The following is a 135,258-nucleotide window of genomic DNA, read 5'->3' as shown; positions in this document are numbered from 1 at the left end:
CTATTAAGATAAATTCTTAAATCCGCTACTGTTGTGGGCCATTATTTTTGCTAGAGAATTGGGTTTCTGACAAGTGAAATAAGAAGGGAATGATCTTCAAATATGGCCATCTAATTGATGATTAAAGGGTCATGCTAAATTGTTTACAAAACTGTAAAGTGTCCTATGACAGGAGGGAGGGAAATAGGGTAGCTCATAAGCTAGCCAATGAAACACTATTTCTTACGGACGAACCAGTCCATATTGAGGAATCCCCTCACATTAATATTCTTGACATTAAAGCTATTGATCGTAGTTGTTAGCCTTTTCTAGTAACGAAAGATTGCAAGACTACTTAAAAAAAAAAATCGCCAAAGCATCAATTACTTTTTTATGGCAATTTTATTTCCATCCAGACCATTTTTTTCTTTTTTTATTCTTTAAGTGTTGGAAACATATCCAAACAAAAATTGTTTGATACCTTAAAATTCACATGAAATGTATATTGCTTTGTTTGGCCGAATTGAAATTGTTATTTTGACATTTGCACCTTAAAATTATAACTCCCTATATACATGTTCAAAATTAAAAATTGATTTCTAGTCCATTTGTCCTAAATTCATAAATCGTTTTCAAATGGAACACAAAATCTACTTAAGTCCTTCGTTAAATACTTTTATAGACATAAATTTTCTCTAAACCAGTCTAGAGAAAATATTCTCCAATTCATTTAAAATAATGTCAAATGTGTATAAATATTTAAAAAACACATTAAATTCTTAACCTTATTAATAGTAATTTACTAACTTAGACTAAAGTTAATATGCATTTTAAATGTTTATAGACACTTTAACACTATTTTAAATGAGTTGGAGAATATTTCCTCCATTTAAAGGAAATTTATGTCCTACTTTTATTAGTTAATTATGAGATAAGGTGCGGGAGAGAAAAGCTCTCAAACTTCTAGAGTTTGACAGTTAAAACTCACTGGTTATATAATAAAGTAATATAAATCCTTCACTTCTTTTCCTTTTGGATTTGTTGATAAAATTTAGAAGAAACTTCAGTAAACCTCCCTGAACTTCCAGCCGATTTGACAAGCATTCCCTGAACTTTGGTTTGCTCTCACTTTGGACCCTTATGTTAGCTTTCACTGTTAAACGGACATTTTGTGCCCATTATACCCTCAACCAAAACTACGTCGTTTTGGGCTCCCAAACTACACTGTTTTGGGCTTCAAAACTACATCACCACTTAACCTAAAATGACGTCGTTTTGAGTATAGTATTTTTTTTTTTTTAAAAAAAAGAGGGACCAAATCGGGGTGGTCGAACCACCCCCATGGCCAAGGGGGTGGTCCGGCCTCCCCCAAAAGGCCAAAAAAAAAGGAAAAGGGATCGGGTGTTTTGGGGGTGGTCCGCCATGGGGGTGGTTGAACCACCCCCAGACCGGCCAGGGGGTGGCTCCAGCCACCCCGATTTCGTCCTTTTTTTAATTTTTTTTTAAAATTTTGCTTTTTTAAAAAAATAAAAAATTAATGCCTAAAACGATGTCGTTTTGGGCTGGATAGGTGTTGTAGTTTTAAGGCACAAAACGGTGTAGTTTTGGGGTAAGGGTAAAATTGACATAAAATGTCAAATTGTTTGACGTTAACGTTGAAAACTAACAGAATGGTTCAAAATGTGAGTAAACCAAAGTTCAGTGGGCCTAAGTGAGAGTTTTGGTAATTCAGGGAGTGCTTGTCAAATTGGCTGAAAGTTCGGAGGGACTTACTGAAGTTTCTCCTAAAATTTATCATCCTCAAGGAAGAAGATAATTCTTGAGTTGGTGTGCTTCAAAAGTTGAAGGCTAAAGATTCCTTAAGGTAAAGCAACATATGGATTAGATGGAGATGCTTCCTAATTAACCAATTTTTAGCAACCACCACGTAGTATTATGGCAATGGATAATGCCCAAATCCATGTACATTTGATTGGCATCCAAAAAGGAAAAGGAAAAAAAGTATGATGCAAAAGAGCTCTGCAATCATTCGGCCGCATGCATAAAACATGACAGGTGTACCAACTCCAGGAGCATTGTTTAGCACAGGTTCTTTATTTTTCTTTTCACTTTTCACTTTTTTCCTTTTAAATCCGATAATTTAGGTAAGATAATCCCAGCAAGATTCCTTCCTTCCGTAATTAGTATATGAATGTGGGTAAAAGAATAGAGACTCCCATTTGAAAATATGTGAGAAGTGTGAGCGGTTAAAATAGTATTTTTAAAACCCAAACTTATGAGTACTTTAAGCTTGTTGTATGGCATCTCAACATGCCATATTATAAGCTCATCTATTTGGTTTGGAGTTGTGTTCGTTCTTGTAACTCCTATACGCGTGACACTTTTGAAAATGTAGAAAAAAAAAAAAAAAAAAAAAAAGCTCATAAGCGATGGAGAGTTGAGCAAATATGGTCATGGACTTATACATAAGGAGAAGATTGTTAACCCTTGATTTTTTTTTTTTTTTTTTTTCATAAGTCTTTACCAATTTGAAGATTGATTTTTACTGTCATGTCATTTCAGTTGTTTAGTGCTCGACATGTTATATTATGGGTTTGCTAAAAAAGACTCTCCAAAGTATGCTTCTGGTTTTAGACTTGTGTCCGCTTCCACAACTCTTGTACGTGTGACACTCTTGAAAATGTGAAAAAAAAAAAAAAAAAAAAAAACTCATAAGCGAGGGGAATAACCCTTGATTTTTCTTTTTCATTAGTCCTAAGACTAATTTTGACTGTTACATCAATATTGCTAGTGGGGAGTGGCAGAGTAAATATTTACTCAAAGTGATTGAGGTGGGCAGGTGACATTGGCTTGATGATGTCAGAAACGTGAAACTCTCTCTAAGCTAGGCAGATCTATTGCCAACATTCCTTTTGACTGGAAATCCTAGACACCAAGCTCCTTTATGCTGTAAACATGGTTAGGGGCCACAATAATCAGATAAACTTATCCTCCCAAACATGACTTTTAGCTTTGTTTAGACCCCCTTGCAAGCAAGGTACATGTTCAACAAGGCTTTATTCCATTTCCCTCATTATATAAGCCCAAGATTTCGTAGTTGAAAAACCACGCCAAAAAAAAAAAAACCCCAAGTAATATATCACTCTCCTGCCTACTGATCAAACCACCCATAATTGATCAACATGGCCAGCAACACACAGACACCTCTTAAGCTGCAGCAGCAACTGATTAAGAGTGACCGTCGGATGTTTTCAGCATCCGACGACAATGCAATGATGAAGCAAATTCAGGCAACGCATTCTCCTGATGGTCGTGAAGTTGATGTCAAGCCCATTCTCCATATCATTGAGGACATCTTGGGTCGTGCCGTTCCTAGCATTGATGGTGTTCATCAAGTATTACTCGTTTCATTTTCTCTTTTGCCATCTTAATTATTTCATTTTCTCTTATTTACATACAAAATAACGTTAAATATTTGTAATTATTAATGTTATTTAACTAACTGATGATGTTCTGTGTTTTTGTGTAGGACGACAATACTAATCCGGCTGATTTTATTGGCAGTCTTGAAGCATTGGCTCACCTTATATATAAAATTTCCTGCGAGGTTGCTTTTGAGACCTGAGTCAAACATCTTCTCAACCTTATAATTATGCCATTCTGCTGCTAAGAACAAATGCTTAATTAATTGTCCTTCTTTAGTCTAATAACTTTATCTGAAAAAAGCAGAACAAATATTTCTTTTCCCTCTCTCTTTTACAGGAAAAATGTACTGATTAGTTTATATATAATCCGGAAGGTGCTTCAATTAGGAGTGAGCATTTGCCTTTCTTCATGTCTAGCTCAGTTTATCTTTTGAAATGAAGATATTACTCTCTTAATCGACTGATGCATATATGTGGATGCTTATGTGTTTAATTTTTGTATTGGTAAGTTATACACGCACCCGACGGGACATAACCCCCCGCTCCTGCCCCCGGCCTCGTTCTCGCTCATCGAGCCTAATTTTAAACCATCCCTCTAATGACCAAAGGGTCTTCCTATCTTCTTTTTTCTTTTTCTTATTTTTTCCTCTTGTTAAATTGTAGGAAGACATAAAATCAGCTGATTGATATGTGCATATATTATTATTACAGTTATCATGCAAGTGCTCAGGTGGTGGTGATGCACATGCAACAACTATGGTGTTATTCAACACCCTTTCGAGCTATTCATGGGATGCAAAAGCTGTCATAGCCCTAGCAGCTTTTGCTGTGAATTCTGGTGAATTCTGGCTCGTTGTTCACCTTTTGACAACAAACCCACTTGCCAAATCCGTGGCTTTCCTTAAGCAGCTGCCCGACATCTCACAGCATTCAAACTATCTAAACCCCCAGCTTGGCGCACTCAACACACTCGTCAAGGCCATCATAGACGTAACAAAGTGCATTATTGAGTTCAATGAGCTTCCATCTCAGTACATTTCACCTGACACACCACCAATGTCAACTGCCACAGCTCATATCCCCATTGCTACCTACTGGACAGTTCGAAGCATAGTTGCTTGTGCCTCGCAGATTGCAGGCCTTATAGGTTTGAGACAAGAGTGAGTCCTCCATGACCCATCAACCTCATTAGTCAGTGTAATATATATATGTGTGTACCATATGTATATATAAAGTTATAAACAACCCCTTCACACTGATTTTAGGTACACTGCATCTGCCACAGAGGCGTGGGAACTATCAAGCTTGGCTCATAAGGTCAACAACATACACGAGCATCTCATGAAGCAACTTGGTCTCTGCAATCAACATATAGGTTGGCCATTCACATTCAAGTTCTCAATATTTTTAAAAACATGTTTACCCTTTTTTTTTTTTTTTAAGATGAATGAGTAAATTTTTATATCAAACAAACAACTCTTACAAACCACTTCAGCAAACACAGTTGAAAAAACCCCAGCTATCTTTTACAATAAAGCTCTCAAACATATCTACACCAAAATCCCCTAATCAATTCCCCAATTACAACAGATGCCCTCATTTTTTACTGTTCTTTAGAACTTTTCTTTCCCCAAAATCTGAGCTCGTACTTCCCATTTGATTTTCTGCATAACTTGCTCCTCTGTCTTGAGTTGGCTTCCATGTTTAGTTTCATTACTATTTCTCCAAATATCATACAAAGTTGAGTCATATACCAGCCTGCATTTATTTGCTTTTAAACTTTTCTTTCTCCATTGCTGGAAACCTTCAGAAAGAACACACACATTCTCATAATATCTTTCCACATAAAATAGTTGATCACGATCTTCTATTCCATGTGTGCAGAATACACAATGAAATTCCCCTTTACATCCCCATCTAAATAACCTTTCCCCTGTTTTCGCAGAGCATCCTTCATGAGAATCAGGAAACAGTTACCCTTCTGCAGAATACTCAATGAACTCCTCCTTAATTTACAACATATTTAGAATTAACATTATGAAACAGTTACCTTTCTTTTGTTTACAAGAGTAATTAGATGAACATATTCAAATTGATACGGCGAATTCAAGAGATGAATCATTTACCAATGACTTTTACGAGTTGATTTTATGATAAACTACTTGAACTTGATTACCAGAGAAGTTTCTTTTACAAGTCACACCTAATTAAGGGCTAAATGTGTTCACCATGGGATGCAGATGAGAAGAAACATCTAGAATACTTCCATAATCTCGTCCACCTTTTCGAATCACCACAATTTGACAATATGAAGAATCTCAGGGCATTGATACACCCCATGGAAGATCTGCACAGTGGTGCTACCAAGGCACAGGTTTTCTCTGAAATCCCATTTTACTTACCTAAGCTCAAATTTGAACTCAAAATTGAAAAATAAACAACTGAATTCTTTTGGACAAACAGGTAAAGATTGAAGTACTAAAGAGAAAACATGTGTTACTGTTCATATCGGATCTTGACATCTCCCATGAAGAAATTCTTATTCTTAGTCAATTCTACGAAAGCTCACAAACTCCAACGACAGAGATCCAATATGAAGTGGTGTGGCTCCCAATTTTGGATAGATTGACCCCTTGGCAAGAGAAATTCAAGAAATTGCAATCAATGATGCCATGGTACACTCTGCTTAATCCATCGATCATGGAACCGGCAGTCATCAAGTATATCAAGGAAGTGTGGCATTTTGCAAAGAAGTCAATTCTAGTTTCTTTAGATCCACAAGGAAAGGTGGTCTCCCCAAATGCACTCTACATGCTGTGGATTTGGGGGAATTCGGCTTTCCCTTTCAATAGTGAGAAAGAGGAATCCTTATGGAAGTCAGAAACTTGGACACCTGAGCTGCTCGTTGACGGCATTGATCCAGCATTACTAAAATCGGTATCTCCGTCTTTGAAACCTTCTACTCATACTCATATACGCATGCACTTGTTTTAATCAACTCATGTGAATCAACTAGTACAAAACACAGCTACTTCGGGGACGAGGGAGCTGTGTATTGGGTGGTCTTAGGTCTATCTTAACCCAAAAAACTAGCTTAAGAGGTAAGGCTTTCCCTCACACTTATAAACAACCGATGTGGGATAACCCCAACAATCTCTCCTCACACATTGGGCCTTAAGTCGGAGTAGAAACAACTCGTTTCTCCAGTGAACTGTTGGGCCGAGACTTGTTGGTTAAACCTAGGCTCTGATACCAGTGTTGGGTGGTCTTAGGCCTCTCTCAATCTTAAAAGCTAGCTCAAGGGGTGAATTTTTGCCTTACACTTATAAACTAATTAACAACTAGTCCATTCCCCAACCGATGTGAGATAACCCCAACACTATAAACTCCAAAACACACGATGAACTGTATTGTAGAAAATAATACTCAACTTCCTTTACTTTATCAATAACCACCCCTTAAATAATGAGAAATGTTATTTAACACTCTCCTAGCATTCTCTTAGCATTATCAGTAGAGTTAGTATGCTTTATTCACCAACCAAGCATGCCAACTCAATTAAGAATGCTAAATAACATTTCCCGTGCTAAGATTTAATTACCCCAGAAAGTATATATGATTACAATACTCATAGAGAATTTCCTTGTTTACTTATGATCAGATGGCAGAAGGGATGATCGTATGCTTATATGGAGGAGAGGACATTGAGTGGATCCGGAAATTCACAACCAAAGCACAAGTTGTTGCCAATAGTGCTAAGATCAAGTTAGAAATATTTTACCTGGGGAAGAGCAAGTCAAAGGAGAAGGTGCGGAAAAACAATGAAACTATCAAAAAAGAAAATCTTAGTCGCTTCTTGGCGGACCCCACATTCACATGGTTCTTTTGGACACGACTGGAGAGCATGTTGTATTCAAAATTGCAGCATGGGAAGACCGTCGAAAACGATCAAATCATGCAGGAGGTGATGACTATGCTTAGCTTCGACGGCAGTGAACAAGGATGGGCACTGGTGTACGGAGCGCCGGGTGAAATGGCCAGAGCCAAAGGAGACATCGCTCTAAAAGGTCTGGAACAGTTCGAGGAGTGGAAACAGGAAGCTGCGCAAATTGGGTTTGTGCCAGCACTCAAAAATCGCCTGCAACTTCTTCACCTCCCGCAGCATTGCAACCGCCTCATCCTTCCCGGAGTCAATGGCGGAATCCCGGAGACTGTGGTGTGTGCAGAGTGTGCCCGTCCGATGGAGAAGTTCTTCATGTACCGCTGCTGCACCGACGAATAAGTCACAAGATCGATTGAGCAATGTTATATATATATATATATGCATGTCTGGTTGGAAGAACTAGCTAGTAATCCTAGGATTGGTATTATAGTACGTACTAATGATGTTTGTGTGAAATGTCTGGGAGTTGAGGCTGTGACTGATAAATAAAAGTGTGCTGTCAAAATTTGTTATCTTATTAATTAATGGATATGTTTTCTAGTATAAAATGTCGTGTAAAAATATATCTTTTGTGACAACAATGTAGTTGTTAATTAAAAACCGCTTTGAGCCAAAATTTGTTGGAAGAGTAGCTTAGATATTAGCGACGACACTGTCTTCAATTACTAAAAAGACGAAAGAGGATGAGTTGCAGGGGACTCCACTCTCAAAACTACCTTCGCAAGGGCGGGAGTTTCCTCTAAGCCAACCATGTGGGGTTAGGGTTAGGAGTGAAGCGCGAAAAAACCGACACCACCACCCCCGAATAAGGTTTTTCCCATCGTCACTCGTCCCATTTTTTTTTTTTTTTTTAAAGGAATTTATAGATATGACAAAAATGCACATGTAACAATATTTGATAGGTTTTAACCGTTTAAGTGAGGCCCATCACATAAAATATTTAAGTTAAATTGAGGAAAATCGCTAGAGTTAAAATTCGAATTCACGATCTCTGACTCTAAAACCATATTAAATTGATACTTGTCTCAATAACTTAAACTTATACGAAGAGGTAAATTTTAGTTGCTTAATCATTACTCTAACAAACAAGTTTAATAGCAAATGGATAGAAGAAAAACTAATCTTATAAACTCGTAAAGTCCAAGACACAATTTTTTTTTTTTTTTTTTTTTTAAACCCAAAGGCAGAGCATTAATTGATAAAGTAAAAAATAATAATATAGACCGTTTTAACCTAAAAAGAAAATTCATTTTCCTATGAGTAGATGGGAAGAACATTCTATTTGCCCCAATAATCTCATAGAGCCTGTTTTAGTAAGGGAATCAAACTTGGGCATGCTAATGTGTAATTTGACTCTTTTAAAATGTCAAAATATCCGACCTTTTAAGGTTTTTAAATTAAAAATAGTTGATTATTTGCAGCAGATGGAGGATCATGATCAGTACCTCAATGAAACTAATTATTCCCATGTTCAACGGTACAATGTTCCGCCAGATATGAGGAGAGGTCCCCCAACTTAGGGAAAATTCATATTATGCCGGCCAATCCCCAAGGAAACAATATTTAAAAACCGATGTTACTTAAATGATCATATAGAAATTTCTGTAATTTTATTGCTTTAATTATTAGTAATTCAGACAGTAAAAGTGATGACAAATAGAAGCCCAACTAATGACTCAAATGTCAAAAGAATCCCACCATTCGCTCTCTTCCAGAAGAGAAAAACCCTTTCGCCTTCCCCTTGTATTTCCGGCAATCTAGGAGGAGGTAGTCACAGCTCTCTCTCCCACCATTCCCCCTTACTTTTCTCCCTTTATCTTTCCCCCTCTCCTTCCTACCGCTTCTTCGAAGGTCCTATCCACCTCTTTTGGAGGTTTTAACTTTGTCAAAAGCACCACCAATCCCTTCTCCACAGATAGTCGCCCGGTTTCAACATCATACCATCGTCCTCCGCCCTAGATTTGCAAATTTTCTGAAGTTTTTGGATTTGATTTTTTCAAAGTTAGATCTGTAAATTTCAGGAAGCCACTCCACCGAGATCCTGGGTTACTCAACTTCTAGATGCCACCTACCGTGCCGCCGTCCAACCACCACGCGCCGGTGCATGCATGGTCCACACGCGCCCGAGAGTAGATCTTACTCTCTGGTGCATGGCTCACACGTGCCGACACGTGGTGTGCCTTGCGAAGCATGTGCCGCCTTCCTCTGCCCCTCCACACTGCCGCCAGCCCCTTTTGGCATTCCTCAACATCCTCCCGGCAACAAGCGCGGGCACGTGGACCTCACATGCCGACACGAGCTCATCCACGTCTCTGCCTTCGTTTCTGGTGTTGCTGTTTTTTGGACTTAGAGATTTTTTTTTCTGCTTTTTGACTTGTATTTCCATTATGTTCTGTTGTTGTGTTACTCTCTGTTTAATTCGAACTGGTTGGGCTTTAAACTCTGTGTCTGTGTAGGGTATCTTTTTTCACATGTTTGATCTCTTTCCAGTTCATTGAGGTGCGAGTAGTCGGTCTAAATTGGCTTTTTAAAAATAACTCAAACCGATTGGGCGTCAGACTCTATATTTGTGAAGGAAACCCTTATTCCATTGTGCTTTTTCTACTTAATCTTCACGGTTTCTTTAGAAACTTGTCAAGATTTAAATTTTTAAGGGTTTTCTTACTCAAGATGGTTTTATCTATCATAGAGCACTACGGCTTTCATCGGCTGCATTTGCTAATGTCTTCCACTTTTCTGATCTCCTTCTAGTTTATTGAGGTGCTAGTGGTCTATCTGGATTGGATTTTTCAGTTTAGCTTGTATCTATTTTATGTTTTTAGTTTTCTTTGTAATTTCTTTTGATTGAAAGGATGTACTTTAAAAAAAGAAAAGAAAAAAAGAGTAAAAGTGAGAAAACCTATATAGCTAGTCCACTTGCTCAAACAGATATCAAGCAACCCGCTCAAACCTATTTAGACAAGTGAATTTTATAGAAACTCTTTCATACTTGTTGTCTAGATTGTTAGCAATTTGGACAACAAATTGTTAGAGGTCCGAATCCGAATAGAATGATTCAATAATTACAAGTCTTTTCAAAAACATTTGTGGAAATTTCACTTAAACCTTTTTGAATTGTCGTCGCTTTTGCAATTACTCTTCTAAACTTTAAAAACTCTCAATTTAATATATCAATCTTTCAATTTTTTCAATTTCACCCCTCCATTAGGATTTTTCATTCAATCTTGTCAAAATTTTTAAAATACCCCTATTTTTTAAAAAATAAGAATAATAAAATCAAAGATTAATGCATGAGTATTTTTGCAAATCCCATTCACTCTTGTCCAAAGCCTAAATTCTTGCATTTTTTTTTTCTTCAATTTTTCCTTAAAAAAATGAAAGGTATTTTGAAAATTTTGACACCCCTATGTAGAGATTTAATGGATTTGTAAAATTAAAAATTAATAAATAAATAAATAAAGATTGAATACACTAAATTAAGAGTTGTTAAACTTTAAGAAAGTAATTATAAATATAATAAAAGTTCAAATGAGTTAAGTAAAATTTCTCCAAAACGTTTCTGCCTTTCTGGGGTCTTTGGTCGCACCAGTTGTCAACTGTAAGTAGAGTTTCACCAACTTTTCCTTTATTTATTATTGTTATTATTTTCTATTCCCGTTCCCTACTCCTTGTCAAAATTGAAAATGCCATGATCAAATTTTCAGAGATAATAAAGATTTCAAAGTCAATTTAAAGTGGCCTTGGACATTTCAACCGTAGCTATTACGAAGAAATTGTCGTCCCTGTGATTCCAACCGACATATCATTCATAAGAAACAAACACGACTGTCTATTTATCGTACGTAATAACTAATAAGCATAACAAGAAATTAAAACATAATCATCGAATTATTAGTATACAAGGTAATTAAGACCTTGGTTTCAATTATTGCCAAATCGTAATTCTCAAGGACAAGTAGACACGAATTGTCCAACAATTACAAAAATTTAAAACTTCTGTACGTACGTGCCTAGGAGAAAATATATATATTACACAAAAGTAATTTTCATACGACATTTCTAGATTTTTTATATATTTAAAACACTCAAAAAACCTCGTTTTCATATATTTTTATATATATAAATATAATATATATTATATAATATACATAAATGTGATTAGCGGTTAGCAAATTTTTTCAAAACCGTTAACTATAACCACTGAGGCAGTTAATGATTTTTCGTAATGGACTTCAAAAACAGTTAGCAGTTAGAGTTAGTGCGGTTAGACCCGCCCTTTTACCCCTATTGAGAATATGCATAAAATTTTCAAACAAAAAATAAAAAGAATTAACAAATTAACGAAATTGGCAGCTTTTCAAACCTTATTGGGTAGTCCAAGTATAACCGAAGCAAGTGTATCTGAATTTTGATAGATGTTTTGGAAGTCAAAGTAAACGCATGGGGTAGAGCTTAGACGTTAAAAAGGGGGGCGGCAACCAGTCCTTCAAGTTCCACTTAGAATTAAAGTCTGAAAACATCAAGTGCCGTTTAGAATTAGACGACATGGATGGAGATAAAAGAAAATGAAAGGGCATGGTGGTTTCTTGGAGGGGAGGACATGTTTGCAAAAGTCCAAATCATGCTAGGGACTGGATTGAATAGAATCTATAAAGAATTTTACATCACGAATTTTTGTTACAAATAAAAATTCTTTAATTTTTGAAAGCCAAAAAATTAAAATTCAAGTACGATTCATCTAAAATTTAATGGCGATTTTAAAAATCATATCAACTTTAGGAGGATAAAAATAGGATAAAAAGATGGTCTCTAACATTACTCATATTTAAACAATTTCTGATCGTTACCTCAATACGCTATCAACTGATTTTGGAGTAATGATGAAATGAGGATTAAAGTTCTATTTGTGTCCTCCCAAATGTAATGTAATTGTCCCTAAAAGGTAACTCAATCGACTAGATACCAAGCTTCGTGAAGCAGTGGTCACTAGTTCGAATCCTTCCTCCCCCATCTTGTATAGAAATGTCAATATATATATATATATATATATATATATATAACATAATTTTAAGAAGACATCATAAAAACTCTAGTTCTCCTCCCAACACTGCTTTTTGGTCCTTTTAACCCAGTAGGCCCATTCCTATCCATCTTTTTCTTTTATGCTTGGACATATTTGGAGTAGATGAGTTCTAGGAAGCCAAACAAATGAACTCAAAAAATTTTCCAAACTGACGTGATAGACAAAGGAGAGAAAAAAGAAAATGAAATTGCATGGTGGTTTCTTGGAGGGGACATCTTTGCAAAAGTCTAAATCATGCTAGGGACGGATTTTAAAGTCTGGATTGAATATAATCTATAAAGAATTTTCCATCACGAATTTTTGTTACAAATAAAAATTCTTTAATTTTTGAAAGCCAAAAATTAAAAATCACATTAGCTTTAGGGGAATAACCCAGTATGCCCATTCCTATCCCTCTTTTTCTTCTATGCTTGGACATATTCGGTGTAAAGAAGTGCTAGGGAGCTAAACAAATGAATCTAGAAAATTTTTCAAACTGACATGACAGACAAAGAGGAGAGAATTACATTTTTTTTTTTTAATTTAAAAACTCTTACCACATCAATTTAAAAAATTTTATGAATTTATTTGTTTAACTCTCTTACTGGTATATATTGTTTGATAGTGGAGTTTAAGAATGAAGGGCGGCTTTGCCTTATTCCAAACCTTTTGTTCGCCATTCTTAATTGAACATAACATAATTTCATTTGTAAGAAAATAATTTATAATTTCTTTTTGTTTTTCTTCAATTATTAATTTGAAGAAAAAGAAGAGTGGATAAGATCCATAAAATAGGAACCGAAATCCGAAATTCATCTAAAATGGAGAATATTCAATGAATCAATTAATTGGGGAAGCCGGAATTTCCATTGCAATTATTGAATCCGGCGTTTAGAAAAGGGCAGCAGCCAAGCAATTAGCTGGATGGAGGCTCTCACTTTCTGTCAATATCAAGCCGTTCGATTATGATATGATCCAACGGCCCAAAATGGCTCAAAGACTTGAATGGCGTTTGTAGACTTGACTCTCATCTCTAAAGGGGGGGTTGACTCGAAGTCTTCTCAGAAGCTTCAATATCCACTAAAAACGCGTCCAAGCGACGGACATTTGCGTGCTTAATGGATTTGACTATGAGTGTTTTTCTTCTTCTTTTTTTTTTTTTTTAAAAAATCCTATGCGTGTTGAATGGGTCTTGCTTGCCAAAACCAATAGTGATGTTTTTTCCCCATAAGCAATAGTGAAAAAGGGGGCGGATCCAGTCGGGTCAACTTGATGTGATTTGCTTATTAAACATGTTATGAGAGTCGGGTCGGGTCAGGTCATAGTTAAGATATTTGATATGTTTAATTTAATTTAATTGTACTGTAAATCGATCCAACACAAATCTGTCACACTAAACACAATCGACAGCCTTGACTAAGAGAATAATAAAGCCATTAAAGAATAGTGTAATGTAAATTTGGAATAGTCAAATAAGTGTTATTTTAAAATGATGATGGTGATTGATTAAAAAATGCAGCATACTTGAGTTGTTAGGACACCATTGTCATCTTTCAATCCCCGGTCTTGCTCATCAGAAAATAGCACACAAAGTGGAAACATCTCGTTAATTTGATAAATGTAATGGGCAAATATCGCCAAGCAACTAAAAATAAAGGACTCGTTGCACTTTTTAAACGCTAAAAACTCTTCTCAAAACTAGTTTATCAAATGGGTTTTAAGATGAAGACTCAACCAATAATACATTTTTCAAAACAAATTACAAAATTATTCTCAAAACCCAAAACTTAAAAAAAAAAAAAAAAAAAATTAAAACATAAAATAATTTTTTTAAAAAAATTAAAAATTAAAAAGAAAGATACACATTTTCAGTACTATGTGCCCCGCGGGTTTATTTATTTGTTTGCTTTTCTTTTATTTTATAAAAATATTTTTTAATTTCCACAAAATTTCCACAAGGCGGGGGCGCCTACTTTCCTATAAAGTAAACAAAACGACCACCCAACATGAGCCATTGAACTCCTCAAGACACCCACCCCACCCACCATCCACCAAGGGAGGCCTCTCACGCCGACCGACACACCTTGACGGAAAATGGCGACTTTTCCCCACCTCTCCCTCCTCACTCTCTTCTCCCTCTTCCTCTTCACTCAGGGGAGATTAATTCTCAACCCTTCCGATCTCAAAGCCCTCTCCATCATTCAAAAAGACTTGGGCCTCAACGGTCACCAGCCTTACCTCTCTACCAAACCTTGCATGGCCGCCGGCGTATCCTGTGAGAGGAGACTCTCAAACAACAACTCCTATGAGCTCAGAGTTACTAGACTCGTCTTTAAATCCCAGCGGCTCACTGGGTTCCTGTCCCCGGCGATCGGGCGGCTCTCTGAGCTCAAAGAGCTCTCTGTTCCTAACAACCAACTCGTTGACCAAGTACCATCCCAAATCGTTGACTGTCGGAAACTGGAAATTCTCAACCTCCAAGGCAACCAGTTTTCAGGGGAAATCCCAAGTGAATTATCCTCGCTTATACGCCTTCGAGTCCTTGATCTTGCTTCCAATAGATTTTCCGGGGACTTGGGTTTCTTGAAGTATTTTCCCAACTTGGAAAATCTCTCTCTTGCAGACAATCTATTTACTGGGAAAATTCCGCCATCCATTCGTTCTTTCCGTAATCTCAGATTTTTCAACTTCTCTGGAAATCAATTTCTTGAAGGCTCAGCCCCATTGATGGACAGGCTCTCATACTCGGCATCCGATGTTCCAAAACGTTACATTTTGGCTGAGAATTCACCTGGAGGAAGCAACGCATCAGCAGTTTCACCACCTGCAAATAGAACTGCTACTTCTGCTACTTCTGTTGCTCCAGCTCCTTCTCCGGTGCACCAACCTCACAAACATAAAAACAGTAAGAGGAAGCTAGCTGGGTGGATACTCGGATTCCTTGCCGGAGCAATGGCAGGAACCATATCCGGGCTCATATTTTCCTTGCTGTTTAAGCTGATCTGGGCTGTTGTAAAAGGTGGAGGGAAGGAATCGGGCCCTTCAATCTTCAGTCCTTTGATCAAAAAAGCAGAGGACTTGGCTTTCTTGGAGAACGACGATCAAATGGCTACGTTGCAAATCATAGGACAAGGTGGGTGTGGCAAGGTTTACAAGGCTGAATTGCCTGGAAGCAATGGCAAAATGATTGCCATAAAGAAGATAGTTCAACCTCCAAAGGATGCAGCAGAATTGACCGAGGAAGACAGCAAGGTTCTAAACAAGAAAATGCGTCAAATTCGTTCGGAGATTAACACCGTGGGTCAAATTAGGCACCGGAATCTTCTTCCTCTGTTAGCCCATCTGAGCCGGCCGGACTGCCATTACCTTGTGTATGAATTCATGAAGAATGGCAGTTTACAAGACTTGTTGAATGAGGTCTCGGAAGGCAATAGAGACTTCGATTGGTTTGCCCGGCTCAGGGTTGCAATAGGAGTTGCTGCAGGGCTTGAATATCTTCACATGAACCACACCCCGCGTATAATTCATCGAGATCTCAAGCCTGGGAATATTCTCCTGGATGACGACATGGAAGCTCGAATTGCTGATTTTGGGCTTGCAAAAGCCATGCCTGATGCTCACACGCATATCTCGACTTCCAACGTGGCCGGAACGGTGGGTTACATAGCGCCAGAGTACCACCAAACGCTGAAGTTCACCGACAAGTGTGACATCTACAGCTTCGGGGTGATGCTGGGGGTTCTGGTGATAGGAAAGCTCCCATCCGATAACTTCTTCCAGGATACCAACGAGATGAGCTTGGTGAAATGGATGAGGAATGTGATGACATCGGAGAATCCCAGACAAGCGATTGATGAAAAGCTTTTGGGGAATGGGTTTGAGGAGCAAATGCTCTTGGTCTTGAAGATTGCTTGCTTCTGTACCTTGGAGGACCCAAAGCAAAGGCCTAACAGCAAGGACGTTAGGTGCATGCTGTCTCAAATCAAGCATTAAGGATACATGTGTTTCAGAATGAAGGGAACAATAATCATGCAAGTGACCAGCAATATATGTTTTAAGTAGATCAATTACATGTCTATGATCATGATGTATAATAGCCATTAAGGAAACTGTTGTATGTTGTGTGCTGCATTTGGTTAAGCCTATTGCTCATAAACTGAAGGTATCATATTTACATTTTCTTTGTCTTTTTTTGCTCTCAAAAATCTTCGCTTGAAATGATTCCACTTGTTTCTCTTGGGATGCAACGGGAAAAATTATAAATAGCTTGAGAATCTGATAATTGTGATAAACCTAACGGGAAAAATAGTTGCTAAGCTATGAACCTTGACATCAGAAGCACTAGGGACTAAGTGAACAAAGAAGTATAATTCTAATGTTTATTTCTTATTAATAAAATTTTTAATATATATATATGGCAGAAATTTGAAAAGATGACAAATACCAAGTTTCTACATGCCATATTTAAAAATTTCCAGTTAACTAAGATGTCAGAAGCAACTATATTTATTTGATAAATGTCTGGTCGATGTATCATTAAAAAAGTTTTGCAGCTCAATTAGGTTTAAGTCATACTTCAACGAAATGGTACATAAACCGAAAAGGTACAAATATTAAGATAAATCCTTAACGCAAGCAGATTTTTATTAATGTTTAATATCAAGTGCATATTCTCTAGCGTGGCAGTAAAATCACCATTTGATTTTAGATAAATCACTATTAGATTTTAAATCCAAATTTAATTTTCTTTGCTACATCGTGTGCACCCGAAACTTGAGAATAAGCATTTGAAAATGTACATAACATTTCTCTTTTAGAAATATATCAATTCGACAGATTAGCAAGGGGTTATTCTAACTCCCAATTACAAAAATTTTACTCCAAAATAACCATGGCATAAGAAGTGTATCCGCAAACACAAACTCCCACAAAAATCTTGGACCAATATTGGGCACGTCTTAGAATAATTATGTTTTTCCCAACCCTAAATTCACTCGAAGGTGGTAGTGCGGTACCAACAAAAGATCTGGCAAAAGGCATTTAGGGAAGGCTAAAATATTCCTTCTAGAAGCAATTAAAACATTTGAAGAAAATGAAAGTCCCTTGTAAGTGCTCTGCCTTTGATTTTTTTTTTTTTTTAATGAAACAAACAAAGTGCTATCTTTGAAATAACCAATAACGTTACACATTACTTTATCCTCTTCAGTCTTTTCACCTTTGCTTTCAAAAGAGTCTGGTTCAACTTTCCATCATTCTCAATCATGGAGTGAGTATTATAAGCAGTATGAATACCAGTAAAGGAAGGCCTAGCTAGGCTAGCTTCCTTCTACTCCTAATGACAATATTTAGTATTCTACATGTGTTTTTTTATCTCTTCATATTCTACATGTATTTAGGCACATATTACAAAACATAAGTCAACACTTCTGTTAGTCATCCACCAACATTGTGTGAACAAAACATTAAATATCCTCTTTTTCTATCAGGCAAGCAGATGACAGAATTTATCTGAAGGTTCACTTGTTTAACCGAATAGAAAAAGACTAATGATTCAGATTATAAAATAAACGTTTTCAGTTCTGCAGACTTGGTAAAAAAAAAAAAAAATAGACCAAGTAAACTTACCCCTCATTCAGATTCCTGAGTAAAGGTCAGCCCTGTTGAATATTGACTTCTGCATCGATTATTATGGAAACTCTATTTCTAAGTAATTAGAGGTACAATCATTCTAGGCCCATGAATGATATCTTAATTACCAAATTACAAAGATTTGAGGGCCATCTACAAATATGAAATATCTAGCACTGCAAATTCATATTTTATGGAGGATCATAAAAAACAATATGATGAGCTACTAGCTTTATCAATATGAATGAGAAACCAATAATTCAGTATGTTCATAGCAGGCCACTTTTTTTTTTCGACATGTCCACAAAATAAGAGGGAAATGGGAGAGAAGGATTCGGTCTAGTGACCTCCATTTCACGAGGTGTAGTCTCTAGCCAATTGAGCTATCATTTGAGGACCATAGCAGGCCACTTCTATTACCCCTTTCACTGGAATACTAGTCAAATAATCAAGTATAGAAAGGAAAGACAAATCATCACTTTTGTTACTAATACATTAGAAATGAGCTTATGCAGACAACTGAATGCTACAAATGGCAGTCCCTACCCCTGTTTGGTTGATTGATATTAATGAGAACGAATTTAATTGAAAGGGATGCTTGAATATACTTTTAGCAAAGAACATAAAAGAAACATAGTTATTGAAGTGAAATATAATACAGTATATTCAATCTTGATCACAATAAAAAATGATCACACAAGGCATATTGCTCATGAGAAGAGATAATAAGGCGCAAAACATTGGTGAATTGAGGCAAACCTCCAAAAGGTTTAGAAAACTGTTGATCTCAATTTCCAAGCAAGTGAGCATGAACTGTAAGAGTCTTCTAGAATTAATAGATGCTATATAATATCCTCAGTATCTCTGATGTCTCAGCTTTCAGATTTCACTTCATATCCTCTAATAATTTTGTACACTTCCTCTCTTCATTCATGTGGACTGAGTGCTATATTGAATAGGAAAGTTTTGTTTGTACAATCAAATTAACTGTGTACAAGAGCACAATCAAATTCAAGGGAAGCTATCCTCAAGGACGCGATATTACCTCAAAGAAACCACCCAAAAGAACCTTACAACCTATATATTTACTGTAAAGATATATACATCAAAAAAATATACTGTACAGATATAGGTTGCTTTAAACCAGGCTCAACTTGACCAGCGTTAGTCCAATCTGGCCAGCATTTCTTTTTTTTGTTTTGCTGGGCATCCAAACTGCATTAACCTGTCGGATAACGGACAAAACTGCCAGTCTCTTACCTGACAAAGTAATGCCAACTCAGAGGAACCATTTTAACTCTACAAAGTATGCTGGCAAATACCACTGATCGAGATACATATATCTGTACCAGTAGTCAAGTAATTATAACTCGAACTCATGCACAGTGGGAACAATCATGACTCCTGGATGAAAATATAGGAGCACATACCATAATTTGTTTGGTGGATGCTGAATCAATGTGGATTAAAAAGTATATCAAATTGAATATAATGATACTCTAAAAAATTCAATATGATATTTAGCCAGTTCTCCATCTATTTCATGTGACAAACGGAATGCATCAGGTGATTATTTAGTATTCAAGTATTACATTTCAGTCTCAAATTGATTTGTCTTTTACAAAGTCACTAGTTATAGTCTGCAATATCAGAACAGGTTAGGAAGCAGCAAACAGAATAAAACCCATATGGATGTATTGGAATCGATAGTCGCTGTATGGACATACGAGTCACAGCTAGCCAGGATACCGCTACGACACTTGCTCAAGTATCAGTCCAACATTTATGTGAAAATGACAGATGCTGCTATATGCTCTGGAATACCTTAAAAATCCAGAAGTAACTGCGGGAGAATCCTCTCCAAGTGAGTTGCTTCAATTTTACTAACACCCTCAGCTTCAGCAATTGTAGCAGCACGCTGCACGGCCTCTGCTTCAAGGTAAAGGGTTTTGTAAGAAAATGTTGGAAAATAGAAATGCAAACTAAACCACATCCATAGTCTTAACTAAGCATTAAGTTCTCAATTCAGTTTGATACACCACCTGTGATAAAGACACGGAGAAGTTCACAACTCAGCTTTAGTGCATTTGCATTGGCTGCATGAAGAAAGTTCAAAAGAAAAGAACAAGAATTTAAATGATGTCAGTAACAATTAAACCTACACATTAATGCACAATGAACAACAAGCTCCATCCATTAAAAATGCCAAAAAAACCACCAATAGAATGAAGTAATTTATGATGTAAGATACCGTAAGTCGGCCGATTCTTCTTGGATGTTCCAGCGCCTACCTAACCAACGAAACAGACACAACTTCACAATTCAGAAGCCAAACAAGAGCTTTAGGTGCAAGAACTTAGCTGGAACTAGAGAATGTACTTTAGATTAAATATTAGATGCTTCAATTAGAGAAGCTGGTAGAGCTTTATATTAACATTATTTCTCTCTAAGGCACCAAAATAATTTCTACTTTAGAATTTAACTTTTACCCACCATTTTTAACACAAGTGTCAACCTGACTCATTCTAGCAACCCTTTGGTGGCCTTTAACACAAAATTTCCTCCTTTTTTTTTTTTTTTTCTCTCAATTGTAATTTGCAAATACTTCTAAAAAAAATAACTGTAGCCGTAAATGATATTTGAATGAAAGCGACTGTGGAATATATATATGGGCGAAACAAAGATTAAGTCTCAAATTGGAAATTTGTATAAGTATACGTGGTTAATATAATATAATTGGATTCAAACCCGTAAAGTCAAGCTTCGTGAGTTGAAAAGTATTCCAACATGTTATATCATAGCCCCATTTACAAGATTCCCCAAAGTGAATCTCCCAAATAATGACACAATTCTTAACCTGAAAATTTGCATAAAAAGACATTGAACAATAAGAGAAAATGCAATCTTCAGCTGCGAATTTTAGTTGCCCATAGAAATCATCGGAATTCGAAATCAAATTGAAAGATTAAAACACAATGTGAGAAACTGAGAAGGAATAATATACCTGGAAATCCAAAGCATCGGCGCCTTCGTTTTTTTGTCGCTCTGCAAATGGACACGAAGAACCGAATAAGATTCAAAGAGAGTTAAAAGAGACCAAAAAACCAAAAAAAAAAAAAAGAGATGAGAGTCTGAAACCGAGGGCTCTTCTGGTCCACACGAGCTTGAAAATGGCATGAATCAGATCCTGAGCGTACACCAAAATTTATAAACCAAACAAAAAGAGTCAGACACACAAATTTGTACTGAAATTTAAACATGGAAATGAAATAATAGGTGAAAGAATTAGGGTTTGTACAGGATCGAAGGTGGTCTCGTCCTCCATTAGAAGCTAGAACGAGCTACAAAGATGATAGAAAGATCTTATTGAGAGAGAATTTTGAAAAATGCCCTGAGAGTTGGACTCAATCTCTGAGGCTTACGTTTTCGTCTTTTCGTTCCAATCCTTGCGCGCGAACTCAAGGTAAACACATGTCATTCGACTAATGCTTCAGAGAATTCTTTAATTTTTTTTAAAAAAATTTTGTCGTTTTAAATATTACTAATATACCAAAATTTAATAATAATCATCTTAAATTCAATAATTATTTTAAAAGACACATCACGTTTAAGATGACATAAAAAAGACAAGAATTCTCCTTCTAACATTATTCGTGTTATTAAATAATTTGACATAATCCATTAATGTGTTATATCAACACTAGTCATAATGACATGTGTCACTTACAAATTACAATACATAAAACATTATAAAAATATGTATGAAAAGCGAAATACATTGATTGGCAAGCTAGACTATTTGAACCTCTTCATGTTAAATTTTTCACTTTTTTTATGGTAAGTGACATGTGTCACACTATAATTAGAGCTTATATGCATAGTAGTTTATGTCAAAATGATGGTAGGATTTATTTTTTTATTTTATTTTTCTTACCATAAGAGTGATTATTCTTTTTTTTTTATTATTAAACTTAGGAAGTTGTTTGCTAAAATCTCAAACCAAATGGACTAAAAATGCATTTATTCCCAAAAGAAATTGCAAAATTTGGTTGTACCTATTTGCATCGTATAAAAAGTTTGTTAAACAAATATGTGACAAGTCGACTCGAACTTTATACGAACAAGGCTCACATAATTGAATAGAGTCGAGCTTATTTAAGTACATCTTATTTAATAATTGAACAACTTTCTACTTTCACAAGCGAATTTCTACTTTTAAAAACTAAGTTCAAGTATAATTTATATGAGCAGATGTTCATTTACTGTCAAATTTTATTTACTTTAACGTCATGAAAAGTTTAGTTTATTATTGAAGTAGTTAAAGAAAATTTTCTTGAACGTGCATATCAATCACTCTATATATAGGACTATAGGAGAATAAGTAGCCTTTTGTCACTAGTCAGGTTTTTTATTCCTAGATATAACTAATACATTTAGTATAATACTTTATTATACGCACTGTATTAACGCAAGTGGCCCCTATAGCTCAGTGGTAGAGCGTCAGTCTTGTAAACTGAAGGTCTGTAGTTCGATCCTGCATGGGGGCAATTGCATTTTACCTGTCTTTTTCCCCAAGTGAAACGACGCCGTTCTAAGTGTCAGAGCGTTTCTAAATGTCGAATTCCAAACGAGAGTCCCAGAATAGCATTTTGCTTCATCTGTATTCTGTGCCCAAAAATGGCGAGCCTTGTACACAAACTCACTAAAAGCACTCCCTCCATAAGAACCATCTTCATCACAACCCTCAACACCCCACTATTTCCAAAACCCATACCCTCATTTATCCCCCACCAAACCCCTCTCGACACAACGAAACAACCAGAAGAATATGCGAACGATCCAGTTCCTCTTTTGGGTCCCAATGGCAGAGCAAAGGTGGATGCCGTTCAAACAATACGATTCTTCCCCAGTTTCCCATTCGGGTATTGCTTAAATCCCGTTTCCTCCACTGGGTTTGAGCGTTTTGGGGTGCTCGAGGCCCAGGAGGTCGAACCCGATGATGATGATGCGAGGAGGGTTTGGGCTGACAGTGTGAAGAAGAAGAGGAAGAAGAAGATGAACAAGCATAAGTACAAGAAGCTCAGGAAGCGCCTTCGTCGCAAGGCTAGGGCATGATCGGTTAGGAATGACTAATGAGGATGGATTTTTGAGATATATTGCGCCAGTCTCTTTAGAGATTTGGAATGGAATTGTTAATTTTTTTTTTTTCTTCTTCCATTTGGGAATTATGGAATTTACCATTGGGAGCTAACATTTTAGTGTTAACATCTGAAAATTGCTTTCTTTTTCACTTTCTTTGTTTAATTAAAGTTTTTGGCATATTCGCAGGGAAGTCTGTGAATTGAATCGTTGCTGATAAAATTGTAGTCTACCTCAAAAAGCGCATCGGATTGCGTTTGCATATTATTTTGAGCCTTTTTACTGATAGGCAGTGTAAATGTGTATGAAGGTAATTCCTTGTTACATGTAATGTACACAGGGTGTGACCTGCTATAGGTTGGCCATCTATGTACCACAAGCCTTCTTCTTTAACCCAACTTGAGACTGTCTGTTTAAAGTACTGTTTGTATTGTGTATGACTGTATGTCAGCATCAATGCATGTCATTTAGCATAGCAAATTTGTAAGAGTTACTTTTGCTTATGAATTTTAAATTAGAATAGCTGCAGAAATGACTAATGAGGAACGACTGAACACAATACAACCTGCTTGTTAGAAATATCACTTTTTTGTTGTTTTTTTCTTGAGCCAAGAACGAAGAAACTGAATTGGAATTCCCTCTTTTGCATATTTTATCTGTCTTAATATTGTTATTATATGGTTCTCTAATATCTCCTACAAAATATTGGCAGCCGTGCTTCCCTGTAAGAGAATATATATGTGCACATTGCTGAACAACTTGTCAATCTAATGCACATAACTAAAAAAGGATGTTGAGAGGACAATTGACAGGGCAAGAAAGGTATTCTTATTTAAAAAAATTATATATGCATAATGCATTTGTGATATAGCAGATGTAGCACCAGTCTTGGGTACAATGAGCAAGAATTAGTTGAGAGGTGTTTGGTAGTGGGTGGTGGAACTTCTGATACCATATAGAAGTTAAGAATGTATTTGTTGTTGCTGCCTTACCTCAACGTTGGTAAAGGCTTTCTATTTATACAGTAATTTGTTACAAAGAGACTGGTATGAATACAGAATGTAAGCAAGTAAAACTCTATACATGATAAACTCTATGCACGATAAGTTCTATACAGAGAAGTAGGAGATTATCTATCACTTCGACTATTCTGATCTTTATCCTTATCAGACTTGATATCTTCAACAATTAGGCTGATCTTGATCTTATAATTCGGTTGAGTTGGCTTGGAGATGTCTCTATCCGCAACTAAGACTACTGACTTCACCGAGGAGGATTGATATAATTCTGGCTAGAAGAGTTAGTTTTATGGGCGGGAGAACACCTAAATGGAAGTGACTTAAGGTATCAATGGAAGAAATGTTAGCCTATGATTTTAGTTGAATGTGGAGTTTTTTTGTTTTTTGTTTTTGACATGTCCACACAAAGGGAGGGAAAGAGGGGGAGGGAGATTCAAACTAGTGATTTTCACTTCATAAGGCGTGATCTCCAGTCAATTGAGCTGCCCGAGACTTGAATGTGCATTTTTAGTTAAGAGATGATAGACGGTTTGGGTTACATGCACCCAAATTGTTAAGTTATGTATGGTTTGACTTTATGTGTTGCCACTTAAACGGGAAAATGTTGATGCACAGTTAATCTATAATGAGGTTGATTGCGTGCTTGTGATAACTTTTCGCTTGGGCAATGTCATGGACTTAAAACTTTTATAAGAATTACTTTTGGCGATATCATGTGCAGAGTTCATCATCATTTTAAGACTGTGCCACAAAGTATTGTTATATTGTATTGCCTCAATTTTCAGCATGCATAGTTTTTCAGTCTGTGCAGTGCTATAAGTCATCATTTTCATTAACATGGGTGGAACTAGAATGATTTTTGAGCAGTGGTGCTTTTCATGCGTTCCAAGAAAGAGTTTGGCAGGGTAAAGGGCATACTTGACCTTTCAAAAATCATGTCTGAAGGGAGTCATTTGGTTTCCTTGTATATGAAACTCCCACATTGTCAGCTTCTGTCTCCCTTCTCTTCTTTAACGTTGTTCTTTAGTAACCATGCTATTTTTGCTTCCAAAATCACGTTTACACTGTAGTTTTTTCATCTGTCAATCTAGATTGTGGAGTAACTTGCTCAAAAATTCGTGTTCACTTGCTCATTTCACAAAGGTTGGTGAAACCAAATTTGAAATGTATGTTTATAATAGCAGAAGTAAAGCTCACAGTTAGTGGATGCCTCCTTTGAGTTCACTTTAGACCTTTTGCATGTCTGTTTTCTATGCTTCATTGATGCATCACAAAGGACTGCTTCAGAATCTAGTCTGGTTTACATTTATAAATGCACAACAAATTCTTTTGTGTTTTCTATGGGAGCGGCTCACCTCCCATTAGAATGATTGAAATCCCATAACAATTAATTGCTAGCCATTTATCTTTCCATATATGGATATGAAGCAGGTGACTTCAATGCCTGTTGTTTTGCACAGCGACCCCCCAGCTTTCATGGGATTTCAAAAGAGACAGCATTCTTTTTGAATCTGCCAACTACTGTACCCATCTTCAAGAATCTATATTCAATTTTTTAGCTCTGGATGTGAAAACTAGTATAATTTCGATAAAAAAAATTGAATAACCATGAAAGTATATGGGTGGTTTGGGCGTGGTGGGCAATTCTTGATGTGGTGTGACATAGCGGAAGACTTGGTAACTAAAAGGTTAGGAGCTTCTGCGTCTTCTGACCTGATAAACAGCGCTCAATTCACAGATTCACACACAACACAATCTTCAGATTGTAAGATAAGTTCTCCACAAAGAAAAGTTTTGAGAGAATTCTCAGATATATTTGATTGATAAAAGTAGGAATTGTTTTTGAAATGTTCCTATTTATAAGAAAAGAACAGCAATAAAAATATTCTAACATGAAAAAAACATAATAAAATAATATAAATTATTTTATCCCAAATTACGGCCTTAATATGAATAGCCCAAAATAAACTCATTTTTGGTTGATAGATCTGACATGCTTTGTGGCTCTAATTATTCATTGCACTAATGACAAAATTTGCGGCCTTCCCAGCTTTGACACTCTTGCCCACTGCTACGGCTCTGACATCACTGTCCATCTGATATTGTGGCTCTGATAAGATTCTTTTCGGCGCTTAGCAAATTTTGTGTCAGGTGTCAGAATTGTGAATCCCGAGAAACAAGTTGTCTCGGATCAACAGTAATTGAGCTCGGGAGACAAGTAGTCCAAGTTGAGAGAGAATGTTTTTCCGGAACTGAGTTCCGGGTTGAGAGAAAATTATCTCCCGGAATTGAATCCCGGGCAGAGAGAAAATTCTCTCCCGGAATTGATTTCCGGGTGAGAGAATTAGCTCCCAGGAATGGTTTTCCCAAGGGCTGTACTACATCTCCCGGGAAAGAGTTTTCTCCCGGGAGCTGTACTACATCATGCTGAAATTGAAAAATTGAACTATCTTGATGTGAAATTGCAAATAGATAACATTAGAATGAGCCAAATTTAGAGGACCTTCTAATAACCATCAAAGAACACGAAAGATACCAAGATTTGCGGCTTGGCTGAGACGCAGATTATTCAAGATTCAAACTTAAATTGTAAATTCTAAAATTACGCGAATTTAGGTGTTTGTTGTATTGAACGGCTTGAAAAACGCTACATGTTGAAAAGGTGGCAAGTTACTAAGGCCGTCAAAAAGATTTTTTTTCCTAAAGGCTTATTCTTTACTTTTGAAAAGATATTTCTTCTTCAAAACGACTACTGTTTATTCTAAACTTTTATATACCATAAAACACTATTTTAATATGTAGCATTTTTCAAGTCTTTTCACACAATAAACGGTCACAATTCATATAATTTTTTGTGAGATAGCATGAATTCTTTATTAGGCAGCTAGACAAATTAAGCTAGATTATCGGTGGGTGCCAGAGAAATCAAGTGTGTAATGCAGTTTTCTTTATTCAGTCAGGTGAAATCTCATTGAAATCCGGGATTCATATTTCTAGGCTTTTTATAATCCTTTGTTTTTTCATCATAGCATTATACCATCTCAGGAAACTTTAACTATCATTGCCTAAATTCACGGTGTTTCTGCAAATCCCATAATGCCACGGAGCCCCGGGCACCGGCAATCAGCTCTCTGCTGCATATATGTTAGCTGCCAACTTCGAATGGCATAAAAGACAGCTAATGTACGTTGACAATGAGAAAACAAATTATTGTAATTAATTAACGTTAAAAATGGATCTTAGTGCATGGAGGTAGTAATACAGAATATCTCGTAAAACTTAATTATACATGTTTTCGGTCATTAGAAAAAAAAAAAAAAAACAAATTAAAAGAACGACCTGTTTTCATGCATGGTTAATCCAATCCTTTTGTTGATTGATGTTCAAGAAATTCTTGATTATGAAGGAGTTAAACATAGGTTAATGTTAGACCTTAAAATAAGGATCAGAGTAGAATCTAGTAATTCGAGAAGAATTCATATTCCAAGTGTTTATAGAGTACATGACAAGGATTTTATCATTAATTTTAATTCAGTCTTCTTATAAACCTAATAAAAGCTATTAATTTTTTCTAATGGGGAAATGCTATAGACCCAAAACTCTTTTTCCCAAATTCTTGTTCCCAAATGACTTGGTCCGTTCAAAAAATAACTAGATTTAAATTGGTTTTTTTTTTTCTTAAGTGAACGTGGGTTCCAGATCATTTGGAAAGGAAATAAGTTTTGGGGCTTATGAAATAATTATTTCGCGTACCAAACGTACCCTTAGGTTACATTTGGTATGCATAATGACTATTTAATTAGGAAAATGAATAGTTTTTATTGAAAATAGAAAAATATGGAATGAAATAGCCTTAGAATAGCAATTCCCATTGCCCATGAGGATATGGACATTCCAATTTCCAAGTATTAGATCTTTATTAAATACTCTAACACCAAGACTATTCTATTACACCTACTTCTTAATAAAAAAATATTCATTTTTTCTAATAGAATAGCCATTCCGCGTACCAAACGGTTACCTTAGTACACATCTACGTACTCATTACACAGCAAAAAACCAGGCAACATCTTCTAGAGACCACCTCAAAAAAATCTTGAGTAAGAAGGGTCATAGAGCACCAAAAGAAGAAAGAAAAGGTGCTCATCGTCACCGTGCAATGAACATCTTGTGTATAGCTTTATTCAAACCCACCAACTCCTGCATAAAAAGGGTCATAGAGCTCAAAAAAAAAAAAAAAAAAGGTGCTCTTTCGCTAAGTTCGGCAGTGTAAAAATCTGCATCAACATTTAGTATAGTTTTATTCAAACCCACCAACTCGTGTCTCCTGTGTAAGAAGGAACATAGAGCTTACAAAAAAAAAAAGGTGATCATCACTCAATCCGACCTTGCAAAAATTCGCATCAACATTTGGTATATAGTTTTATTCAAACCCACCAACTCATGTGTGCACTAGCTTGCACATGGTATATATATTCATGCATAATCAAAATCTTAAATAATTAATCCTAAGATGGTCACTAATTTAATTGGTGGACCCAATTAAGTGATTGCTAGTTGTAAAATCATTGTCATCGATTTGTATTATTAGAAACGTGCATGGCCACCTAATGGAATTAATTATATGCCCTTAGAAGTATAAAAATGTGAAGCAGCACCATCAAATGTGCTTTTCCATTTGAAACATGGAATTTCAAGGGATTAATTTAAAAAAAAAAAAAAAGAAAAAAAAAAGGGTAAGTCAGGAGACTAACTGTGACTATAATAACACCTATCAACTATGAGTCGCACAAAAAAGATCTAAATAGTGAAAATTGCAGACGCTCGTCCAAATTTGACTGAGTTACAATTAATTTGAAACATCGTAAGCACTCACGCAATGAGTCTTGCAGACAACTCAATGTGGTTAAATGGGACACTTTTTTTTTTTTTTTTTTTTAAACAAGACAAAACTTCTTTAATTAATTTCAGGTTTGTATTGCTCCCACTTTTATGGAATGTATATTAAAGTGGGGACTCTACTCCATGAATCTCGTTATGTCCATGACCTGGAGCCCATTTGGATCTCCCTGAAAAGTCATTTATAAGCTACTAAATTAATAAACAAAACCCAAACATGGCCTCGATCTCAATTATCTTAGGGGAGGGCTTTGAAATGAGCAAATGAAGAGTCTCCTATATATATATATATATATATGATACAGGTGGAAAGCACTTTCCAGACAGTGATCTTCTTCAAGCTATAAAAGCATGTCACCATGTGAGAACGATGAAGCAATATAGTAGTGGCCGTGGGTCTCCTAAAGCATGCCGTCATGATCACCATGAAAATATATAAAGGTTTCTCCTACTATATGCGAATGCTTAAGAAAGTATATATATACACAACTTAAAAGAGAGTTATTTGTAATGTTATTTGCAGCATTAAGCTTATTTCATTAATTTCATTACATTTTTTTTTTTTTTGTTGTGTTATAATAACTTCTAGCAACCGATAACATTTTGTCCCCATCGCAAAAGTCATTAAGACAAAGAAAATGCTCGTGGTACTATTATTTTCTTTAAAATTGACATGACACTCTATAATTTGTACAATAATTAGTATTCCTTAAGTATTAACAAAAAATAAACAAAATAATTGTTTCTTAATATATTTTTATTTTCAAGTCAAATACCTATCAAAATAGAATCCAACATTTTGTCGTAATGATGCCGCTTCAGCTTCTATGTTGCTGCCTGATTTGTTGTGTAAATCTCTTTTACATTTCTCATAAAAGCTATTGCTCATGCCTAATTTGTTTAGTAACAGATTAATTTGAGTTGTTGCTCATGATAAATTTGGGATATTTAAGATTTGGGTATAAAATTATTTGAGTTATAATGGAGCTTAGGGCCAAACCTTTTTTTTTTTTTTGACATGTTCACACAAGAGGAGGATGATTCGAACTAGTAACTTCCCCTTCATAAGACGTGGTCACTAGCCAAACCTCAAAACATGAAGGAAACAAAAAATCAACCTGACATAATGATTTCAACAGTACATATTTTAAAACTTGGAAGTGCACGAACCTTTCAATATATGTCGGAGAAAAATATTAACAAAATACAACATGTGAAATCATGTGTTCACACAAGAGGAGGATGATTCGAACTAGTAACTTCCCCTTCATAAGACGTGGTCACCAACCAAACCTCCAAACATGAAGGAAACAAAAAATCAACCTGACATAATGATTTCAACAGTACATATTTTAAAACTTGGAAGTGCACGAACCTTTCAATATATGTCGGAGAAAAATATTACCAAAATACAACATGTGAAATCATGTGATTTCAACCACTAAATCACAAAGTAGTCAAGTTTGAGGAACTGTTATTCTTTTAATCTCCCAAATCTTAATCTCTCCATCTAGACTGCCGCTGCAAACTGAAACGACCCCGTTTGAAGCGCCTGCCGAAACTGCCACCAACGACTTAACCGGTTTTTCATGTCCTTCCATCACCACCATACAATGGTACCCAGTGTCCTTTCCGTGTTGCCAAATCCTCACCGTTCGATCAGATGACCCACTGGCTAACAAATCGTCGACGTTGATTAAGCATAGGATTGCCCCCGTGTGACCCGACAGTGCCTCCCTGAAGACCATGTTGTTAGTTTCACCGTTTTCCCTCTCCCAAACCAAGATCCGACGGTCAAAACCACCCGAAAACAACAGGCATCCATCACCGTTCAAAGCCAGCGCATTAACGGTGGATTTGTGCTTCTCTAGGGTCGTCACCAAAGTGTGCCTTCGCACGCCGTCGTTTCTCTCCCAAACCTTAATGCACCCGTCAGCCGAAGCAGTGTAAACGGCGCCGTTTTCAGAGACGACAACGGCATTCACGGCGTCTTCATGGGCTTCTTTCACAGACTCCAAGCACCGATGGTTCGACACGTTCCATATCTTAAAACTTTTATCCCAAGAAACCGAGTACATCAGCCCTTTGTTAACAGCGAGACCCGAAATGGCGTCGCAGTGCTCAATCCAAAGCCGCTTCCTCTGCCGCTGGACTTGAACGTAGTTCTTCGGCAAAAGAGAACGGCGAAAACGGTCCATGATGGTGGGAAGCGTGCACACGAGGCGGTGTTTTTTGGACTCCGCCATTTGCCATACGCGGATCTTGGAGTCTTGGTGAGCGGTGAAGACGTAGGTGGCGTTGAATGCGACGGACTTGACGGCGCCGGAAGTGGGATCGTCGTTGAACGCGTCGACGAGGGTGTAGTTGGATAAATCGAAGACGTTGACTGCGTTGATGGAAGCGGCGTAGAGGAGGTTGTCGTGAACCGCGAGGCAGCAGCTTATATGGGAGTTGGTTTGAGGTGCCAATAATGTGGTTTGAGTGGTATGCATTTGGGAGATTTCAGTGGTGAAAATATGTTGGAGGCGGGGGAATATATATATATATATATAGTAAAGGGTTTGTGTTTATTTTATTCATCAAAAGATGTACACGGCTAAATATAGTCGAGGGAGCCAGAGCCTCGTTGGTTTGTGGCAATAATAGGAGAAGTGATCAATATACTTTTTGGTTCTCTCTAATTATATATACTCGCGAGTTATTTGTTTGGGGGTTGGAGAAATAGTACTTTTTGGTTCTTTTCTAGACTTCTTTCATTTTTTACATGAAGGAAAATTCTGAAAAAATGACCAGCAGCAGCTTCCTTTGTCTTTAGCACTGTTGATGGAGGAGATGGCGTGCATGGCAGGAGATCATCATGAGGACGATGGGTTCGTCGGAGTCGATGAAGTCGCGGTATCAGGGGCCGGCGATCGAGCTGCCAGAACTCCTCCTGGTTGAACTGGATCTGGAAGTTTGAAGTAGCCCATTTGATTGACATGATTCGATCAGTTCTACCTTTGATTTCTTTTCCACCCCACTTTAATTCTCTGACCCTCTTTTTGCACTTTCTTCAAGTTCATGATGTTTGGGTTTTTCATGAGCTTTGTCGTAACCCATGCACTTCATTGTTGTTACATAAGTATCCGTTGATCCCACAAATTAACATGTCCCGAACATGCATGGTGATGGTTTAATTAATGGTCTAAGAAAATTTTTAAGTAGTAAGGAAATGTATTAGGGCGTAAGTTCGAATCTCTGTAATGGAGAATCTTTATATATGCTTAGTTAGTATTAACTATTTTGAATTTTCATTAATACCTTAATGGGGAGATGTCCTGATAGAACTGAGTCAGAATATGACTTCTTTGAATTTGAATTTGAGAGAGTATTTGCAATTTTTTAATCTAGACCTTTTTTATACGGCTTTCAATAAATAAATACTAATATAATCACGTCCAGATATAATAGCTTATATTTTATCAATTACATGATTAAATTGGTGGTTGAAAATGCACATAAAAACAATGGCTTCCTATGCAGTTAGCCATGGTCTTCTTTTCCTGTGTATAGGGTACTTTTCTGATTTGAGACAGGTGCATGTGAAAAAGTACCAAATTACCATGCACCATAAATTATTTAGGTATCTAAAAAGTCAATTAAATGGTACGTGTTTTATGTGTCAGTAAATATTTGTATTATTCACAATCAAATATTGAAATCTCCCGGAATTTCAAGATGTTAAACGCTTTGAAGTAATCATAGCCGTCAATCTAGAAGGTATTGCAGACTCATGTCCAGCCGTTGATGAATCAAAACCTTCCAAAATAGACAACATGTGTGTCAAAGTATTAATTATATACGAGGTAAATTTACAAAGATGATTTATTATTCCTACTAGATTTCTTTATTACCAGGCTAATAAATATTCTCATTTTTTAAAAATTATCGGATATAACCGTACACTAAATCTATTTTGGCAAAAATACCCTTATTAAGTTTTTCAAGAAAGTGAAAAAAGAAAGTGGAAAATGCTTTTGTTTGAAATCTTTGAGAGTTCTTAAACATCCAATGTTACCTTTTATTTATTTATTTATTTTTGTAGGCAAGCATGCCAAAGAGTCTCAGAAGAACATTAGTGCAAAAAAAAAAACAAATGGGCATTAACACGACACGTGGAGGATGGACTGTGGAACTGCACGAGAGAAGTGGTGACAGTATCATTGCCCCTCCCCCTAAAGGGGAAAAACAAATGGATAGGAATTAATTATAGACCCCCCATGCCCAAATCTGTGTGTTTCTCACACATATCTCTGTGACTCTCCGTCCCTCAGTCCTCTCTGTCACTGAGCTAGTGAGCTTAGCAGCAAGCACAAGAAACTGAACAAATTTCAAGGAATGTCAATTTGCCACTGAGTCTCTTTCCAGAGCTTCAGTCTCACAGAGAGATAATGGGTGGGGTGACTTCGTCAATGGCTGCCAAATTTGCATTCTTTCCACCGAACCCACCTTCCTACAAGCTGATTACGGACGATGCCACCGGGCTCTTGCTCCTGGACCCCTTTCCTCACCGCGAGAACGTCGAGGTCCTGAGGCTGCCCACGCGCCGTGGCACCGAGATCGTGGCCGTGTACGTCCGGTACCCCATGGCCACCTCCACCATCCTCTACTCTCATGGAAACGCGGCCGATATTGGCCAAATGTATGAGCTTTTCGTCGAGCTCAGCGTCCATTTGCGGCTCAATCTCATGGGGTGTGCATGTTCTCTCTACCCTTTTGTCAAATTTGGTAGTTCTTATTATTATTTTTTTTTTCATGCATGTAAATTGTTCGTGTGATTGGTGTTCTGTGTTTATGGAGGGTGAGTTGATGAAATTAAGATGAATTAAGTATACCCATTTCGTGGTCTGTGGGAATTCGAGTTTCTTTGCCTGGAAGGAATTGAAGTAGAATGGGATGTTGAAGGTGTTTCCATGTGGGGTTGGGCTGGGATTGGGTTAGGGTCTCAGGTTCAAATCTTGATCCAAACGGGGAAAAATAATAGATTTTTCTTTTTCGTTGTTCTCTGAGTAGATTTAATTCTTTCATATGATTGGCGTGTGATGTTATCCGTAGGTTGTCCGACTTCTTGGCGCTATTGGGAAATAAAGAGTAGTAGCGGAATCGAAAAATCTTTTGAATTTCTATTAACCTGCTTAGATTATTAAGCTTAATGAATTGATTCAATGAAAAAAGTTGGAAAGTTGGGACTCCTGCAGTAAGTTTGCCATTAAGATTTAGGTGCAATTATAGCTTTCATGTTTCTTTCTAGTTTACTTCTGGTCCAGGGTTTGATGAGCCAAAAGTAAGTTAATAAATGAATTCAAAGAGGTTGGTGAATGCAGCAACCCTCAATCAAATCAAAACATCCAGACTCAGACCCCAAAGATGACATAGAATTTCATTTTCAGGTTTCAGCTTGAACTTAACTTTGCCTTTAATTCTACGCTTGACTTCCCAAATAACATCTTGCAAGAGCTTTCCTTCAGCCTTAGGAGGAGAACCATTCCGAATGATATTTCTTTGCCACCATAAATTGTAAACCACAACACCCCAAGAAATCTACACAGATTGGCCTTCAAACTATAATTATTCCACTCCTTTAAGCCCAAATAAACCATTTCTTGCCATGAAGAAGGAATAGAGCCATAAGAATTTCTTCTCATAACAACTTGCCACAGGCTCTTACTATAACCACAACTAAAGAAGAGGGGGTCAAGATTCTCTATACACCCTCTACAAAAAGCACACTGAATATCTCCCCACGAGCTTTCACCCACCTCCCGGCTTAATTAATAATTTGTTACAGTGATTGCAGATTTAGCTTCTAATGCACCCCTAACTTAGAATTACTTTCCTTCTCGTCTCCTAGTTGAGTAGGATTCATTTGGATGCTGAAGAAAAGAATCTCAGTTGGTTTTGTGTGGTAAAGAAAACTTTTTTAAACAAAGGCAAGGTATTTTCAAAGTTGAAAAAAACTAGCTTGAAAGATCACCACTCACCCTAATGATAAAAAAAAAGGCTTTGTAGTGTCGTTTAAAAATTATTATTAGTAGCATATTTGGTTTTCATAACGTTTGAGTCTCTGTTCCAAGGCCTAAAACCAGAAGATATGCCTTGGTAGCATAAGTCATAGTTTACAGTGTCCATTTTTATTATATGATGGCTCTCTCGATAGGAGGCAACTGACTTTCCACCTAAGTGTCAGATATTGGACATACACTCAATCATCTTATGAAATTATGCAGGTATGACTACACTGGATATGGGCAGTCATCCGGCAAGGTAACCACAGTATGAAAAAAAAAAGAAAAAAAAAAAGGGCAATATGAATTTCCTTCTAGTTGTTCTATGTTTTGAAAATGCTACACATTAGCACTCTGAAGCTCATATGTGAATGTTTTTGCAGCCAAGTGAGCAGAATACTTATGCAGACATTGAAGCAGCATACAAGTGTCTTGAAGAGAACTATGGTGCTAAGCAGGAAGACATAATCCTTTATGGGCAATCTGTCGGGAGTGGCCCCACGCTGGATCTCGCTGTCCGTTTGCCTAGACTAAGAGCTGTTGTCCTGCATAGTCCCATACTATCAGGGTTAAGGGTCATGTATCCTGTGAAGCGCTCATACTGGTTTGACATCTATAAGGTCAAATTCTTGTTTATTGATCTATATCACTGTCATTAACTGTTACATCTATATAGAAAAAAAATATTTGTGCATGTTCTGTCTCTGAATATTATTTTACTTTGATTTTGTGCAGAACATTGACAAAATTCCATTGGTAAAGAGTCCTGTGCTGGTGATTCATGTAAGTTTTACTCTATTATTAGAGTGTTACTGTTTTAGGTTTTTTGTGACATGCTTCTTGTATTTACTGTTTCTTGTAGTTGACTACATTAAAGCAGTATCATTCAATTAGAACAATCCATGCAAACTCATTCTTGTGGTGAGTTGGACTTGCATAGAAATAAAGAAATAAAATGCTCCATTATGTCTCACAAAAACATTGGAATCAAAGTATGATAGCAAATTTTGAATCTGAGGTAATTTCTTGAAAGAAAAAAAACATGTTGAGAAAATTGAGTGGCACGGGATAATGGCGAGAATGTAGTGCTTCTGTAAGAAGCCAGAGAAAGTAGTTCATGACCAGATGCTCACATCTCACTTGCAAGTAAGAGCAATGACTGAAACTGCAATATATATAAATTGAAGGCACTTAAAAGGACTAGAGATAAGAGATAAAGGTTTTTGTCTAAACCAAGGATATGAGCAGGACTCTGTTGTGCCAAAATTATTAGTTAACCTTCTGCGGTTGAAATAGGAAGTGAGCTGAGTCGAAGGTGTGTCCTTCCCGGTCCTCTCATACTAGGGAAAGGTCCTCTCATGCCATTCGTTTGATGAGAAATAAAAAGGAATATCGAAAATTGGAGCATGAACCAAGGCGGTTATGAAACTAATTTCCATTATTCCAAAATTTATGGATAGTGCAAATTCTTGCTATATTTGATGCCCTTCACTTACTCTCTTGCTCCTCTTCCTTGGATAGAATAAAAAGATCTTAATGTACTTATTGTGATATGCTTGTATAGTGATTTGGTGGTTGTTTTGAAAGTGATGTTCTTCTTTAATGAGGGGAAGGACTTCTGTTCAACCATGAGAGGGAAAGGATTTGAAACGAGGAAGGCTGTATTCTATTATGTGAACTACTATTACTTATGATGATCAACAGCCACCCCCCCTCCCAAAAGGGGCACACCAAAAACTGAGTTCCCTTTATCCCTTTCTGTCCATCTTCCTATGGTCACAAAACTTTAATGATTCAAGGTAGTTTCCTTAAGAATGATGAATTTAGTTATGGTCCTACACCTTTGTAAATGTGATGTTCGTTGTTGCTGATGGCATCAACTAGCTCTAGTACACGAGTGAAAATTTATGGCATAGGATGTTGTGGAGTTTGTAATCTTGATATCTGGATTCTGCTTTCTGAGAGAAGAGACAAACTAAAAGTTTATAGTTGTAGAATGCCTGTCAACCGGCAGGGTAGCCTAAAAAAGAGGAAGAGGTAGCAGCAATTATGACAAAAAATAAGTAAAGTTGTCTACTATGGTTTGACGATGTGCAACAAAGATTTTTTTGTATCCTAGCAAAGAGATAAATTTTTATTAAATAGGTGGCCTTTTAGGGAAAGAGGAAGGCTAGAATCATGCTTTTAAGGTATATGCAATGGAAGATGATATGATGGTTTATAATTTAATAGAGGATATGGTTTTGGCTGGAGCTAAATCTTCACAAAGTTCTCTCATCAGCTGTTGCCAACGCCAACTTGTTGGGATTCAAGAATTTTTGAGATCAAGTTGTTGATCGAAGTAATAAATGGATGAAAGAAGTGTCCCGGTAGACATGTATGATTTTAAATGTTTATTACATGCCTACCTTCTGTTTGAAGAAAGGTTCCAGCTCTTATCTTGAACTTCGCCAACATAATTTGAGGTTTTAAGAATATTTCTCCTTTGCATTGTGTTGAAGAAATAAACAACACTACAAATTTGATTTCTTTGTCAACATTGGCATATAACATCAAAAGTTAAAGATCAAGTTCGTTTTTGTGGCACTGCTTTGGATATCTAGCATCTGCTTTTTGCAACTTTTGTCTTGGTCCATCTCCTAGGAAGATTCATTTTTGCATTACACATACGTTCCGTCACATAAGCATTGTCCATGTAATAATGAAGAAAATCAAAATGAAACGAAGAGAAATGGAAAAGGAAAATTGTAGCAAGGAGAACTTGGAATTATGAAAAATCTTTACTTTCTACGTTGGAGTCTACAATCAACATGACTTAGAAAATTTTATGACACTTCACTATTATGATAAATGATGAACAAATAGCATTTTTTTTGGGGAAAAATAAAAAGAAGTCAGCTATCGCTGTGTGGATATTATCTTAATGACAAGTTGTTCATGTGGGCAGACTTGGAACGTTGATTTTACATGCTATTGCCATTTTATAAATGCACAATCAACTTTAAGCATTAAGATTTTCTGGACTTCCCTGTTTTTCCCAGTCATACTTTGCACAATCTCTGAATGAAGTATCAAATTATCTGATTCGGTGTCTTGCTCTTGTTGTTCTTCAGGGAACTGCTGACGAAGTTGTTGACTGTTCTCATGGCAAGCAGCTTTGGCAATTGTGTCAGGAGAAGTATGAACCTTTATGGCTCAAAGGAGGAAACCACTGTAATTTGGAGCTTTATCCTGAATACATTAGGCATCTAAAGAAGTTCTTATCGACAGTTGAAAAGTCTCGTTCATTTAGGAATGGTCCAAGGAGCAGCATAGACCGAATTGAACAGCCCAGACAGTGTACTGACTGTTTTGAGGCTCCTAGGAAGAGTAGTGACTGGAGAGAAAAACCGAGGAAAAGCATCGACAGGCCTGAAAAACTGAAAATTCATGACTACAAGTTTCATAACATTGACAAGCTAGAAAAGTTAAGAATCCCATTTGACCAAGTGGAAAGGTCTCGGAAAAGTGTGGATTACCATGAGAAATCCCGGAGAAGCATCGACCACCAACTAGAAAGAGCACGAAAGAGCGTCGACTGGTTGGATCGGATCCGAGCTGGGTAGTCCTATTCTTAGTGAAATTTGTGCACTGAATCTGTTCTTGGGGAAGATGACAAAAAAAAGCTACAAGGGAAGGATAAGCAAATTATTTTGGGTTTCATTTATGGTTTCTGAATTTGTATCTTCGAGTTCCTGTAATGTGTCATGGATTGTAGAGTTTGATATATTGGGATCATTACCTTGGTTGTCACTTGTCAATGGAAGAACTCTAACCTCTTTTGTTTTTCATTGTTGAAAGAAATCAAGGCTTGTAGTTAACATGATCATGTTTAGAAAGCTGTGGCATGCTTGCTTCCTATTGAACACAATTTTTAGAGACGAATGTCCAAGAGTGTGGGTTCTATCAACTTTGAAAAGAATTAATACGCCAAAGGGTTTTGATTTTGAACACTTTTAGAACCTTTAACAAATGACAAATGATTTCGGTTCTCATTGGTGTGTGTTGAGAATGGAATTCAAGATCACCAGAATGATTAATGGCATGGTATGTTTGACGGGCTTAAAAGTGCGTTTAACACTAAAAAAATTCGTTTGAAGAAAAAAATTCATGTAAAAAAAATTGAAATCGCTTTTAAATATCCCAAAAGTTAAAAAATGGCCGGAAAGCATTTTTTGCTAAAACTTTTGTCAAAAAGTGCTTTTTAATTTAGAAGTTCTATTTATTGAACACAATCTCAAACATGCTCTAAGAATTTGTTTGAGATTGCGTTTGATAAATAGAGCTTTTAAGTCAAAAAGCGCTTTTGGACAAAAGCTTTATTTTTAAGCTTTACCCAAAAGTGTGTTTTGGCAAATTTTTTTTTTTTTTTTTTTTTTTTTTAATGTTTTTTGGATCTTTAAAAGCGTTTTTAATTTTTTAACAAATGAGTACTTTTTTTAAAAATAAATTTTTTAGTGTTAAAAGTAATTTTAAACCCTTCAAACGCAATCAGAAACAGGTTCTAAGTGCCAATGAATTTTAAGATAAAGATAAAGAGACTCAAATCTTTTTGTTCTACCAACTGAATTTAAGTTGGCAAGTGTTAAATAAAAATTAAACTATAAAATTTATTATTATTTTTATTAGTTTAAACTTTTGTAATAAATAGTAATTTAACATGGTATTGAAGTTAATGTCTAGAATTCGAACCTTAATTCTAGAATTTATCTCTTATTTCGATTAAATATATCACTTGTAGTATTTGAGTTGGCTCTCAAAGTGTTGGAAGTTTATTTGTAAGGGTTCATAAAAAAACAAGTAATTCTAGGTGGTCTACTTGTACCCTACTAAAAATAATGTGGCTATTAAAATCATCATTTGATCAAAATTCAATAATAATCAATCACAAGCCCAATTGTGACTTTAATAGCCACATCATTCTTAGTATGATACAAGTAGGACACAAATAGGCTACCTAAAATTACAAGTAGGATACAAGTAAGCCACATCTTTTACGATGGTCGTTTTTCTTGACCACGAAGGCAACGATCGTCGTTTATCTTTTTTTCTTTTTTCTTTTTGGCTATTCAAAAATTTGATATTCCCGAAGTACCCCTGTACGTCAAATCTTTCTCTTAATCCCCAGTGAAGAATACAATTGCTCTCCAGGCTCCTCCTTCGCAAACCCTAATACCATCAGTTGCTCTGATACAATCGAATTCCATCAATATGTAAGTGCATGTTTTAATTATTCTCAGAAAACGTTTTATTTATTTCTTGTGTTAATATTCCGTTTGGTTGACTAGAAGTTACAAGAAAAACAAAAAATCAGCTGGTTTTGTTATATCCCAACTCCAAAACGAATCAATTTTTTACTCTGGCTTGAGTTGAGCGGTGATTTTGTTTTGAAAAGAGGTGGAATTTTGTTTTCCTGCTTGTTTTTTCAGCAACCAAACAAAAGGAATTTTATTATTATTTTTGCATTTTGATATTATAACAATCACTTTACTTATCAAAAAATTATTTTTGAATTTTGATGCAAAATGGGGCGGAAAATCTTCGCAGGTCACAGGACGAGATAGCAAGGGAAGCGATAAAGCACGCTTTGAGGGCTCTTCGTAAGCGGCATTTGCTCGAAGAAGGCGCTCATGGTCCGGCTTTCATCGCTCTTTCCAGGCCTATCGTCTCTCAGGTACTGTCTTGCTATTTGCCCTTCAAAAGTTATGATTTTCAGGGTTTTGATTTTCTTCTGCTTGTGAACTTGCAAGTTGCTTGAAAACAAACTTCTATGTATTTGTTAAATTGGAAATTGATTTGAAAATAGTAATATATATGACTTGCTAAATAATATTAGGAGATGTAAAGTTGAACTCCTTTTAGATGCAGAGTCTTAATGTTTGTGCCCCTTATGATGTTCCGTTTTGATGATTTTGAATATTGTGATTGAGATTTCTTGTGCGTGTCCCTTAAGGGATCAGAATGGAAAGAGAAAGCAGAAAATCTGGAGTTGGAACTTCAGCAATGTTACAAAGCTCAATCGCGCTTGTCTGAACAACTCGTGGTGGAAGTAGCTGAATCCAGATCTTCGAAAGCTTTAGCTCAAGTGAAAGAAGAAGCAATCTCGAATCTGCAGACAGAGTTGACTCAAACAAGGTTATCTTTTACTCATGTTTTAGCCAACTAGACACTTACCTAAAAAAGAAAGATAAATAAACAACCATTTGATGATACTCGATTTTCAGTCTGTTGGGTGAATGAATGACTTCAACTTAGGTATATGCTGCAGGGACGAATGCTCTCAATTGAAGATGGACTTAGAAGAAAAGATTAAAGCTTTAGAATTGGTTCTGTGTGAGCACCTGGAACTTAGAGCACAACTGGAAGAGATGACAATTAAAACTAAGAATGCTGAGGCCGAAAATAAGATGTTAATTGATCGCTGGATGCTGCAGAAGATGCAGGATGCTGAACGGCTCAATGAGGTACTTTATATTATTTTCATAGTTGCGAAGCATGGAATCAGGAGTAGTTTTATGGTGATACATAGTGTTTGCTTTAGGTTGTGAACTGGATGCATGGTTGTGAACTGTACACCTGGACGCTTGACCGCCAGGCGGTTAATATTTTAAAAACTGGTCGAGCTTTGGCTACTGGTGATGCAATTAATGGCATGTGATACCTGACAATCTATTATAATGCCACTAAGATTGTATTGTTCTCATTTATTTAATTAGTACTGTTATAATTGTGTTGTCCTCGTTTATTTTAGTTAAAGGAATTTCATTAAGGACAAAATTTTCCTCCAAGTTGGACTATTAAATTGACGTATTTAAAATGCATGTGATTTTCGCATTCATTTTTAATAGTGCATGTGATTCACGTGCATTTTGGACACATGTCAGTTTAAAGAAAATTGGTTGGTTTGGAGGAAAATTTTGTTTTTTCCTTAATCTTTTCAGCTTTAGCAACGGAAGCGAACCTTCTTAGTTATTAAGAATATAACACTTTTTTTTTCTTTTTTTTTTTTCAAGTTTTTAAGAATAACACTTAAAGTAAGGTTGACTAGTATTTAAATGAATTGCCATCAGAAGGATTTTTTTTGTTTGAAAATATTAAGAAAAGATGTTTGTGTGTGTAAACATGCCTAGAAATTATATGAAGCCCCCTATTAATAGAAATGTTTATTTAATTCATTAAGACCTATTTGTGTGATTTATGGCCCTATGCCTAGGAAACAGTAAAATGAAGATGTATTATCACCATTTTCATTTCATGTGTTTGGAAGGTATGCTTTGTGGGGCCTGAACTATTCAAAAAATATAACAACCCCCTTACAAAAAAAGAAAAAAGGAAAGATTGAAGAAAAGAGAGTAAGAGGTAGAAAAAACTGTGTGCAAGAGAGTTGAATGAGAGTTGGAGAAATTGTTGTATTCTTGCATTTCAGTTTTAGCATAGTGAAAATTGTCTTCATTTCTTCTCTCTTTTTTTTGTCACCCTCGGTTTGTTCTGCCAATGTTTTGTGCCTCTTATTTTTGTGCTCTTGTTTATTTCTTTGTTCCTCCGCTTTGTGTATATATACATTATTTGCATGGGGTTTGCTCTTTCATTCGTTAATATAAATTATACTCACAAGAAAAGAATAATAGAAATGTCATAATTAATTGGAAATAATTTGTGTTTCGCAGAGTGCTCATGGGGACGTATACCATGGCTAGAAAAATAGCATTTATATCTTATATTTTAGTAAAGAAAAAGATTTTGTGATTTGCAGAGGAAATGGAACTAGTAGTTTTGTCATTTAAGATGATTTATCATGCTGTAATTTGATACAACAATTCAAGAGCTATGGTACCATATGAAAAATGTTGAAAACCATTGTTTAAAACAATACTAAGTTAGATTTGGATTTGATATGATGTGTAGACATGGATTATTTATGCAACCACTTTGAATTTTTTTCCTTGTTTGTAAAGGAGTTGAGATTTATTTATTTTCCTCCCTTTTTAGCACAGAGTGAGTTGCCTCACTTGACTTTTCTTTGATCTATTTAGGCAAATGCAATTTATGAAGAAATGGTTGATCGGCTCAAGGCTAGTGGTTTAGAAAGTCTTGCTCGGCAGCAGGTGGACGGCGTGGTCCGCCGAAACGAAGATGGTGCTGAATTCTTTTTGGAGTCATCCATTCCATCGGTATGCAAGCACAGGATCAATGCCCATGAAGGTGGTTGCGCTTCCACATTGTTCGAGTACAATTCTGGCAAACTGATTAGTGGGGGACAAGACAGGTCGATCAAGATATGGGATACAAACAGTGGATCACTAAGTAATACTCTTTATGGTTGCCTTGGCTCTGTTCTTGATCTAACTATTACCCACGATAATAGATCTGTAGTTGCAGCTAGCAGCTCAAACAACTTGTATGTATGGGATGTCAACTCCGGCCGCATCCGTCATACTCTTACTGGCCACACAGATAAAGTATGTGCCGTAGATGTAAGCAAAATTTCAAGTCGTCATGTTGTGAGCGCAGCTTATGATCGTACCATAAAAGTATGGGACTTGAATAAGGGTTACTGCATCAACACAATCATTTTTTATAGCAACTGCAATTCTCTCTGCTTCAGCATGGATGGACAAACCATTTGCTCTGGCCACGTTGATGGGAATCTTCGATTATGGGATATTCACACAGGAAAACTACTAAGTGAAGTAGCTGCACATTCACTTGCTGTTACATCCATCTCTTTGTCACGAAATGGAAATGTAGTATTGACTAGTGGGAGAGACAACGTGCACAATTTGTTTGATATGCGATCTCTAGAAGTTTGTGGCACATTCAGAGCGACGGGAAACAGAGTTGCATCGAATTGGAGCCGATCCTGCGTCAGTCCAGATGACAACTATGTAGCTGCTGGATCCGCTGATGGATCTGTGTATATTTGGTCCTTATCTAAAGGTGATATAGTGGGTACTCTTGGGGAACACACCTCTCCTGTGCTGTGTTGTTCATGGAGTGGGCTTGGAAAACCTCTAGCCTCCGCAGACAAGAATGGGATTATTTGTACCTGGACATGATGGATATGGTGTCAATGAGATAAATCAGGACAACGTTATTTACTCTTTATGTTCATAAGGTAAATATACGGATACTGTAAAAAAGCTAAACTAGTTGTGGGATTGCTGTAAATAGTAATTATTCTAGAATAAATCTGGCCGATTGATTTTTGAGCTTTTCAGGGTATCAAAGCCTATAATCAGTTAATGTGCGTCGTAATTGCTGCTTTCATATTTGAAAAGGAACCATTTGCAAGGAACAAAATAGAAAAAGAAAAAACTTGTGAAAATAATACTAAAAGAATGCTGTTTTCAGTTTGTGGTACATTATAAACAATCTAGAGCTCCGTTTGTTCCGGTGTAAAATATTTTTCAGAAAATGTTTTTGGCATTATACAGTGCTTGGTGTGCTGTAAAATAAAAGTTCAACTGAAAATGATTTTCGTTGACCAAAAAGCTTGTACATTTTTTGGAAAACGGTTTACATTTTATAATTTCGTAAACCATTTTTTTCCAAACTCATTCAGACACACTCACCTTAAGGGCCTAAACCCACACAGTTTTCTCCTTCACGCTTAGAATGCACACACAACACTCTCTCTCTCTCGGTCGGGCTTCTCATCTTCTCCTTCACACTCAACACGTAGTCCTCTCTTTCTCGGTTGGCATATCAGGTACTCTCATTTCTCTCTTTCTTTGTTGAATCATATTGAGCGTTTCATTCTCTGGATAAAGAAAATTTTCAGATATGCGAATTTGTCTTTATAGATTTGGTAATTTTCGTTTGATTTTGGTTTCTTTCTCTGTCATTTTCATTTTTATTTTCATGTAAGCTTTTCAGTCTAGAGAAGGAAAATTTTCAAATAATATGAGATAAGTGTTGTTAATATTTGATATAATTGATCATGGATGCCTACTTCCTGGGCTTTTAAAATGTGCCAACAACCTTCACTACATAAACAAGATCAACATTGCATTAATTTATTTATTGATCTATACTTCCATTTTATTATTATTATTATTTTAAATTCAGTCTCGCAAACCATTTTGTTATTCGTTCACAAGAGAAAACGCTTTTTTGGCGTACTGTTAAGTAATTAGACAAAATCAATCACCTAATTAAAGAATTCAGAAGCTGAATTAAAGAGAATAATTAAATTTGATTTTTTCTCGAAAATGACCTTAAAACCATGCACAACAAACCAAGCCAAGTGGCCTTCGGTTTCACTCTCCTTTCCAAAAATGAAAGGCGACTCTATGTCTTGAATAGAAAGCTCATGTAAAAAGTTTCAAGACTCCCAACACCGTCGTTTTTTTTTTTTTTTTTTTTTGGAGCAAATCCTATACAATTTAAAAATTAAATTATAAAATTTAGTTATTTTTTTACATCAAACAACCTGAAAAATAGGTGCAAAATGGCACTTTTTAAAAAGAAATAATATTACTGTTGAGAATTAAGTATATTTTTATTAGGTTCTTATTAAGATAATTTTTTTTTTTTATTGTCTCCATAACATATAAATTTTTTAATAGATGATATCATCGCAAACGTGGCATGTGCCACGCCACCAGTGTGCTTACTGTTTAAGCACGCCGGTGTTCCACTAATCATTACCTTTCAAGTAGTTGAATACGGCCAAAATTTCATAATTTTTTTTAAAAAAAAAAAAAAAATGTAGGAGATCGTTGACATTTTTTTGTTTTATATGTCTTCTCTATCACTCATTCCTCTCCGCCTACAATCCCAGTAATACTTTTATTTTACCGATATTAAAACTGTTGGAACAAGTGGCTCATATTCTACTACTGGCCCATTTAGTGTAATTAGTTTATGTGGGTCTAGGGACAAATAAGTTGTGGGGGGTATTTTGAGGTTTTTCAAAATACTTATAATTAGGGTTTTCCTATAAATATGTTATGTTGTAACCTTAAATCATTGAATAAAAAAATATAGCCGCACTTTCTCCCGTGAACGTAGGCACATTGTCTGTCGAACCACGTAAATCTATGTCTCAACTCTCTCTTGATCTCTTTCTTTTCGATTCTATATTATTCATCATTTTTGTGCACGGTAACAACAAAAACAATTTGCAAACCTTTGAATTTCAAATTCATAATCAAGCGGTCCATGTTGAGCATCCCGGTAGAGCTAATTGACGACATTCTTTCCCGCTTACCCGTCAAACCCTTATTACGTTTCCAGTGCGTTTCCAAGTCATGGAACGCCCTAATCAGACGCCCAGATTTCATCAAGAAGCATCTCGACCGCTCCATTCAGACCAATAAGGAACGCACTCTCATTGTCAAGGAACGGGACTCCGATTACCTACTGAATTACTTCTCGGTGCGTTTACGCGACGACGGTCGGTTTGGCAGGGTCGTGAAGATACACCCGCCACTGCACGACCCATATAGGTTCGCCCAAATCGCGGGCTGTTGCAATGGCCTGGTTTTTATCCACGACCTGGACGCAGAGATCGTGATTTGGAACCCATCAATCAGAAAGTACAAGAAATTACCCTATGAGCGCGCCTTCACGACCCCCTTCTGGTTTCTACAGATATTCGCTGCCTCATTTAGCCTTCGGACACGACCCGGTTAATGACGACTACAAGGTTTTGAGGGTTGAGGAATTCTTAAAACTAAATCCGCTTTCAAGAGCGTTTGAAGTCAATATCTACAGTCTGAGAGCGCATTCTTGGAGAAGGGTCGAGGACGAATGGCCTTACCAGGAGTCATATATTTCTCGTTGTGAAATGGCCTTGAGCTCGAAGTCCTTAAACGGTGCTTTGCACTGGTTGGTTACTCCTTTAACTGAAGGTGCCCGTCTCTCGCCAACCATTGTCGCTTTTGATCTTGCAAACGAGAAGTTTCGGGTGTATCCGCAACCAGTTCCATTGGAGTCATTGGACCGCAATGTGAATATTGCATTGGAGGTTTTGGGAGGACGCATGCTCCTATGTGTTTGTGTTTGTGAGAATGCTTCAGTGGGATTTAATGACGTCTGGGTGATGAAGGAGTACGGGGTGGCAAGCACCTGGACTCGGCTTTGTACCATTGTGGGTGATGAATTGCCTTGGTATTTTAGTTACTACAAGCCTTTGGTGATTTCCAAGGATGGAAACAAGGTTCTGATCGATGGAGCAGGATCGCGAGTATCTCTTTTGGTATTACATTAGAAAGAAGAGTGGCAGGAGGTTTAATATTAGGGACATGCTTAGAAATAAGAGTGGCAGGAGGGATGGTTTCCCCAGTTGGTTTCAGACAGCTACATGCGTGGGAAGCCTTGTTCTGCTTCATGGTTTTAATGCATCAAGCTCTCTTGTATGAACTTTTGCATAGGTGTTTTCTTTTGGGGGAGCCTGCCTTGCAAGTAATGATGGATTATGGATAGTCAGAAAGGAAGTAATTTTTGTGAAAAAGCCTACACCTTGCTTAACACTCAAGACATGGAAAAATCGAAATATGAATTTGGTTTAATTTTTTTCTCTTCCTGCTATATTGGGTTTATGCTGAATTTCAATTTACTTTGTATGAACTTCATGATTCAATTGCAACCCTCACTGTGAATGAAGCAGAATTTTGAAATATTGGTATTCACCGTTTGCTGCTTTTATATATATATCTTGTAAGCTGTTGTTACTCATCTCCCATTAGTGTTTGGATTTTTTTAATTATTTCATTCAGAAAATGTACGTGTATGTTTTAATTATTCACAAAAAATCAAACTTGTTAGAGTTATTTTTTGTACGGCCAACCGGTGATGTTTAAGTTAGCATTATTGTTTAGAGTGAGAATATAGTAGTGAGCTATGAAGATCCCCAGAGAAATGCCACGTGAAGATCCCCAGCCACTGCGTGATCTCACCCAAATTGTGAACAACTGCAAGCCTTTGGTGGTTATAATCTTAGTAAGAGTAATAAGATTCGGAAGATGCCCCGTTCGTTTCAGACGGCCACTGGCGCGGGAAGTCTTGTTCTGCTTCATGGTTAAGACTGTGATTCAATTTAAAGTGTCAAGTTTCTTTTATGAACTTTTGAATATGTATTTTGCTTAATGCATGTGAGGGAGCCTTGCAAGTAATGATGGATAATCAAAAAGGAAGTGATTTTTGTGAAAAAACCAACACTCAAGACATGGATGAATCGAAATTTGAATTTGGTTTAATTTTGTTCTCTTCCTGTTGTTGAATTTCAATTTACTTTGCATAAACTTCATGATTCAATTGCAACTCCCGCTGTGAATGAAGTTTAGTCCAAAAGCAGAATTTTGAAATATTGTTATTCACCGTTTGATGCTTATATATATATATATATATATATATATATATGAATTGGCACGCATTGTCATTTTCATAGTAAGAAAGACTGGAAAAGGAAATGGAGATCATGAGGGTTAGAGAAGAGTTACGGCAGCAAGCCAAACAAAAGGATGCTATTGCTTAAGCTACTTATTTGGTTATCTTATAAGCTGTTGTTAGCCATCTCTCATAAGTGTTTTGATGTTTTTTTTAGTTTTGTTATTGTGAGACACTGTCATTGCTCGACATAATCTGGGTTTTCCATTCAATAAGTGAAGGTTTTTTTAGAAGAAGAATAATCATTCTTATTGAATTTCGAGAGAGACGATTATAAGATAAATAGTAGAGGAAGGCCACCAAATTAGAAAAGCCACAAAATCAGCAAATCTCTGGGCTAGAAATCTGAAATAATAATTTCATATTTTATTTGCAAAAAATAAAATTTCTTAATTTATTCCCTAGAAATCTGACACCCCCCCTCAAGTTGGAGCGTAGATATCTATCATGCCCAACTTGCTTACAAAGAGCTCAAAACTAGGTCTGAAAAGTCATTTGTTGAAGATATCGGCTATTTGTTGAGTAGTAGGAACAAAAGGCATGCAAACAGCTCCACTATCAATCTTCTCTTTTATGAAGTGTCTGTCAATCTCTACATGCTTTGTGCAATCATGTTGCACTGGATTTTGAGCAATATTTATGGCAGCTTTGTTGTCGCAATACAACTTCATTGGCATGTTCACCGGCATCCACAGCTCTTCAAGAATTCTCTTCAGCCATAACATCTCACAAACTCCATTAGCCATAGCCCTATATTCTGCCTCGGCACTACTCCTTGCAACCACATTCTATTTCTTGCTTCGCCATGTGACCATATTTCCCCATACATAAGTATAGTATCCTGACGTGGATTTCCTGTCAATAACTGAGCCTGCCCAATCTGCATCTTAAATACATCATTTCCAGTGAGAATTATGTCGTCTACATACACAATCAATATCGCTATCTTCCCATCCTGTGAATGTCTTATAAACATCGTATGATCACCTTGCCCTTGAGTATACTCCTGACTTTTAACAAACTAAGTGAATTTCTCAAATCAGGCTCTTGGTGATTATTTTAACCCATATAAGGACTTCTTCAATTTACACACCTTTATGCCAAACTTTTTACCAAATCCTAGAGGTGCATCCATGTACACTTCTTCCTCCAGGTCTCCATTGAGAAATGCATTTTTTATGTCAAACTGTTGCAGAGGCCAGTCACAATTAGCTGCAAGTGACAAAAGAACTCTTACAAAGTTTAGCTTTGCGACTGGAGCAATGTCTCCAAGTAATCAATGCAATAGGTCTGAGTGAATCCTTTGGCAATCAATTGAGCTTTATACTGTTCTAGAGAGCTATCGGATTTATACTTGACTGTAAACACTCATTTGCACCCTACAGTTGTCTTTCCTCTTTGTAGATCAACTAACTCTCACGTGCCATTTTTTTTAAGAGCTTTCATCTCCTCGAAGATAGCCTCCTTCCACTCAGGAACTTTCAGAGCATTCTGCATAGTATTAGGAATCTCCATACAAGACAATTGTGAGGTAAAAGCACAAGCTCACACCCTTCCGGACAGCAATGGTTATTAATTAATCCTATATCTTAATAATGCAAGATTTTCATTATTTGAATTAATGGATTTTCATTAATCCTTTTAGTTTTGGTAGCGGAAGAGAACTCTTCATAGTTATTAAGAATAACACACTAAAAAAGGAAGATTGACTAGGATTTAGAAGAATTGCCTTTAGAAGGATTTTTTTTTTAAAAAAAAAAATGTTAAGAAAAGAATTGACTTTTCTTTGATCTATTTAAGCAAATGCAATTTATGAAGAAATGGTTGATCGGCTCAAGCTATTGGTTTAGAAAGTCTTTACTCGGCAGCAGGAGGACGGCATGGTCCGCCGGAACGAAGATGGTGCTGAATTCTCTTTGGAATCATCCTTTCAATCTGTATGCAAGCACATGATACATGCCCATGAAGGTGGTTGTGCTTCCATATTGTTTTGAGTACAATTCTGGCAAATTGATTAGTGGGATACAAACAGTGGATCACTAAGTCATACTCTTTATGGTTGCCTTGGCTCTGTTCTTGATCTTACTATTACCCATGATAATAGATCTGTACGTAGTTGCAGCTAGCAGCTTGAACTTCTTGTATGTATGGGACGTCAATTCCGGCCGCATCCGCCATACTCTTACTGCCCACACAGATAAAGTATATGTGCCGTAGATGGAAGCAAAATTTCAAGTCGTCGTGCTGTAAGCGCAGCTTATGATTGAATGAGGGTTACTGCATCAACACAATCATTTTTTATTGCAACTGCAATGCTCTCTGCTTCAGCAAACCATTTGTTCTGGCCACGTTGATGGGAATCTTCGATTATGGGATATTCACACAGGAAAACTACTAATTAAGTGAAGTAGTTGCACATTCACTTGCTGTTACATCCATCTCTTTGTCACGAGGTGGAAATGTAGTATTGACTAGTGCGAGAGACACCATATATACATGCATACTGTACAAAAGCTAAACTAGTTGTGGGATTGCTGTAAATGGTAATTATTCTGAACATGCCAAACTCAGAATAAATCTGGCCGATTGATGTTTGAGCTTTCCAGGGTCTCAAAGCTTGTAATCAGTTAATGTTGTAAAGGTTGGGAGTAATAAATCACTTATATTATTATTATCAGTCCCCTTCTAAGCCGTCTTTCTAATTGGAAACAACAAAGAAAACGTATGCTTATCACATGCTTAAAGGACATGTCATTAATAGTAATTTACAAAGAGAAAGAGCTCCCGCTTCTCTCCAAGAGTAAAAAAGTATTTCTATCTCTTTTTCTTCTTCTTTTTTCTTCTTCTTCTTCTTCTTCTTCTTCTTGTGAGGCTCTTTAGAGGAAGGGGGATAGATTTTTTCCTTCCCTCCATTTCTCTTCCCTCTCCGAACTCCATCTCTTTCCATTTGTCCCTCATTGTTTTTCTTTTTGTTCTTCAATATTGTTTCTCCGAACTCCATATCACCAACTCTGGTCTCCTTTGCTCTATGTGCTTAGCCACTGCCCCGCCTCTCCTAGTCCAATTGGCTGCTCCACTCTGTCATAGTCCGCCTCTCCGTTCCTGTTTAGCTTTGTTGGCTGAATCATCTCTTCCAGGTTTGGCCTCCATCGTCAACTCCCTCCTCCTATGCGCCTCACCACTGTGTTCCCTATCTTCTTTACTACCCGTCACAGCCTACCTCTTCTTTGTCCGAGCACCACTCGCCCGCGCATTGTCCGTGTCTTCCTCTCTTTGGTGCACGACTTCTCCTATGCACTCTTTTGCTGCCTTGCTCCGCCATAACAGCTATTTTTTGGTGTTTTGCATGTGTTTGCTTTTCTGTATTTTTCTTTATTATTTTGTTGGTTTAATTTTTTGGTTTATAATCTCCCTATACTTTTGTTATTTGATCTTGTTATGGAAACTTTGGCTATTGGAGATCAATTATTCTCTTCGTCAGATTTGTTTCGGAACTCATTAGTACTTATCATTCACCGACATCAATTTGGTTGTCGTTTCAGTTGCTTGCTAATGAGTCTCGGGCCCCTTGGCTTTGCTTCAATTATCACTTTATGTGGCCCTTCAAAGAAAACCATGTCATTTTTTGACCTATTTTTTACTATAATATTTGGTTGTATTTTCTACACTATATTTTTTATTTTTTATTTTGGGTTTGTTGTCGGGGAGCACACCTATTTTCCGTCATTCCTGTTTGCTTCGAAAAAAAAAAAAAAAAAAAAAAAAAGGACACATCACTTTTTAGAGAGATTGAGTTGTAAGAGCTCTAGAAAATTTATGTCCATCTAAGAGCATTCCCAGTAGACTCCCTATAAGGGAGTCTGTTCCCTAAGTTTAGGGAATATGTCTAAAAAATCGCAAAAAACGTCCCACAACAGATTCCCTATATGGTTCCCTAAACCATCAGCTGCTACAGTTGAACCCAATGTTTTGGGTTCAACTGTAGCGATCCAAAGGATTATTAAATTAGAAAAAAATATTCTCTCTCCTCTCTCCTCGATCTCGTCTCACGTCCCTCTCTCTCACCTCTCTTTCTCTCTTGCTCGCACCACCAAACGGCAAACAAGCAACAAAGCATTCAAATCAAAGAAACCCAGACCGATCAAACCAGAGATTTCAAACCGAATCAGAGATTTGTTTCAACTTTCAACTGATCAAACCAAAGAAACCCAGAAATCTCATAAAGTTGTGCTTAAAAAATAGCAAAAATTGGAAACCCATAAATCAAATCAAACCAAAGAAACCCAGAAATCAAATCAAAGACACAAGGCATCAAGGCATGTGCATGCCGATTGGGTCGCAGTTGGATGGGATCGCGTTGTGCGAAGGGCTAGAGTCGCTGTCGATAAAGAACTCGGCGGACTTGGACGACATGAGGTTGATAGCCATCGCGAGCGGGTGTTGGAAATTGAAGAAATTTGAGTTGGTTGGGTGCAAGAGGATCACAGGGACGGGAGTGCTTCCTTGCTAGGAGGAGAAGAAAACGAAGAAATTACAGGAAGAAGAAATGGGCTGCTGCTGGAAGGGAAAGAAAGGAAAGAATGAAGACGGAGATGAGATGAGAGAGAGAAAGAAAGGTTCAATTAAAGGAATAAAATATAAAAAAAGTAAAATAAAAATAATAATATTTTAATAATATAGGGAAGCTATTGGGGTGCAAATTGACATAGGGAAGCAAAAAGTAGTTTGGATCCTTAAACTTAGGGAAGATGACCGGGTAGCTGCTGGGAATGCTCTAACAATGTGTTCCATAATTCGTTTGATTATATTTGCAAAGAAACCATTTGCAAGGAACAAAATGCGAAAAAGAAAATAATTTATGAAAATAATACTAAAAGAATGCTCAGCTCAGGTGGATATATGCTAAAGAAAACTCCTTAAAGAAATTAAGGGGAGAGAGAGAGAGAGAGAGAGCCTGGGCTGGTGGGCTTTGCATCGTAGCAACACATGCAAATGGGCTTAGACGAGAATTAGGGCTTTTAACCCAAATACGATCGAATTTCAAAATAAACAAACCCTCACATCGCGTGGGTTTTCCCATTTTTATTTCTCTCCCAAAGAAATGAAATTCCCGCCTTGAGAAATCCGATCCTCCATCTCCGCCACCAAATCCGCCCATGTCGAAACTCCCGACAGAGCTAATCGACGATATACTTTCCCTGTTACCCACCAAACCCCTCGTACGTTTCCAATGCGTTTCGAAGAGATTGTACGCCCTAATCAATGGCGCAAAGTTTATCAAGAAGCATCTCGAGCGATCCATCCACATCAGTCAGGAACGCATTCTTGTTGTCAAGGAACGGGACTTCGATCGGCCACAGAGTTACTTCTCGGTGCCTTTTCCTGAAGATGATCGGTTCGGCAGCGCAGTGAAGATCCACCAGCCACTGCCCGATCCCGAAGGTTGCACCAAAATCGTGGGCTATTGCAATGGCCTGGTTTGTATCCAAGACCTGGAGGAAGAGATCGTGATTTGGAACCCATTGATCAGAAAATACAAGAAATTACCCTTTGAGCCTATACAAAAACCCTCTGGTTTCAACGAATATTGTTTGCCCCAATTCGCCTTCGGACACGATCCGATCAATGACGACTACATGGTTTTCAGGGTTGTGGAATTCTATAAAATAAATGAGGTTCCAAGCGCATTTGAAGTCAAGGCATACAGTCTGAGGGCGCATTCTTGGAGAAGGGTAGAAGACGAATGGCCTTACGAGAAGTCATATATTTGTTCGAATCCAGAGGCCTTGAGCTCAGCGTCCTTAAACGGTATTTTGCATTGGTTGGTTACTCCTGTAACTGATGGGGTCCATCTCTCGCAGACACTTGTGGGTTTCGATCTTGCAACCGAGAAGTTTCGGGTGTATACGCTACCAGTTCAATCGGACTGCAATGCGATGACCCGTATGGCATTGGAGGTGTGGGGAGGACGCATCCTCCTCTGTGTTTGCAAAGATGTTTCAATGGGATTTAATGAAGTCTGGGTGATGAAGGAGTACGGGGTGGCAAGCTCCTGGACTCGGCTTTATACCATTGTGCATGGTGAAGTTCCTTGGAATTTTAATCACTGCAAGCCTTTGGTGATTTCCAAGGATGGAAACAAGGTTCTGATGGAGCATGATTCCAAGCATCTCTTTTGGTATGACATTAGAAAGAAGAGTAGCAGGAGGGTCAAGATTCAGGGTATGCCCGGTTCGTTTCAGACGGTGACTTGCGTGGGAAGCCTTGTTCTGCTTCATGGTTATAACTGTGATTCAATTTAGTGCATCTAGTTTCTTTTATGAACTTATACATATGTGTGTTTTCCTTTGTGCATATGAGGGAGCGTTGCAAGTGATGATGGATAATCAAGAAGGAAGAGATTTTTGTCTACACATTGTCTAACACTCAAGACATATGGATGAATCGAAATTTGAATTTGGTTTGATTTTGTTCTCTTTCCGTTATATTGGGTTTATGTTGAATTTCAATTTACATGTATAGACTTCAAGCTTCAGTTGCAACCCTGTTGTGAATGAAGTTTTGTCCAAAACCAGAATATGAAGTAATTGGTATTGTATTCACTGTTTGCTGCTTGTAAATAAACCTTGTATATATGGAAATGTACTTCATACTTACTTTTGATGTTTTTTTCTTTTTATTTTTTATAAATTGGCACCCTTTTGTCTATCTTCATAGAAAGAAAGATAGGAAAGGGAAACGGAGATGAAGAGGGTCAGAGAAGGGTTACTGCAGCAAGCCAAACAAGTGGATTCTATTGCTTAAGCTACTTATTGGGTTATCTTATAAGCTGATGTTACTCATCTCCCACAAGTGTTTTGATTCTTTTAGCTTTTTCAATTGTGAGACACTGTTATTGCTCGACATAATCTAGGTTTTCACTCAACTCAATCTATTAAATTGACATATATTTTTAGAGTATGTAATTCTTACTTACATTTATAATAGGATTAACAGGGCATGTGATTCTTACATACATTTACGTACTTGAATGATGCACACGTAGTTTAATAGATTAGATTGAATGAATTTCTTAGCAATGGTTGGAATTCTAGACTAGTGTGACATGGCTCTGTCCTTGTGTATGGATGACGGAAAGGCATGGCACCCAGTTGATGTTCATGGTAACATGCATGCTTTACTTTCATCCATGTTGGAGTCTTGGGGTGGATAACACACCAAAAACTGAACAACCCAACGGTGCCCAACACATAACGCTAGCGTGTCCTCCAAGCAAAAGGTTAGGGCTTGCCGTTACGAGCTGGCTTTGGTTGCTTTTGCCAATGGAGAACATGTGATGGCCTTGCCATTTATTGGGGCTTTCGGCCAAATAAAGACAGTGGATAGCTAGGCAAATGATTTACTATGCGACAAAACTCTTAACTTTCTGCTGATATATCACAGATAATTCGTGTAAATAGATAGAAAATAAAACCATTTTTCCTTCATTTCTAGCCTCAGAAATGGAAAAACCACTCTTTTAATCTCATTTTGTTGATGTTGTAATGTCAATTAGTCATTGATAAAAATAAAATAAAATTTCAAAGGCAGATTAACAATACTACATCAACAAAGTAAGATAATTAGATAAATATGGAATAAAAATGTGGTATATAGCATTACTTAGCTAGCTTTCATCCACTCCCAATTCAAAGGTTAAAAATAAAACTAATGTTATATACAATATTTTTATCCCACTATTATTCCACAATGTTGACGTAACAATTTCAACAAACCCTTGATTTTTTTTTTTTTTTTCAAAGACCGATCCAATTTTTTTAATCGAAGAGAGGGAAAGAAAGACGAGAGATTTGAGGTGGTTTGGCGTTAGAGGCTTACGGCCACCTTCTAAAGTTTAGTAGGGCTACACTTTGATTATGTTGACTTGAATTGATTGAGTCATATAATAGAGTAAAAATATGATAGGTGAAGTGAGCTGAGAAAGATAAGCAAATCCTGAAGATTTAATTACAGACAAACAATTATGTTAAATATCTAATAAGAAAAAATACATCAAAACTAATATAGAAAATATTCTATAAATTTTTACGTCTATTAGTTCTATCCAATCCATTTTTTTTTCCTATTCAAATTCTGGGGAAAAGGAAAGGGATCTACCCAATCCATTTTGAAGCAATGAAATGCCAATATAGACGTAACCTTCCTCGTCCTCCCTCTCTCTCTCTCTCTCTCTCTCTCTCTCTCTCTTATACACACAAACACACCTTTAAGTTGTAACGTGTTTGGCATTTAAAACCATCCCCAAACACACGCAAGTTTTCCATTTAACCCCGAATTAACAGGAAAAATTTTTCCCATCCTACTTAATTATCATTGCAATTTGAAAGACCTTGCTTGTATAAGTAAACCAAACTCACTCATCATCTTCTCCATAATTCTCAAAACCCCTTAATTTGTTGTTTTTCCTCCATGATTAGAATTGTTGATGCCCATAAGGAACTGTAACCTCTCCATTTATTATTATTATTATTACATTGTTATCTTCTCTCCAGCTTTCATCCATATCTTTTTATTTCATTCCGCTATATAAAGAAGTCCCAAGGGTCTCCATTTCCACCATCTGGTTTTGAATTCTAGTAATTGTTCAAAATGAAGTTCTTTTGGGTTCCTCTCTTACTTGCTGCTTTGGTTCTTGGGGTGGCTGAGGCTTTTGATTTTCATGAGAAGGATTTGGGGTCCGAGGAAAGTTTGTGGGATTTGTATGAGAGGTGGAGGAGCCACCACACGGTCTCCTCGAACCTTGATGAGAAGCACAAGCGCTTCAATGTATTCAGGGAGAATGTTATGCATGTTCATAATACCAACAAGATGGACAAGCCTTATAAGCTGAAGTTGAACAAGTTTGCAGACATGACTAACCATGAGTTTAGGAGCACTTATGCAGGGTCCAAGGTTAAGCACCACAGGATGTTCCGAGGAAGGCAACTTGGAAGTCGGAGCTTCATGTACGAGAATGAGGACACAGTTCCCCCCTCTGTTGATTGGAGGAAGAAAGGTGCCGTGACCGCTGTCAAGGACCAAGGCCATTGTGGTAAGGAGAGTTTGTCTCCCTTGTTATCCAAGTTTTTCAAATTTATTGTTTGAATTGCTAGCGATTCAGGCACCAAAATTGTTGGGGTAATTAATGACATAATACTGGAATGTTTTTGTTAATGTTCAACAGGTAGTTGCTGGGCCTTTTCAACCGCTGTAGCAGTAGAGGGTGTTAATCAAATCAAGACCAATAAGCTAGTTTCTTTGTCTGAGCAAGAGTTGATAGATTGTGACACTGAAAAAAATGAAGGCTGCAATGGAGGGTTAATGGAATATGCCTTTGAGTTTATCAAGCAAAAGGGGGGCATAAACATAGAAACTAATTACCCTTACAAAGCGACAGATGGAACTTGTGATGCTTCCAAGGTGTATATATAGTGTTTGATTTATCAAACTTTTAATACTTCCTTTAGATTATTATGATCAAGAGATTATTAAGACATGTGGTTGTGCAGGAAAATTCTCCAGTGGTGTCAATTGATGGGCATGAGAATGTGCCTGCTAACGACGAGAACGCATTGCTTAAAGCAGCTGCAAATCAACCTGTATCTGTGGCCATAGATGCTGGAGGTTCTGATTTCCAGTTCTATTCGGAGGTAAACTATTTGCAAATATGAGTTGATAAGGCTCCGTTTGATCCTTTCTTTTCCTAATTTTTCGGATCCAAAGTTACCAAAAAGGAAGAAAAAAGAAAAAAAGAAAATGGGAATACTTGTGGAACTAAAAGCAACATGATGTTATTAGGAATTAACTGAGTTTTTTATGTTCTGATTGGCTGCACATGATCACAGGGGGTGTTTACTGGAAAATGTGGGACAGAGCTGGATCATGGAGTTGCTGTTGTGGGATATGGAATAACCCTCGATGGAACCAAATACTGGATAGTGAAGAACTCCTGGGGAGCAGAATGGGGAGAGAAGGGTTACATAAGGATGCAGCGTGGCATCTCTGAGAAGGAGGGGCTGTGTGGTATTGCAATGGAGGCTTCATATCCCATAAAGAACAAGTCAAATAACCCTCTAGGACCTTCAATATCCTATCCTTCTAAAGACGAACTGTAAACAATATTCACAGGGGGCTTTTTGCCTTTGCCTTTTCTCAGTTTCAGCTCTTGTTTCTTGTGTTTGAAGTTGCTGTCATGGCTTCATGAACAAATAATGTCAAATAATTGATCAAGAGTTCAAGAATTGTTTGTGTGTGTGTGTGAAGGCAAAACCATATTTGTTTTTTCAAATTTTACTGCCAGAATTCCAGAAACACCTGCTTGGAACATTATTGGTGTTGTTATGATGAGCAAACTGCTACATTCATCAAATATTTACAGCATGTCCACAAAAACAAATCGATTATCAAATAATACTTTATTGGTAGTCATCCATTGACCCATTAACACAGAAAAAAAAAAAAATTCTCCAAAAGCACGATTGCAACTTACACAGATGATAATATAACTACAATGCTTTCAATGCATAATATACACATAACTGAACTTTTAAGAGGTTCCAAGCAAGAACACCAACATATTTCAGAGTTCCAATCACAGTACCATACTTGTCAACCGTAGCATCTGATAGGGTCAGTGCAACCCTTTTCAGCAGACTGATTTAAGCCTTTACCTCCACCCTTTTCCAGATATTGTTGATGATACTCCTCTGCCCTATAAAATCTCTTTGCTGGAAGAATTTCTGTCACAATCTTCTTATCCTTCAAATCCAACTGCTTAGCTTCCTTTGATTCCTGGGCTAAACTAGCTTGGGTCTCATTGTAGTAGTATATTCCTGATCGATATTGTGCTCCCACATCACCACCCTGACAGACAAGTGAATCGTGTTTGAAAAGGCCAGGTTACATCAAGTAGTAGGGGTTGGTATATATTATATGATTACAGCCAAGAAAAAAAAAATGGCCTTTAAAATCATAAACCCAATCCGACCCTAAAGTCACCATAGAGCTTTCACTGTGAACAGTAAGTTAAGATGAGGGACTATAAACCCAAAGTGGAGTTAATAGTCAGGGATCATTTCCATGGTAAAACGAACCCTCACAAAGCATTTTTATCGGTTCTCAACCAAATTTTACTCATCAAAATAACTATAAATACATTTTTCTCATTTCTAACTATTATTTTTTTAAAGCAACACACCAGCCTCATTATAGGAAGAGATACCTGGCGATCCTGGGTTGTGGGATCGTGGCGAGCCCAAAAGAGAGAGAGCAGATTGGTGTAGGGGCAAACTTCCGGGTCGAACTGGACCCGCACCACCTCCACGTGGTTGGTGGTTCCGGAGCACACGAGCTTGTAGTTAGGATCCGGGACGTGGCCCTGGGAGTACCCAACCTCCGTCCTCACCACGCCGACCACTCGCTGAAACGCCAGCTCCACTCCCCAGAAGCACCCGGCTCCGAACTGGGCGAACTCGTGACCCGGATTGTTCGGAGCATCCGTATCTGGATCAAGAGCAGGATTGTGGTTGTTGCCAATATTGTCAGAAATGGCGGCCATTCTTCAACGCTCCCAGTCTCAATTGACCAAAGAGAGAGATTTATACAAATCGATGAGTGAATCTAGTCCTTTCAAACTGGTCAGGTACATTTTTATCCCCAAAAAAATGCAAAATTATTGTGGTCTCTGATCGGCCTATCACATGTGTTATACCAAAAAAACACAAAAAAAAAATTAATAATAACACGTGTCGGATATATATTAGAAATGATGTGTAAAAATGACAGATTTTATTAATTTATTTAACGAAAATTGATTTTAGAGAGTAAACATTTATTTTGGTATATATTTATATCGTATAAATTGATTTGTAATTTAGGTCAACTACATAAATTTATAAATTAATTTTTATATCACATTGAGTGATTTATAATTTAGGTCAACTACAATGATTAATTTTGCATTTATTTATTTTTTATTAAAATGCTTAACAAATAAAAATAACAAAAAATAAAATAAAATAAAAAGTCAACCAATGATATCTATGTTACACGTATCATGTCCTTTGAGATTATTGAAGGGATGCATTCCACATTTTGTAATATTAACTTGAGGAGTAATGTAACCATTTTTCTCGTTTTTAATGGATAGTTTAATCAGTTGGAACCACATTTCATGAAACAGAAGTTACGAATTCGAATTTCCATTCTCAAAAACTTGAAGAGTAATATTAGAAGTTGTTCTTATGTTACTCTAAAAATAATGTGCATTTTTTAAATTATCTTGTGTCACCACCTATTTTTTTGGGTGACACAAGATTGTTCTATTCTTGCCATTTCTGTGTTGTATATTCCTAGTTTGATATTGAAGAAATAGTCTAGCTGTTGGTTCTGTTTGTGACAAACAGTGTCTAAATTTGTATGCATGCCAGGACGTCTGCATGGGATTTCTCTCAAGTTGTAAAACATTAGGCCCAAATGGATGGGGCAAAGGCCCATGCTGACCGGCCCAAACAATTTAGGCCCGATGCCCAGTTCTGAGTACCATTTGTCACCATCACCGACTTGACTGGTAACGGTTAATTATAATATTTCAACAAGGTGCAGGCAGTAGGCAAAACAGTCTCTAATAACTTGAGTAATGCTACAAGTTCCTCTTATATCACTCTTGTATTCCTCTCAAAATAATGTGATTCTTAAAATCACAATTAACCTTCTGATTGATCACTATTGAATTTTAATCTAATTGTAACTTTAAAAATTCCCTCATTTTTAGAAGGCCACAAGGACTTCTAAAATTACTTCTAATGACTCTGTATTCTCAGACCGCCATACTCTTCCATTCAAATGATACATTCTAATAGGGGCCAACCCTTCTTCAAAAGGTTACCCTGCTCAATCAAAGATATGCTAGCCCGAATAGACCTCACCGCATCAACCGCCGTGGACTCCGTCAAAACCGTATCCATCAAGTCCTCAGACTTATTGTCATCAACCTCTACAAGGACTAGCATCATACATGCACTTGAGGGTTACCACGATCAGCTTCCCATCTTGCCAAATCCAGTGGCGGCCATGGCAAAACAATCCCTATTTCCCTGACCTTGTAGGCAAGCAAGCAATCTTTGCAGATCTCAAGCTTATATACAATGGAGAATACGTTGTCATTACAGAATTAGCTTTCTGACAATAAAGCACTCCTCTAGAAGTGTCCCAAAAATGTGTACGTAAGTTTAGAAGATCCGACCATTGAGCTAAAACTTGACATAATAAAGGCCACAGGTTATAAAAGACAAATCAATTAGCTGAAAATTAATGTAATAGTACAATAATGCCAGTAGGAAGATGGATAGTCACATTTACTATATATATAGATTATATACATTTTAAAATAGTTGCTCAGAATTTAATTTAAACAATCCCCAAGTGCTTGGGGGTGAAGTACATATGTACTACTACTATTTCATTTTCTTTCACAATGTCCTTTGTTTCTTTTGCATCCATCTTCCCATTTTCGTCGCCGTCATCTTCCTTTTCTTATTGGCACGATGCTTAGCTGCAATTCTCAACTTCCTCTTGGCATTGCGCATTGGATTGACAACAGCCATAAGCTTTTCTTCTTGTTTCCTCTTATCCCTTTTTGCCTTGAGATTCTTCCTAATCTCACTGTAAACTTGTACAAAGTTCTGACCTAAAATATTCTTTATAGTTTCACAAACTTCTTGTGCCAATTGCTTCATATCATCTGCAGGACAAGGTATCAATTATAGGCAAGTCATCAGATTGCGCCAGAAAAAAAATAGAAACATGACTAGCGCTTCTAATTCTACCCAATATGGTCTGATACAGAAATCTTAATCTGCAATATTTTACTATAAATGAAAATTGTAGCAGCTCCAGTTCATATAAACTGATGATACAAACCATAGTATCTCACCAAGAAAAAAAAAAGAGGAAAGACAGAAAAGGAAGATTTCAAATCCATACCCAAGTAACTTTAATTTTTACAACAGGTAATTTCCACATCCTCACTCTCCATCCCATTTTACTGGAAAAAGAGGTACCATATGAACTAGAGCCCATTAACTCAACTCATAGCACCTCAATGGGAAAGTACAATTAAATGATGGAATTTCTACCTAAAACCCAAAAAAGAGGTAAATTATCAATTTTGACTGTAGAATAAACACTTCCAACAGGCTTCCACAATGATCACGGAGAAAAGGACAACCATAGCTTGGAAGCTACGGCCTAGAATTGTGTAGGTATGGTACTGTTCCTATCATCATTACTGCTCTGCTGGCTCGTTAAGGTGACTTGAGGTGGACAGTCTTTGGCATGTGAGGGTCAGATTCAGCGCATGAAGGTTCATACCGGAGTTTTGTTGATTCTTTGTTTTTGTAATTTAATGATGGGATATTTGGGATGTATTTGCGTGGAATCGAAGTCTTATGAGATTCGGTCTGAGATTGGGAATGGTGGTGTTCGATTAGATGAGAGGAGTAGAGGTATATTCCGAGCAGTGGTTCTGGGCAAGCTGAGCATGATTTGGCTTATACATACGTTGGAGGCGTTGATTAAAGGAGATGAATTGAGATATTTTTGTAGGACATTACGAAGTGGAAATACAGCATATGTTGCAGAGACGAGAACAATAACGAAAGGTATATGGAGCTTTTAGAATATGATGGTGAAGGGTGGCATAGTTTTGTGTTCTGGATGGTCAAGACTGCAATGAATGGGGCAATTGCAGCACTCAAATGAGGCGGTTAGTGAAGCACATTGAGCAAAAAGGTGCTATTGGAAATAGGAATGGGGAGGCATTTATTTCTCATTTGGGGTTGCCTCCTCATTTGTTTCTCACTTAGGGTTGCCGCAGACTATGGAGTACGGATGGTGGTCATATGTGGATGTGGTGGAAGGTAGTTTCAGGAAAGAGAGTTGTCAAGCAAGGATACCTTGGGCATTTATGAAAGACAGACATTGAAGGCCGCGAATGGTTTTGGAAGGTAGAAGGCATGAACATTGCCTGGAGATCACGTTGTTCCAGCTGGTAGCAGATGTTGTGAAGAAAACTGTGGCTGTTTTGGAAGGTGTAAAGAATTTTCAGCCGTTAAAGGATATTTTGCATTCTCTTAAAAAGGAAGTAGACAGATGGTTGATTATGTTAAAGATGGTCTTGAAGTTAAATGGGGCATGGAATGTTGAACTCCGAGAAGAAGGAATTTCTAAAGATCCGAATTTTAAGGCTTTGGTTGTTCCATTTGTAGGTAAAGGTCATATGGGGATGGGCTGCAAGGATATTGGGCTTCATAACTTAAAAGGAGAGGGCCCAGGTATGTTTAGAAGGGTTGACACCGTTAAAGACGGTGGAGAAGCCCATTTTAAAGCCTTTGAGCATGGATCAAGTAAGGTAGTCGTTTATGGTCGTCGGCCAAAACCCAGATATTCGGTTCAATGGAGAGTGAAGATGGGAGTGCCTGGTTCCATGGTAGGGACACACCAGAGCATGGAAACAGAAGCTGTGAAGTTTGTTTATGTGACAGATGGCATTGATATAGCTTCTGGGAGTTTCGGTTGTTCCATTACCGGTGAGACGTAGTGAGTTGTTTCTTCAGTTACTAGTGTGACATCAGTAAACCTCTTCCACATGAATGGCTATAAATTCACGTTCACAAGCGGGGAGCGCATGTGGCGAGGTATATTGTCAAGATGAAGGGGTGTCTGGCGATGGGGGAGAGTAGTTCCATGGCAGAGAAGAAAAGTCCTAGAAAAATGTGGACTGCCGATGGGTGTTCTACAGATACTGAAACAGGTTCTAGCATTCGGAGAAGGTGAATGGTACAAACTATGAGGTTTGGTTCTAAGAATTCTTTTGATTTATTGGAGAATTGGCAGAAAGGAATGGCAGAACATGGTAAAGAGGTTCAAAAAGCACAGGCGATACAGTTTGAGGGTGGTTCATGTTCGATTAATGCTAGTGGGGGTGATCACGGTTTTTCTTTGGATATAGTGCCTTGTAGGGTAGACGCGTTGACAGAAATAGAACCTTTGGTTTTCAATCTTGTGGCTGTAATAGATGCCCAAGAGCTGCCTGCAATTATATCATCAGATTGGGTAGTTAGCAAAGTGAAAAAAATTTGTCATGTCGTGGGATTTTCCTGTGAGGGGTTTGAGAAGCAGATGTTGGCTTTGTTTACAGCAATTGAAGTAGGAACCAGAATAGTATGGTGTGCAACCCTAACGTTTCCTCTAAGATAGATAACAGGGGCAAAAGAGAACTAAAATCTAATCAGAATATGGAGGGCAGTCTAAAAGAGATAAAGGAAAGGGGAGGGGCATAAGTATATTAGGGATTGGAAGGCAGATATTATATGCTTCCAAGAAACTAAATTGAAGTTCATTACTAGGGAACTGGTAAGGAGTTTGTGGGGGGCGTCTACATGTAGATTTGAGTTTCCTAGGTTCAAGAGTTCGGAGGAATTTTGCTAATGTGGGATAGAAGGATGGTGGAAAAGTTGGAGGATTATGTGGTGAGATTTTCCATTGCGTGTTCTTTTAGGTGCATTGGGGATAATTTTGAGTGGGGATTTGTGGATGTATGGTCCAAAAAATGATAATGATAAGACATTGCTTGGAGACGAATTAGTTGGAATTTTATGACCTGGTGGGAGTAGCCATGGATGGTGCATTAGGGGAGATTTTAATCAGCTGAGCTCAATGCAAAAAACCTACTAAATCAATATTATCAATCTGTAAGCAACAGTTCGGAAAAAAAAAAAATGAGACAAGCACACATATTAACTTACTTCAAATGCAGCCCCCACAAAAATCTTCTTTTAGATGTAGCCCCATATTTTAGAAAACAATTCTCAAAACATTACAAAACAAAAAACACTTTTAAAGTAATTCCCAAACATTACGTAAGATTTAAAAAAGATGAGTTTCCTTTGATAATTCAAATTTTCCTAGTTCGGTTTTGCCAAAATCTCTTATTATCCATTAAGCAGCATTATATTATGACCAATGGAGAAAAGCTCAACACCTGGAAAATAACAAATTGGATGCCTTCATCATCACATATTTTAACTAGTTTACGCTTCAAACAAAAAGAATCGCCCGTACAATAATCCAGACAAAAAAAAAAAGATATGTATAATATGGATTAACTTCATATATGAACTTAAATTTAGAATGTAGTATAATGGGGGAAAAACTCACCAGGGATCACTTTCCCAGCAAACCCTTCACAAACTTTATACAGCGGCTGCAACATTTGAGATGCATAATGGAGGCAATTGTCCTGACTGATTTCTGATGAAATTTTTGAAAAACTATTGAATACAATTTTCATCTGCAAGGTACATACGAAAAATCATCAGTGGCAGGTGCTTTAGTAGATAAAAGCAATAAAGTATGTTTACTTCAAGGGTACAAATAGTTTTTGAAAAAGTAGAGTAATTGTGGACATTTCCAACAATATCTTCGATGAGCCTAACAAATTATATGTCACAACTTCTGGGAAACAAACCTGAATAGCCTCCATTTGAAGGGAAACCTTTCCCATTCTTTTAAGCAAATAAGAAATTAACAAGTATCGAATATCCTTGGACTGGGCTTGTTCCTTTTGATCAAATACACCAGATGAAAGAGACAAAAACATGCTTCTTCCTTTTCTTGAATCAAGCAATTCAAAAGCTTTAAGAAAATGGCCTTGCTCATGCTGTTCAAGGGTAGACCAGAACTTGGGAGAATCCACATACTCCATATGTCCCATCAAAGAATGCACACCACATATTGCGAACACAAGATTTTGTGTTATCAGGTTACTGGCATCATCATCAGTTAGTTGCGTCTTCAATTGGCAGTAGAGGGAAGCAGCTATAAGAAAAAGTCTACTTGGCTTCATAAGAAAATAAGTTCCAAATGCTTTTTCTTCATTTTCTTTCTGGGCTTCTATTACACAGGCAAAGTACAAGGCTATGAGGCGAGTTGATATGTGGCGTAGCCACATATGTGGGTGCAAAAGCAACGTACAGATTGCCTCCCAGATTTCCTTGAAATAATGCAATAGAAAACAAAATTAAAAAACATAACAGAGGAAATCAAAACCAATGCAATCTAAAGTAATAGGAGAAAACCCTTCAATTATCATGTCCCCACACACTCATCATGCAATCTTATGGACCTGTTGAGAATGATATGATCTAGTTCATGGCCTATTAGAATTATAAAAAAATTTAACATATCAAGACTTACAACCATAATGACTCAAGCTAGATCTATAACATTAGAAAACTGATTCCCCTCTATCTTTTCAAAAACTCCACACCTTTTCATTAAAAAATTAAAATAAGATTATAAAAAATAACAATAATAAAGTAAAATAAGTTTATACAGGCCGCACTTAATTTCACTCATTTAACAGTCAAGCCTATATCTCTATTCAAACTCAGTTCATTTAATAAGCAAACCAAGCTCAAATCGAGTTGATAAAAGTTCGAGTTGTTTATAAGCAGTTCGGTTCATTTATAGCCCTATACACCAAGTTTCAACCAAAAAACAAATCTTGTTCACAACCATATCCAAATCCACTACATTACATGTATTAATTCCAACTAGAGCACCAAGAACCCATGTCATCAAACAACAATGCAAATACACATTTTCCTAGCTATTACTACTCATTTGAAGCCTAATTTCTGCAGTCAGTGGTCCCTGGCCTAGCTGAGTAGGAAAGCACAAAGAAACTATTCACTCGACTAAATATATTATATGAATAGAATTATATTTATACCTTATTTAAAGAGAGACATACCTCAAGATCACTTTCAAAGCACAAATAATTGAACTGACGCAGCATCTTCTCCAACATAACAAGTGAATAATATGCCTCTCTCCAGAAAGCAACAGCAATTTCCTCAGAAACATCTAGTTGCCTACTGGTGACAACACTGATGGCAGACTGTAAAATTTTTCGAGTCACTGGCAGTACCCTATTAACATGTTTTTGAAATCCTTTCTTCATAACCTCAACTAGTAATCCCAAGACCTGTACCAACACATTCAGAGACTCAACAATAAATATTATAAAACAAAAGAAAGCAGATTGAATGAGCAGCAATATTTATTAGGATTTCTTACTAAAGGCCAGGTACTTCTCAACATTGAGATTCAACCATAGCAGATCATTAAATCTGAAATACCAAGTTTGGCAGCAACCGTGTGAGAGCACCAAAAGCGAGAGAGAGACCCAAATGCTCATGCATACATTTATAATCCCGTAACACTCAACAGAACACCATATTGAGTTTAGAATGCTGCAAGGCTACATATCCCATTACTTATCAAAAAAAAGGTTACATATCCCATTCAAACGTACCATGCACCTCCCATTGACAAGAGCAGATGTCCATTCAAGTAGAATGTTAATGTTAGTAAGGATGCAGCCTGGGCAAGTTAGCCCAGACCAACCTTAAGGCCAATCATCAAGCTTGAGCAAGCTTGAATTGGGAATTTTCAAGACCAGTTTGGGCTTGGGCTGAAAATCCCAGGCTAAATTTCATTTGGGTGGGGCTAGGGTTGAGGTTCCTAAAGGCCACAGCCAAACCCATAGCCCAACCATAAACCAGATCCGTAGCTGAACCAGTTGATGCGATACTTTTTTCATTTGATTATTTGTTACTGCTCAGATAAATCTTGCTTATTTGACTTTGGTTTACCTATATATTTCAAGTTAATGGTTACTTAACCTTTTCCCGTAAATATGTCTCTCAAGTTTATAAGTAATGTTAACCATAAATATCTCACAGCCCATCAATATTGTTAAAATTTTGAATTGCTAATTATGATAAGGATAATATAATCAAAATAAGTGATATAAGTTATTTTTCTGATGAGAAACTAATTACCAACGCAATTTAACCTAACCTGGAAATATGTTTATAGCCCAACTCAACTTACAAACTAGCTCAAGCCAATCCCACATGCAAGCTTTGGTTCAGGTTAAGTTAAAAGGCTTGAAGTCAACTTGGACCGGATTAGGATTCAAGGTTGAAATACTTGGGTTAAGCTAGGGTTGGCCTGACCAAAATGGATAGCTCTCTAAGTGTTCAAACTTCAAAAACCAATGCTTCTCTAACATGGTAAAAGAGCCAGGTCATCTTTGGTCTTTGGTTCACGTCTATCAACTCTCAGTTCCCACTTTCTTCTTCTTTTTTTTCGATTCAAGTCTATCAACTCTCACCAATGCCTAATACACGATGTTCAATTACTTCTTAATAGCCTAAGCTGTTGGCCCTAAGGTACGCACTACGAAAAACAGTTGATTCAACAGTGGTTCTTGACATTTGCCCCCACATTGGTTAGTTTGAGCAGGGCCCAATAACTAAATCATAAATTCTAAACAGTTCAAGCGCATGCACAACAATGGCAAGAGCTATTGGTGCAACAAAAAATGTTTTCAGGAACATTTTCAAAGTGTCAACCAAACACTAGAAAATTAGTAGTTTTTGTTCAAATTGTTGTTAGTTTCTTAACATTGGCCAAATTTCTACAATTCTAGATATTAAGTAATTTATTGAGTATCCTGATACAAAAATAAATTTCCAGTTGATTCCTTCGTAGAAGAAAAACACACTTCTGTTTCATAAATCTTCACTAGCATTTAACTTATTGTATTAGTCAACTTACATATTTTCATCTGTCTTATTTTATCTACTACTATAAATGAATTACATTCTACCATATTGACGAGAGAAAGAAAAAGCAAGAAACATATGTTTGATAGGAATTACAACTAAAGAAGTGAACGGTCCTCCCAAATCAGAATTATCCACCTCATAGTGCAATACTTCAATTCATAGATTATTACCTGTGCAGCAGCACTCCACAGTCGCTGTGTCTCTCCCGAATACCAAGATAATGTGTCCTCAAGAATGTAATCAAGTGAACGTGAGCTTACACACCCAAAGAGCTTCTTTATAGCTGCACCAGTCATGGAACGAACCCTACTATCTTCATCATTGGCTAAGCAAACCACCAACTGCACAAATAATGTCTCTGATTGCTCATCCACATTTTTACTTGGAAATTTGACAATGATTACATGAAGCATTTCAAGGACAGCTTCTCTTCCAGTTGAATGCTCATATCTGCAAGAGTAGTTAAGTCATTTCCGGACATATAAGAAGGAAAATTAAAAGAGTTTAAAAATACCCCCCTAATATTTCACCTGTTTTACAATTATGTCTCCAAATGAAAACAATTTGCAATGTGGCCTCACATAGTTTCTCAAATTTGTCAATGTAGCCATTCCATTACTAATTTCCGTCATCTCAAACGGAAAATGGGGGCATTTTGGACTTTTAACCCTTTAACAAAAAAAATGGGCGTGGCTGGCCTGCCAGCCCCATTTATTTATTTATTTTTTCCTGTTTTGGATCTTTTTTTTTTTTTTTTTAAAGAGGGAATTTTGGACCTTTTTACCCATTTTCTGTCATAGAAAGTGAAAATTGCTAACGGATGGGCAACAATGACAAATTTGAGAAACTTTGTCATGGCACATTGCAAAACAAATTTCTTTGGAGGCAAATTGCAAAACAGGTGAAACACTGGGGAGTTGGGAGGGGGGTTTGTTGTAAAAGGAATTTTCCCCCAAAATAACTATTAGATGCCTTACCTTAAATTTGAAAGCAGAAAATCTAGATGTTGTTGCAAACGTTTTACTGAAAGCTGATAATCAAGTAAAAACTGTAATAAAATTTGACTGCATTTCTTGCGAATTGAGTCAACTTGACTTGTCACCATCAATTCCCCAACTTGAGTTACAAGATCATATATCTCAGGAACAACAAGCTTGCGATTAACAATTGCCTTCAGCAATGAAAGGGCAAGATTAGAAGGTTCCCTTTCAAGATCTACAAAAAGAGGAAGCTGAATTAACTGATGTAACTGATCTGATGAAAGGGTGATTCTGGTGCTCCTCAGAAGTACAACCAACAATCTTAGGCATGACTGCATTAGAGGACTGCTTGAAGTTACCGAACTCTGTGCAATATCCAAGACTGCCTCCTTTATTTTATCAGCTTGAGATTCAAGGGATGGTAAAGGCAGCCTGACCAACGGAGTGAGGCATCTAAGGGACGCAGATAAAACATCTTCATACTTGGAAGCCAAGCAGTTCCCTAAAAGTGTGACAAAAGGATCCAACATTGATAACGCATGCTCAATTTTTCCCTGTTTCAAACTTCTTGTACGTTTATGCAACATCCTGAGAGCAAACACAATAAGAAGATGTGAAGATACGTTGACAAGTCGGCCTGAAGTTATTCTTTTCTCTCTCAAGTCCTTTCTATGATGTTTCTTTTCCTCTGCAATTACTGAAATTTCACGCTGACCATTTTCGTCTTTAATCCCATCTTCAATGAGGCCATATACAAAGATGAACAGGTCAGTCTGATCTACAGATGGATTACGTTCAATGCCAACAGCTATGTGATTTAACATTTTTTCCAATTCAGTTTTGACTTTTGGCGTGAGCTGCTTCTGCAAATATGTTGTAACAGGTGAAAGAAGCTTCAAGGCATGAGTTTTGAATGTTATACTCTGGGCTATCAATTCCAGGGTATTAAAAGACTGTCGCATTTTAGTTTCTTTCATTTTTGAAGCAATCTTTCCCACCTCTTTTTCCTCAGCAACATCTCCAAGAATGTCATTCTCTATTACTGAAACAAGATCTTCCAAACAGTAATCCAACTTCCCACTATTGGGAATTAAAATAGACTTGGACAAGATGAAATTGAGAGTGTATGCCAATACATGCAGCTCGTATCCTCGTTTCAAGGTAGCTCGCAAAACCCTGACTATAAACTGCAGGTATTGCAGCCCAAGCTCCTTCAAACAAGCAGCCAAAGCAGACCTAGCTTCGTCACGTATGCTTTCCAACCGATTCTTTAAGAAGTTAGAAATACGATGAATGATGCTAGGAAGCATTGAGTCCATTATGTCCACAGGGAGCAACTTTAGTAGTTTAAGGGCAGCAAGATTGATGTTAACATTGACCTTATCAGAATCAGAATTGAGTAGCTTCTGTATCTTTGGGAGCACAGTATTATGAAGGCATCTCTGAATCTCAGTTGCCATAGCCGAAGAACAACTACTAATTGTCCCAGCATCAGAAGCATTCTCTAAAGAGTCATTGGCTTTTTGGTTATTATGAATCTCTGAAAAATGAAATCTGTCCAATATGGAGCAAGTTAGCCTCAATAAGTGTTTTTGCTTGCCTGGATTCATAGTCATCTCTTGGAGGCATCTAACCAGTAACGCATAGTATGACTTCCATTCAAAATGACCAGAAACAGAAGCAAGGGCCTCTATGCATGCCACTCTAACATGTTCTCCATTTCCTTCTCGTATGTCAAACAACATACTAAAAAAGAGTGGCACAAAAACTTTATTTAAAATATCCTGAATCAAGCAGCAGCATAGAAAAATTCAGTACTTCGAAGGAGGGTTTGAGGAATTGAGAACAATTAAAAAAAAAAAAAAAGAATTAAAAAAAAAAAAGTATAAAAATACCTCCGACATGTTGCTTGTACTGATAACATTCCTAAAACGAGACAATGCCCTTGCTCTCCTATGCCTCTGCAAGAACAAATGTGGATATGTCAGATGAAACAAGTACCTTGTCAAATGTGTTCTTTAATGCTTGGAAGCAATTAATGATGGAAAAAATATCATTAATGACTATCAAGACCGATAGATTGAAATATTTTACAAATAGAAACAACCATGACAATAAAGATAGCTCTCCTCAATTTTCGGAAGAAAAAAAAGCAATTCAAATAATTATAATTTTTTTCCCAAGTCATATTCTTTCATTCGAGGAAAAGATGCTTATTATAAAGAATTTTAGGCATAAGGGCTCTAATATCACATGATCACCACAAAAATATGTCAAGCTTAGAAAGATATAACATAGAACTCACCTGCAAATGAACAATATTGTTGAAAAAATCTACTTCAGCATCGCTACTGCACAGAGCCCTCAATGAATTAAGATTTGCTACTTCTGGTAGTTTCATCACCATTTCTCGTAGTAAATTTATCCATTCCTGAAACCAAACCAATCGTTATAGAAACCACAATGATGCATAGCAGTTTATGTTGCACAATTTAATTAAACCGTTCATTATTAAATCAACAAAATCAAAATTGTTTGATATTCTTTATCAGCAACGGACCAAATCATTCAATACACTATTTGGATTATTTTGTCCTGGCCTCAAAAGGACTACACAAAGAGTCTGCCCAATAAAGAAATATCCAAAAAATTAATTGTTTTCATGACTTAATTTATTGTTATGGTTTGTTAATGTTAATTTATCATCAACTCCGATAAGATGAACAGGAACTAGATACCTTCTTGATTGTAGTTTCTCTGCTCAATGCATCCCCCATATGCTTCAAAAGAAACTTGATTGTTTTACGCGGAAAAGATGCTCTAGTCCAACAACCATCATCATGCGTAATCATCTTACAAGTCATTTCTTGGTGACCCTTTCCTTCTTGGCCAAGGATTTGGGCAGAAAATTCAACAAACGAGAGCAGTGACCCATAAGCACTATGCCTTAAGATCAATTCTTCAGATGACATATCATACACACAATGTGATAAAATGACCGATGCATGATCCTCATGAACAGTATAGAAGAAATCAATACAAATCTCATTATAACCATCCATGATAGCGTCATAATCAAGGCTACCCATTTCTGTAGCAGAGGTTGCATTCAATTTACGAACAAGTTTGGCCTGCATTCCGATCAAGAATTAAGCAAACATGGACAATTTGGGATTCGAAAACCAACTAGGTTCCATCTAAAGCAATACTCAAATGTAAAATAAAGATAACAGTATTACCAGAAACTGGACAGAAGGATCAGCTTCAGCAAGTGAATCAAGAAGATCACAAATAGACAACCGCATATCCAGTGCAACAGAAGCAAGTAGCGGGGTAACTGCTGTCAGAATTTTTTTAGTACTTTTGCTCCCTAACACTGGGACAATATCTCGAATGACTTGCACAGCTTCAGAATAAAGATCTGCAAGATATGATAGAATTTCAAAGAACAAGATAAGATTCTTATGGTGAGTACCAAAACTATGAGAGATTCTTACCACAATTTTTAGATCTTTTTGTTATGAATGGGACCAAGATATCTAGAAATTTTGCTGGCAACGGATCTTCTGTTGCTGGCAAAGGATCTTTTGTTGCTGGCAACGGATCCTTTATATACTTCGATAATAATTTGAAAATTCTTATTTCTCTCTCCCCAGGACATTTGACCAACTTCCTGGTACAGAAAAACAGTAAGTCATAAAGGGGGCTCCCAGAAATACTCACAAAAGTAAACAACTTGATGTACTATAGAATGACCAGAAATATAAAGGGAAAAGGTTGGTTTATCGTGCTGACTCTGAGAAAAGGTTGTCAATACCCTTTTTAAAACTAGAAACAACGAATCATTTCACCTTACTAGATTAAGTTGAGTGCGGTGTACCCAAAACTTTATGACAATAAGAACACGTGACTGCAGAAATTAGCACGAGTTTTTCTCCAAAAGCTTGGAGTCTAGAGTGGACGTGGATAATTTATCCATTAAGCTGCATGGAAGCATTCTGTCTCTACTTATGTGGAGCTTAATGCATGCAAAGTCAATTATCAATACCTTAAGAATCCTACTTTACAGATAAATTCCAAATAAGGGTAGTCTAACAGGAAAGCAAAACAATAAAAGTGAATGATTAGGAAAACAAGAACTAAATAAAATACAAAACAACATTCATACCTCTTGGTTGCACTATCACTTTGGAAAAGATCATGCAAGCTGCAGATAAGTGCCTCGAGGTTCGGAAGTAGGACTCTTTTTGTAGCATCTGCTTCATCATTTAATTCGCTATCAAGGTTCAACAGGTTCTCAACAAATGTAAGAACACATGATACAATGGCTTTAGAAGCTTTCATCTCACTCAGTATGGAAAATATATTAGGGACAAGATTCTTCTCCCAACTCAAGAGTGATACAAGCCTGTGGCTTCTACTCATAGCAACAAAGCAAGAGAACAGTGAACTTGGTTTCTCACTACTGGAACCCTCCTGTTTGAAACCGTCCACTAAATGTTTCACAGAAGCAAAGAATAGGCTCCAGAACTCACAACCAAATTCGTGATCTTCATACTTATTAAGGACAAGAGAAACAATTTTCAGGCATAGAGACCTTAAAGCTTTGAACTGCTTCACAGCACTGCTGGTCTGCATGTTGAGCATAACTTTTTCATCAGCAAATTGTCATGTAATCATCCATAAACGAACTAAAAGAAGTGCTGGATTTCCCTGGAACAATTGCTAATCAATAATATTGGTTAAAAGCCAATGTGCTAGATTTTGTGAACAATGTATCGTACAGACCTCTCCAATAACATAGGCTGTTTCATGCTAGCTAAATTTGGTTACATGCAAACCAGTAAACTCAAACAAGCATAGGTTGTTTCATGTTAGCTAAATTTGGCTACATGCAAACCAGTAAACTCAAACAAGGAAGATAGTTAATATAAGGAGAAGAAAAAAAAAACGCTTCAACAGTGAAGGCATAAAAGCAAAAAAAATAATTTTCCCAACTCCGAACCTCACAAAAGAGAAGATAATAAGAATATAATAAAGGTAAAGAACATATTAAGTATTAACCCTAGTGTTACAGTTAGCCGGCCCAATTAATTGTAGCAATATTAGCACTATTACTTTGGGTATTTACCCAACATTTTCAAGATAATAAAATTAGGGGAGTAGTTATAACAACAAAGGCTTTAGTAGTAGTCCAGATTCAGCATTCAACATGATAAACACAGTACCTGGACATCACTTGCTGATGCACTGTCTTTCTCAAGTACAGTCAGATCAGCGTTAGAATGATCTTCAAGTGAGGAGAATCCATTGCACTTTGCAACGTCAATGCTTGATGTGCAGCTTCCCAGCACCCGAACAACACATCCCATTAAAAGATCAAGAAAAGGTCTGACATGAAACTCATCAAAAACTCCTAGAACATCTTCAATCACATGCAGAAAACCATATCTCTTCTTCCAAGACAGGGCTACTATATTATCCACGGTGAAATACTTTAAGAAATTATATGCCATAGAATTTTCCCATGAAGTCCGCAACCAATAAGAAGTACTATCAGTTTCTTTAGAACAAATTTGCAATGGCTTTATCAACAATACGAAGAAAAGAGGAAGCTCCTCAACATCAAGTTGAGCAATGAAACCAAGAACTGCCTTTCGGTGAAGAACACTTGCATTCTGCAGAAAAAAGTTACATTACTGAGTAATTTAGGATGTGATTTTGAATGAAAAGTGAGGGAAAAAAAAAACGAAAGAAGAAAACCCTACAGGTATATATGAGATAATATAAAAGAATAACAATCTTATAATTCAACTCAGATATACCTTTCGCGAGGCAAGTGTCTTCAATTTTCTAACTTTTGGCATCAGAAGACGGATAACTATAGGCACAAGATAAGCTCTGTGTTCTTCTTCAATCTGATTAGATTCTTTGGACAAACTCCATGTTGTTAGCTCCTCTCGCAAATATTTGGAGTTTATTAAATTTTTCAGATGTTGATCATATGGGAGTAAGAAACCATCCTTCCAAATTAACAGGCAATCAAGAACCTTCGTCTGGATTTCAGCATCATTGTCATCCAGAAGCCTAACAGAAACATCCCAAAGATTCAAGTAAGTAAAAAAGAACCTAGTGCACTCAAGCTGAGATTTCAAATGAAAATAACTAATAGTCTAATACTACAAGAATAGATGGGCATAAAATAAATTTTTTTTTTTTGATAAGAAATGGGCATAAAATAAATTATCGCATCATCAAACCACTGCACCAACCTATTTTGCAGAACTTCTTTAAGATGTTGACTCTCATCAAAAGATCTCAGGTTCCGCATTGCTCTCAGCAAGTTTAACCATTCTTTAAGGACACCCTTCCACTCTTTGCCTTTACAAGCATGTGAATTGAAAAATTCCACACTGCAACCACAATAAAAATGCAAGCCAACTTTTAGTGAGATAGTTTGAGTAAACCTTTGCCAGTTCATGAAGTCCTGAAGTAAGTACGTCCAATAAAAGTCACAAGTCCAGAAGAAACCTACCTTACATGATCATTGAGATTATAGCCCAGAAACTTTAAGAACAAACGTATTAACTCCCGAGACTGAGATTCTATAACATTTGGAATCTTTTGCAATGATTGGAGCAACAAGGATAATACCATTGCAAATGGAGTGCTATCAGATTCTGGAGTAACAAACAAATGAAATCGCTGGTCAAGATCTGGAAAACAAAACCAGTTTAAAAAAAAACTAACTTCCAAAGGAACTTGATTTCAAGAAAGCTAAAACTCAGAAAATAACCAGTTCATCACTCTAAAACATGTATCATATAACAGCACCTGAGTCAAGATAAGTATCTATGTATATCGTCTAATACAAACTGATAGAGTAAAAGCAAAAATCTAGTCGTCACATACCACTTGACTCATCATAGAGTTTATAGTTCCCTCTGTCTAGTTCATGGGATGTATGAAACATTGACTGGTATTGCTCAAGATAACAAACAAATTTATTCCATATAAGTCGAACATGCTGGCTCATCAAAACTCCAAGGCACTCCAATGCTGGATTCCAAAGATAACTAAAACGGTTATTCAATATACCAACTATCCCACTCAAAACAAGGGGCACATAGGCTTGAGGTACTCTGCCCGCAGAGAGATCCATCTGTATTCTAGAAATCAATAGGATCACTTTTCGGCTGGTAGAAATTGAAAGCGGAGTTTCCTCAATCGAGAGAAGCAACTGAAGAACCTGATATTCAAAGGAAAATTAACCCAAGATTACCGAGTCAGAACATGGTATCAAACGACAATAACAGCAAGAATATAGGCAAAAACGTACATTATTGCCCAGACTATCTACAAGGGATGTCTGAGAAACTTCAGTTTTCATTTGCTTCTCAACCAGTTGATCATTTGTAGAATCTACACAGTTTAGAAGTTCATGGTGACACAATATTTTAAGAGTTGAAACGCGTATCCCCCTATTTGAGTGGTGCAAATTATCAGCAAAGATGCTTAATGCATCCACAGCATTCTCCACTGAAAGTTCCGGATGATACTTTCTATTGCAACTGTCTGCTTCCGACGTGGGCCTAACATTTTTATAATAACAGTAAGTTAAGAAAGCAGACTTTTTAAGCATAAACATAGCTGACCAAGGAAAAGACAAAGATTTTAGTGGATATTAACTAACAGACAAATCAACTTACCCATACACAAAATCCAAATAATCAGCAACAGCAGACAATACTTGTGAAGATGATCCATGTCTTTTTGCTAGATTCAAAAATTTACTCGTTTCTTCAGGCCCAGATTTTGTAGCATTAAGTAATTTGTTATAAGAACTCAAAGCAGCGCCAATTACGCTTTGGTAGGCTTGTTTAGGAAGACCTGCTATGCAACCTGAAAGAAAAACATATAAATTAAATTAATTGAGATCAACCAAGAAAGCATGATTTGGTACAATAGGCATTGAAAAATGCCATTTGTTAAACAATATTGTTTCACTTGGTTGTGACCATTTAAAGTCCATTGAGAAGGCTAATACATCGTGCATGGTTTGAAACACAAAAGACAATGTCAACAGAAATGATGGTGAAGACATTCTGATAGTTTCACGGATCCCTGGGATACAATACACTGATGGGTACCGTCAAGTACACGAATGCTTATACGTAAAACCATAAAAATAAAAAAAAGACATTACATGCTTGGTGATCGACAGGCAATACTCGGAGTATTGTTGTTTGGAAGATGGTGCTTTTGTGCCTATTGTGATGTATTTGGAGGGAAAGAAACGATAGGTGTTTTGAGGATCATGAGTTGTCTTCTTTTTTCTTTAACACTTTGTACCTTTGGACTTCTACTCATGTTTCTCCTGTAGTGATTAGTTTTCATGTATTTCTTGCTCCTTTTGCCCCTAATTCTTAGGTGGTTTCTCTTGTATACTTCATGTATTCTTGGGGGCGTCATACGCTTTTAATAATACTTGGATTATTTATCAAAAAAAATATGACAAGGTAAATGGATACCGGTGTTCCAAGAACAAATTAAATCTGAAGGTGCATACCATCTTCCGTCAACGGTAGCTGATCAAGTGCATCTATCAACTTCATCAAACAGGATGACATCCATTGGACATTAACTTCAGCTATCAACTTCATCCAAGGCAAGCATCTAATTATTCCCCACAGTAGAGCCCACTTAGTCTCATGAATATGACAAGATGATGGATCACCATGCACAATAATGTTTATTTCCCCAATCCAACGGGAGATAGCCTCCTCCATCTTTGGAAACTCTTTTCTAAATGTGCCATCTGAGAAGTTGGATTCTTGCACTTTCGCTTCCATTACTTCAAAGAAGGACAGTAATAAATATATGACTTCTTCTTCCGAAGTCTCTATCAAATCATTCATTGCACTGAAAATGCAATAAGAAAAGTCACGACTACCAGAAAATAAACCACATTGTATCCCAAAAATAACTAACCTATAACATTACCTTAAGATGTTAACTCCAAAAATATATACTATGCAAGGGTCCTTCTGCAGTAGTTCTCTAATAAATTTCAGCAAACTGCAACGCAAGCCTGATCCATGTCAAAACCTATAATGGTAAGGAAAGAAGAAGGGGGGGAAAAGACCAAGCTTCAAGCCTTTACCTCAAGTTCCTTAATGTGAATACAGGAGCCCATTGCAATGAACAACTAGAGATAGCTGATATATTATTAAAGTTGTGAAGCCCATTGAGAATGCATATCATCAATTCGAGAACCTTATCAACAACTTCTGTTTGGGGAACCTCTGCCTTCTCAAAGCCAGAAGACATGACAAATATTTGCACAAGAAACCCCACATGTTCAAGCAACGATTGGTAATCTGTACAACATCATAGCAGTTTAGTGTGGTACCAAAGCACACAAGTGAGCAATGGACATTATTAAAGCAATTAAACATATAAGGTAGGACTGCAAAATAAACCAAGCTACTCAAGCTCAGCTCAAGATTAGTTGAGTGAAGTGACACTCAAAACAACTTACTACTGAGCTAAAAAAACTTAAGGAACTAATCTTGAGCAACCTATTATCAGCTCCAATAACTTTTCCTCTTGAAAAGCCAAGCTACTTGAGCTCAACTGACATTAAGCTTTAAAGAAAGCACAATTGAGATCATCCATAGGATAAAACAACCAAGCTTGAGCAACCAACTACATGGCTCAAATCAGTATATTTTATAGCCGCTCTAAAAGAGAGGGCTTAAAAAACAATATATCAGTATGCTTTATGGCTCACCATAAAACCTTCGACCATTATGAATCTGAACAATGGAAATAAGCAGTGATAGGAGGTGACTTAAATGCAAAATGCATCCATTAGTTACACCGTCATTAATTTTCTGATATATGCATTTCGGGATCAAATCCAACTCCTTTGGCTCTATCTCCTCACACAGTCTTTGAAAAGCAGTACTCACAACTTCAACAACAGAGTCTGAACCTGCAGGGGGGAAGCAGAGAGAGAGACTTAGACAAAATAGAATCACGAACTTCTTAAGGTATCATTCCATAGAGTAAGCCAACCATTGACCTGCAGATTCTAGCAAACAAGTTAATGCACAGTACTTAAATTAACGAGTGTAGGAGGAAAAACCTGTAGGTTTTTAAAATGAACACTCAGAGTCAAATTAGGCAATAGCTGAGAGAATTAAGAAAACCCAGAAAAATAACTTAATAGAGGAAAACCAATCAATCAAAGAATTTTTAAAATCAAGACCAAAACTACTACTGATTCCTTCTTCTTTTTTAACTTTTCTTGTTCCATCATAAAACATAAGCTCTCACCCTTACTACGCTATATAACATGTGACGTTATAGAAGGGATAAAACATTCTGCCCCACTAAACACACTTAATTCTCAAGTTGTTTTACAAACTCTCATTTATGATCATGTTGATATCGCTCTAATTTCTATCCAAATAAATAACCAAACTAATATATATCCTAATAACATATTAGAGACTTATCTATAGTACCCTTTCTAGACCATGAGACAGACACTATCCCTAAAGTGCAGGATGTAGTAATTTGTACCCACAACAATACACTCATGCTCTCCACCTCTCATTGATCATCTTTTTTTTATTTTTGATAAGTAATTGATATCTCATTAAAAGCGTAAGGCACCCCCATCTACACAAAAAGTATACAAGAGAAGTCTCATAACTAGTTGGAGGAAAAATAACAAGAAAATCATGAGATTTCATCCACCTCTCATTGATCATATACTCTTTAACTGCTTCCATCCATGTTATTTGAACCCATTACCTCTTGTCCACATGGACCACATCACTCATTCTTATTGTTGCAATCATGGATCGTCATCACACATGGCCAACCATTTTAAGTGAGTCCATCTAATCATCATCACTACCACCTCCATCTTTGAACAAACATCATCATTCTTTATTATACACTTTCTAGTATTTCCACTTATCCATCTTAACATTCTTATTTTAGTTACGCTTTTCTTGTTAACCTGTTTACACTAGTCTAACATTGTGTGGCATAAATTATGATTGGTCTTTAAACATTACCTCATAACGAAAAAAAGTCCTCAAATATAACATAAGTGATCTTTTCTATACATGTTTTTTTATAATATTACATCATACATTTTTAGAGTTGTACTGACATCACATCATATTCAGATAAAAAAATATATATTAAAAAAGATTGTAATAAGAATCTCATGTGATTATAAATATGTATAAACTAGCAATGAATACACAAATGAAATACATGTAAAAAAAGTTCACATGACCAATACCAAGTATTGTACTGTCCATCAGTAACTGTAATACTCGCTCTGCTTTTGAGTGGAACCTTGATGAGGCCCCTCTCAAAACATAACAAAGTAAAGTGCTGGCGCCAAATTTTCTGGTAGGTAATGGTTTCTTCATGACTTCAATCATTATCTTTCTAATGCCTGCTCAAAAGCCATCACAAATTTATCAGTTCATCTTCAAAATAACTGTAAGTCCAATAGAGTATAGCTGGACTATGCTATACAACAATAATTTGAGGGTATCTAACCAATCCACAAAAGCCAAGGAACAAAAGAAAATATACACATACAAGATACAAAACTTCAAAAGCATACACGAGATAGAAACATGGCAAATGGACTTCTAGTTTTTTCTTGGGAAAAAAGGAAAGAAGACAGATTTAGAAAGTGAAAAAGAGAGCACTCAAATGGGAGGATTAAGACAAACATAAAATTAAACGAATCAAGAGATAAAGAAAGATTCACATAAATTGAGAGAGAGAGAGAGAGAGAGAGAGAGAGAGAGAGAGAGAGTAAACATTGAATTGACAGTGATGAAATGTGAGCAGTCCACATGCCTCCAAATCAAGGGAGTATACAACTTAACAATAATCTGCGAATAGAATGGGAGATTTGCTCTCCCAACACCTATTTAATGGAATAGGATCATGAAATGGAAATTATCCATTTCATGGTCCGGATTAGATTTTGTTTCATCTAATGGTGTACATAGTACCCCGTCATTTAAACATTTTATAGTGCTACATAGTACCCTGTCATTTAAACATTTTATAGTGCTACTCTTCACACCATGTCACATTGGCTAACGTGGCATGTTTTAAGTGGCTTTTTTTTAAGTGGTTGATATGAGAAGCCACTTAAAACATGCCATGTAGGGTTTGGTTACGTGGAAAAGGCAAGGCGCATTAGAGTCATGAGCAGTTTATGGGGGTGTCTTTAGGTGGGGCTTCAAGTGGTTTTGGTTGTGGGAAAAAAGGGTGGGGGAGAAGTTAGGCGAGTGGGTGGACTTTTACCTTCGCTGTAATTCTGATAGGGTTAAGAGGCTTCTTTGGGTTGAGATAGCTGGTTTGCTCAGCTGGTGGAACCTGCCTAGGTGTATTGGGGGTGTTTAGGGGTGTTTTTACGCTCTTTCTAGTTAGGTGTTTCATTTTGTATACTTCATGTGTATACAGGAGCGCCTTACTCTTTTAATAAAATTTGTTGATTACTTATCAAATAAAAAACACGTCATGTAAGGCAGTGTGACATGGGTGTAATAAATGGGTGTGGAGAGTAGCATTACTCTTTCAAATGGCGTGGCAACATATTCACCTTATGGAAACATATACATCATTAGATTTGTAAAATCTAACCCATACCATGCTAATAGGAATTGCTAAATTATATATGATAGTCTTGTTATTGTTTAATAATTCCAAGTGTTCATCATTTCAAAATTAGAATTGTAACCTAAAAGTAATGGTCAAGATATTGGGGACAAAAAGAAAAGAAAAGCTAAAATCTAGCCTCCTTTCAAGGAAGAATCTCTACTGAAAACAAGTCGGTTTTTCAAAAACCTCAACCAAAGAAAAGAAAGTAACAAAATACGATTTGGTGGGACAACTGGACAGGTAACAATTAGAAATCCAATTTGGAAAGTTAAATGGGCTATTTCTAGCTTTCCTATGTTGAGGGCGAACTTCTAAAATATTGCCATGGTATTCATGTGAAACCTTTACAGGATATGGACTAAAAATAAAATAAAATAAAAAATAAAAACTTTACTGTGAAAGATACTAGACATAATAAAGACAGCTAACAAAACATTAGGTCTTAAATTCATATGTTACTAATCAAAGGGGAAAAATTGAAAACATCAAGTAACACCCTTTCTTCTTTTTTTCTATTTTCTTTTTATACTTTCACAAAGCACTAAATAGGAGTTGAACCCCAATCACAATAGTATAGAGTTAGGTACATTTTATATGAGTATTAGCTAGCTTAACTAGTAAAATATCTTGTCACCATAGACGATAACTAAGATCAAATCCCGCCTACACCAAGAGGCTTTAGCGGGTGGGAGAGGGTTACCTCCCGTTGTTTAATGAGCCTAAATGGACCAAAAAGTGAGAAACACTTCAATACTAAAATGCCTCCTATAATTAAAAAAAATATAGGGACTGGTTTAGGACACTAAAAAGCTCGCATAATTGAACATATGTAGAGACTGGTTAAGGTTTACTGCTTATATTGACAGTAAAAAGTGCTCATAATTGAACACATGGAGAGAGTGGTTAAGGTTTACTGCTTATATTCTTGCTTTTAGAATAACACTCAAGGTACCTACTGATTCTTAGCATGCCCAACCACAACTTTGTTATGCTACTGATAAATATACTAAAAGAGTACAATCCAATTCTAACAAAGTAATCGAAGTGCTCACAGTGAAGTTGGTAATAGAAAAAAGGGTGCGGGACACAGGCTGGAAAAGTTGTAACGAGATATATTATATACTGTGATAGGTGAGAAACTTAATCTTCATCTAACTAATTGGAACTTGGTCTGGTCCCCTATTCAGTTATTGGGGGTTTAAACATGAGAAAAATGAGTATTTTCAAACAAGCATTGTGGAGAAAATGGTAGGACAATTGGTGCTGAAGAGAATCAGTTTTGGATACATTTATGGGGCAAGTGGACCTCATATTTGGTTAGGAGGCCTCGTGTGTCATTTCTGGAGTAATACAAGGGTGGGTTGGGTGAGTATTTCAGGCTATATTAAATATGTATTTGGAGATGGTTTAATCAAGCTTTATTGGGTAAATGGTTGTGGAGATTTGCAAATGAAAAAGATGCGTGGTGGAGGAAATTAGTGGAGGTTAAATATGAGGTGATGAGGGGTGGTTGGTGTTCCAAGGAGGTAGGAGGATCATATGGGGTGGGAATGTGGAAATGTATCCGAAGGGGGTGGCATGATTTTAAGCAACATGTGCGGTTTGAGGTAGGAAACGGGTCTCGAGTATTGTTTTGGCAAGATGTGTGGTGTGGGGAGGTATCATTGAAGACTTTGTTTCCCGCTTTGTTCAATATAGCATGTGTAAAGGAGGCATAAGGGAGGGGAATATGGAGACAGTAAATGGTGCTATTCATTGGAATGTAAGGTTTATTTGACCTGTTCATGATTGGGAACTGAAGGAGGTTTCGAGATTTTTCGAAATGCTGTATTCCCAACAGGTAAGGCATGGTGGGGTGGATAAAATTTGTTGGATTCCCTAAGGTGAAGTCATTCTATAAGGTGAAGATTAATTCAGACCCGGTGGATGGCCCTTGGAAGATTATTTGGAAGAGTAAAGCTCCTCTGCGAGTGGCTTTTTTCGTATAGACGATGATGATGGGGAAAATATTAACGTTGGACAATCTACGTAAGAAGAACATCATTGTGACGGAGTGGTGTTGTATGTGCAAGAAGAGTGGTGAATCTATTGATCATCTATTATTGCATTGTGAAGTTGTTGTAGAGATATGAAATATGATTCTTCAGCTGTTTGGTGTAACGTGGGTGATGTCGGGTAGGTTGAAGGAATGCTTGGGAAGTTGGAGAGGGCAAAGGGGTAAGCGGTAAGTCATGCAAATCTGGAGGATGGCCCCTTTGTGTGTAATGTGGTGCTTATGGAGAGAAAGAAATGCACGGAGTTTTGAGGATCGTGAAATGGAAATTATAGAATTGAAGAAAAGGGTGCTCCAAACACTTTTCTCATGGAGAGTGTTGTGGTATTCTTCGCAAGTTTCAATGCTTGCGAAATTTCTAGATTTATGTGCGTCATTTTCAGTTTAAAGCTTGTATTTGTGGGCTCTTTTGTATACTTCTTGTGTACATGGGTTGAGCCCCTTGCGCTTTTTAATACATTGACATTACTTATCAAAAAAAAAAAAGGTATTTGGAGATGGTAGAAGTGTGTTTTTGGCATGATGAATGGTGGAACACTGTCCTAAAAGAGTTATTTCCTGATTCATTTCTGATTGTTGAGGAGAAAGATGTTTTTGTCCATTCTTGTTTGGATTTCTTGGAGGATGGGAGGGGTCCATTCTCAGAATCTCAGGTTCATTGTTGCAATCAATATGAATCCCTCAAGTAATTCAATGATATATTTGCAAACATATATTATTCTATCATTTATTTATCCACAAAACAATGAAATTGTGATTACTAAAACATGGTACAAGTCCTTACCAATTGAAGACAGAACTAAATACTAGCTCATTTCACAAAACCAAAATCTTCCAATTATTACAAAAATAATAATAATAACCGGGAAAAGTAAAAGAACGTAAACAGATTCCTTTTATTATTTTTCCCTTCCTTCCCACGTCTATAAGGCACAAACATAAAGACAATAAGGCATGTCCATACCATCCTGTAGCTGCTCATCTGGTGCATTCCTAAGCAAGAATGATGTAGCCTCTGCCATAAATTCTTGGACATAATCCTTGGGATAAAATCTTAGTTGTACTGTAACCCTTAAAAAATTGAGAAAAATACATGAGTAAACATGTTTTCATGTGTATGTGTGCAAGTAAGTAAATGCGTAAGGAAGACTCTAGTATCTAACTACTACAGTGATACAAACGATATTTACAATAACAAGTACCATCTCATTGTCCTTGAGAAAATCTAAGGAAAACATATCAGCTAAGTAACAATAACAGCATAAACACGTATAGCTTAGACATTAATATTTACTTTCTTAGTCTTTTGTACATATTCTCCCAAAGCAAATGGCTCAATGTAACCTAACACTTCAATTTTTCCTTTGCTTCTATCTCAAATACTTGCTCCAATTATGGTTTACAGTGAACACTTTACTACCATATAAGACAAATAAAAGATATTTCTCCATGGTCGTGTGCTATATGTGGTTTGGTAGAAAAAGGGGACTTTTAATTTTGGAGAAGATATAGTCAACCAGACCACATTTTTAAGAAATCACGTTGGAGCTTCTCAATGTGATTAGCAACACTCAAAGGGAGAGGAAAGAGGGACATGAAAAAAGTAGGTAAGTTGGAAAGTGTGTTCTTGATAAGGGTAATCCTACCACCCTTAGACAAATACAACCCTTTCCAACTAGCCAACCAACATTCTATCTTTTCAAACATCATCCCAAATATGCTTAGCCTTATAGGAAGCCCCCAAAGGAAGAACAAGGTAATTCAAAGGCAAGGACGAAACCCCCCAGCCCAAAATCCAAGCCAGCCCAGCCACATTATCAACATTTCCCACCAAAACCTATCAACTTAGCTAAGCTTGTCTTCAAACCTGACACAGCTTCAAAAAATAAGAACAAGCTCTGTAAATTGCACAAACGACTTGGGTTGGCCCCACAAAAAATCAAAGTGTCATCAGCAAACAGAAGATAAGAGATATCAACTCATATCCCCACAAAGAAGCCACACAACAAACTTCCACTCATAGCAGCTAAAATCGCCCTACCCAACGCCTTCATCACTAGAACAAATAGCAAAGGAGACGAAGGATCCTCTTGCCTCAAGCCTTAACTGCTAAAGAAGCCTATAGAAGATCCGTTCACCAAAACCGAAATCCAAGGAAATACAACGAGCAACCCAAGAGCACCACTTCCCCCCAAACCCGCATCTTCTTTGCATGTACAATAGAAAATCTCAATTAATGTGATCATAAGCTTTTTCTAAGCCAATTTTACATATAACCCCTGGTTCTCCATATCTCAATCTGCTATAAAGACAATCATTGGCAATAAAAATAGGATCTAAAATCTGCCTACCACGGATGAATGCATTTTGTGACTTAGATATGATCCTCTCCAACGCCATCTTTAGCTTGTTCGCTAGAATCTTAGCAATCATCTTATAAATGCTGCCCACCAACCTGATTGGGCAAAAACCCATAGGGTCAACAACCCCTGAGATCTTTGAAATGAGGATGAAGAACATAGCATTAAGGCTAGCTTTCACAGCCTCCCACACCTCCCTCTCCTCAAACACTCTCCAACAAACAGGCCTCAGCCTCATCAATAGAATCAAAAGAAATACCGTCCACCAAAGGCCACTAATTGCACTACATGGTAAACAACTCCTTATAAAACTGAACAATTAATTTCTGCCTTTTTCAATTTCTCCTCAACACCCAAGACTCTTTCTTCTTCAAGGACATAAAAAACGTGTAGTTCTTCTAGCAAGATCTTCTTCTTCCTTTATACATTGCCAAGACTCTCTCCGCATTCCATCTCTTTAACTCAGCTTCCAAGGCTTTGATTTTGCTAGCTAAAATGAAAATATGAGAACCTTGAAAAAGATAAGAATCACACCACTGTTTCAACCTCTCCACAAAACCCCCACGCTTTAGCCACATATTTTCAAATTTGAAGGGCCTACTAAACCCCCTAAAAATCACCATAATCGAGAAGAATCGGGAAGTGATGCAAACATAGTCTAGGAACATCCAAACAAATCAACCATAGAAACCTCGAGCTTTAATCAAGTTAATAACATATTTCTTTTTCATTTCAATCTAAAGGGTCTCAAGACTCTCAACCCATCCAAAAACACATTTAGATTGGTCTCATAGAAATGTACTTATCAAAAAAAAAAAAAAGATTGGTCACATAGAAATCTCACAAATTCATTGGAATCTATTGTTTGAATTGATAGCTTTTGATAGGATTTTTAAAACAAAATTAACAAGAATCCTAATGCTCCAGAAATTCCTCAACATAAAATTACTTTTTTTATTTGTTTTTTTTACAAGTAATCGAAATATCATTAAATGTGAAAGGCGCAACACTCGAGTACATAGGAAACATACAAGAGAAACACCTAATAAGAAAGAGAAAAAAGAACAAGGGAATCGTGATATCTCAGCACCAGGTAAGTTCAAGATTTCCCTCTATTTCACTTTGCAAAGTAATTTATTTGTCTGTGCAAACCTACCAGGTTCTAATAACATAAATACATTCACAGAACATGAAATAAAATAACAGTGTGCAAAATTACTTACTTGAGCACATACACAAGATCACGTATCAAATACTTCTGCAAATACATCATAATGTATGACCAAGATGTAAAAATCTGCATAACAACAGCCACATTTTTCATATTTGGAGAAGTTTAGTTTGAGATAGAGGAAGCTATCAAAAAATTAAAGGGAAAAGGAAAAATAATTGACAACTAAAGAACAGCACATGGCTTAGACCTGCTCAATAATCTCCGGCTCCCTGTCAGCACCACTTTCTAGAAGAGACACGAAAGAATCAGCAATCCTTGGCAGAAAGCTGACAAAAGACCCCAATACACAAGAAACAAGCCATAAATGCATGTAAATATGTGTCTGACAATGAAAAATTTTATTTAAAAAAAAAAAAAAAAAAAAAAAAATTATATAAAAAAAAAGGTGGGGGGGAAGGGGTGAGGCGTTTTCAACCCCCAATCTAGGCTACCTTCTTATATAAAATTTTAACATGTAACAAATGGTAAACAACAAAGCAGCAATCTCCCCCAAGCCTAGCCAATGACCCAAAAAAAAAGCCTATGAGATAAATTAAATCCAAAAAGAAAAGAACTCACGGAACAAAATCGACCAAGAGATCTCTAGATAAAGCTGCAATTAACCTGCAAAAACAAAACTTAAACCTCTCAACATGCATGAAGTTAAGGAAACACACATAAACAACTCATAAATAAACAAAGAAAGAAAATAAAAGAAAACGAACAAGTTGAAAGGGTTTCACACACAAACCGGAATCTGTTTTGATCATTTATCTTAGAAGTGGTTAGCAATTTATGAGGCTTTCTACCAATGAGCTTTAGCTCAAATGGTACTTCCTCCCTTTGTAGCAAGGTGGAGGGTGAGGTCGTGGGTTCAAATCCCACCGAGTGCGTGTGTAACTTACCAATCAAAAAACAAATTTATGAGGCATTCTAATATCCAGATACTTTACTTCGGAAATTACTAATGGGTTACAACTCATAGTTGTTATTGAACAACCATAATACTTTATTAGATCAAATTTCCAGAGGAAATGTTTACAACTCCTCCTTGAGTATCCCCATGAATGAAGTGAAACCTTAGTTAGTTTGAAACTCTAAAACCTTAACATGCATTTATTACAATATCAGCTACTGCTTGCAAAGATCTGCATCAGGTTTACAACCCATATTCAATTAAAAAAATTAGTCAGTATTCAGACATCCACATAAAAAATAATAATAATAAAAATTAAAAATTAAAAAATTAAAAAGAAACAAAAAGAAAAATTTTTGACATTGATTACCACAACTACATCATAGAAGTATCACATCACTCACTCTGACCCACTTCTAATCAATTTCTGTGACATCGTGATATTAGTACTGGGATAATCAAGCAACGAATTTGTAAATTTAAGAACCAAACTACTCAGCCTGCAGAGCCAGAAATCAGCGAATCTCACTTATTTTTAAATTAATTTCCATTCAAATGTGCCCAATGAAAAATAAAATAAAAAAACACCATCGACATCATACTACATGCAAGTAAAAACAAATTGATTGAAACAGAAACGTTGAACAAACAACACAAGCTTCAATACAAGTTTATCATCCAATCATATTACACACAAATATCTGAAAAGCTGTTAGAGTAGCATACCTAAGAATAGGCTCAAGCGATAGCCTTGCTTTCATTTGTAATCTAGAGAGAAGTTTCGATAATATTAATTCCTTGTGCAATAAAATCAATGGTAATGTTTGTACCAAGGGCAACATTTCCTCGTAAAACGAAATGAAATCCTCCGCAGTATTCAATTCCTGCCCGTCACAGTACAACTCAAAATTAAGCATCAAGAAAGAAAAATAAAAAATAAAAAGAGAAAGCATAAGAAACAAAAAACAAACATTAACAAAAAATCAGAAACTGATTGAATTTCCTATAACAACGATAACACTGATTTGATTTCGCGGTTAACTTAAACTTATGCATACCCTCCATTCTATGAGGCAATCCCGGAAAAAGGAGGACCCCTCTGAGGGCTCAGCCTTCACTTTGTCGAGGCTCCGGAAGACATCGATATCAATCTCTTCTACCCTCTGGGAGAACGTCTTGAACTGGAAGGAAAACCAAAAAAAAAAGAGTAATCGATTATATATTTTACACTAATGTTTCCGGCAAGATAGAAAATTTGTCGTTCAAATTGACTACGGTTTTTGGTCTCTAGGGGTTTAGGGTTTAAGGGCTTACAACAAAACGGCGGCGGCCCGGGGCTTTGTTTAGGGACTTCACCGCCTGTGCATGCGATGGCGTCGCCATTGCTTAAGGTTTGGCTCAACTCAACCTCGCAAGGGTGGCGAAGTCCTCACAAGAAGCTCCTCTTCTTCTTCTTCCTGAGAGCGGGAGAGGGAGGTAGCGCGGTGGTACGTAAGAGGAGTGAGAAGGAAGTACCGATAGGCCCTTGGATTGGACTAGCTAGGTATAGCTAGTCCAATCCAAGGGCTTATTCCACAAACCAAAGCGGCCTAAAACGTTTGGCTTACTTGTGGAGCTTGTAGGGTTGAGTCGGTTGGAGGGACTGGACCGGGTTGATTTCGGGTCGGACTGGTTGGTTTGATGCACAAATTTTTTCGGATAATTTTGAATAGGAAACCGGCCACTAGGCCCGTAATAGGGAACAGGATCATCTCCAATTCATTATGGACTGAAGAATATTCAGTTTATGGTTAAGATTTCTTTTCAGAAATCCTATAGCCGCAAATGGGACACATATCCCACTAATAAAAATAATAATAAAATATTATTTTAAATTAATAAAAAAATAAGAAAAAAGAACCCCTTATTAGTGGGATATGTGTCACATTTGTGGCCATAGGATTTCTGAGAATAAATCCTAACCATGAACTGGATATTCTCCAGTTCATAATGGATTGGAGAGGATTCTGTTCCCCGTAATAGGTGAAAAAGTGAGCGGTTAATAACCCACTAATCGCTAACCATTTTTAAGATGGTTAGGAAAAATTGTTAACTGCTTAAACGATTACAGTTAGCGGTTTTAGGCTTTTTTTCAAAACCGCTAACCGCCTATATATATATATCACCAAGGGTGGTAGTTCAATGGTCTCAAAGGAATCTCGATGAGGTTGGGCATGCACTAGGGCCTGAGTTCAACTCCCATAATAGGAATCTATTAACCTATTAGTGTTAGCCACCTTAAGCCTCATTGATATCTTGGTGGGGCAAGTGTTAAGCTCTCGCTCAGTCGGTCTTGAGAGAGCGTCTGCGGTTCCCACCGTCTAAGCCTCTCATGAGCAGCACCCAAAAGGTTGGCACTACTATGGTCACTTCCAAATAGGATAGCTACAATTGGCATCCCTCTTCCAACATTTTTTGAATTAAAAAAAAAAAAAAAAAAACAAACAAACAAACAAAAAAACCTATATATATACATGAAACAATATCATTTTTGTGTTTAAAATTTTAAATATATATAAAAATCTATAAATGATGTCGTATGTCATATGATATTATCGAATTACCATAGAAACGACATTTTTTTTTTTTCTTTTAAACTCTATTAATCGCTAATTGTTGGTTAACCGCCTAAGCAGTTAGCAGAGGTAGTTAGTATATTTTAAATTCGCTAACCGCTTAAGTGGTTACAATTAGCGGTTTTAGCCAATAACTACTAGCAGTAACTGACTTTTCACCCTTGCACGTTAAAAAAATCATAGCATATTTGTTGTTAAAAAACTTAATAGACCAAATTCAAAGTAGCAACCCACGACGTCCATTTAGGCAAAATGTTAGTTGCCTAAAAATCTAATAAAACTCTTGAAAACATTCATTTAGGTGGTGTTTGGCAAATGTGGTGAGGGTTGCTTAGACACTGTAGAGTCTCGGTATATGTGCCTTTAATAAAATGAGATGGCTGAACTTGATGTAAAATTACCCTATTAGCCTTTCACTTTCTTTCTTTTGTTTTCCACCGCTCTCTCTGTAGAAGAAGCACTTCCATCAAGCCATGGCTATGACGTTCAATGTGGAAATGGAATTCAAGAGAGATGAGGGCTTGGTTTTGTAGCCCATTTCTCCAACCCATGACGCCAAGAGATGAGAGATGGTCTGATCGAATTTTTATCCCTGCATTTCATGGTCTGATATGATTTTCAGGTGTTGATTTCACGGCCATAAAAACCACGCCATGCTTGATGCCCCCTCCAAAATCAGAATTTGAATTTTCCCTCATTTTGTGGAACAAGAGAGGCCTACGCATAAGTGCATAAGAAAGATAGAGCGAGAGAGCTCAAGAGGAAACAATAAGAAAGAAAGAATGAAAGATTACCGGAAATGAGTGATCCCAATAGCAATAACAATCAAGAAGTGATGCAACCGAACCTAGAGGACCTCCAAGACTCGGTGGAGCCGCCCTTTCACCTTGCTCTGTCTCAACAGCTTCAACTCCAACAACCACCAACCCTACACCACTTGCGGCTGCTCTGGCTCCAACCCCATGAAATGGCGCTCTCCCTCGTCGTCTTCCTCTTTCCAAGACCCACTACACCCTGACCCCTCCCGCTCCGAACCCAATCCCAAGAGGCTCTTCTTCGAGCCAGACGACCTCACCCTCCGTGGCTTCTCCAAGCTCTCCCTCCCCACCACCCCTGCTTCCTCTTCTCCTCTCCGCCGTAGCGTTTCGGGCCCACCCACCGCCAACGCTTTTGTCTCCCCTCCGATGGTCCCTTTTGCCGATGCCTCAGGTTTTCAGGTCCCTTTTGCTGATGCCTCGGGCTGCTTTGCACTGGGCGATGTGAACTGGCTCTTGAAAGCGACAAAGAAATGACGAGAGAAAGAAGAAATGGGTTGGAGGGCAAGATGGTCAATTCCAAAGTTCAAAATCCATGGTCAAAGTGTACGAATAGTTAGCACCCAAACAGTGTTTGGGTGAACCCGGTTACCAAACAGACCCTTAATAGCACCAAGAGTATTCACATTGATCTTTGTATAATTTTATACAAAATGGCTAATCAAAACCCATTTTATCTAGTTTAGCTATTGAGTTTTAAAAGACATTATGCATCTGATTATCTTTTTTTTTTTTTTTTTTTTTAATTTTTTTTTATCTATATCATTTCAATTTTATTTTTTTATAAGGATTGTATTCTTTCTAAAGATCTTTTGGGAAAAAAAGATATGTGGAGAGATAAATAGTATGAGAAAATTTTGGGAAAAAAAAAGATGTGGAAGATAAATAGTATATTAATGAAATGAATGTGTGAATAGAGCCCATTACATGTAGTGATGAATTGTTCACAAATGCAAGAAATAGCTAAGCCATTGTGAAAGCATTCACAATAGAGTAATTAAATGACGCTTTTATTTAAAATAGCTAATCAAATTTGTAAAAAACTTCCCCATTGAATTAGAATAAAATAAAATGCAAAATGGATATTTTGCCTACTTTCTCTTCTTTTTTTTTTTTTTGGTCGTTCTCCCGCTATCTCTCTCACTCTCTCAGCAACCTCTTCTTCCCCGAACAAGGATCCTCTCTCAATCCTGTTAGACTGGAAAGGTCTCCAGTTAATGGCCAGGATGGCCCTCCCTAGAAAAAATCTTAGGGCGATCTTCATGCCACATATCCCACCCATTTATATATAATAATTTTTTTTTAAATTTTTTTTAAAATAAATAAAAACTAAAATAATATATATATATATGGCCCTTGGGGGTGGCCGAACCACCCCAAGGGCCATCGTTTGGTCTGGGGTGATCGGGGCTAGTTCGGGGTGGCTTTGGCCACCTTCAAAGGCTAAACTTATATTTTTTTCTTTCTAGACCGGTGGCTTGGAGTAGCTGAAACCACCTTCAGGCCAAACAGTAATCCTTGGGGGTGGTTTGTGGGCCGTATCAAAAATTAAAAAAAAAAAAAAAATTATTACATAATTTTATTATTTTAATTTTTGTTTTTTTTGTTAAAACATTAAATAATAAAATAATAATATTTTTGAAGTATGACATGTGGCAGTATGATGGCACTAGGAGTCTAGGACCTAGGAAAGGGCCATCGTGTCCCTTAACCGGAGACCTATGATTGAACCGGATCCTTCTTCCCCCCTTTTTTTTTGTGTTTTTTTTTTTCACCATCTCAGCCTCTTCTTCCCACCTCACCAACTCTCTCTTATTCGGTTATTCCTCTCCAGCTCTCTGTCTCTCTCTCTCGGCAGATCGCATCTCGCTCTCTCGGCAGACCACGGTAAGCTCCTCTCCCTTTCTCTTTCTCTTTCTCTCTCGCTCTCGCTCTCGGCAGACCACATCCCCTCTCCTGTTTCCCCTTCTTGTAGGCGAGATAGATATTGGTGAGGCTGAGAGTGACGAGTTTAGCTTGATTGTGATAGATTTTGGTTTGATTGTTTGTAGATTGAGTATGAGTTTGAGGGTTTTCCACTCCGTTTTTGAGTTTGACTGTATGAGGGATTTCCATAACTTTCTCTCCCTCTTCGTGAAAGCCGATCGCTCAAAGGTACGTCCCAATTGCTTCTTTTTATTTTTTGTTGACGATTTCGAATCAAAATAAGACCAAATTGCTTAGATTCTGATTCTGTATTGGGGTGTTCTGTGTTAAGTTTGTGGTGTTATGTGATTGCGGGGCTACTCCATTGGACTGTTTTTTTTTTTTTTTTTTGTGTATTTAAGCATTGGTGGGTTTGTTTAAGAAGTGGGATGCTTATTTTCAGTTCGATTCTTTGATGTGGAAACATTTCTTCTTTTCAGTTCCTTTGTTTCTATTTGTTTGTTCGTTTTCTTTTGAATTTTTTTGGGTCCTGTTTATTTGTTGTCATCAGGCGAAAGTTGTTCTTCTTTCTTATATACGATTTTTTTATTTTTTTTTGAAAAAGATGACAACCCGGTTAACCCCAAGTTTTTCTGCCATGGAGTTATCTGCTTGTACCTTTATACTATATAGCACTGTTCTTGCTGCATTACGGTTCTGCTTGTAGTTATCTTCTTGTACCTTATACTTTTCTGCCATAGAGTATATAAATATAATATGTGCATGACGATCCCTTTCTCACTGAGGAAGAGCGAAAAAATTAAAATTCAATAATTTTTTATGATTTTTATCCTTCTTTCTTGATTGGTTTAAAATTAATAAAATAATAATAATATTTAACTAAGGTAGAAAAAAGTATAGAGAGTTTGATATTTCACTTATTTTAAAAGTTGTTCTCTAAATTTAATTTCTCCTCAAATTTAGTTTTTATGTGAGTGTACTTTCACCCGCTTGACGTCGTTTGCTTTCAAGAGACAAATTTTGAATCCTCACCAATTTGGACCACGCCCATTGATAAGAAGTGAAGGCAAGCAGTTACAGTGTATTTTTCTTGTATTTTTCCACCTCACACAGAGGACCTCAAGCCTCAGAACCTGTTTCTCGACGAGAACGAGCACCTCAAAGTCTACCGAGTTTTAGAGAAAATTCCAAAAGCGCTTATACTTTGGTTCAAGAAGTAGAGGAAAGCTGTGTCAAAATTTACAAACGAGAAACTCCACCCTAGAATTGGCAGCGGTTATGTGAAATAGGTAAATCATTTAATCCTCTTCAAAACCCATTTGCCCATCTTAAGATAAGGAACCGGCTGCTCTCCATTTTAGAACATATGCTTGGAGAGGATCCTCCTCCCTCAAAACAGTGGGTAAACTATGGTTAATAACAAAGAAATTGCATGATATCTTCTATGCACGTTACGTGTTCGACATAATTCTTGAACCAAGTCTCTTCAGTCGGAAAACCATCATCAAATGCCATTTTTAGGATTTATTAACTATAAAGTTAAAACCACAAAGAATTCTAGTTAATTATATGAAGATATCGGCCCACCTCCATACTATTATTCTTCCAACTACTTTATGTAATTACTTCTTAAGTACTTATTTTACACGGTTGCTATTGCATACATACCTATGTTTCAGATGCTTTGTTATTAGAATAGTTAAATGCCTATTGATGACCTGAAAATTTTCAATCATAATATTTTTAAGTTTAACACTAATGTATTTTTTCCTCTTTTTCATGCAGTTCAATAGTTACTTCTCATGTGAAGTAGGGCAGGTGAAAACAAGAATGCTTTTAGAACATATGCTGGGAAAATTTAGCTCTAAAAAAGGAGGTGTACCGTCTTAACAGAAGAAGCTCCTATAGAGAATTTGGTTTTGTTTTTAGGCCTGACAATTTAGTTAGGGCCTAACTTTATGAACCATTAAGCATCTTGGGCCATAATTGACATTAGACTATATAATAGACCCGATCACTATATTGTACCATGGGAAAATTACAGGAAGCTCTAAAACCCATTTTCTCAAACCCTTTTTTGCACTCGGACTATTCTATGTACATGAAAATGTTGCAGCTTTGCATGGATGGGAAGGCTGAAAAAGCCGGTCGTTTGATTCACAACAAACTAATAACAAGTGGGTTTGATTCAAACGTCCACTTAAATACAAGACTGATAATCTTTTATGCGAAGTTCGGTCTCATGGATGCAGCTCGTAACCTGTTCAATAAAATGCATGAGAGAAGTGTAGTGTCCTGGACTGCGATGATTTCTGGGTTTTCACAAAATGGGCATTATAAAAATGCTTTGATAATGTTATTGGAAATGCGTCGGGCAGGTGTTAAGGGCAATCAGTTTACCTATGGGAGTGCGTTGAGGGCGTGTACTAGTATGAGGTGGTTGGAAGTGGGGATGCAAGTACATGGATGCATTCAGAAGGGTAGGTTTGTGGAGAATTTGTTTGTTCAGAGTGCATTGGTTGACTTGCATGCGAAATGCGGGAAAATGGAGGATGCACGATTTTGGTTTGAGACAATGTCAAAGAGGGATGTGGTTTCTTGGAATGTGATGATTGGTGGATATGCTGTTCAAGGATTTGCTGATGATTCATTTCGAATGTTTCGTTCAATGATGAGAGAAGGTATCAACATTTTCCTTAAACTTGTAGATTTCATTGCTCTTGTTATCTTGTTCTTCTCTATGTTTGTCTTTGATTTTGAGAATTTTACTTACGTGCTATATTCACAGATTTCTTAATTGCCAAAGTAGACACATATCAAAAGACTGTAGCGTATTATCTATTGGAATCTGATCAAGAACACAATGAACCGAATAATTTGCTTTGAGAAATTCAAGCTGATGAAGACTAGTTGAAGGGTGCTTTGAAGAGATATCTTGATTAAATTCGGATGAACCATAAGATTTCTAACAACACATCATTGAATGCATGGATCAAAAGATATTGAAAAAAATTGAAAATTCATTAATTAGACATCAGTTAATGGGCTTGACATCCTCTGTAGTCCATTTTGAAGAAAAGAAAGAAAAGGTTTATATTCAGGAAGACATCTTTTGTTTTGAAAAACTCATCTCTCTCTCTCTCTCTGTCTCTCTCTCTCTCTCTCTACATCAGTCTCTCTCTCTACGTCAGTTACTGGGCTTGGCATCCTCTGTAGTCCATTTTGAAGAAAAGAAAGAAAAAGTTTATGTTCAGGAAGACATCTTTTGTTTTGAAAAACTCGTCTCTATCTCTCTCTCTCATCATCATCATCTCTAAAATCTCTAATTTTGTTCACATTCATATTCAAGTAGGAAATTTTTTTCTTTTTTGTAACACATCAGCATCACCAAATTGGTTGGATAGAAGGCATGTGAGTCATCTCTAAAAATCTCTACTCTTGCTCGCATTCATGTTCAAGTAGGAAAATTTTGTTTCTTTCTTGTAACACTTCAGCATCACCAAATTGGTTGGATAGAAAGGCATTCACTGTTTTTGTTGCCCCACCCCCCCCCCCCCCCCCCCTCCTTTTTCTAACACAAAAATCGGAAATATGGGTACTTGCATTTGCGACATGATTAAGTAAAACTACAAAGCCATTGTCTTTGTATGCAGTAAGTTCATTGCAATGTTATTTTTGCCAAAAATTGCTAGTCTATTGATGCCTTATTCTTCTCTGATACTCTAATTCTGACCCATAATTATTTGCAAAACACTATTTCACACTGAAATAGTCTATAATTGGTTAGTATCTTTTATTACCTAAGTTTAAGTTTACCATGAATAATAACTCGCTGCTGGATGTTGCCTATTGAGAAGAATGGGATTCAAAGCCTAGAGAACTGCATCCATATTTTAATGAATATTTCCTCTAATAAGGGTATTTGACCATGTCGAGCCTAAATATATCACAAAGATCATATCGTAATCAACATCTGTTCCAGCATGAAAGCCTTTATTTTTTCATTAAGTTTCTTTGGGAGAATTTTCTCTTGTTGCGTACTCTGTTATATTATTTTTGTTGTATGTTTTGTTATCTTTATTTCAATGCCTTTGTTGCAATACTAAACTTCAATAGGATTCATTCCTGATGGCTTCACCTTGGGAAGCGTCTTGAGAGCCTGTGCTGCTTGCAGTGGTCTCATGAAGCTCAACCAGACACATGGCTTAATCATCCGATTGGGTTTTGGATCACATAATGCTTTAACTGGATCATTAATTGATTCTTATGCAAAATGTGGAAGGGTAGGAAGTGCTTACGATTTATACAAGAGTATGCCAGCAAAAGATATTATATCTTGCACTTCACTGATAGTTGGATGTGCACGCAAACGTAACCATAGTAAAGATGCGCTGGATCTCTTCAAAGAAATATTTCAAATGCACATGGAAATGGATGAAGTTATATTTTGCTCCATGATTAATATATGTGCCAACATAGCATCATTAAGTTTCGGAAGACAAATCCATGCTTTTGCTTTAAAAGTTCAACCCTGTTATGATGTGGCCATGGGAAATGCTCTCATTGATATGTATGCAAAATGTGGAGAAATTGAAGATTCTAAACGTGCTTTTGAGGAGATGGAGGAGAAAAATGTCATTTCTTGGACATCGTTGATTGCAGGATATGGGAAACATGGCTTTGGCCATAAGGCGATTGCACTATATAAGGAGATGGAACATGAAGGGCTAAGGCCAAATGATGTTACATTCTTGTCTCTTCTCTTTGCCTGTAGCCATAGTGGAATGACTGGTGAAGGATCAGAATGCTTCAATAGTATGGTCAACAAGTACAATATTTTGCCTAAAGCGGAGCATTTTTCCTGTATGATAGATCTCTTTGCACGTGGAGGCCAGTTAGAAGAAGCTTATAATTTGCTATGTGAGATGAAAATGAAACCTAATGCTTCAATTTGGGGTGCCATTCTTGGGGCATCTAGCACCTATGGTAATTTATCTATTGGGGAAATAGCAGCCATTAATCTTCTTAATATGGATCCCAAGAATTCAGTTAACTATGTTGTTTTAGCAAGCATATATGCTGCACATGGCGAATGGGACAATGTCTCCAAGATGTGGAATTTGATAAAAGAGAGAGGTTTAAAAAAGGATCCAGGATGTAGCCTTCTACAATCTACGAAGAAGGAAATCACACATTTGCAGCCTAGTTGAAAGTGCAGAACTGTCCTACTTTTTACTTCTTGGGGAGAGCGTAAAACTTATAAAATATCCTGCTGACCAGACGATTCATATGCTAAGGCTGTAGAACAGTATGAGAGAGTGCTTGCACAGTCTTGTGGTCCATTGATGACATGTATTCCTGGTTCACAGCCTTCTGTTCCCATGCTCCTTTACATTCAGGTACGTTCGTGTGCTTCCTCCTTAGCATCATGTTCAAAATGAGCAAAAACTGTGTTTAAGTGCTAAAAATGTGTCATTTTTTATGAAAATATCAAATCTGGGTGTTCAATTTCAGTTATGCATTCCAAGGTTTTATCTGCATATATGAATATTTGAAATCTCACACTTAAAAGTTTTCAGTTATGCATTCTCATGCTTGAAGTATAATATTGTGGAAAATATATGACCGCAAAGGGGCTTGGAGCATTGAGCAACTTCAAGGCTTGACAGTGTCATATTTTTATCTGCATTCCAAGGTTAGGCTCACATTTGGTGTCTGAATTCTGCATAAGATCTCACAGGTCAGATCCAGCTTTTACCCCTTTTCGCTAACTCAACCGACTATTTGAAGTTGAGGAATTTAGTACTGATGCAGTCCAGGATTTTATGCTTTTTTTATAGATCTTTTGAAGACCCTTTTATGTTCTTAAATGATGTTTTCTGAATTTTGCCCTTTCGTAAAATACACTTGAAGAGGGAAAAGGTCGTGAGAAGTCGGGACAGAAAGTGGAAGAAATGCAACTACTAAAAGGAAATCTGAGACTAGTACCCTACCTTACAAGAGAATTACACTTGGAAGATATACTGTGCCACTATTATGCTTGCCATAGTCATGGTGTTGGATTATAATTATTAAAAGTATCTTTTCTTAAACAGTAAGATAACTTTGTCCATTGTGATTTATTTGTTTATAACCAGTATCATGCTTAGATGATACTTGAAATTTAAGTTTATTTCAGATTCCGGATCATCAATCTCTCTCTCTCTCTGTTTCTCTTTTTCCTCCTAATTCTCTGTGCAAAACCATCCCACTTTGTTTTTATTTTCTAGATATGTCAAGTTTTGGTAATTATGCCCCACTTTCGTCATGAATCTCAATCTTCCACGGCTGCCACCGCATGCACATGAATCTCAATCTTTTCTAGTGTGCCGAGTCGTATTTTACCTTTTATGGATAAAGCTGAACCTTGTTCGACTGTATGCTACAACTTTCTGGAAAATACCCTAAAACTTTCTTTGGGTAATGTACTACAGGTTTTTTTTTACCCCATGGTGTGGGTCTTCCAATTAACACCTGCAATTTCTGGGTGAAAGCGCGATCAACTGGATCAAACAGGTACTTGTACAGTTGTACTGTAATTTCTTGTATCTTTTTCAAGAAATCGATTTCTTGGTCTTTGATCTTGTCCCCGTTCTTTCTGTTCTATATACGAGTCTAATCTGGTTTTCATTTTGAGGACCTTTCTCTACAATTTGCTATTTTTCGTATGTTTTGAGTTTTCGGTTTTTTTCCTCAAGAACCAACCAAGAGTCAGAAACCAATTTTTCACTTTTAATTCGTATAAGGAAGCACTTATCAAAAAAAAAATTCGTATAAGGAAGCATCTTGGTCTCTTTCCCAGTTTCAAACTTTTCTTGTTTGCCTATTCTTCGCTTTTAATTTTTCTTTCTTTTTCTTTTTTTAAATGGACCCCTTTAAAGAATGTTTCTTTACCCTGCAGGGATCAGATTTACAAGTGGAAGAATCTCAACAAGTACGATCTCCTCTTACCGAGAAAATTGCTGCCGACCCATTTCCAAAATCTCTACTAGCATACAAATACAATAGTGATACTGTTATGTCTTCCCCTAGTTTGCCTCCTCTCAAGTTCAACTCTGGCTTTCTGGCACAACATAGTCTGGTTACTCCCTACCTGGAGTCCTGGACGACGAAGACGACGATGCTGAGAGCGTAGCTTCAGTTCCGGATGATGATGATGCCGATTACTCGGATGAAGAAGTTTTGGGATCTAATAAAATGACATTGATTTCTTATTTCTTATTTCTTATTTTTTATTTTTTATAATTTTTATATTTAAAATTTAAAATTAAATTAATAAATAATTTTAATATTTTAAAGTGGGTGAAATGGTGACTCGGAGGAAATTTTCGAAAAAAAAATTTAAGCAGTTTTTAATTTTGGAGGTTGACTTAGAGACTTATTATATATATATATATATATTAAAAAAAAATATTCAAAATCTGGGGATAAAATTTAATTTTGGGGATATTTCATAAAAAAATCATAAATTTTAGGGATAATTTTAAAATTTTGGGGGGACATTAGTCCTCTCAAACTAATACACAGTTTCGCTCATGATGTTAGTCACATATGTGCTTATTACTCTAAAGTGACTAGTCAAGTTGCATTCAAAGTTTTTTATAATCATTTATAAAATCCAAGATAATACAAACCAAAAATTTCCTCATCAGGCATAAGAGCCACACCTGATGTTGGCTAGGATATTTGATTTGATGGGGCTGATTTTATTCATCTTTCTCCAAATTCAATTCTCACATGTAGGCTAAGGTTTTGATACCTCTAAACCTTAGTCAGCATCACAATGAAGAAGAAGAATAATCATTTAGTAGCTGGTGTAGGACAAAAGCACTTGAGGAGAAAGCTTAGAGAAAGAGACTAAGAAGAGAGGGAGAAGACGAGAGAAAGAAGAGAGAAACAAGCCCAATGAGAGGAGGAGAAGACGAGAGAAAGAAGAGAGATAAAAGAAAGCCTAGAAAGAGGGAGAAATATGCCAAGAAAAAGCCTAGAAAGGGGGGAGAGAGAAGAAAGGAGGGACAGAAGAGAAAACTAATTTCTCAACAATTATATTCCAGCTCAAAGTTGTCGAGTAGGACAACTTACTTGGTGTATGGGACATATGTCACATTTTTAGTGGCGTTGGCATATTTCTCTGTTATAGTTATGGATGGAAGTACAATCTTCGTACTTAGGCTCAAGATAGGTACAATCTACGATGCTTTTGAAAACCAAGGTGGTCATTTGATAAGGATCCTTGCGACAAATACTAAAAAAGTAATTAAACCTTTTGAAAAACCCAACTAGATGCGAAGCCCTACTAGTAAAAAATTTAAGAACAAATTAAAAATTAAAAAAGAAAAAAAATCATAAGGGTGGCTGCGTGAGAACCTCGACAAACACAAAGATAGTTGTGTGGCCAAGCCCCGCCAGATTGGGTGGCTCAAGACCACCCTGAAAAGCATGAGCTAGGGCTGGCAATTTTGACACGACCCGCGAACCCGACACAAAGTTAACAGGTATTGGGTTTGGACTTACCGGGTTCGGGTCTTAATCGAGTCTACCCGATTAAGACACGATTAAATTCGTGTCTGGCGGGTCGACTCGCCATATACGTTTAATAAATGCGTCTGGCGGTTCAGTCGGATCTCGGGTGACCTGTCAGACCCATTTATTTTTTATTTTTTTATAAAAAAAACCCTATGTCGATGTGGGTCTATATATTAAAACATTATTTTTTAAAAAACTTTTTGTTGAAGAATGCAACTACTTAGACAGTTATGATAAATTTAACTAGTCCTTTAGCCCAAAAGATCCCTTTATTAAATTATTTTTTCCAATTTTAATTAAGTTTTTTTTAACGGGTCGGGTTGTGTCAGGTCGTGTTACCTATTTAGCGCACGAGTCTTGTCGGGTCGTGTCTACCCCATATGACCCGATTATTCTAAACGGGTTAAGCGGGTCGTGTCGGGTTACCCGGATATTTTTCGTATTATAATCGTGTCATACCCGCTAACCCGTTTAGCTAAACAGGTCGTGTTCGTGTCTCGGGTAATCGGGTCGCGAGTCTTAATCGTGTCTATCCGATTACCCATTTTGCCAGCCCTAGCATGGGGGTTGGTTGCGCAATCACCATTCCTCCATATGGGGAGGTCACACGGTCACTATGCCTACCATAATTTTTTTTTTTGTTTTTTTTTTAATAGTAAGTTAGCCTGAATTCTACAAGAGGTGAAGTACCTGTTTTTTGAGAAAATATTTCTATACAAGGAAATAATAAAAGGTTCAATTTTTTTTTTTTTTTTAAGTTGTTTGTTAATGTTTTTTATTTTGAGAATAAAAAACAAAAGGCAGATAACACAAATTTTAACAAGCATAAACATTTTTTTTTTAGTAATGCTATTTAGTAGACTCTTATGTGATTGTCATACAACTTAATGAAGTGACAGTGAAAATCAGACATTGGATTAGTATTGGTAAACAAAATAAAAATAAGAGCTGATTCATCCTAATTATATATCAGTCGTATAATATTTTACTAATTACTCTTTTTGTTTTATGTTCGCAAGGCAAATAAATTAACACATAACTCAAAATATATCCAAAACACAAAATAAAATGTAATATTGCTATCCTTAAGGGCTAATTTAATTGGTCGACGACCACGTTTCATTATGATTAGCGTATCTTTTATTTATGGGGGAACTTCACTTACCCTCCTATACTTTCACGCTTTTTGCAGACACCCCCCATTGTTCAAAACTTCTCACTTTGATGTATCCAACTTTCGTTTTCTTTCACTTTGTCCCTTCCGTTAGGATTTTTTGTTAAATCCTAACGGAAAGGGTGGAAAATTACAATCGTGCCCTTATTTTTTATTAAAAATAATTTTTTTTTAAAAATAATTTAGGAGTAGAAAGGTCAAAAGCTAACGGTAGGGGGGTATTTGAAAGGAAACGAAAGTTTGATACACCAAAGTGAGAGGTTTTGAACAAGGGGGTGTCTGCAAAAAGCGCGAAAGTATAGGGGTAAGTGAAGTTTCCCCTTTATTTATTTATTTTTATCTTCATATAAGAAATGTGTAAAGTGAACATTAAATATGTAATCTTACAGGTAAATTGCACAAATTAGATAATAAATTTGTAAAAAAAGATAACGAGAAATAAACAATAACATTTGAGTTATGCTTATACGACCGCTTGGCTGGTAGAAGAGGTGCCGAAATCCCATAACGTCTTTGCCTCACTCTCCCAATCCTCACCTGCTCGACCGGTCACCCCTTCCATCCCATGCATGTGAGTATTTCTTGTAAGCCGCATATGAATAACACGGAGGAGAAAGCGAAGGCATTCTGGCTCCAATGGATTCACTCCATTCTAGAATTGGCGGCGGCTTTGGGAAATAGGTAAATCATTAAACCCTCTTCAAAACCCATTTGCCCCTCCTCAAATAAGGAGCCGGCTGCTCTCCATTTTAGAGGAGAAACTCCTCTATGCTTGGAGAGGATCCAAGTAGCCACGACTTGAAAATCAAGGCTGCTTTTAGAACATATGCTTAGAAAATTCAGTGATTCCTGAATTTTATGTTTAATATGATATCCAAAGGCCACGCTTTGATCAAGCTCCGTTTCTTATTCTTTCCCGGTAGTTTGGTTGCCAAAACTTCTCTATTCGTTAGGCCCGCCACCTATTCGACGATATGTCCAATCCAAGTTGAAAGAGAAGGAAAAGAAATTATAGACCATCCAAAGGACTCTACTGAAGTTTTGAGTAACTGGGGATGTAGTGACAGTGATATATCCAAGATATTTGTCCGCAGGCCTTCTTTACGCAAGGCCGACGTTGCGCCCCTTCAATCCAAAATTAACATTCTAAGTGGCTTGGGCATTAAAGCTCCAGACCTTGTGAAGATCATCAATTGTCGCCCCCGGTTTTTGGGTAGTCGAATCAACCATAACTTTGACGAGCGACTAGAGTTTTTCATGACTTTGTTTGAGACGAGGGAATTGCTCGCTAAAGCCATCGTTAGGAACCCTTCACTCTTGACGTATGACTTTCACAATAAGGTCAAGCCTGCTATTTCGCTGTATGAAGAGATGGGCGTGAGTGGAAGGGACTTGATTGTTATGCTCCTGTCCCGGCCCACGATGATACCTCGGACTTCATTTGATGACGAGAAGATGGAATATATACGCAAAACTGGGGTTTCCAAGGATTCTAAGATGTATAAATATGTTGTTACACTCATTGGCATCTCACGCCATGAAACAATCCTTCGAAAGGTGGCAAATCTTGAAAAGTTTGGGTTCTCAGAAGAGGAAATATTCAGTCTGTTTGGAAGGTCTCCCTTCATGATGACACTGTCGGTTGATAGGGTACAGAGGAATATGACTTTCATTTTGGGCACGGCGAAGCTTTCTGCTAGCGTCGTCCTTAAGTATCCATTTCTGTTGTACTCTAATCTAGAGGCTGTGTTGAAGCCCCGAGTACTTCTTGCAGAGAAGATACAAGACATGGATCTTATTTTGCAGATCAAGGGACCCACGTTGCTGAGGGCACTGAGGATGACAGAGAAGAGGTTTTTGATGGCGTTTGTTGAGTGTCACCCGAAGGATGTTGCCGATGAGTTGATGGAGTTCTATAGAAATGCAAAAGGCGTCAAGCGATTGGCAGAAGCCTCAAAGAAAAGAGTTACTGAAGGATTCCCTTTCTGAAGTTTTGCCCTGCCAGGTGCTCTGTTTTTAGCCACCAAATTCATTTTATTGTGCCTACCTTCCGATATCATTCTCTTCCATGATTTGAGCCATTTTTTTGCACAATGACTGCTACAAGTCATACTTTGGGGATACATATCCGTTAGATGCAAGTCCTTTCTGTCAGGTGGCTAATGGACGACACTCTTATGAGAATGATTGTTATGCTGCAAATGGTGTTCAGAACTTAATTTTATTGGTCTAATATCTAACTTTTGTTTGTTGTTCTGTGTACAAAAATGAAAGGAATAGAAGGGTTTCATGAATTCTATAAGTAAAGGGAAGTAGCTCATAGTTTGAATGTTACATATTATTTACCGAATGGTTTAGTCAAGTTAAATTACTTTTTTTTTTTTTTTTTTAAAGTAATGTTGTATATACCAAAAAGCGCAGAGGGGTACAACTCAAGTACACAGGACGTATACAAGAGAACGCCTAAGAAGAAGAAGTAAAAAAGAACAAGAAAATCGGGAAAGTTAATCACTAATGGAGCTAAATAAGCAGCTGTCTAAGTGAGCAGGGAGAAGAAAGAAAAAAGACTTAAGCTCCTCCAAAGACCTCTCAAGATCCTCAAAACATCTCGCATTTCTCTCCCTCCACAAACACCACAAAAGGCAAAGAGGGACCATCTTCCACACCGTAGCACTCCGAGAACGACCTCCCATCCACCAACAGGCAAACAGATCCGCCACCCTATTAGGCATAATCCAATTCAATCCAAAACGGATTGTCCAATGTAAGGACCTTCCCTAGCACCGCCATCCATACGAAGAAAGCCACTCTCGAAAGAGCCCTTGTCCGCCAAATACTCTTCCAAGGGAAAATGAGATTCTCAAGTTAAATTACTGCCATGTTTTACAATTCATACTAACTGGGAAGCAATAAGTTAACCAGACATCATCATGAATTCTCCTGATTGAAGACAGAGGTCTAATGATCTTTAGTTTAAGGCAGTTTGCTTATTTCCATATGATCGATTCTTTTACAGGAGAGAAAAAATAAATCTTGCGAAATGACAATTAGTAAGATAATGCTTAGTCTAGTGATCATGGCTCTTGTTATTCCACTTAGTAACTATTTTCTTGTTTTGTCTGATGTTCTCATGGCCTGGTCAGTCCTATTCACCCAGGAAGCACCCATGGAAATATCTTCTAGTTCCCTTTGAAATGAATTTGCTAAAGAATCATCTTAGCGTTGAACCTGCATCCTTGAAGAATTCATTCTAGGCAGTGAAGGAGTTTTCTTTTAGCTGTTTTGTTTAGAGTCTAAAATCGCACTTTTGATCTGCGAAATCACAGTGTCAAACACACTAAACAGAAACCAAAACTTTATCCGACATTCCTCTTATCTGATCCTCAACAAATTGGCAATACACCCCACTCTATATGGAATGCAAATCAAGGAAAAGCACACTATACCTCAGTGTTATTAGCTTGTGTCATGTGAAGGTTTATCACCCCTTGTTTAGCCACTCTCCCACACACAAAAGTTTTAAAATTGGAGATTAATTTACTTGATTAATAGTAAAATGTTGTGGATACAAAATTTGACCAAAATATATCTAGTTCTTCCCATTAATGGATTGAAAAAGATAGACAATACCCGCATAGATCTGCTTATATGTTTAGGCTATTGATAAGTTTCATCTTGACCCAAATGTACACTTACACAAGGCTTTCCAAAATCAGACGAGGGGCAAAAATGAGAAGAAATGTATCCATTCTCCGAAATCATATTGTCAAGAAAAAGTTAGCCACTAAACTATTGAAGTTAACAATTGAAAAAGTTTTAAGATTACTTTCATCTTAACCATGCAATTAAAAATGTGCACTTACACATGACTTGACAAGATCATACCAAAGCAAAACTTAAGAAGAATGTATCTATTATTTGAAATAATTTGTCTAGAAAATTTCAGCCACAAAACTATTACAAATGATTATTGGAAAAGTTACGCGATAACTAATTTATACCCTAGAGATAATTTTGTTTTTAGCAACTTTGCAGGCTTCCAAGCTGCTCGAATCTCCTTTATATTCTCATCCTCACATGGTTTTCCAATCGCAAGTGGATTGCGAGGATCAACAATTACCTTCTCCAACTCAATTGCATTCTTAATGAAATATATGACAAACTTGACATCAATTATTTGCCGAACAAATCCAACCATCTCCACCACCTTGAGGCAATGATGGATACATTTTGGAGCTTTCTGTACTCTTCCATCATAGGGTTTGCATGAATTCAGCTTCAGTTAGAACTAAGCGCATTACATTTTGCTTGTTTACAAACATACTATTAACACATTACAATTATCATTAAGGAGCACAAAACCACTAGTACCAATATGAACAACGAAATGTTCAACATTTAACAACAATTAATTAACTGCGGGAGCATGCAATCTTTTTGGTGAAAGAAGCTCACCACAAACTAAGCATAAGATAGAGAAAGAAATAGACCTATATTTCTAATAGTGGTGCATCATGCATGGCTTCAGATCACCTCTGTTAGGAACAAAGAGTTCAACTCATGCCTTAAGAAAAGAGGGGAAAAAAGAAGAAGAAAGAAGAATCTATATTATATACACACACACAAACTAAAGAAGGCAGGTAGAGCAACAGGAATAAAACCAACAAGATGGTGTGAAGGTTATCGAATATATACCTAACACCAAACAGAAAATGGAAGATAATATGGAATCAAGTGGATGATAGCTAGAGGGATTAATGGACAGAGATAGAAGTCACATTGAGTTGAGAATGTAGAGAATGATAGACCATCTAAATCATTTCTATGTGGGATAACTTTACACTGAACAATTGATGTCTTGCAATTGAACCAACATAAAGCCAAGAATCAAAATGACAAGTCAGCAAAATGGGTTGCTTCCAAGGGTTTGCATTGATTTTGTACATCCCATGTGTAGGGCTTCAGAAGCTCTAGATGAAAGGATACAGGGTCTGTGTTGAAGGATTGCAAGAAAGATGATTCTTGGAAGTAAATTTTCATGTGTTTGGTTTGGTCAGATTGTGGCAAACCATCACTTTACTCAAGCACAGAAGCTTTCCAACCTCCTAGTGAGGCTTTTCCTCCACCTTCGGTGGTTTTTCAAGGTAGGAGGGATGTATCTCTTTCCTCCCTCCTCCCTTCCGCCCTTTCTTCTTTTCTTGTTCTTCATCCTGTTGTTTTCTTCTTTGTAGCCGTTTTCATTTCCTCCAAATATCACCGTTGAGCTCAGCCTCCACCTCTGGCCTGTCGTCCCATGCTGCTACGCTGAACTCTGTCACAGACCTGCTCCCCCTCACTGGCTTTTTCACGGTTTGGTAGAGGTTCACAGATCGGGCCTTTCCAGGCCAAATCTGTAAACCTCCACCAGCCTCGCCATCAGGCCAGCCCCTCCATTGTGCTTCCCTTTCCGCCGCTCTCTTCCTTGTCGTTGTCCAGCCACCATGTGCTGGCATGTGGCCCTCATGTGCCTGCTCGTGGATCTCACTTGCCAGCAAGTGTCCTCCACGTGTCGGCACGTGGCGTCTCCTGTTCACTGCTCCTTCGCCCTCCTCTACCATTGTAGCTGTTTTATGGTGTTTTGTTTTATTTCCGTTGTTAAATTTCTAGTGTATTCTGTTATTTCTTTTGTGTACTCCAATCTCTTTATCTTCTCAATTCTTCTTTGAGCTGTTCCAGATTCTGGCTCATTGCATTAGATCATTCAGAAGCTATCGGAGTTCTTTTTTATTTCGACAATCTAAGCCTTAAGCAATCTTTTGGTTGGACTTCTTCTTTTTCAGATCTGCTTTAATTATATAATTTTGGTTGATAAGAGAAAGACTCTTTCAGAGGGATCGTGAAGGATACTTTCATGAGGCATGACAACAAGCCATCATATGATTTGAAAATGAGACAAGCCATCGAGAAACCATCCTCTGACACCAATTAGAAAAACACTTGCTCATATGAGTGAAATTCGTCAAATTAGAGCGAGTTTGAAAAACATTACTTCAGAGCCGGAAGCATTATAACAGCAACTCGATTTCCCGTCGAAGAAAGTCAAGGACATTAAGGAGATCGAGGACCCTGCTGCTATAAAATGAAAGGAAATGCTCTTTTGTGAGACAACTTAGACATAACTACTGCTATGTGAATTATTAGGAGAAATAACAAGGCCAATTTCCTCACATTTCAGCAATTCCTCTGTGTGCATCTCCAGTTCTTGGCTCACTGCATTAGATCTGTTGAGAAGCTAGCAGAGTTCCTTATTGATGACAGTCATTTGTGATTTCAGCATGTTTCGCTTTGAAGTGATGTTTTTTAAACTAGCTTTAATTTGATGAATCTCACTCATACAAGCAAGAGTTTTTCTAATTGTTGTCAGAAGACGGTTTCTCAATGGTTCATCTCATTTTCGAATCACATTCTTGATGGCTCGTTGTCGCTGTTCACGAAAGCATATTTCGTGATCCCTCCGAAAGAGTCTTTCGCTTTTCAACCAAATTTATAAAATTAAAGTGGATCTGAAAAAGAAAAAGTCCAACCGAAAGATTGCTTAAGACTCATATTGTTGAAATACAAAAGGAACTCCGATAGCTTCCGGATGCATCTAATGCAATGAGTCAGAATCTGGAACGGCCCAGAGAATAATTCAGAAAACATGAAGAGATGGGAGTACAATCAAAAGATGGAATTATTGAAGCGACTTTCTTGAAACCACATATAAGATTCAGAGGCATTCAAGGGAATGCGGTGACTGTCAAAGGAATGAGCAGCTTGCTTTGGCCAATAGAATTGACTTTGATTTTTGGGAGAAATGAGTAGGCAACTTAGAGAGCAGTGAGTAGTTTACTTTGAATTGTCAACATGTCTGTACTTCAACTTGATTTTAGGAGACCTATATGTAATATTGCTACTATATCTCTGTTTCATTTTACTTTTAAGAAAATCACTCCAATCATTCCATCTTTTAATTATACTCTAATCTCTTCGGCTTTTCTCAATTCTTCCCTAAGCCGTTCCAGGTTCTTACTATTCAATTAGACTCAGATTCTCGAAATAAAAAAAGGAACTCTGACAACTTCTGGATGAGTCTAATGCAATGAGTCAGAATTTGGAACGGCTCAAGGAAGAATTGAGGAAAGGTGAAGAGATTGGAATATAATCGAAAGATTGAATGATTGAACTGATTTTTTTGAAGCGACATAGAAGATTCAGAGGCATTCAGGGGAATGCAGTGTCCATCAGACGATTGAGCAGCTTGCTTTTGCCAATAGAATGGACTTGGATTTTTGGGACAAATGAGAAGGCAACTTAAAGAGCAGTAAGTAGTTTATTGATTTTAGGAGACCTATCTATAATTTGCTACTTAATCTCTATTTCATGTCATTTGGAAGTTGATATGTTACGTGGTTGTTGTCACATTCAAAGGGGCACATATATTGTGAAAGTTTCAGAAAATTTGTTGAAATTGATACATGTCTAGGCGTCCGTTGAAGATGTCTTTATTTACCTTTGACTTACGTCTTTACTTATCATTTTTCTTCTTGCTCATTCAGGAGGAGAAAAAAAAAAAATTACCTATCTATCCATATTTGGATGAGTTGCTTCAAACTGTTCATGATCACGAGGTTTCTATATCCCCAAGTTACATCTAGTAATAAAGTTCTTCAAATCTGTTGGTAATGAACTGTTTTACGCTTATATTTGTGTTTTGTACCAACTATTGTGAATTTCCATGTTTTATGCGTCTGCCTAAACACAGACCCAAATGCATGTCTACATGGATGTCATTCAAGGTGTAAATTTGTTTGTCACGATGTTGAATTTTTGCTTTTTATAGGTTCTTGTCATTGTTGGCGAAACTGATCCTAGGAAGACTATGCAGATACCCAAATATCTTCATGAAGCTGGATATACAAAGTATGGAAGAGTTTTATTTTATTTTTGCTTATAACATCTTCTGGCGATTTCCTCAATACAAATTGCTCTCACCTTCTTGTGAAAGATTTGGATGGATGGTTGGAGGCAATGTTACCGAGCTCATCTTATTTGTATACAGACAAACACATCCCACCCACAGGCTAGAATTTTAATTATTATAATTTTTTCCACTTTTAATCTGATTATAATTTATATCGATGCTGAAAAAAGATATTTAGTTTCTTTCTGTGATAAAATGTTCTTCTTGTATTATGATTTGCAACATTCTGATTTAAATTGTAATTAATCTCCCTGGTTGCCTATGCAAACTAAATCTAGAAGATCCTTTCTCTTCAATGGTGTGGGTTTGGTTACTTGAGAATATCTGGAACTCAGTTTTGGTTTTAATCGTGACTGTGTCGTTTACAGGTTGGATGTACACAGCCACAGAAGGTTGCTACTATGGGTGTTGCTGCCTGAATTTCTCAAGAAATGGGTGTCAACCTTGTGCATAAGGTAGGCTACCTTCAATGCGGAACTCTGGTTTGTTCTGGATAGCTCGTCATTATTCTGATCTTAGTACTGATTAAGGTTTGTTGGTAATGATGAATATTTTAGTTACTGCATGTGTTTGCTTTATCATGTGATGAAATGTGCATGCACATTTTGATTCCAATATGTCATTGGCTGCTACGGATGTTTCTGATGAAGAACAACCAGATATGAAAGAATCGGCATATTTATGTCTTAGGAATTTTTCTACATCTTTTGTATCATTTAATCAACCTTCTTGGGATTTCGATATTACTACTTTTCCTATTTGATGATGTTTTTTGAAATGTACTTTCTGTTTCTTGTTTGTGTTGGTTGATGTAATTTGATTTCCTTTGTATTTGGATATTGCTAACTATGTAATTCTCCTTTGTTGAAGCCCAACAGTAATGTTTTATGTCATCTGCAGGTTGGTTATTGCATCTATTGTGACGAGATGCAATAACCAGCCGATTGAGCTATCAAAGGAGGGATGAGAATTCGAACTAGTGACCTCCGTTTCATGAGGAGTGATTTCCAGCCGATTGAGCTATCATTTGAGGACAAGAAACTAATTACTTGAATGCAATTGTAGTTACTATTCTCTAAAGAGTAATTTTAAATATCACCTCATGTCTCCTTTGTGTCTTCGAAAAATGGTCAAGAAGAGATCAAAACAGCAATAGGAGTTTGAAACATGCAAGAGATGTACAAGATCAGCTTGAAGGGCTCTTGGAAAGGGCTGAAATCGAACTATCCTCAAACCCCAAAGACTTAAGACGCCATAAAAATATATATATATATTAAAAAAAAAAAATGGCATCTACCTCTATGTGCCGTAAATGGTCACTTCTACTGTTGCCTTTGTTATTGAAACATTTATATGTCTTCCTTTGTAAGGTTTAAAACTTTTTGTAATTATTCAACAAGGTTAACATGCAAACATACCTAGTTTGGGAATGCCTTATAAAAAAATTGTAATTTGAAAACGTAAAAAAATTTGCACTTTTAAATCGTAGGCAATAAAGTTTTTAAAAACACATGATTTTATCGACTAAACTCCAATTTTAAAGGTCAAATTAAAATTTTACCAAACATTAAACTTTATTTTTAAATCGTACGTTTTAAAATTGCAACCTCAATCCTATCGTTATTCTATGCAAATTAGTCGGCTAAATTTATTCAAAGAAAGCTTCGTGATCAAATTTGAGAGGGTTGGAGCTTCTCCAAAAAGAGTTTTTTTTTTTTTTTTTTTCCTAAACCAATAAGGAAAAAAGTTATAAGTGGTGGATCTTTTATATTCTTGATTCGAAAGGAAAAAAGAAATGGAGAACGGTCAAGAATACTTTGAACACTATGATGAAAATGGATCAGGAATGCTTCTAATCACTAAACTAAAAGCGCCCATCTAATTAAAAAAAGGACACAAAAAATGCATTGCTAGAGACTTGGCAACAATCGTGCCAACTATACAAAGAAAGCTAATTAAAAAAGAAAACGGAAACATCTTGGTGGACTCGAGGATGAGGCTCCTTAAACATCTTTTACTGTTTAGGTAGGAATATGTATGATTTTGTTGGTAAATGGGGGAGCAAAAAGGCCGGCCATCCATGATGTCATAGTTTTCAACGTTTGCTAGGAAAAGTTGAACAATGCATTATGACTCACTGGTTCTGTGCACTCAAAAAGAAGCATCACAAGATGGTGCTGTTTAATTGTGCTTGTAATTTTTTTTTTTTTTTTTTTTTTTGAACTTTTTGGATTTTGGATAATCCAGACGGATTACAAAGAAGATAATCCACAACAAAATGAGCCGTTGATTATTTTTCTAGTTGTTAAATTAAGTGGAGAACTATGGAAAAAGTTATTCCTATCAATTTGAGTTGTATGAATTCAAGTTCTTTTGACCAACTTTTTGGTAATATTTGGAGACACAGAGATCACAATGGTGGGATGTAAAAGAAAAATATCATATGATCTCCTACTTTTTCACCCATTGGGATACCGTTTTTCTCTAAATTGGGTTGAAGGAATAGTAACTGGAACACCCGTTGAGATAGTTTTTTTCTAAACTGAGTTGAATGATGTAAATAGACACATGTTATTTTTATAAACTGAGTTAGAGAAACACTTATTAGGACAATTTTTTATTTTTTATTTTCTCTAAATTGGGTAAAGGATGCAAATAAACACATGACATTTTTATAGACCGAGTTGAAGGGTGCAAGTTGTAGCAAAAAATAAAAAAAAACATGTCTTTCTCCTTGCTTTCTCAGCACATCACAAGGTGGTAGAAAAATCTGGAAGCCGTAGGAAAAAGAAGATTGCAATTGCAAAAGGGTGGATCCAGGTAGGGCCATTAGAAGATTCCTTGTTGCACGAGAGAGGAGAGAAGATTATTGTTTGAACATGTTGATTACCTTTGTTATCATCATTAAACTTCTTTTTAGACCAAACGACAACCACTCGTTCAACTGTTTTGTTTCACCCCAGCTGGACTAAAGTAGCCAACCTCATTGGGATAAAAAAAAAATTTAGAGATATGTTATAGTATAATAAAAAGATCATTTTTTGTCCATAAAAATCTTAGGTGGCAAGAAGTCACAGGCCCATCATGCAGTAGGTAGGGTCATAGCAACTCCAGATGAAACCTATGATCTCTTGCCACCTAAAACTTGTATGGGCAAAAAATAATCTTTTTATTACGCTAAAGCATTTCTCAAAAAGTGGTTTGTCCATCTCTTTTAAGATATGGGCAAAAAATGTGAAACATGAGCATTTTATTGGTCAATAAAATACACTTACGGGAAGAATAATAGCCTTGGATGAAATGGGCGGTTGTTTTGAGTTTGCTTGAGCTCTCAGCCAAATGAGTCAATGACAATGACAAACAATAACAAGACAAAAAAAAACATAATAGTTTTGTTGAACACGTCACCTCGTCAGCTTTGCATAATTCCTACTCGAATGTTCAAGTTTCCTCTAATTTCCATTGGTCAAACTGCTGAATCTTTCCATATATATTGCACGTTTTCGCAAAGCATCAACACTCTAATAAGTAATGATGACAGAAATTAAAAAGAAAAGAACAAAAAAAAAAAAAAAGAAAAGAAAAGAAAGGATAGTCCGCAAAAAAAAAAAAAATTTAATTGATAAGGGAGTATTATGTATATTTATTTTCTTTTATATACCATAATGATCGAGCTTAACAGTAATAGGAATAGATAATTGAGTTTGGCAGGTATAATAAGAGGATGAATTCGACAAGTTACATGTTGCTTGGGATTAGCAAGCATGCTAGCTTCCGGGGAAGTTGAAAACGTTAACGTTACTTACCTAACCAAAAAAAAAAGCATGTTTGTGATGACGAATGTGCTGATTGCATTATATACACCAACACAGACACAGTGGCCCAGACGCCAGACAGGGGGTCATGGCCCCTTATTCCCAAGCTTCCCCCCAACCCACCCCCTACACCGCCCCCCACCCCCCCCCCCCCCCCAAAAAAAAAAAAAAAAAAAATTCCTTTCTCATATCAAACAACAGAATATACTCAAAGCATCAAATTATTCAACAACACAATTTTATTGACGAAGATTAGACACTTAACAATCTTGTAGTTCTAAGACTTTGTGCGCAGATGAGTTTCTCATTGACCTCTCTACTTTCTCAGGTAAACTTTCGTAGTTGATTAAAGATTTAGCAGAACCTTAGTTTGATTTAGTCCAAGACACTTCACTTCAAGCAAGCAATTGCTTTGGCGCACAACCCTAAGTACCTTGTGTATCAATACAATCAAGGTAGACCAGTGGCAGAGCCAGCTATTTAATATTGGGGGTGCCGCTAAAAATTTTTTTGCATCCTAAAAATTTTTTTCACTCTAAAAATTTGGTAATTCACACAATATATGCATCACAAAAAATATCTATAAAAGTTTATAAATATGTGCTGAAAAGTGGTAGGTAAAATTATAATTTTTTTTTTTTTTAGGGTGCCGTGGGTTATATATATATATATATATATATATATATATATATATATATTTTAGAAATCTTTGGGGGTGCGGCGTGCGGGAGACTGCCGAAGGGTTGCTAAAATTGTAATTTTTTTTTTTTTTTTTTAGGGTGCCGTGGGTTAAAAAAAAAATAAAAATAAAAAATAAATTAAATCACGGCACCCCCAAGGTACCACGTGGATCCACCATTGAGGTAGACTTGGTACCCGAAAATGCTCTTTGAACTCCAATGGTGGTTCTTGAAATTCATGCATAAGAGCTCTTGATGAATGAAGAAACATGCCTTTTAATGAAGAAATCATGTTTGTTCTACATGGAGGCGCCCGGGCATGTAAAATGTATGTCCGGACATGATTAGAGTTTCATGCCTAAACACGCCTTCATGTTCGGACAACAACGCACATGTTAGAGAACATGTAATCTCAGACCTGTATGATGTCCGAACATGTGACCTCCATGTCAAGACATCACTTCTAGTGATACCTTTATGGCCTAGGCATGTTCGAACAAGTTATGGAATATGTACTCCCTGACCTAGCCTATGCCCGAACATCACTAATCATGTTCGGACACCGGTCTTTAGAAATTAGGCATGTCTGGACATCAAAGCACATTGCAGATGACATACTCCTTGACATCTTCATGTCTGAACATGTGTTCTCTGTGTCCAGACATCAACTGCACTGCAATACTTGTCTTCTTGGAGAATTCATGATCGACTTTCCATAATGTAGACCCAAGTACAAGAACTAACCCATGCCACAATGAACGTAAAATCATGTTTTGGACACGGAATAAACCAACTTAAAAACTAACATAATTTATGCACGGACTTCAATCAATTTATAAGAATATATTACATTAGTTGTATAAAGAAAAGCAATTTACTAATTAAAAAATATTTTATTAGTGAGACCCAACCATAAAAAAACAAAAAACAAAACCTCCATTTTCAATCTTGTATTACCCAAAAAGGAGCGTACTAAATATTAGGCAATACACAGCATAAGATGCAAAAAGTATGAGGCACTTCACTTCCATTGGCATTAATGAAGAGATTTTAAATTACAAGAAACCACTCCACCTACCACCTCTTATTGGTATACATACCGACACAAAACTATGCTTCATATATATTCAGGACAGGCACCATAAAACGGGTGCACCTCCTTCATTTTACGAGTATGACACAAAATCTACCACAATAAATGAAATAAGAGACAAGGATACTTATAATAGCCCTAATCTTGTACAAATTATAATCTGAAGCTTCTAATCCCATGATTGTGGGTCTCTTGAAATTGTAGTTCCTCCCTTTTCCTCTTGGGCAACGACAGGGAAGATATGGCTTTGGCTGACACCACCTTCCTCACCAGTAATTTCCACCTTGCGTCATTTTTATTTTTGTCCAGCTGCATTCTCAACTTGAATTGCCTGTCACCAAAACAATAACGTCAATCACAACAACCAGCCATCGAAAACGACAGGGCATTCCATGCGATACCAATCGTTGAGTGGAAAAAAAACGTGACAAAGACAAACGGGACCATAAGTCCATATTAATGCACTAGAAAATGACGTGTACGACGCGATATTTAACGACGCACGGGTACAAACGCCATACGTGTTCCAAGGAACCGTCGAGAATTCTCTTCTTTAAATATCAAAAGACATATGAGTTTGACGTTTGTTGGACTTTTAATTTTTTAACCCCTTCTGCGATAGCTAGCATAGCCTGGCACTGTAACTAAGTTCATCCTCTTTGAACAGTCCAGCTGCATTTAGGTTGTACTCCTGCCATATCACGCCCCTAGATGAATATGGATTACATTTTTGAAATGCTACTTACTATTTTTCTAGCATTTTTGTTTATATTACATGTAAAATAAATTAACCATCAGATTTGTAGATGAAAATATATCAGAAATAGAAATTCCTTTTCTACAATTATTTCTATAGTCATTTTCTTCAAATCTTATGGAGTTGAACCAAGTGAAAATGTTCACTTGCCCTGTGGTTGAGTAGGACCTCATTTCTTGGCCTTATAAGGCAGGTTGATGTCCTATTCCTCCCGATTAAAGTTTGATATTGCCAAGCTGTGACATTGATGGATCGAATCTTCAGGAATGACGTAGGTTTTGAGCAACAGCTACCCACGGGTTAAAAGATTTTTTTGAAAAAACATACAGCTTAAACTATTGGGAAATAGCAAAGCGATAAGCATTGAAGAATCAAAGCAATCTACAGGCCGACCCTACATTCCCACTAGAGTCACTTTAATCTCATAAACAGGAATCGTCCTACCTCCATGATGAAATTTAAATATCACATAGAGAACACTTTTTAAGGTACCAAACCAGAAACTACCAAAGAAGTGTACCCCATGAACTATTTCAGGTGATATAGTCCAAATATATATTTTTATTTTTTTCCTCTACAAAGCCTATACTTTCTCAATCTTAATAATTGACCATTGAAATCCATTGACAAATAAATAATTAACAATCTAAATATTGACCCACGAGTTTTATGAATCATACTATTGGCATTAGATTGAAGAAGGGATTAATTACCTGCAAAGAGGAACTCTGCAAGAATCAGATTGGTCACAGATTGAGGAGTGCAATCTCAGAAGCTGCCACATCCGCTTACACCTCAAGCAGCCTCCGTTTACTCTCTTCTTACACGTACCAAAGTGCCGAATCAAGAGCTGGAGACCTTGACACGTGGAGAATTTGCTACAGGGGCCCTTCTTCTTGTTGGGTTCAGTGTCATGCGGCCCAACACTTGTACACCCTTCAGTACATATGTGCTCCAAACACTCCATTGCCTCGCTTAGCTGTAGATACAGCCTCTGCTCTTCCTTGTGCCTTCTTGATCTCTTTTTCCTCTGTTATTAATATTATTAAATTTGATCATCAAAATTAATGGGGATTCCAAATATTTCAAGTTAATAGCTCCAATTGATTAACTCCTGATCTCATTTAGTTTATTCAAATACTCATTATCTTTTTCATATGGAATCATGGGTAAATCAGTGGTATATAAATATCATAATTTTAATGAACGTTTTTGAACTATGTAATTGAAAAGTTGAAAAGTTGAATATAGAATTCGGATGATTTACCGATTCAGCTTCATCCATGAATTGAAAGATCTGTAGCTCAAGCCAAGGGTCGTAGTCTTGCAAGAACTTCCACCCTTCAGTCTTCTCCACAGCCTTGAAATGGCCGGCGACCAATTTCAAGCACTTGAGGTAGAGATCCGGTGCGTCACACATCCTCGCCAGCAGAAGCACATCCACCACATTCCCGATCGTCAGCCGTTCACCCAAAGCCTTCGTGCACCTCTGCTTCAGTTGTGGGACCGCGTATACGTGAGACAGCGCCAGTAGATGAATCCCGAACCTCTCCATCTCCTCCTCGGTGGACCTGCATCAGGGGTAGTTTCGTCATCTAACAGTTCAGAATAAAGCCACGTCTCATTTTTTTTTTAAAAAAATATTAATTATTAAATATGTATTTAAGGATTATCAAAAATAAATATTGAGGAATAGGATCCTTGTCCAAATATTGATTGATATCATAAATTTTGAATTATTTATTGATTAAAATTTTATAGAAATTTTTTATTTCTCTAAAATGATGTTGATTGACCGGCTTATTAAAATTTAATAATAAATACTGATAAAATAATATCAAAATAGAATATCTTAGGATTTTTGAATATCTTGATATATAGCAAAATCTCAATAATATTTTTCCTAAATAGCCTAAAATTCTATATATATATATATATATATATATATATATAATATTAGAATCTCATCAGCCGTATCACTGGATCGTATTGACAGTTGGTATGGCGTGAAAAAGCCGGAAAGCAACGAGCCGACCAACCTGGAGGAGTAGAGGAACCGAACGAACGCGACGACAGCGTCGCAAGGAACGCCAAGTATCGAAATGACTTTCTCGGAGCTCCGGTGCTTACGTGGCCGGTCTATTATATTCTCCAATACCGGCGACACCAAAGCCTTCAATTAACAAAACAAAATGAAAGAAATGTCAGATTTAAATTACAAGACCTTTTTAGAAGATATCAAGCTAATTAGCAATTAAAGAAATTTTTGAAAAATGAGAGGAGGTCGTGGTGGAATCTATACCAGGACGCTAGCGTGCGCCGGGATGCGCAGTGCGCCGGAGGTGATGATGTGGATGTCCGGCTCCGGAAGTTCTCGGGCCGTGGCTGAAGAGTCACCGTACAGGTTGACGGAAATAGTAAAGGACGTAGTTTGATTGTCTTCCATCTGTGAAAGAGAGAGAGAGAGAGAGAAACGAATACTAGACGGCGTGTTCTTTGATATGCGAGGTGGGAGATAGTGGTTGATCCCAGGCTCCCAGCTTTATAGACAGAGCAGGGGGGATTAATCGAACCAAGAATGTAAAGACTAAAAGGAAAACGTTTGGCGTCACTCTCACGCGCCTTCAGGCCGCGTCAATTTTCACACCTTTATGTAAAGAGTAGGAGTCTAGACAGGAGACACCACACACAAATATATTATAAAACTGAAAATTTTTTCACCTTTGTGTAATATATACGGGAGATAATTTTACTAAAGACCCTGAATTTTTACTTATTTGATAAGCTTTTTAAATTTTAAAATCTCTTAATTTAGTCTCTTGAATTTTTAATTGTTCTCAATTTAAACCCCTCCGTCAAATTTAGCAGTTAGAAATACAAAAAAAAAAAAATCAAAATATCTCTAATTTTTTTTTTTAATAAAAAAAAAGGTTTTGAAATTAAGGGTAATAGAATTTTATAAAAAAGTCAAGGCTATAAACGTTATTTAACGTTTAAAATCTGACGGAAGGGGTCCAAATTGATTGCAATTAAAAGTTCAAGAGATTAAATTGAGAGATTTTAAAATTTGGTGAGGGATTTGTCAAATCGAGTGAAAGTTTAGGAATTTTTAGTGAAGTTATCCCCAATATAGTAGTATAGTATTATTATGTAAATTTTGAAATACATTTTTTTTTAATTTTTTTTTTATCATCTTCACAATATTTAATATATCTGAAAATTTCTTATTTATTATTCTACTCATTTGTATGTTGAAGTCTTTAAAAATATATTATTTAATTTGAACATTTAATTATAATAACTCTCTTAAAAAATTAATCTAAACATTTGAAAAGATTTAATCCCAGAAACTATTCCAAATAATAAAACAACAAAGAAAAAAATTCGCATTGACTTGTAGTTACAATCTTGAATCAGAAAACTAAAAACCTTCACAACCTTTTTATTTGGATTTAAATAAAAATAAATAATTAATATTTTTTGTAATTACAATGTGAATCTAATTAATACTTATTCAATTTCAGTCTATTTTTATTGTTTTAGTCAAAGTCTAAATAGAAAAAAATAAATACTATTTAAAAGCTTTAAAAATATCAACTTCTACAATTATGTTTAACAATGACATGTTTTGATGATAAAAATGACTCCCATTGATGGAAGATTATTATAGAGAATAGTATTAGTATCCCTTGATTGTAAATTGTAATAGAAATAAGTGATGCTGATATATAATTTTTATTATCACGTTATTTATAAATTGATGTGACAATTCATAATTATAATATAATTAAGCAATAAATTAGCTTGTCAATTTTTTTTTTTTAATTATAAATTACTACATCAATTTTTAATTTTTTAACCCATGAGAAGAGTCTCAGTGTGTTTAAAATTTTATAATTTTAATTAATTTCTCTATCTTTCAAACAAATAATAGTGGTCTCTTATAACTTTTAATGCATAAAAATTAATTTAGAGATTAAAAAAATAAAAATAGAATTACTCCGTCAAGTAATATTTGATTTAGATTATTCTTTCTTACTCAAATTACCCAAATAATAAATTAATAATAATAGAGCCGGCCCTAGATTTTTCTCTCTAGGAGAAAACCTAGAGAGAAAAAAACTTGTGGGGATGCTCCCCCCTCCTTTCCCCTCCCCCCTACTCCCGCTTCTTTCCTCTCCTTCGCCTTTTTGGTTTTTTCTTTATTTCTTTACTTTTTTTCAGTTTATTATTTTTGGTTTTTTGGACCATTCCAGTTGCTTTAACCATCTATTTGCTTATACTGCGCTGCCTTTGTCGATCATCTACCGTGCTGCGCCGCTCTTTGCCTCCTCGGAATCGGTTGGGATTTATATCTAATTTTTCAAATCTAGATCTACTCTCTTCAACTAGTTTCGCTCAACCACGCACCGGCCCATTGTACTCCGCGGCTCTTCAGCTGTCCATTGACTCAAAACGGCTCCATCTTGTTCACCACGCGCCAGCCAGTGCGCTTTGCCTCCCTCGCCCGGATTATTGTAGCTGTTTGCTGGTTTTTTATTGTGTTTTGTAAATGTTTTTATTGTGACCTTTGGGTCGAGTATGATTAGTTTCGGTGTGAGGGTTTTACTCCCATGGCCGAAAAAATAAAAGTTGAAAATATGAGCTTTTTTTTTTTTTTTTTTTGGCATGTCCACACAAGGAAAGGAGGGAGATTCGAACTAATGACTTCCGCTTAATGATGCGTGATTCACTACCGATTGAGCTTTGAGGACGGAAATATGAGCTACCCATTGGGGACGAAAATATGAGCTACCTATGTATTAGATTGAGTTTACTTGAAGATAAGATATGGGTAAGCGAATATTAAAGTTATAAATAAGATTTGATTGTAAGATTTTTATAGATAAAACTTGATCGTAAGAATTTTATGCTCTTAATCTTTTTTCGATTAATATAAAAAATTTGCTTAAAAAAAGGAAATATTTGATTTAGAAAATCAGAGATGGCTCAAAGTGCGCGTGGGAGACACCCATCATTTGCGGAGCAGTAATTGGTAATTACAATATACACCAGCTGCCTTCTTGGAAAGTGAAATTTAAGAATAATATCTGTCATAGTATGGATGATCTTTTTGAATCTGACGTGGGGGGATAAACGACACCGTCCCCAAGGGGTAAAGGCCGGCTTTATAATAAACGGCCTTTGAAGAAGGAACGTAAGCGCCTTAACTCAGTCTGACGTGTGACTCGTTCTCATCCACACACAAGATCTTGCCCACTTGTATATCTACCAGGTGACATGTAGACCAGCTTTTGCCATGTGGCTCCAACGCAACCAATGAGTTGTTAACACGTCCCACCCCTTCTGTTTGACCCAGGTGAATAAGCTGACGCCATTGGTGCCGTACATGTGCCTCCGACCCAAGTTTTTTTTTTAAAATATATTCCAAATCGCGTTGGAGCCGGGCCTTTTTTTATTATTATTTTTATTTTAGTTAAGTATTATTATTATTATTATTTTTTTCTCTTAAGTTTTGTTTGGTGGAGATTTGTTCTCGAATAAAGAAATTAAACCTAGTATTGGCGTGGTTTGTATGGTCGGATTTGTTTTTGGGCACAGTTGGAAAAAGTTGGACAATTATATATAATTCTAATTCAAGTGGGAGTGTTTTCACTGTTTTGCATCATTCTGGCCCGTGGGATCTAAGACCGGTCCAACAGTTGAAAAAACAAAAAATTAGTTGGCATCTTGTGTACCCAGATAGCTTTTTGCTTACTTTTTGAGGTTCAAGTTGTTAAGTAATGTAAAAGTTATTTTTTGTATTATTTTAAAAATGATATGATTTTTAAAATTATTATTAAGCTTGTGATCGATTATTATTGATTTTTAATCAGATGATAATTTTAAAACTCATATCATTCATGGAATGACACAAGATAGGTAGAAGAATAACTTCTAAAATTACTCGAATTTGCTTCGAAATTCTATGAAGAGAATCCAAAAATAGATGGTAAATAATAAATTTCATAACGTGATGGGTCAATTGACTCAATTACATCAATGTTTACTATGTGCAAATAACTTTTATAAGGTCTTGGCACAAATTAAGGCATTTGTGCCTTCCAATAAGAGAGCGACAAATCAACATGAAACACCATAACAAAAATAAGCGTAAATACCTAATTTTTTTTTTTTTTTTTTCTAAAATACCTAAAACAAAATTTTTTCTAAATAAACTTTCATATTTTTCCTCGACCCACCCCAACCGGCCAGCCCTCGTCAAATATGACGCTGTTCGTTGCCGCCAGTGAGAGAGAGATAGGGGGAGCACCGGCAGTAGAGAAAAAACCCATTCATGTAAATCATAAGAATATTTTCTATAACGTTTTGGTACAAACGAATACCTTTGTGCCCTCAAATGAAAACTTGACAAATCAGTGTGAAGCAAAATAAATAAAAACACTAAATTTTTATATTCATATTCCTCATATGGGTTAAAAGTAGAAACTTGCCGTCAGCTTTCGCCGAACACGAGACCAATCAGGCCATACAACGCCAACCACAACATTCCTCTACGCCAGTAGTCTCTCTCTCACCGAGAGAAGAGCACATTGCAAAAAACAATTTTATGCCTTTTTTTTTTTTTTAACATGTCCGCACAAAAGGGGGGAGGGAGATTCAAACTAGTGACCTCCACTTTATTAAGTGTGGTCCCAACCGATTAAGCTACCTTTTTGGGGGACACAATTCTATGCCTTTTGTGTTTATCTTTTGGTTTGTTTTCTATGTTAATGAATTTATTACTTCTTCTCCTCGACACGGAGGTGCCTGCGATTTTGTTGAAAATTTCAAGCTTGTGCTCTGTGTTGCGGCAAAAGATATTTCTTGTTGGGCAATCAAAATTTTTTATTTATTTATTTTTTTTTTTTGCAATATGCTCTGCCCTAGAGAGAAAGAGAGAGAGAGAGAGATTACCGTCGCGGCTATCCAGTGTTGTGTGGGCTGGCCGGCATCATCTGGGCTAACGGGTGAAAGTGGCGGAGGCTGGCGGGAGGTTTGACTACGTGAATAGGAAAAGTGAGAAATATATTTTTTAAGTTTTTTACTTTTAACTGAGTTATATGAATATAAAAATCTGGTGTTTTTGTTTATTGAGATATGCTATAATTTAATAAAACTCTATTTTGCCCATAAGAGTCCATGTGTCAAGATGCCTTATCATCTTCTTTTTCTTTTGTCTTTATCTCTCCACATAAAAATGATGTGACATCTTACCACGTGTACTTTTATGGGCAAAATGTAAAGTTTTTATTAGACTAAAGCATTTATCTTGTTTATTTTACTTAGGGAATAATTTCAATTCGGTCAAGGCAAAAAGGGAGGGTTTTCTGCCCACCGCTCACAAGCTGACACCTCAGCTTAGCACATAAACTCAAAATGAGAACAAAACACCATATTATTCCTACCACATTAACCTGCCACCCACCTCTGCCTGAAGCCGCCGCCCCGAAAACGCCGCTTCCGCTTCCGCCCCTTAGGGGTGGCCCGTAGCCACCCCAGCCACCACGGCGCGGCCACCCCATGGCCTGGGAGTGGCCACGCGGGCCACCCCGTGGCCTGGGTGTGGCCACGCGGGCCACCCCGTGGCCTGGGTGTGGCCACGCCGGCCACCCCGTGGCCTGGGTGTGGCCGCGCGGGCCACCCCGTGGCGTGGGGGTGGCCGCGCCGGCCACCCAGATGGGGCTGGTGGTTCCTCATTTTTGTCCTCATTTTTTTTTGTTTTGGTGTTTTGTTCTCATTTTAAGTTTTTGCATTTTTCTTAAAATGTTGATGTGTCATGTTGTGATTGGTGGGCAGAAAACCCATGTTTTCTGCCACAACCGTATGGCAGCAGCTCTCTTTTACTTAAGGTATTACACGCTGATTTGTCAAGTCCTCATTGGAAGTTACAAAAGTTTTGATTTGCGCTAAGATCTTATAGAAGTTATAGAAGTGGTATTTTGATATAAAAAATGGCTTACAATATTAAAACTATAGGGGAAAATTCACATACCTCTCCCAAACTACCACTCAATTGACAATGTCCTTCCTAGTCCCTAATAACGAAAATAGCCTTAATAAAATAAAATAAAAAATAAAACACATTTTACAAATAAAAAATAAAAATTTAGGGTGTGATTTTTTAAAAAAATAATAATAAAGAAACAAATTTATTCAAGAAAAAAAAAATTATATATATTTGAATTTATTTGAGTATTTTTGTCGTATCGAAAAAAATTTTAGGTCAATTTTGTCTTTTTGCTAGACTTGGGAGATATTATTGCAATTAAAAATTTAAGGGAATATTATCTATTGGGTGTTAGTTTGATAAAGTACGTCGATTTTCCCAAAACTATAACAAATAAATAAACTATGGTGCCTTGGTAATATTCTGTCTAGCGTCAATGCCCTCAGTTTATGTGATATGCTTCATAAATTGGAATTAATATAACTGGCTGATTACAGAGAAATTACCGCAAAGCAACCTCAGAAAACGGGACAATTGGGAAAGTTCAGATAAAAAAAGACACGTTACAGGTCATGTGCGGCATTTTTGGTTCATTTTAATGCCAACTGCTAACATAGAATGTGTAACTTATAATAGATTGGTAGTTGGGATGGGTTAAGTGTCACTGTTTGAAGTTTGATAGTCTAACCGCCAAAAAGACTAAAGACACTTGAGGAGAAAACTTCCCAGACAAGCTACCGTGCTAGATGGGTGTTGACTGTTGAGGGACCGAGGGTCTAGGCCTCATGATCACTAGCCCTAAGTCCATGATGAGGATACAGAAAGCCCAAGTTAATCATTCTCTTCTCACAATCTAAAACCCTAAAATAAAAATCCGTACTCTTGTTTGCCGAGGGAAGGGTGTAAGCCCAATATGCTTTCAGAGGGTGATAATTAATTGATATCCATGCATGTTCCTCAAGGCCCAAATTATGGCTCAATCAGTCCACGCCATATTATGGCCAAACACCCATTTCCAGATTTCCTTTGCAAAGCAGTGAAGCACTAGCCCAAAACTCAAACTATCATGTGGGCAGCCGTGGGGAGTAATATATGTTATACACATTCTCACTCTATTATTATTATTATTATTATTATTTTTTTTTTTTACATTTTAATGTCGTTTTTAAAATTATTTTTAAATTTTAATCAAATGATAATTTTAAAAGTTACTTATGAGTATGAGGAAATTTTTTGGAGGAAGGTTGGCTTGTTTTATGTGAAAATTTTATTTTCAACACTGCTGAAGAAAATAATTGGAGTTTTTTTTTTTTTTTTTTAATCAAATAAGGGAAAGCGGGTTACAGGACTAATTGACTACAAAAGGGGTAGGCATCTCAACAACAAAGCCCAAAAGGTAAATGCAATACAAATACATCAACAAATTCTGGATCTAGTCCAAAAGAATCAAATAGCAAGCAGTGACACACAAGTCAGGCATTTTCTAGAGCCGCACAAGGCGATTACAAATTGCAAAAGAACTCGGTGAAGAGTTCGTTGCGGTAAAGGCAACAATGTAGAAACCGAATCGGAGCCGTTGAAGGACGACCACCGGCTTCCAAAAACTCTCCCCCAATATCAAATCACTTTAGCACAAGGAGATTGAAAACCCATCTTTGAGTCCTTTGTTAAGCGTTAATCAATCTTTTGTTTTTTTTCCCAATTTTCTACAAGACAAAATCTCTTCTTATTATATCACTAATAAGTCTATATCTTTTGCCTACCCAATCGCACAAAAAAAAGAAAAAGAAAAAGGTTGGCAGTGTTACTTGTCAACTTAATTAACCAATGGGATAGAAGCAACACCTATATCAGTAATTTGGTCAATATTCATTTGTTTTTCCACAATTATCTCCTAAACTATCGTTAAATAATTAATATTGTACCTCACGAATTAATCAAAGAAAATTAAAGAAGTAGAAAATGGGCCACGTGTGAAAATATTAATGCTTCATGAAAAATGAAAATGAGACTAATTGGGCTCAGTCGTGCGACCAAGGTTGCGTGTAAACAAGGAGTCATTGATAGCCTGCAGAGACTGCATATATGATGCAGAATTCTTGGAAAAACATTTGGAGTCGTATTCTTTCGTATCAAAAAACATTAAGGCATGTCTTTTTCATTCATCCAAAAACAAAATTAATAATGGGTTGTCCTTAATTCTAGTAATTATAGTACGTTCTTCATGGAAAATATGTTTATTGACTTGTCACACCTATTAGTCATCCAGGACATATAAGGAGCAAGTCATCCTATTAACCATGGTTAAACATGGAAAAGATGTTTATGGAGAGACTCGTTACGGCAAGTTATGACATGCCATGGCACTTCTGTCATGCTTACGTTAATTCAGAGTCTCACTAAAATAACAAAGATAAGGGGTTGAACTAGAGTTTTACTAGCTTTGGCAGAATCTCACCACCAAAAGATAAGAGAAGACGCATTTGAAAGAAAATATTGTTAGAATATTTCAATAATAGATCTGTTCTTTCTCTAAAGCATGTATAAATAAATTTAACAATCACATACCTTCAATATTCTCAGGACATGCTTCAATATTTGCCTCACAAATTTCCTATAGATGCCCAAACATATAGAAGAAAACTGAGTTTTGTGTGTGTAGAGACTATTACTCTCAACCATAATTTTCACATAATGACCAAATGAAGAGTCTGTTTGGGATTGCGGTTTCAATAAGTGTGATTTTAAAAAAATGTGTTTTTAAAATTGCAAAGGCGTTTGGAAAACATGTTAAAAAATATTTTTTTTATGTAAAATCGTGATTTTTGTTTAAATTTGTGTTTTTTCAAATAAGTACTCCTAGCCTGCTTATAAAAATCGCATTTTTTTTTTCTTCCTATTTTAGATTATGTGCTTTTTAAATCACAATGCCAAACGCCTTAAGTTTTGCAATATATTTTAAAAAACGCAAATTATTATTTTGAAATCGCAATTACAAACACACCCGAAGTCTAATGGGCAAATTTTACTTATATATAAGGTGAGAGTAAATAGCTTTTTCTTATGTCCACAAAATTTGGCTTATCCCATTATGGGCCTAAAACTAAACAAATGACTATACTAGTCCACACAATAGGAATAAATACAATAAATATATGTTTTTCATTATTATAATATGTCTATTACAATAGAACATGATATGTTTAAATAGCTTAAGAGACTAAATCCTTACCCTAATCCTATTGTGTCTGATTTGGGCCAATCCCATTATTGAATTATAAATAACTTAGAATCTTTTTTTTTAATCTTTTTTTCCAACAGAAAAGGTCAATATCAAATAAAATGAATCAAAAAAAAAAAAAAAAAATTATTGGCGGTCTAACTATAAAAGAAAAGCCAGCTTATCACATGCTTAAGAGATTGACAATTATACAAGCTGAATTAGAAAAACTTCTACTAACTTAGTTTGAAAAAAACCTCTGTCGATTTTGATATAAATTAAGGTAATTCGATATACGGTTTGTTACTTTTTTTTTCTTCTTTTGTGGACTTGTTAGCTTGATACATGGTAGAGGAATTTATTTGTGAAATTGTGGAATAAATCATTCTAGAAAGACGGCTACCGACTACCCAAATTAAATTAGTCTTCTCCTGCTTGTTGAGGGAACATTGACCTAAAAGGTTTTGGAGACGAAGGGCAGTGCGAAGTGAAGTTAGACCATCATAACTGGGTCGGCAATGGTCTTCATATTCTTCTCCGCAATCTCTGGTAGATCTCTTTGACATGAGTTGCATGCATGATGACCTTAGGCATAGGGTAGGTGACCACATGTTATATTAATGCTCATTCTTCAAGTTGGTACAACCTTTTCAAATTAATATTAATCCAACCTCTAATTATTCCAAAAGGTCAACAAATTAAATTCTTATCAACTCTCTTCTCTCCCTTCTTAGTATAAACATCAGCATATAATTACATGAAAAATGCCCACTTATATATTACAACGATGGCATGATATGGAGGCGGTCATAAAGAATTTCACTTTCAAAAGGCTTATTAATTCTTGACTTATGTACAGACACTTTTTCTTTGTTTACCATCAAGGGTAGTGGTTCAATGACTCAAAAAAATTCCCAAGAGGTCAGGGCGTGCATTAGGGTGTGGGGTCGAATCTCTGGAGAATCCTCATATATGCCTAATTAGTATTAGCCATGTTGGATTTCCATTGATGCTCTGGTGGGGTTGAGTCAGGCTATGGTTTAGTCGAACTTGAGGGAGCGCTAGCGGTTCCCATTGTTTAGGCACCTCTTATGCAGTTGGTTTCCCCAACCTACCCTTTTAATCATCCAAAAAAAAAAAAAAAAAAAAAAACGATTTTTAGCTCAAAGCTTTTTTACAACGTAGAAGAAGAACCTGATGAAAATATACTCAATAATCAACTGTATCATGCCACCATTTTAATAGGTGGCATTTTTCAAATATTTTGATGCCTAAAAAGGGCTTAAATTTCGTAATTTGAGAATCTACAATTTTTTTTTGAAATGATAAAGGATCCTAATCCGTTAAAGCCTTAAAGGTACAAATAATAAAAAAACTTTTACTAAAAATTCCTTATATATTTTGATGCGAATTTTTATAATTGGTGAAATAATTAAAGCATTTTCGCTCTTTACTCTTCACATAGGTATAAAAATTTAAATTTTCATCAATTAGCTTAAGCCTTAAGCTTCAAGTTGCATTGGGTCTGGGTGTGGTTAATTTTATGGTGAGCGTGAGCATGAGCCACTGCTTTATGGGCAAGTGCCCACATGCATCGTGTCTTTGGTCTTGGTCGTATTCCAATTAGATCTGTTTCCACTAATTGTCTGCCACATGTTTGAATATATCCTTTTCTACCTCTTTTATACAAAAATACAACCATTTGATGGATTAGCTTGCGGTAATAACACTTATTTGGCCAGTTACCAGACATGAAAAAATTGTCCCATTTCCCTCTGAGAGTACTGAGAGTGATATAGCATCATTAATTTTTATCCTTATCATCAATAATAGAAAAAGAAGAGTTGAGCCATTAAATACCATTTGCATTGTCTCTTCTACTTTCTTCACTCATTAATGCAATCCCTATTCCATCTTTATTCTGGCCAAAAAAATTAGCATATGCCATTTAAAGCACATTGAATTCTGCAAGGACTATTGTGTGTCCTGTTTGGTTAGTTACCCTCTTTGTACTTGCTAGAGCATTCATTTAAGTTATTAACAACGACAACCTTAACATGGCCTTGTGAACGGATCGGTTACGTGGAACATGTTAAATCATCAATTATTCTAAAAATTTAAACTGATAAGAAGAGGTGAATTCCAACAAAACTCTTCACGTGCATGTGAGCTCAAATTTCTCCTTTAATAAATGAAAATGGCACATCAACTTGGAGCAAAGTGAGGACCCATCTTATCTTGCTGCAGGCAATTCTCAGGAAATGGAGTGGAGTGCCCAATTTCTGAAGCACAAGTAAGGAAACATGCGGAGTGATGGCATCCATGTGGGAACTGGGAACTGGATGGATCAGTTTAGGCCATGAAAGGGATACTTTTTTTATTGTGCCCTACTCGAACTAGAGCATTCGTTTAAGTTATTAGGGTCAAATAAACTTTACTCCATAAAGTTTGTGTCTATTTTCAATTTAACTTCCAATGTTTCAATTTTTACAATGCACCCTATCAAAGTTTCAAAAATTTTCAATGTGGCCTATCTGTTAGCTACAGTCGTCTTCTCTGATATAAATAATATAAAATACTAAATTGCCTCTACAATTTTATTTTTATTTTTTTTAAAAAAAACTAAAAAAATAGAAAAATAAAAAAAGTAAAAATTGGGGGTGGCTAGAGTAGGCCACCCCCATCTAGCCGGATTGAGGGTGGCGTGCCACCCCACGACCCATGGGGGGTTGCCAAAACCACCCTCAAGTGGCCAAAGGTGGTGGCTTGCCCACCCTCAAATGGCTGGATTGGAGGTGGCCAAAGAGGGTGGCTGCCCACCCTCATTTTTTTTTTTTCCTAATTTTGGTTTGACTTGAGAGCACTTTTGAATTTGTTAAAATACATGGGATAATTTGTTAAAATACATGGTTAACAGATGGGCCACATTGAAAATTTTAACTTTGATGGGGTGCATTGTAAAATTGAAACATTGGAGGTCAAATTAAAAATGAACTCAAACTTTGAGAGGTTAAAGTGTAATTTTTCCTAACAACGACAACATTAACATGACCCTTGTGAACGGATCTGTTATATGGAACATGTTAAATTATCAGGTAATCCAAAAACTTAAATTGATAAGAAAAGGTGAATTCCAACACGCCTCTTCCCGTGCATTCCCGTGCATGTGAGCTCAAACTTCTTCTTCAATAAGGCACATCAACTTGGAGCAAAGTGAGGACCCATCTTATCTTGCTGCAGGCAATTCTCAAGCTCGGCCAAACTAAAATCTTGAGATGCGGATGGAAATGGAGTGGAGTGCTCAATTTCTGAAGCACAAAGTAAGGAAACATGCGGAGGTGATGGCATCCATGTGGAAACTGGGAACTGGATGGATCAGTTTAGGCCATGAAAGGAATACTTTTTTTATTGTGCCCTACTCGAACGTGCATGTGCCTTGCAGCATAATGGCTAGCCAGTAGTCTTTCATACTCATAAATCAAGAAAGGGACATGTTTGAATCTTGATATATGCAATATTGTCAAACATGTAGTTGTAACCAATTTCACTCACACCAAACGGCTCCATCAAAAGAAGATCCTAATCAAGGCATCCATGTGCTTTCTCCTTTTTAATTTCCCTCGCTCCTATTGTATTCCCCCAATGTGGCCCCTCTCCCCACAAGATAACCTAAGAGGATTAGGGAGAGAGATTATTGTATTTTCCCTCTTCTTTCTTTTGGAGGGAGAATAGATTTGGTGCTTTTTGGTTTTGTTTGGACTACTTTTTTTGTAATTTTTGTAGGGTAAAAAATGTTCGAATTCTCTTAAATGCAAACAATTTATTCGGGTCATGTTCGTTGTGGACGAAAAAGAAACGCTTTACATGGATTCCAAATTTATCCGACATTGGTGATTACACGAAGTGACATTTCCCGTCAATTAAAAAAAAAGTGTAGAAGAATACAAAAGGACGAAAATTGTCATTTCTTGTTTGAGCGAGTTGGGTAACAGTTATAGTGGTAGTTGAACTTTCCTATTCACTTGAATTAATATGATTGGTTGAGTAGTCTGCAATTGCATTTGCTCTTTTCCTTTGTCTTTTTGGTCCGATTTGTTTCTTACAATATTCTTAGCTCCATTGTTTATTTTTTTGTTTTTTTGTTTTTTTTTTATTCTGAGACTTTGTTCAAGGAATGTTGGGTTTTGTGCGTGTGCAAGTGTTTGTGTGTGTGTGTTTGAGAGAGAGAGAGAGAGAGAGAGAGAGAGGGATTTAAATTAAAATAAAATCTATAAAAAGATAATTTAGTATATATATTGCAACACTTCTGCGCTTGGTTTTCCCTAAGATCATTGAGACTCCCAAACAGAATACCCAAGTGATTCTAAGAGAAACAGGCCGAGGTTGTACATTTGTGACCAACAGAGTCAGGTCAAAAGTAGAAAAAGGAAAAAAAAAGTAGAAAATAAATGGATAAAAAGAGAAAATGTAGAGGGAATAAAAAGCCAAGAAAAGTAAATCTAGAGATTTGACTCCTTGTGCCTTTTTTTTTCTTCTTTTACTTAATTCCCTCCTTCAATCTCTGCTCAAATTTCTATAGATTCTATCCTCCAACAACATTTCAAAAATCACTTGCAATGATTAATGTTGTTTTGAGAGAAATGACAATCAGCAACGAGAACCCTTTCTGCAATTAAGTGCACCCGAAGTGACTGTAATTGTCCCAACAAGAGAAGATGGCCTTGCACTTAGGCTAGAAGCCCTAGCATAGCTTGATGAAGCCCCTGCCCCTGATGGTGTGAAAAAAGCACCATTTAGTAACAGGTCTCCATCAGACCTCCAATTCCAGTTCCTCCATTCACTTTCTGGTGCATCCTCATGTTTGGTCACCTGCACAAAATTCACAGATTTTGACATTATGGGCATTTAATTTCTCCAAAGAAAATACTTCAGCATCCAGTTTGCATAATAAATGGGTTTTCAATTTTCACCTCTTTGCTGAATCTTTCATCTGGTGCAGCAAATCTGTTCCCTTGGCTATTGATGGTTGGGGAAGCACTCCCCCCAATGGCATACATTTCCCA

At 36.7% G+C, this 135,258-nt stretch overlaps 15 protein-coding genes, 1 long non-coding RNA gene, 1 other non-coding gene and 1 pseudogene across 22 annotated transcripts in view; 12 read left to right on the top strand and 6 right to left on the bottom strand.

Annotated features, from left to right (window-relative positions):
- Positions 1-3,099: 3,099 nt before the first annotated feature.
- Positions 3,100-7,838, top strand: LOC132175250 (protein SIEVE ELEMENT OCCLUSION B). Its single transcript, XM_059587124.2, has 7 exons — positions 3,100-3,374; positions 3,509-3,586; positions 4,116-4,564; positions 4,670-4,779; positions 5,645-5,778; positions 5,868-6,341; positions 7,066-7,838. Exons 1-7 carry the CDS (start codon positions 3,162-3,164, stop codon positions 7,684-7,686), a joined length of 2,079 nt encoding a protein of 692 aa, XP_059443107.2. The 5' UTR covers positions 3,100-3,161; the 3' UTR covers positions 7,687-7,838.
- Positions 7,839-14,420: 6,582 nt separating this feature from the next.
- SOBIR1 (Leucine-rich repeat protein kinase family protein) lies at positions 14,421-16,599 on the top strand. Its single transcript, XM_059586392.2, has one exon. It carries the CDS (start codon positions 14,504-14,506, stop codon positions 16,400-16,402), a length of 1,899 nt encoding a protein of 632 aa, XP_059442375.2. The 5' UTR covers positions 14,421-14,503; the 3' UTR covers positions 16,403-16,599.
- Positions 16,600-19,537: 2,938 nt separating this feature from the next.
- On the bottom strand, positions 19,538-21,504 carry LOC132176129 (centromere protein X). The gene is made up of 7 exons (XM_088514924.1): positions 21,460-21,504; positions 21,336-21,378; positions 21,176-21,224; positions 21,042-21,082; positions 20,289-20,328; positions 20,080-20,133; positions 19,538-19,966 (listed from the first exon to the last, which is right to left on the bottom strand). Exons 2-7 carry the CDS (start codon positions 21,360-21,362, stop codon positions 19,863-19,865), a joined length of 315 nt encoding a protein of 104 aa, XP_088371050.1. The 5' UTR covers positions 21,363-21,378; positions 21,460-21,504; the 3' UTR covers positions 19,538-19,862.
- Positions 21,505-22,512: 1,008 nt separating this feature from the next.
- Positions 22,513-22,584, top strand: TRNAT-UGU (transfer RNA threonine (anticodon UGU)). Its single transcript has one exon. It is a non-coding gene; the product is annotated as a tRNA-Thr (tRNA).
- A 117-nt stretch (positions 22,585-22,701) lies between these two features.
- LOC132173991 (uncharacterized) lies at positions 22,702-23,443 on the top strand. The gene has a single exon (XM_059585709.2). It carries the CDS (start codon positions 22,715-22,717, stop codon positions 23,150-23,152), a length of 438 nt encoding a protein of 145 aa, XP_059441692.2. The 5' UTR covers positions 22,702-22,714; the 3' UTR covers positions 23,153-23,443.
- A 7,108-nt stretch (positions 23,444-30,551) lies between these two features.
- Positions 30,552-31,586, bottom strand: LOC132173992 (protein JINGUBANG-like). Its single transcript, XM_059585710.2, has one exon. The coding sequence runs from the start codon at positions 31,584-31,586 to the stop codon at positions 30,552-30,554; it is 1,035 nt and encodes a 344-aa protein (XP_059441693.2).
- Positions 31,587-33,346: 1,760 nt separating this feature from the next.
- Positions 33,347-39,000, top strand: LOC132174678 (uncharacterized). The gene is made up of 5 exons (XM_059586318.2): positions 33,347-33,826; positions 35,361-35,397; positions 35,522-35,758; positions 35,874-35,921; positions 38,252-39,000. Exons 1-5 carry the CDS (start codon positions 33,525-33,527, stop codon positions 38,741-38,743), a joined length of 1,116 nt encoding a protein of 371 aa, XP_059442301.1. The 5' UTR covers positions 33,347-33,524; the 3' UTR covers positions 38,744-39,000.
- A 1,312-nt stretch (positions 39,001-40,312) lies between these two features.
- Positions 40,313-44,384, top strand: LOC132174798 (Transducin/WD40 repeat-like superfamily protein). The gene is made up of 5 exons (XM_059586478.2): positions 40,313-40,390; positions 40,725-40,851; positions 41,131-41,312; positions 41,446-41,641; positions 43,211-44,384. Coding segments are annotated over exons 1-5 (1,530 nt in total). The 5' UTR covers positions 40,313-40,388; the 3' UTR covers positions 44,234-44,384.
- Positions 44,385-46,340: 1,956 nt separating this feature from the next.
- On the top strand, positions 46,341-47,702 carry LOC132173994 (F-box protein CPR1-like; annotated as a pseudogene).
- A 5,929-nt stretch (positions 47,703-53,631) lies between these two features.
- Positions 53,632-55,230, top strand: LOC132174916 (F-box protein CPR1). The gene has a single exon (XM_059586669.2). The coding sequence runs from the start codon at positions 53,726-53,728 to the stop codon at positions 54,869-54,871; it is 1,146 nt and encodes a 381-aa protein (XP_059442652.2). The 5' UTR covers positions 53,632-53,725; the 3' UTR covers positions 54,872-55,230.
- Positions 55,231-56,935: 1,705 nt separating this feature from the next.
- On the top strand, positions 56,936-59,100 carry CEP1 (Cysteine proteinases superfamily protein). The gene is made up of 4 exons (XM_059586496.2): positions 56,936-57,660; positions 57,793-58,028; positions 58,118-58,258; positions 58,454-59,100. The coding sequence occupies exons 1-4, from the start codon at positions 57,219-57,221 to the stop codon at positions 58,721-58,723; spliced, it is 1,089 nt and encodes a 362-aa protein (XP_059442479.2). The 5' UTR covers positions 56,936-57,218; the 3' UTR covers positions 58,724-59,100.
- Positions 59,007-60,239, bottom strand: LOC132174812 (peptide methionine sulfoxide reductase). The gene is made up of 2 exons (XM_059586498.2): positions 59,830-60,239; positions 59,007-59,471 (listed from the first exon to the last, which is right to left on the bottom strand). Exons 1-2 carry the CDS (start codon positions 60,163-60,165, stop codon positions 59,217-59,219), a joined length of 591 nt encoding a protein of 196 aa, XP_059442481.2. The 5' UTR covers positions 60,166-60,239; the 3' UTR covers positions 59,007-59,216.
- A 1,703-nt stretch (positions 60,240-61,942) lies between these two features.
- Positions 61,943-90,994, bottom strand: LOC132173861 (ARM repeat superfamily protein). 2 transcript variants are annotated; one of them, XM_059585510.2, is made up of 31 exons: positions 90,858-90,994; positions 90,602-90,724; positions 90,270-90,427; positions 89,207-89,251; positions 88,836-88,914; positions 88,638-88,711; positions 86,019-86,125; positions 81,614-81,772; positions 80,081-80,284; positions 79,451-79,667; positions 79,291-79,365; positions 78,857-79,209; positions 77,997-78,189; positions 77,627-77,879; positions 77,200-77,536; positions 76,823-77,003; positions 76,560-76,700; positions 76,113-76,374; positions 75,516-75,965; positions 74,456-74,919; positions 73,785-73,960; positions 73,527-73,708; positions 73,026-73,418; positions 72,593-72,718; positions 72,183-72,248; positions 70,285-72,071; positions 69,478-69,757; positions 67,423-67,656; positions 66,136-66,660; positions 65,826-65,958; positions 61,943-62,349 (listed from the first exon to the last, which is right to left on the bottom strand). In XM_059585510.2, exons 1-31 carry the CDS (start codon positions 90,924-90,926, stop codon positions 62,078-62,080), a joined length of 8,118 nt encoding a protein of 2,705 aa, XP_059441493.2. In that variant the 5' UTR covers positions 90,927-90,994; the 3' UTR covers positions 61,943-62,077. The 2 variants fall into 2 exon arrangements, with proteins under 2 accessions (XP_059441493.2, XP_088370321.1); XM_088514195.1 differs by lacking the exons at positions 88,836-88,914; positions 89,207-89,251; positions 90,270-90,427; positions 90,602-90,724; positions 90,858-90,994 and having other exon boundaries at positions 86,019-86,117; positions 88,638-88,684.
- Positions 90,995-94,780: 3,786 nt separating this feature from the next.
- LOC132173862 (PPR superfamily protein) lies at positions 94,781-102,131 on the top strand. 4 transcript variants are annotated; one of them, XM_059585512.2, is made up of 7 exons: positions 94,781-94,860; positions 95,025-95,127; positions 95,863-96,188; positions 96,685-97,580; positions 99,016-100,298; positions 100,479-100,993; positions 101,840-102,131. In XM_059585512.2, exons 4-5 carry the CDS (start codon positions 96,929-96,931, stop codon positions 100,107-100,109), a joined length of 1,746 nt encoding a protein of 581 aa, XP_059441495.2. In that variant the 5' UTR covers positions 94,781-94,860; positions 95,025-95,127; positions 95,863-96,188; positions 96,685-96,928; the 3' UTR covers positions 100,110-100,298; positions 100,479-100,993; positions 101,840-102,131. The 4 variants fall into 4 exon arrangements, with proteins under 4 accessions (XP_059441495.2, XP_059441496.2, XP_059441494.2 ...); XM_059585513.2 differs by lacking the exon at positions 95,863-96,188 and having other exon boundaries at positions 100,479-100,594; XM_059585511.2 differs by lacking the exon at positions 95,863-96,188.
- A 3,046-nt stretch (positions 102,132-105,177) lies between these two features.
- Positions 105,178-106,943, top strand: LOC132173863 (Mitochondrial transcription termination factor family protein). Its single transcript, XM_059585514.2, has one exon. The coding sequence runs from the start codon at positions 105,497-105,499 to the stop codon at positions 106,625-106,627; it is 1,131 nt and encodes a 376-aa protein (XP_059441497.2). The 5' UTR covers positions 105,178-105,496; the 3' UTR covers positions 106,628-106,943.
- Positions 106,944-112,227: 5,284 nt separating this feature from the next.
- On the top strand, positions 112,228-113,854 carry LOC132173864 (uncharacterized). Of its 2 annotated transcripts, XR_009439354.2 has the most exons (4): positions 112,228-112,338; positions 112,500-112,579; positions 113,009-113,095; positions 113,541-113,854. It is a non-coding gene; the product is annotated as an uncharacterized LOC132173864 (long non-coding RNA). The 2 variants fall into 2 exon arrangements; XR_009439353.2 differs by having other exon boundaries at positions 113,009-113,854.
- Positions 113,855-118,133: 4,279 nt separating this feature from the next.
- On the bottom strand, positions 118,134-121,524 carry BT1 (BTB and TAZ domain protein 1). Its single transcript, XM_059587987.2, has 5 exons — positions 121,288-121,524; positions 121,025-121,158; positions 120,253-120,556; positions 119,699-120,015; positions 118,134-118,559 (listed from the first exon to the last, which is right to left on the bottom strand). The coding sequence occupies exons 1-5, from the start codon at positions 121,429-121,431 to the stop codon at positions 118,382-118,384; spliced, it is 1,077 nt and encodes a 358-aa protein (XP_059443970.2). The 5' UTR covers positions 121,432-121,524; the 3' UTR covers positions 118,134-118,381.
- Positions 121,525-134,464: 12,940 nt separating this feature from the next.
- LOC132176175 (putative pectate lyase 5) overlaps positions 134,465-135,258 on the bottom strand; it is a 1,948-nt gene continuing 1,154 nt past the window's right edge. The window contains exons 3-4 of the mRNA XM_059588308.2: positions 135,166-135,258; positions 134,465-135,064 (exon numbers count right to left, since the gene is read on the bottom strand). The exon at positions 135,166-135,258 is cut by the window's right edge and continues 46 nt beyond it. Coding sequence (XP_059444291.1) covers positions 134,843-135,064; positions 135,166-135,258 — 315 coding nt within the window. The 3' untranslated portion in view covers positions 134,465-134,842. The remainder of the gene's footprint in view (positions 135,065-135,165) is intronic.

Source organism: Corylus avellana, chromosome 3 (genome assembly GCF_965113065.1).
Source record: "Corylus avellana chromosome 3, dhCorAvel1.hap1.2, whole genome shotgun sequence".
NCBI classification, from domain to species: Eukaryota; Viridiplantae; Streptophyta; class Magnoliopsida; order Fagales; family Betulaceae; genus Corylus; species Corylus avellana.
Note: the sequence above shows the minus strand (reverse complement) of the source record. Positions and strands in the feature narration are given on the sequence as shown.

Coding starts and splice junctions, on each gene's coding strand:
- LOC132175250 (XM_059587124.2), top strand. CDS start 3,162: ATGGCCAGCAACACACAGACACCTCTTAAGCTGCAGCAGCAACTGATT. Junction 4,565..4,669: donor CTTATAGGTTTGAGACAAGA/GTGAGTCCTCCA, acceptor CACTGATTTTAG/GTACACTGCATCTGCCACAG. Junction 5,779..5,867: donor GTGGTGCTACCAAGGCACAG/GTTTTCTCTGAA, acceptor TTGGACAAACAG/GTAAAGATTGAAGTACTAAA.
- SOBIR1 (XM_059586392.2), top strand. CDS start 14,504: ATGGCGACTTTTCCCCACCTCTCCCTCCTCACTCTCTTCTCCCTCTTC.
- LOC132176129 (XM_088514924.1), bottom strand. CDS start 21,362: ATGGAGGACGAGACCACCTTCGATCCT. Junction 21,225..21,335: donor ACGAGACCACCTTCGATCCT/GTACAAACCCTA, acceptor GTGTACGCTCAG/GATCTGATTCATGCCATTTT. Junction 19,967..20,079: donor TCTCCGTGTCTTTATCACAG/GTGGTGTATCAA, acceptor ACCTTGAAGCAG/AGGCCGTGCAGCGTGCTGCT.
- LOC132173991 (XM_059585709.2), top strand. CDS start 22,715: ATGGCGAGCCTTGTACACAAACTCACTAAAAGCACTCCCTCCATAAGA.
- LOC132173992 (XM_059585710.2), bottom strand. CDS start 31,586: ATGCATACCACTCAAACCACATTATTGGCACCTCAAACCAACTCCCAT.
- LOC132174678 (XM_059586318.2), top strand. CDS start 33,525: ATGGGTGGGGTGACTTCGTCAATGGCTGCCAAATTTGCATTCTTTCCA. Junction 35,398..35,521: donor ATGGGCAGTCATCCGGCAAG/GTAACCACAGTA, acceptor ATGTTTTTGCAG/CCAAGTGAGCAGAATACTTA. Junction 35,759..35,873: donor ACTGGTTTGACATCTATAAG/GTCAAATTCTTG, acceptor GATTTTGTGCAG/AACATTGACAAAATTCCATT.
- LOC132174798 (XM_059586478.2), top strand. Junction 41,313..41,445: donor ACAGAGTTGACTCAAACAAG/GTTATCTTTTAC, acceptor TATATGCTGCAG/GGACGAATGCTCTCAATTGA. Junction 41,642..43,210: donor ATGCTGAACGGCTCAATGAG/GTACTTTATATT, acceptor TGATCTATTTAG/GCAAATGCAATTTATGAAGA.
- LOC132174916 (XM_059586669.2), top strand. CDS start 53,726: ATGTCGAAACTCCCGACAGAGCTAATCGACGATATACTTTCCCTGTTA.
- CEP1 (XM_059586496.2), top strand. CDS start 57,219: ATGAAGTTCTTTTGGGTTCCTCTCTTACTTGCTGCTTTGGTTCTTGGG. Junction 57,661..57,792: donor CAAGGACCAAGGCCATTGTG/GTAAGGAGAGTT, acceptor AATGTTCAACAG/GTAGTTGCTGGGCCTTTTCA. Junction 58,259..58,453: donor ATTTCCAGTTCTATTCGGAG/GTAAACTATTTG, acceptor ACATGATCACAG/GGGGTGTTTACTGGAAAATG.
- LOC132174812 (XM_059586498.2), bottom strand. CDS start 60,165: ATGGCCGCCATTTCTGACAATATTGGCAACAACCACAATCCTGCTCTT. Junction 59,472..59,829: donor CCACAACCCAGGATCGCCAG/GTATCTCTTCCT, acceptor CTTGTCTGTCAG/GGTGGTGATGTGGGAGCACA.
- LOC132173861 (XM_059585510.2), bottom strand. CDS start 90,926: ATGGCGACGCCATCGCATGCACAGGCGGTGAAGTCCCTAAACAAAGCC. Junction 76,701..76,822: donor AATCTCAATGATCATGTAAG/GTAGGTTTCTTC, acceptor TTGTGGTTGCAG/TGTGGAATTTTTCAATTCAC. Junction 62,350..65,825: donor TGCTGGGAAAGTGATCCCTG/GTGAGTTTTTCC, acceptor CTTGTCCTGCAG/ATGATATGAAGCAATTGGCA.
- LOC132173862 (XM_088514070.1), top strand. CDS start 96,929: ATGGGAAAATTACAGGAAGCTCTAAAACCCATTTTCTCAAACCCTTTT. Junction 97,581..99,015: donor TCGTTCAATGATGAGAGAAG/GTATCAACATTT, acceptor AAACTTCAATAG/GATTCATTCCTGATGGCTTC.
- LOC132173863 (XM_059585514.2), top strand. CDS start 105,497: ATGTTTAATATGATATCCAAAGGCCACGCTTTGATCAAGCTCCGTTTC.
- BT1 (XM_059587987.2), bottom strand. CDS start 121,431: ATGGAAGACAATCAAACTACGTCCTTTACTATTTCCGTCAACCTGTAC. Junction 120,557..121,024: donor CGGTTCCTCTACTCCTCCAG/GTTGGTCGGCTC, acceptor CCCCTGATGCAG/GTCCACCGAGGAGGAGATGG. Junction 120,016..120,252: donor TCATGGATGAAGCTGAATCG/GTAAATCATCCG, acceptor TATTAATAACAG/AGGAAAAAGAGATCAAGAAG.